The following is a 144,179-nucleotide window of genomic DNA, read 5'->3' as shown; positions in this document are numbered from 1 at the left end:
GGACATCTGTCCAGCATTTCATGATATTATCCTGATAATGATTGGAGTTTCCTTGAGAGAAGGATATACCTAAATAACGCAGTTGTTGCTTGGATTTAAAAAAATACAAAAATCAACTTTTATTTTTTTTAGCCGATCTCGGCTGTTTAAGCGTAGGGCAGTGGCGTGCAAATGGGATCAGGAGGAAAATAACAAAATAAACCTAAATTAAGCATTCTAACTAAAATCAGTATAATTCCATGCAAGTCAATGGCAGGCAGAAGACAACATGGCCAGTGAGTAGTGATTGCTAAGGGGGGAGGCTCAGTGTGAGACATGTAACTATGCATTAGCAGGCAATCCTATGCAAATGAGGGGAATGATAGTGAATCCCAGTTTTCCCCAGCATGCTAGTCAGGTTCCAACAGTGTAAGAGTAGGAATAGCTTGGTGCAAGCCTAGGAGTTAGGTAACATCATGGAGGGGTGTCAGGCATACTGTAAGTGGATTGGAGCCCTGTGGCTCGGGTTTGCTCTTAGCTTAGCACAGCTAAGCTAGGGGGTGTGTCTAAACCTGCCTAGCACTCTTTACATTGCCTAAGTGGTGGGTTTTAAAGGCAGAAAAAAAAGTTAAACCAGGAAATGGCAGCAGTGTGCACATATGAGCATTCTGTTTGTGTGGTGCACCCCCGGGCTTAAATAGGAAGGCAATGGAAAGGGAAAACAGCCGTAGGAAGGTAATCAAGGAGAAAAACTCCAACACGTAGCAGAAAATAATGTCTTGCTTTATGAGAAAGTTTTGCATTTGATGTTCTGCATTTAAAATATTCAGCATTATTTAATGCTGTTTTGTGTATAACATCAAATGTTTGAAGTAGTTTTCACTATTTATTTATTCATCCACATCTATTTAAATGTTGGACAATATGGATTATCATTGATAAATCAGTATTTAAACAGCATATTTATGGGTATTTTTATGAAAATGGTATTTAAATGTTTTGCAAAGCAGTCAAGTAAGAATAAGTTTCAATCAATTATTTTATAATTGGTTGATAGAATAATGAGTTTACGTGTTTGTATTTAAGGAGATGGGTTTTGTTTGATGCATTGTTCCACTGAAGGCGAATTGCCGAGGTACCAGGACATGTGAATTAAAGTGTTTTGGCTTTCCATCTCCGTGGTTGGCGTTTATTTTCTGCTACATGTTGGAGTCTTTCTTGAGATTTTTTTTTTTCTTTTGGTGTTTTGTTAGGTAATCAAGGAGAACTAGCATAGCTGGCAGGTGAAATGTATCAGCATCAGCCAATTAGACAGGCAGCAGACCAGCCCAGCCCAGAACACTACTATAAACTATGCAAACACCTTCCCCTCTGGTTTTTCCCACACTCTACACCACCAGTGTATGCAAGCAGGGAAATTTTAACAAACAAACCTACAAAATGAGAAGGGCTGCAGCAAGCAACATAGAACAAGAACAACATCTGCAGGAAGCTAAGGGTGGTGAGGATGTGAATGCTGCTGATCAACCCACAGTGAGGAGACGGAGAAAAGTGTACAGACCCAGGGTAACCTACCAGGGGCTACATGAGCTGGAGATAGTGGAGCACTATAGGGTGGACAGAGACTTCCTACAGCAAATTGTTGAGCTGTGCTGGACACACTTGACACACCAACCTGACCGAGGGGAACCCATCCCAGTGGATACCAAGGTATGAGTAGGCCTAGGAATACTAGCCACAGGTACCTCCCAAAGCTCAACTGGGGATATCATGTGGATCTTACAGGTATCAGCATCTAGAGTATTCCACCAGTTCCTGGATGCCATGTCAGCACATGTCAGTGAGCACGTATATTTCCCCAACACCTGTGAGGTGTTGGCCAGAAATATGCATCTCTTCCAACAAATAGCAGACTACCCTGAGGTAGTGGGTGCTATAGACTGCATGCACATATGCATGAAAGCACCACCCGGTGATCAGGGTAGGGACTACATCAACCACAGGGGCATCCCCTCCATCAACTGCCAGGTTGTCTGTGATGCCCAGAGCATTATAGTAAATGTGTGTTGGCTGCCCTGGAAGCTATCACAATTCCCACATATGGCATCTGATGCAGCTGTACCAGAGATTTGCCAATGGGGACATCCCCTACGGTCACCTAGTGGGGGATGCTGGTTACACACTGGAGACGTGGCTGATGACACCCATCAGAAATGCACACACACCTGAACAAGAATGCCATAATGAGACACACACACAGACCAGAGTTATAATAGAGCATGTGTTTGGGATGCTCAAGTCATGGTTCCGGTGTCTGGACACATCTGGTGGAACCTTGCAGTACTCACCAGCTACATGTACCCAAATTGTTATGGTATGTGCCATGCTACACAATATGATCCTGCGGAAACAGCTGCAGCAGAAACAGCATGCGGCAGGGCCACACAGCCCCCCATCAATGCCAAGGCCTGCACAGGCACAGAGTAACTCGGAGGAGGAACAACCTGAGACTGTCCCAGTAGGCAGATAGAGGTGTGCCCAGTATGCTGCGGCTGCGGCAAAGAGACAGCACAGAGTACATACACTGACACAATAGGGACCCAGGGAATGACACCTCTCTCTGATTCGCACATACAGTAAAAGGGATGCCAAACATGACACTACCTGTGCTCAACCATGTATAGGGGTGCACTATGTGCATCTGACATAGGCAGCCCTCCAGCACAATCCACAATTCTGGCACACCCTCAGTGTAACTCAGTCAACCTACCAATTGCCAAATGGAGTAGAATGTGTCGTTACCTGTATCTATGGTATGGATGTGAGCATGCAAGGGAACTGGGTGGCTGAATGTTATGGCAGCAACAAGCAGACACCCATAGTGGCACCATAACATCTGTAGCACATACTGGAGTCACCATAGTAGCCAGTACTACACAGGGTGACAAAACTCACTGCAGGAAATATGCTGGGTGACGTGTGTCCATATGACTCACACATGCCAGGCAGGGTGGTTCACATACCCAACAACAGTCTCAGCCAGCAGGACAGATGTCGACAAACACAAACAGAGCCTGTGCTATGGCCCCTGAATGATGCCTATGGATAACCTCCCCCCAGGCCTACACCGATAGACTACAGCAGGTCAGGCAGTGGGATGTTAGTTCTGAAGGGTAGGAAGTCAGACACTAACATGTAGGGCAACCAAAGCTATGATCGGTAGTACACTGGTATGCCTCTAGTCAGCATTATAGGTAAGAATACAGAATGAAATGGAGTACCTGACATACCACTACAGTCGCAGCAAATGTGTACAAGTGTCAGGTGTGCCCACCCCATCCTACATAGTAATGTAATAACAGTCAGGTGTGCCTCCCCAATCCTGTGTAGAAATTTAGAAATAGTCAGGTGTGCCCCCCATCCTATGTAGAATTGTACTAACAGTCAGGTGTGCCCTCCCCCCCCCCCCAGTCCTGTGTAGAAATGTAGAAATAGTCAGGTGAACCCACCCCATCATATGCAGAAATGTAGTAACAGTCAATGCCAAATGCTCGATGGATACCCTGCAGAAACAGCATGTTACCTGCCGGTGTACAACACAAAGGTCAGCACTGAGTACAAACAACCTGGACTTGATCCACACATTAAATACAGATGGGCATACTGGGCATTCTCACACACTTAGAGAAATGAAGGCAATGTCAGTCAACAACATACTGAAAGGTCATACTGGGCATGCTCACACACTTAAACACATGAAGGCCGTGTCTGCAAACACCAGTGGACCAGACATATCTGGCAGTCGCAGTTGTTAGTGCAGACACTCATCAGTATGCACCACTCATGTATTGCACACACAGTGGATAGGAATACAGACATATATGTAAGGACAACACACTATAATAAGCCAAAGGTAGACGTACATAGATGTGTGGAAGAGGGTGACTCTGACAAGGAGCCATCCAGGCCTGTCCCACCCAGCACACAACCAAAGGGCTCCAGCAACATGAGGTTCAGATGTTACTCCCTGCAGATAATAGCCACCAGTATCTTTCAGCATTACAGACTATGTGGTGCATGTGCTAGCTGTGCAGCATGACTGTACAAGGAAGTAGTCATCTAACAGCTGTATACACGTACCTGTGAAATATGACCCTGCTTGTGCCCGCATGTGACGTGTCAACCTCTAGATGAATGGGTTATGGCCCATGCACACACACTGCCCTCCCCATAGCCCTACTATGACAAGCCTGCTGAGGTCATCCACTGTGAAATACACGTTTGGGAGAGTTGTAGCCCAGTAATCTCCATAGCACATGCCTTAACTGCGTACTGCTGTAGTGTGATAAAATAGTAAGGTAGCAGTTGTAATCCCAGCCTTGGCAACTGTGTGTGTGTGTGTGTGTGTTGTGTGTGTGTGTGTGTGTGTGTGTGTGTGTGTGTGTGTGTGTGTGTGTGTGTGTGTGTGTGTGTGTGTGTGCGTGTGTGTGTGTGTCCGTGTGTGTGCGCGTGTATGTGTGTGTGCATGTGTGTGTGTGTGTGTGTGTGCGTGTGTGTGTGTGTGTGTGTGTGTGTGTGTGTGTGTGTGTGTGTGTGTGTGTATCTATGTAGAGAGCAATAGACGTATTCTGCTAAAATTGACAAACTGTCTAGACTCATGTTGAAGTTTAAAACACTTAATATTGAAAATGAATATTTGAATGAGTGTGTGAATAGGAAGATAGTCCCTAAGGGACTAAGGGTATGTAAGTACCCGAATAATGTTGAAGCTGGGACAGAATTTCATAATGAATTAAAGGAAGTATTTAATCAATGTGGTTTGGACATTCTAAAGTTAATAATAAAAGAAAATAATAGAATGCAGGAAGATTTAAAATCGGAAATAGAAATATTAGATGGATCAATCAAGGGAGACTTGATATTTGGAATTAGGGAAGAAAGAGAAAAGTATAATAAAATAAAAATGGATATAGATGGAAAATGTTTATAGTTGAAAGGAAAGTAAATAAACTTAAGAGAGACATAGAAGAATATCAAAATAATACATGCTACCCAAAACCACCACCCAAACGAACTGACTATTATTTGAACTTCCCTAATTATGAGAAAGTAAAAATAGGTAATAAAGTAGATTATAATCAAGGGTGGATGGAATCAGACTATGAAAGTGAATTTCCACCCCTAGACAGGGAAGTAAGTATTGAATACCAAAAAGAGAACAGGTATCAAAATTTTCGAAAATGGGGGGGGAGAAGGGGGAGAGGGAGGTTCTAGAATCTATTCACCCAACCCCTGATAAAGAAAAAACTTTGGATGTTGTATCCAATAATGGTATTAAATATACATATAACAACTTCTCTATCTATAATTTTAGCAACATTGTGCTCAAAAAACAGCATTTTGACCTACTAAGTAAGGGTTTTAAGTTCATTCCCTCTAGGAGGGGAGAAATGGTCAATACTATTTTAGATTTAAAAATGTTTCTTAGAAAGATCAATTTTGAGACTATGTTTTTAGATGTGTTGTCTATATTCTGTTTGTGGCTGTTTCATTTCGTACCTAAATAAATAGAGTTAATTGCAAATCTTGGAGTTTCCTTCTGCTTCCTGGATACTCGTTTACATTTTTGAGTCAAAGTTTAGACTTTTCTTGGTTTTACTTGTTTGGTTCGTTTTCGTAACCAGGAGATGGAAGGTGGAACTCCCAAAGAGGACATGGGGGAATCGCGTAGGCTGATTGGACAGCTTACGCAGTTGATTGACCTTCTCACCCCATTGTGCCATTCGTTTTGCAACAAGCAACGTGAGGAGCGTTTTCCGGCTGGTGAGGGAACCGAAGGGTTACAAGGAGCTAAGCCAAAAAGGAAATGCAACCGGAGTACAAGTTATTTAAGAGAAATGGAAATGGAAGAACCGAATGGTGAATCCTTTGATCCGGACGTCACACCGAAGATTTTGGGACATAGTGAATGTACGAATAGGCACACAAAAGGGAAATCTTTTCCAACAACAGCCTCGGGTGATATTGGCATGCCTTGCATCAGTAAGGCAAACAAAGGTACTGTTAATAATTCCTTCCAAGACCTATGGAAGAAAAAAGAAATGAATGACTGGCTTAACAAACCGTTCAATATTAAATTTGACACTGTTAACAGAACTGTTCGTGGGGATGGACTGACGTATTCTGCTAAAATTGACAAACTGTCTAGACTCATGTTGAAGTTTAAAACACTTAATATTGAAAATGAATATTTGAATGAGTGTGTGAATAGGAAGATAGTCCCTAAGGGACTAAGGGTATGTAAGTACCCGAATAATGTTGAAGCTGGGACAGAATTTCATAATGAATTAAAGGAAGTATTTAATCAATGTGGTTTGGACATTCTAAAGTTAATAATAAAAGAAAATAATAGAATGCAGGAAGATTTAAAATCGGAAATAGAAATATTAGATGAATCAATCAAGGGAGACTTGATATTTGAAATTAGGGAAGAAAGAGAAAAGTATAATAAAATAAAAATGGATATAGATGGAAAATGTTTTGATATAGTTGAAAGGAAAGTAAATAAACTTAAGAGAGACATAGAAGAGTATCAAAATAATACATGCTACCCAAAACCACCACCCAAACGAACTGACTATTATTTGAACTTCCCTAATTATGAGAAAGTAAAAATAGGTAATAAAGTAGATTATAATCAAGGGTGGATGGAATCAGACTATGAAAGTGAATTTCCACCCCTAGACAGGGAAGTAAGTATTGAATACCAAAAAGAGAACAGGTATCAAAATTTTCGAAAATGGGGGGGGAGAAAGGGGAGAGGGAGGTTCTAGAATCTATTCACCCAACCCCTGATAAAGAAAAAACTTTGGATGTTGTATCCAATAATGGTATTAAATATACATATAACAACTTCTCTATCTATAATTTTAGCAACATTGTGCTCAAAAAACAGCATTTTGACCTACTAAGTAAGGGTTTTAAGTTCATTCCCTCTAGGAGGGGAGAAATGGTCAATACTATTTTAGATTTAAAAATGTTTCTTAGAAAGATCAATTTTGAGACTATGTTCTTAGATGTGTTGTCTATATTCTGTTTGTGGCTGTTTCATTTCGTACCTAAATAAATAGAGTTAATTGCAAATCTTGGAGTTTCCTTCTGCTTCCTGGATACTCGTTTACATTTTTGAGTCAAAGTTTAGACTTTTCTTGGTTTTACTTATGTAGAGAGCAATGCTTTTTAGGGTAGTTACACTCCTTACAATTGAAATGCTCTACTTTGGTAAAGCTGCTAATGTCATCCACCTAGAAATACATCTCTGGGAAAGTTGTATCACAGTAATCTCTGTAGCTCGTGCCATAACTGAGTACTGCTGTAGTGTGATAAAATAGTTAGGTAGGTGTTCTAATTCCAGCCTTGGCAACTGTGTGTGTGTGTGTGTGTGTGTGTGTGTGTGTGTGTGTGTGTGTGTGTGTGTGTGTGTGTGCATGTGTGTGTGTGTCTGTGTGTGCGTGTGTCTCTCTCTCTCTCTCTCTCTGTCTGTGTAAAGAGCAATGCTTTTTAGGGTAGCTACACTCCCTACAATTGAAATGCTCTACTTTGGTAAGGCTGCTGATGTCATCCAGCTAGAAATACTTCTCTGGGAAGATTGTATCCCAGTAATCTCCATAGCGCATGCCAAACTGTGTACTGCTGTAGTGTGATAATATAGTTAGGTACGAGTTCTAATCCCCGCCTTGGCAACTGTGTGTGTGTGTGTGTGTGTGTGTGTGTGTGTGTGTGTGTGTGTGTGTGTGTGTGATTGTGTGTGTGTGTGTGTGTCTGTCTTTCTGTCTGTCTCTGTGTAGAGAGCAATGCTTTTTAGGGTAGTCAAACTCCCTACAACTGAACTGCTGTAATTTGGTAAGGCTGCTGATGTCATCCACCTAGAAATACATCTCTGGGAAGGCTGTAGCCCAGTAATCTCCATAGTGTGTGCCATAACTGCATACTGCTGTAGTGTGATGCATTAGTTAGGTAGGAGTTCTAACCCCAGATTTGGCAAGTGTGTCTGTCTGACTCTGTCTGTGGAGAGAGCAATGCTTTTTAGGGTAGTCACACTACATACAATTCGAATGCTATATTTTGGTAAGGCTGCTGATGTCATCCACCTAGAAATACACCTCTGGGAATGATGTAGCCCAGTAATCTCCGTAGCTCATGCCATAACTGCGTACTGCTGTAGTGTGGTATAGCACTCTGGTAAGGTTCTATTCCCACCCATGGCAATTCCGGATGTTATGTGTGTGTTTCAATGTCTGTGTAGGAAGCAATGCATTTTTGGCTAGTCACATATAGTACATTTCAAATGCCCTACTTCGGCAATCCTGCTGATGTCATTCACTGTAAAATACACCTTTGGGGAAAGAGCTCTCCAGTAATCCCTGTCATGCATCCTATAACAGCTTCATGCTGTAGTATGATATAGACCTCTGTTAGGCGTTCTATATCCACACATGTCAGTTGTGGATGTTTTGTGTGTGTTTCAATGTCTCTGTAGGGATCAGTGCATTTTAGCCTAGCCACACTCACCACAATTTGAATGCCTGACTTTGGCAATCCTGCTGATGTCATCCAGTGTGAAATACACCTTTGGGGAAAGAGTACTCCAATAATCTCCATGGCACATACTATAACTGTGTACTACTGTAGTGTAATAAAATAGTTAGGTAGGAGTTCTAATCCCAGACATGGCACGTGTGTGTGTGTGTGTGTGTGTGTGTGTGTGTGTGTGTGTGTGTGTGTGTGTGTGTGTGTCTGTGTTTGTAACTCATATCCTGTGTCGAGGTGGTTGTGAGTGTGTAACAACTGGACCCAATGTGGAGCAGGATTTGCAAATTCCTTACATGGTGGCCCTGGTATATATCACAATGTGCACCATACAGGGATAACAGATGTGAAGTGCAGATCCATACCCATACATGTAACATCAAGGCCAGGCAAACAAAGTTAGCAACCCCACTATTAGCCAGAGAGCACTCTCAACCCATGCCTCACACACACACACACACACACACACACACACACACACACACACACACACACACACACACACACACACACACACAGTTGCCTATGCAACACCCACTATGTTGGTGGTACACTGCATATTACCCACTGATAGTAACTATGGAGTGATTGCAGTGGCCTAAAGAGTGCATGGCACCCTGTCCATCTGTCCAATAGGCATGTACATGCAGACAGTGCACCTTCCTCATGTTCCCCACTGGATACCTGCAACACCTGTGGTGCCATCAAATGTGGCCCACAAAGGACATACCATGCCTGGAAACATGCCCTGTAAGGACAGATGCCACTGACACCAGGGAATGCCATTAGCCTGCTATCAATGTAGGTGCAGGGTAAACCTGCTGTTCATTACCAGTTCCCACCACATGAGGCCAGGACTGGCACATCTGATGATAATCTGTGTATACAACAAGGGCCAGACACCCCAGGTACAGTTCCAAATGTTACTTAACATGCATGTGAGAGGTGTGCACATCACAGACACCGTCCATTTCATGGACTAAGGTACACATACATGACAAGCAATGCACAGTAATGCCCACATGCAATAGTCACCCAGGTGACTAAATGGTGAATACAATATGCAGCTGTGTGGACAAATCCAGAATCTACACCCCTGAGCCACAATGCAGACCATTGTCATATGGGCTGATGCCAAGGTGTACACATCACCTAGCCTTGTATAGCTGTCTGGCAAAGTTGACCACTACACACCCGTCAATCAATGCACCCAGGCATGTCTGCACTGGCACTGTGTGTGTGTGTATGTGTGTGTGTGTGTGTGTGTGTGTGTGTGTGTGTGTGTGTGTGTGTGTGTGTGTGTGTCTGTGTATGATGCGTATGTTCACATTCACACTCACTTCAACTCCCATGCATCACATTCACACTCACTTCAACCCCCATTGGCATACTGAAGCATGCTGTCTGATGTCAGACACCTCCCCATACCCTTTGCCCATTTATCTTCCGTGTGACCCCTGTGGTGCATGTGATACCTGCACAGTAATGTGTTGTGGCAATCTCACTAGTGATAGATTGTATTCCTGGCCCTGCCAAGTGTGTCAATGTGTGTGCGTCCCTGTGAGAATGTGGCTGTGTTGACGCTGGCACCTGTTCATGCGGACAGACACATGTACTACACCTACTGTATAGCTAACATATCCCTGTTGCAGATGTCACTCACCATCACATATACATTCTGGGGGCTCCACAACATGTAACCTATGTGGTGCATCCAATAACTGCATAGAAATGTGATAGCACTACATAATTGTCAGGGGTTTGATACCCTGTGCTGGTATGTGTGTAACACAAACATGCTTAACTTTTATTCTCCCACCCCTCCCTGACTTGTCTTTGCCTATGTCTGCCTCTCTCACTCCATCTCTGGTGGATGTGGAGACATACACCTGCTTTGCTTAGGCAGCGGCATGTGTATTTTAAGTGATGCTCATGATCAGCTGATGGCCTCTGCACGAATTGCAGCCTTCCTGTAGCTGATTGCATGTGGAACAGCTGTAGTAACATTCCCATAGCCAATTGCATGGAAACACACTCCAATATCTAGGAACATCATGTTGGTGTTGGGCCTTTTCATTCACTGTGAGCAGGAACTAAATCTGTTGTTTGATAAACAGCATCTCAGACGGATTAGTGATTTACCTCTAACAACATACACTGTGGAAACAGGGCAACACACAGCAGGGGGGTGTGCCTGACCTAACTACAGACTGTAAGTGCTGCTATACTGCATTTGGAGTAATGTTGGCTTAACAGTGTGTGTGTGGATATGGCTGTCCTACATTTTTTAATACTTGCCATGTCAGTTATATATTTATGAGGAATCCCCATCTGTTGGGTCATCTGCAGACTGGACAGTGTGTGGTGCCTTTGATTTCATGTGTTACCTACAGAGCATATATCTGTGAACTGCAGAAGGTAGTGTGAGGATTGCAGTCTGTAGATGGTGAAAGCCATGACAGTTACTGACCTCATATCCCTCATAGGACATATGTTGCAACAAACCCTGTTACAACAGTAAATGTATGAGGTTATCACAGCAACATGTCAATATTGGCTCTGTATATGTGCTTCCAGCCACAACTCTGTCAACCTTTCTACATATAGCATGCATTAAGAGGTGCATATGAGCTGTACACAATAATTAGTGTAATCATATCTGATAAGCCAGTGAGATATCAGATTGCTACACATATTATGTACAGTAGGGGTTATATTTGATGACATAACCTGGACATTATGTGGTTGTTTGTACAGTACTGAGGTCTGTGTACTTATGGTGAATGTCGACAGTGTGTGTATTGTTAAAATGCACCTTGGCCTGTGTACAGACTGTGGTAGATGTCATTGTTATAGGTCCCATCATATCTGATATTACATGCTGCTCCACTGTATGTTACCGTATTGGCTTACATGTTTGTTGGGCCATGCACACACATGTCCCATACCACAGACAGGCATCAGACAACACTGTGTAGCGGCCTGGTATATGTAGGGTAAGTCTGTGAGTGGCACATATGAGGATGGTGTTGAACAGATAGTCCATATACTGTAATATTATGCTAGCTTACCATATGTGGCTGTGGCTGTGTTCACATTGGTTGTGGTTATGCACTTTCACACAGGTGTATCTTACCCTGTGCTGTGACATGCCTGTAGAACCTGCTATATATGCAGGTACATGTGCATTCCCCATAGGAGATGTAGGCCAGTGCTGAGACAGTTTGCCTGTAGACTGCACAGTGCATTGTTACATGCCTAGCAGCTTAGTGTACTTACCTAGTGATATGCCATGGCCAAATATTTACCAGATGTACTGCTGCCGGGCCTCCCTTAACAGTCATGTATGTCAGACAGAGCAGTGGAATGCTGTACAGATGTATGTCAATATCTAGTGGGTAGTATGTGGCCATGGCACCCCTGTATCTGTAGTTATTATGTGTCAGGACAGATGGGGTGTGTGAATGCATAACCTATGGGGGCAAATGTATACCAGTCGCTATGTGTTATACCCATCGACATGGCTGTTAACATCCATATTGTCAGGTTTGGTCCACATGTTTTGCACTAAGGGGTTTTGTGCATACCTTTGGACTGTACAGAGTATGTCAGAATGTCCACATATATTGGCCAATATCTCTGCTGCAGTCCACAGAAGCATTATGTGCTAGCAGCAGTACTATATAGTAGGATGTCTGTCAGTAGCCAATAGCGCACATGTGAAAAGCAAATGTGACCTCCCACACACAACATGTCTGTGAAGACAATCCCTATTACAGTAGCAATAGTCTACTAATATACCTGCTATACATACCTGACATCCCCTTGCATTACGAAGTTGGGACTATAGGGGCTGGGGTAGGGTTACACTCCATGTTCAGGACATATGGTGAAAATCTATGTGCATATAATTATCCAGATATCTATATATATACTTACACATATACATATCGACATATATAGATGAGTATATATACGTACATAGATATACATATACACACCCAGATATATACATATACAGAGCAATATTTGTCTACACATATACAGATAGTGATATATATGCACGTATAAGTATGGATATCTGCAGATATATTGACAGTAGTATGTATATCAGTATAGATGTGTATGCACATGTAGTTATAGATATCTACATATATACCAACATAACTAGGCATATATGTACACATTAGATATGCATACATATATAGCTATGCACACATATATCTATATATACATATACATAGACCTATATATACACATATGTATATATATATATATATATATATATATATATATATATATATACATATATATATACACATATATATAAATACATATGTACATACAAAGAGATGTACACATGGCCATATATATTTAGCACTATACAGATATGTATACAGACATATGTATGAGTATACATGTGTATGTACATGTAGACATATATAGACCTATATGTATACAACCATATTCCTGTCATGAGTAAACGTCACAGTTGTGTATACCCCCCTCCATGTATCTCACTGTATGTATCTGTTATGTGCACATTATGATAAAACAACATATGTGATGCAACAGTCATTTTAATAACAAGGACTACACAAGTTAGGAACTACAGGCAAATGTTCAGTACTACTCAATATGTGTATTGACAGCTATACTGGTAAAACAACAGCCATCTTCACAGCGGTCATGGCGTAGTGGTTAAGTGTTGTGATTTCAGTGTAAAGGGGGCTGAGTTCAAGACCTGCAAGGGCTAGTCATTTTGTTGATGGACAGGACAAGGCCTGTTGGATACAGAGTGGTTAAGGCAGTTTTGAGCAGCTTTAAGAGGGTTTGCACGGGATTGGGTGAAGCTAAGTGGTGCTAAGCTATGGGTAAATGTACAAACACTTACACAGTGTAGGCAGCAATTACCAGTGTGCAAATCAGCTTAGCTGTTATATTGCAGCAATGTTGATACTTCCTAAGCATAATGTAGCCCTGGTAACCAGGGCACACCACCCAGTCTGATAACCTGTAATAAGTGTATGTAATACCATGTACAATACATGCACCTATGTGCTGTCATTACAGTAGCAAGGGGTGTGAGTGTCATGTGTGGGACACAGACATATATGAGGCCTGTGCAGCACTGTTATCCATGTGAATGTGTTAAATACAGGTGTAGTAGCCCAGGGTACATGCTGTCACACTGGCATGTAGTGTATCATGGCAGTACTACTTTTGACAGTGCTAACCCAGGCAAGAGCAGAGTGCTTAATGTAGTACTGACAACAGGCACACCTGTGAGCATGGCTGGACATTGAGGCCTCCCTGATGTATCCCTGGTATGTGAGCTGTGTCACAGTATATACCCCTTACTGGTCTGTCAATGCAGTCATGCTACTACATAGTTACCTGCCAAGCTGATGACTGTCAGTCCCTGTACAGATGTGCAGATGGCAGGTATGCAGCTGTGATACCTACAGGCAACCTACGCTTGATTGACGCCCTACTACACATGTGGCATGTGCATATGATGCATATCCCTGTAGTACCAATGTTGGGGCATACTATGGGTTGTATCACAGTCATAGCTAATGTGTGATGGTGGGTATGGCAGAGTGTCATCATGGGTTTCAGGGAGTACAATATCCAGTGGGGGTTGTGGGTGCTGTGTACACTGTTATTACAACATGGTACACCAAGTATATGTCCCAAGTACCACATTATGGTTACTACTGTCACCATCAATCATACAGGTAACTGTTACCACAATCTAAGCCAGTTATGCATGTGATGTGTGCAGCCTACCCGTAACACATTGAAGACACGGTCAAGTTAGTTAGCACCGATAAGCCCTGGTATCTCAGATGTGTGTCTCACTGTTATGTGTCTGTAAATGTATATATGACAGTATGTCACACTATGTATCATCCAAATACACCCATTACATACCTCATTAGCATACTGTACATTTCAGGGGATGTTCTGCATGTACCATGTAACCTGGGACACACCTCACCCTACACACTGTGCTGTGTGTGCAATGTAAGCCACACACATCAGTATCATGACATAGGTAGGTAGGGATCTAGTCCCAGTGTTGGCAAGTAACAGTGTGCATGTATTTGGATGGGTCTACATCAGGCTGCAGGGTATACACACCTCAGCAGGCCACCTGTCCATGTGGCACAGGCAATAACTGATTTAGTAACCTGTGAAATGTGTTTGACTGTACCCCAGATATGTCACAGCCATGACGTCAGTACAGTGACATACCCCATTGTGCATTATGACTGCAGACCATCCTCGTGCTGACACATGTACACCTACAACACACATGGATGACATTATAGGGACCGCAATCAACCAATGTTACTAACAGCTATAAGGCATCATTGCTGGATGGCTACACTACCTGCCACATATGCCTCACACTCTACTCCCTACAGCATGTTACACTGCAGTACTGTGGTACACTGTTGTACAATCATCGTGTGTATCAGAACCATATCAGCCTGTCCCTGCATCAATGGTATAGATGACAGGGATGGGGCACAGGTATCATCATATGCACAGGGCATCCTAGTGCTGACACATGTACACCTACAACACAATTGGATAACATTATAGAGACCACAACCAACCAGTGTTACTAATAGCTATAAGGCATCATTGCTGGATTGCTACACTACCTGCCATATATGCCTCACACTCTACTCCCTACAAAATGCTGCACTGCAGTACTGTGTACACTGTTGTACAGTCACTGTGTGCATCAGAACCATATCAGCCTGTCCCTGCATCAATAGAATGCTTGACAGGGATGGGGCACAGGTATCATCACATGCACAAGGTGTGGTGTTGGTTTGCCAGAGGACGAGGGTGGGCCATATATTTAACACCATGTGTGTGGGTGAGGGGTGTACACTGGGGAGCTGGCTGGGGTGATGTGGTGTGCGTAGGTATGGGGTTGCCCTAGAAGTGTTTGCATAGTGTGTGGGTGTGCATGCACACAGTTTTGCCATGTGGCTGCCCTACACAGGTGTTTATGGACAGCTGCAGACCATCCCTGGCAGGGTGTGCAGTTCACTGCCTCATGCCACAGACATGTGGACTGTGACTGCCAGGGGTTCCATGGGCATGTCCAGGTACAGGCTTTGATGTGCTACTCTCACCTGCTGATGACATTTGTCCGCTGGTACCAGGTCCCTCCTGGGACTGGCCAGAACCACGTGCAGGTGGCCTGCTGTGGTGTGGTGTGGACAGCATACCCCCTGCACTGCCGGGGATGCTACTGCCTCTATGGGAGCCCCTTGGTGTCCTGGCACATCCACATTGACTACCAGCTGTTGGCATTGCTGTCCTACATCCACGCGGATATCGCCACACTCCCACCACATGTTCAAGCATAGAAAGACCATGGCTGATGAGGGCCATCATCTTACAGGACCATCTATCCATGAACTCAGTTAATCCATGGATGACACCAGCCAGTTCATGGGCATTGCCATTTGAAGATGCAAGTGCAGCCCTCTGCAGCCTCAGGCCCTGTCTGTGGTAATGCTCTATACGTGGCTACGCCACCATAACAGCCTGCAACATGCTTCTGCTGGCAGCAGCTATGTTGCCTCTGCCAGGGGCATGATGTCCAGTGGCCCTACTATGAGCACCCTGGGACATTTGCCTATGTGGTGGCCTGCCGGACATCTGGCTATGCCTGCTGTGACTGGGCACAGTAGGCATGGTTACCACACTTTCCTGGCAACTGCCACTGAATGCCAGCTGTCCCTTCGCTATGGCCAATGGTGATGGGGTGCGTATAGGCACTGAAACTGTGTGCCGGGGTGGGGTGGCTAAAAGGGGAATGTCAAATGGAGCAGTGTCGGCCCCTGACAACCCCTCCTGTGCCTCAACATTATTATCATCATCATCATCGGTGTCTGTAGGGACACCTACATCAGACTGCATGCAGGAGGGACCCTGATCCACCTCGCCCCTTGTGGGGGGAAACAATAAATGCACTTTAAAACCTGTACAGCATTGCGTAACAGTACACACACACACACACACACACACACACACACACACACACACACACACCTCCGTAATACCTACCTGTCCATGGCTTTACAGACAGTCCCACGTATATGTCCATGTGTTTCCCCATCCTGCATCACACTTGCTAATATACACACACTGATACCACTCATTAACATCATAGTCCTCTAAATGCCCACACAAGCAGCCACAACACAAGGCCTGTTGCTACTTTACCTGCCTGACCTGTGCGTAGTGGATTTACATGGCCTCACTGCTGTCATTCGGTATGCACCTTCTGTATGCCCGGAAATGATGTGCATGACCCCTATATGTGTGGGCTACTATGTTGTATTCTTAATACCTCCCACTGGTGTGTCATGTGTATGTAATGTTCAGTACCTGCCACATATGCTGCTACATTAGCCCATCATGTGACAACTGTAATATTTTGGATACACTCCCTAGTATTCACTAGTACGTCCCCAATGCATCTGTGGAGCTGCATATGTGGGTTGTAGGTGACCTCTCTGCTGACTGCAATATTAAGTGTGTACCTGTAGTCTACCTTCCCTCTGGATGCCTGTTCCATGCTACAAGCCATATTATACTACTTGCTATCTTGTGATTACACATGACAGGTATTCCTGGTGTGAAATGTGGTAGTCCATGTCCATGTACTGCTTGATCCCAAAAGGAGGTACAGCCATATGAATACCCCACAATCACATATGTGCATACATGGCCACACAATCAAATACACACATCCACACACGCATCCTAACATGCATCTACCTCCCTCCACTTCACCAGAGTGACCCTGCAGGCAAACTAACTAACCACCAGGATGCACACACATACAGCTGAGGTTGCACAATGATAGTACACACAGTCCTCCTATCACCCATCTGCCAAGATGCAGAAGATATGGTACAGAACAGCATGCAGCTCAGCTATAGTAAATCCATGCTAACAACAGTATACATGTGTGTGATGCATGTGCTGTGTCACTATGTGATGTCCCTTTCCCTGGATACCACTGCACCCATGTACACAGTATTGCTGTGCACCTGATCTGCACCCTGCCGTGTACTGTCCACCACAACCCAGAGGTGTACAACCCATTGTGGAATGTGTAGTACTGTGTCAGTTATGTCAGCTTTACTTCTCACAGCCCCTATGTTTTTCAACAACACATACCTGGGATGATATGTGGACAGCTGTCATTGGTGAATATCTGATGCCTGATTTACAGCTGTTAACATCAACAGACCATGTATGACCACTGCAATACTCTTACACTGACAACCATCAGAGCATACCATGGTTATAGGGGGTGTACACACCATGATTGATTGCACACACACATCCTTGATCTGCCTTAGGACCACATCAAAGCATATCTTAGCAGTGCACAAGCCCGGTATGTGACATATGTCCTGTACTTTCACATGCAGTGTCTACAGATTGTGTTAGGTGTGCAGCTGCTGACCACAATGCATACACACCATGTGGGCATATTTGTGCATACCCCCATCATGACGGTTTAACACACCTCTTGTGTGTACAACAGCAGTCACTGCTCCTGGGAGGGGTATACCAGTGTGATCCATCTGCATTTGCCAGTGCATGTTCAGTCTGCCCTATGTGTGTCCCCCTATTCTGCATGATTGCAAGGTCTACTCATGTGCACATCCCATGGTGTTCACACACTGCCATTGCTGTGTGGGTAGGGTTATGGCTGCCACAGGTCGTGAACCTGACTATGTGCAGATAGAGCCATTCCAACCATCCTTAGGATCCCTGCTGCAGTGCACTGGTGTGTCATGCTGAGACCCCCCTTCTACTTTTATGCAGATGCATGACAAGTAAGCCCTACACATGTGTGTCACTTTCAGTGTCCCATACACTGAACATCACATGTTGCAGCCTAGACCCAGCTGATAATGTAGACTACTGTAGTGCCTTATGCCACAGTGTAGCTCTGCAGCAGTTACAGAGATACACTATGGCATATGGCATTACAGTAGTCCACATTATCATAGTGTAATGCCATAGTGTATCTCTGCAGCAGTTGCCATTGTCCTACAGGTATATACACTGATGTTGCACTGTATATGGGTGTTGTTCAGAACATGTCGCTACTGTAGGCCATGTCTACCACCAATATGTTACTCACTGTGGACACATTCTGCAATGACAGGATGTTAGTTATCATGCAGGTGTCGACCATACCCTTCCAATACCTCATCATGGTCACCCCTGTGAGACCATGCATTTCACAACAACAATACATGCACATGTACAGCATGCATTCAGGGTAGGTGTGTTAGATGTGTGCATGGAATATACCATCACCATTACATGCCTGGTGTGTTGGCAAGCATCTACATAAAACATACTCACCAGCTATAGGCTGCTGCCTTCTTGTTATCCCGGATGGACCTACATAAGAGGGTGAGAGATGCAATGTCAGTGGCCACATCTGTGGGACTGCTACAGGCTGGGTGCAGTACTACCATACATCAACGGTACAGTTCCATGATACTACCACATCTGGACATCTGTTTATCACTACAATGCAGCAACACAATATATCTATGACATGTCAGATATGCATGATCTACCTGTACCAATGTGGATATTTACACAACAGTGGTCTACTGATGTGGCCTGTGTCCTTACCTGCATGCTCCTCAGCTGGTGTGTGGGTGACACCCACCTCCACGAAGGGGTCCAGTAGTTGTTGGTGGTCCAGATGGGCAGGTGCCACAAGGCTGGCCAGGAGCTCCTCCACACGTGTCAGGGGGGGATGGATGGCATGGCCCCCCCCATGGTGAGGTGATCCCCTTGGACTGCAGCAGCATGCTGATCAGCATTGTAAAGCAGGTCAGTACAATGATGCCGGACCTGCTCATAACTGCAGTTGTGCAGTCTGACATTATTGACCTTATGGACTAGGCTGTTCCACAGGGCAGTCCACTCCTGCTGCTCATGTGCATGCCTGCCAAACAGCAGTGGGTAGTGCTGGATCATGTGTGCTATCAACACGTCATTCTCAACATTGGAATAGGTGGGCAACCGTGCATGTGCCATTTTGGCTGAAAGGCATAAAGATGGAAACAGGTCTGAGCAACTCATATGGCAAGGTTACCACAGTTCATACTACACATCTCTGTCACCCCCCCCACCATATCAGCTTCAACAGAGTGTACACACAACTCATTAGGTAAGGCTACAGCTTAACTGCCATTTGGACAGATATTGTATTGTACCACACCTTCTGCTATGTGATTGTAGCCAAGTCCGCTGTGTGGACACTATAACTGCTGGCCTGTTACAGACTATTCACCTGCATTCCATTGTCAGGGCAAGTATGGTTACATATATGCCAGTGGTATGGCTGCTCTGAGATTGCTGCACATCTGACGGTCTGTGTTATTGGGGATATCTATGCATGCTGTTGGGCATGTACCGGGATTGTGTAGACTATTACTACCAGCAAATGTTCTATAACAGTGACACAATAACATGTATATGTTCTATTGGCCAGCAGATCCACCTCTCCACACCCATCTGCCCATGATACCTGGTAACATCACATGTGTGTCCCAACCAGGGGCCTCCTCATGTACTGTTACAGCAATACCATCAGATGGAACCACCCAGGGGATGTTGCCCCCCCACAGGGCAAATGCAGACATGTTCCTGCCCCCTGAAATCAGGTCTAGGGTCTCTTCCATACCAGGCTCCACAGACACATGAGGGATGTGCATCAGTCTGAGGCACCCAGTACACATTCACAGGGCAAACATGCTCCTCCTGCTCAGCTTCCAGACCAGCACCTTCAGGACGTGGACTACTGTTGTGAGTAGCAGTGAGTGGGAGGCTTGTTCCCATTGTGCCCATATTGGGGACCATGGGACATCTACATCCCAAACCACAAACACCATCCGTGGTGTTTACCCACCACGTGTCTCATACCAGCCCTGTAGACTGTCCTCTATATCTACCATTTCTGACCACCTCCACATGTGTACCTGCCATACTTCCCATTTTCCCACTGCATACTTCACAGATGGGGGCAATGTGGTGCCAGCAAGGGACTAACATGTGAAATACCCGTCCATTGTGCACACACTGCCAGTTGTAGATATCTGTGTGTATTGCTATGTGTGCTGCTGCCTCACACTGTGGCAGTGATAAAGGGGACATATCTTTACATACATATATGTTTGTGTGTGTGTTTGTATATATGTAGACATGTGCATATAAGTATATATCTATATATGCGTAGATGTATGTGATGTATATATGTGCACATAGATATGTATACACATGGGTATTCTATATATATATATATATATATATATATATATATATATATATATATAGAGAGAGAGAGAGAGATAGATATTTCTGGACATACTATACATATATATCTTTATATATTATATAGTACCTATATGTGGGGTACATTCAGGCATCAGCTCCACAATCTCACAGCACCTTCCTGCACAGCTGCACTGTTCTGCCTTGCTACAACACAGACAGGTGCCACATATGGACACGGCCTGACATTACGGGGGTATATGTGGGACCCAATTGCAGGTAACCCTATTACACACCTATGGCATTCCAGCATGCTACATTGCAGATTCGCTTGCGTATCCTGCCAGAGATGGGCCATGGCATCCACATGTCCATCATAATGGCATTAATTCAACCACCAGCTATTGGCCACGTAATTTACATACTTCCCATTACACAACACACACTATGATGACTTACATCTTGTCTGTCAGTGCTGACCTGCACAGTTCATGGCCATGGCCCACTACCCATAGGGACAGACACTATTGTCCATAGCAGTTGTTCAGTTGAACATCATCACAACAACACCTGATGGCACATATAACCCATTCCACATCATCTATCCCATTATGACAGACCAGATACTATATTCTATTATATGTATATATACTTCACATACCTCTTATAGGAATGATGTCTTCTTGAATGGCAGCTGCCTAAATGCCTTCACCTGTTAGTTTGAAGAGCTTTGTCTCTTTTATTTTTCACTTTCTCTCTCTCTCTCTGCCTCTCTCTCCAGTGAATGGATTGAGCTGCTTTGAATAGATTGCAGCCTGGCTTTAGTAGGTGATGCATATGATCAAGTGATGGCCTCTGCACCAATCAGTATCCTCCATTTGCTAACTGCATGCAGCTTGCTGTGTAGCACTTCCAATTACCACTGTCATGGCAACCACCTACTATAAATCCCTATATCATGTGGACGTGGTCCCTTTACCTTTTCTGTGTGATGGACAACATTCCTGTGTGTGGCATTAGTGTTACAGAGAGCAGGTAGCAATATCCCTTACAGGGGAAATGGCACACTCAGGCCAGCTACATATTTGTAGGAGGTTCCAGAACTACAGACAGAGTGTGAGTAGAGTTGTGTTATGCTTTAGAGTGTAGTGGTGTTACAGGGTGTGTGTGTACATATTAGTTTACCTTGGAATGCAGTCCATCTGCATAGCTCTCAACTGTGGGCCTATCCTCTTGGTGGCCAGAGGTGTGTCTATCATGTTTTGTCTGTCCACCACACAGGTCCTGTGTCAGATATTTCAGTGGCAGTGTGTGTGTGTTGAGTGCTATCAGTACATGGCTACATCCATTTATGTTTCTAACCTCAATTCCCTGACTAAGGGTATGTTGCAGACTATCCTGTAACACCAGCGACTTGCTTAGTGTATGGCAATAGTTTTCCACATATGGGCCTGTGTTCCAGCCTCTGTCCTCCACCTACATACCAAGCTTTGCAGATATGACATGCTGTCAGGTGTTGTTCTGTTGTGGGCAGTGAGTATATCACACTGCCATTGCTGCCATCAGTCCACTGCTGTTGTATCCCCCACACATACAGTGGGGTTGGGGCCATATATGTGTGGGCTTCATCTACACAATACATGTGTGCCCTTATGCACTCCAGAGGCCAGTGTAAGTAACAGTGGTATATGTCCCTGTATTATTGAGTCTGGGTGGGATGCACCATAAATGACCTAGGCTGTTACAAAATGTGGGGATATCAGGGATGTGCTGCCTTAAGGTATTTGGATGTACAGTACCATACACTTCACCTATATTTACATTACTTACATAAATTGGGTTAATGCAGGCCTACTGCCTCCTGCCATACAGACTGTTCTGTTTGTCAGTGTGATTGTGATGGTGTCAGTTATGCCTTGTTATGTAACAGTTACATCTCAATTTGATCAACTGAAGTCTTTACCACCTAGTGATTTTGTACAGAGTGTAGATAGAGGCTGCTGAACTATACACCTTTACTATTGTACAATTTGAAGGGCTTGGCCTGGACAGCAACAGTTGTGAACCTTTTAGTCTACTGTATTAGTATAACTGTTTCACAGTTGCATTACTCTGTTTATATGGATGTCAGTGTCTGCACAGCTATATGACATGGCATATAGAACTGTAATAGTACACAAATACATTTCCATTTCTGCAAACCTGTGTGTGGTGTTTCTTCCAATGACCTCTCTGTGGGTATATGTTGCAAGCAACAATTGTCATTTGTATGGGTGGCCCATACAGGGTCCATTTGTTAAGGTGTTAACTGTAGGCATAGTGGCTGTTCCATATTGTGTATACCTTCTACATCTGCATCTTACTGTACATATCTCTGCATGTGTATGTGTAGTCACATGTATATCTATATGTGTGTGTGTGTGTGTGTGTGTGTGTGTGTGTGTGTGTGTGTGTGTGTGTGTGTGTGTGTGTATATATATATGTATATATATATATATATATATATATGTATCTGCATATATATGTCTGTGTATATGTATCCTGGGGATGTTGATAGCTTCCACATTATACATTTCCTATGGGAACCAGACTGTACTGCATGATATGTTACCATTACCAGCCTGACATCATACAGGTGGGATGTAGTACTGTTAACATCTTGTGTCCATGTCATGTCAGGTCCTGGTTACGGGATCTGCAACACTTGGTAGTGTATTGCAAGGCGAACATATTTGGCTGTGGGGGGGTATGCCTATTCGTACAAGACATATATTGTTTGGGGCGTCTCAAACCCATTAACGTTGCATGTAGACATATATGATTTAATTAATCTCCCATTGATATCAACACAAATATGTCCATATATACCGATTGGTAAATCATTTTGTCTATGGTGTGCAGGGTCCTAGGTTCGAGCCTAGCAGAGGCTGTTTAGTTTGTTGCTGGGTAGAACATGGACTGTTGGCTGCAGAGTGATTAAGGCACTTTAAAGCAATTGGGTTTGCACGGGTTTGTGCAGATGTAAGCACTGCTAACTTCTGGTTACAGTTTCTTATACTCTGTTAGCTTTTGTATTGCTTATCCTGTGCAGGCATTGCTTAACCCCACCTAAGCAGGCTTAAACTCGCTTACTGCTGCTGAAAAGTGCTTACTCCCACTTACCCCTGTGCTAATTTCTTTAAAAGAAAAGAAAAAGGGGTTGATAGGAAAGTGGTGAAAAAAGGGGCACAAAGAGGGAAAGACAGTAGGGAAAATAGCCAAGGATGTGCAGGAAGGGTGTAAGGAAGGTCCATAGCTGCCCATTTCTTCTACAGCAACAGGTGTGCATATTTACTGAATTTGGAGGTAGATTTGGACATTGAAACCCCTGGTACAGGGGTGATGACAACAATAATAAGTTGTGATGCCAATTAGACCAGATTACATGTGTCCAGTGGACAAGTGTGCAGAATGGACAACTATGTATGGGACGAGATTTTTTTGTGGGAACAGATTGCTTTTTTTTTCAGGTGAGAGTGGGATATTGGAGAGGGGTAGTAGGTATATTTGGGGAGGTAGGTTGGATAGGTTAACAGTCAAGACAAACAAGACACATACAGGGGCGGTATATGACACATGTGGGGGGTAAAAACCTTGATGGGGTGGGGTGTTGGGATATCAAAAGCTCATAATCCCCCTAGTGCTAGTGGTAACAGTGAGACCGTGGTCCCCACACATGGGCAGTCACCACTGCACCTTCACAGCCTGAAGGTGGCTGTGCTGGGGGCTGCGTCACAGAGCCAGGCTGACTCTCTAATCACGACACACAGCCCTTGAAATGGCATAGATGATCGCCAACCTGCTGCTCGATCTCTCTATTGCACCATGGCCCCAACCTGGTGATGCGTGACAGGTGCCTGTCTGCGCCCAATCCCGGGGGGGCGACCCCATCCCCTGAGGTAGTTCCACCCGAAGCTGGCAGAGGACCAACAGACAGGGAGGTGTGGGGTTGGGCCCCAGACATGCTGGTGCCTGGTGCCATGGCCAGCTGAGGTGAGACAGGTGGGTCCACTGGGACCGGCCCTCCCAAGCGTGCTATAATGTTTAGATGTCATCATCATATATGGGTTAGTAATAGCCAAGACATTCCACAGTTAGGTATAACAGCATACATAGATATTCCCATTAACCCAGACACTAGATACAGTACAGTTGTATAGCGAACAGAACACATGCATATATGGGACCACAGTGATAATACAAACAGCATGCAGGTACGTTCATGGCACCATGCCACCAATGTTGTGATAATTCAATATAGCACATGCATGGGAACCATTAAAATAGTTATCAAGCAATTGGACAATATCAGAGTCATTACATACCAGTTGGGGTGGGTATGTTGATTATTGTTGGAGATATGGTGGTGGGGGAGAGAAATATGTCAATTAACAACTAGTATATTCCTGTAGTCCACATTACTTTCCTAGTCAGTGTTGTTATCTGTTCCAAACAGGTATTACTACACTACCCTATAGCTTTAAATTTGGTTAGTGAGATGGCTGTCATCATCGTTTCACATGAACTGGTTTTACCTGCAGTATACATCTCTTACCTGGTATACCTGTGGAGGGAATGTTTGTTAACACTAAATAACTGTTACTACACATACTCCCAGATTCCAGGTGCTGTTTTGCACATAGCCATCCAACTCTTTCTGCACAGCCTCTGGCCATGTGTTGAATACATGCTGGTACGCCAGCACATATCTAGAATATTGCCCTCTTCTACCTTTAGTGACCTGGCACGCACATATACATGCTTTCCTACACAGTTATATTATGTAGCACAGTGTGGCTGACAGTGACCAGTGATACTTTATTATTCAGAGAAACTGCAACACTCAGAATTCCCCACAATACCAGAGTGAACAGTATCAATACAGGTTATAATGGTCTGTATTTCTTGGCATAATGTTCATATCCAATGTACCTGTGGAAGCAATGTTTGTTAGCATTATCTGGCTGTTGCCACACAAATTTCTGGATTACACATTAGTATTATGCACATACATCTCACTCTGTTACTGTACACATTCTGGTCACAGCTTGACAACATGGGAGTGTAGATAAGACATACTTGAAATATTACTCTCCTAACAGTTTCAGGGGTCGCTACAGTGACGGGTATGTTCTCATGATGTTTGACAATCACTTGTATTCACTGTTTGCTGGCTAAACATCTGGGATCATCCCACAGACTTACCAGGGGGACAGGGGGACAGCCAGCAGATATGGGCACATATACTGGACATTCTGGCCTCATCTGTACAGTTGTGGGATATCAATCTGTATGCAGTCTAATTCTACTCCCAAGAGGCAGACCATGGCTGTGTCTGCTACTACTTAAACGCTGTCCGTCACAGTTGTGTCTGCTATATAGATATTGCTGTACTTCTCCTGTCTGCTTTCTGCCTTATTAATCACCTGTGCTTTTGCATTCTGACTTTGTATTACAACACTCATATATAGATTTCCTAGACAGTTATATGTTGTAGGACAGTGTGGGCAACAGTGATGTGTAATACCTCATTATTCAGAATGACTGCATATCTTTCTTGTATTTCTAGGCACAGTGTTGGTATCTGACAGACCTGTGGGAGGATTGTTTATTAGCACTACCTGAGTGTTCCCACACACAGTACCAGATTCCACATTACTATTATGCACATACATCTCACTCTGCTACTGACCACAGCTTGACAAGTTGGGGTGTAAATGGGACATACATGGCTTCTTAGTCACATAAGGTATTGGGGAGTTGCTAGTGTGCCAGTTTTTGTCTCATAGCTGTGTGTCAATTAGTTATATTTTCTATAAACGTGCATGTTTCTTCTGTTGTTTTGTTACAGTATTTTTGCATTGTGTACATTGTTTTGTTGAGAGAAGTCAGTGAGTTGGAGAAAGAAGATTAACATCAAAGACTTTAATTCTATCTACAATATTTAAAGCTGTGAATGCAACACAAACCATTTCAGCCCAAGTAACATCTATTAATCACAGGGGTCAGATTTCTCACATTTGAGCACTGAACTGCAGTTGTTACTTTGAAAAGAACAATTTACTCAGCTACATTTTTAAGTCTGCCATCCAAACAATCCTTAAAATGGTGTAACATAGATGTCTACTAATAAAAATCAAAGGAAGCAAAGTAATTAAAATGCAGATTGATGCTGACAGTGAAAACTAGACAGTCACAGTACTGCTGTAAACTAATGAGAGAGAAAACCACAGTAAATTATCCCATCATTATAAGGATTCTTTCGGTCCCTCTAATATGACATCAGAAAGGTGAAGTAATTGACTGCAAAGCAAAATCATGCTGATGGCCTTTTCCTGCTTATTGGTAAACTCCACCCTAGAACTAAAACAAATTGTTTTTTTTTCACTCTATCTTTGTTTCCTGATCTATTTTTAACACCTCAAAATCACTCTAAGTGCTTTATTTGTAATTTTAGCTTGTTTTCCAGTCAGTTTCATTCGATGGTGGTTGTTGGGGTTGGCATCTAGTGACGATACAGATAATCCAACATATCTGTAGTGTTAAATACGAGCTGAAAAACATCATAGAAGTTAATAATAAAAAGATAATTTCTGACTGGCAAATAAATGAAAATACCCCTACCGAATGGTGAAGGGGATGCCATGTTTCCATTGGATGATAGCACTTGTTTTTTGACGTCATTGGTCACATTCTTATTGGATGAACTCATCAGTTTTTTGATTTGATTGGATCTTATATATAGGTATGTTTTTCCGACTAACCAGATATACAATTGATTTTAATGACAATATAGTCTACAGTAATTGCCAGTTTCATGTAATGCTGGGTGTTAAAGTTCACCCAAAAGGGCTACTAAATATATTTTTGATGTTAAACATGAGTTTAAGCAACACTGCATTTAAATTGTAGATGGAAACGTTGCACTTTTGCTTGTGCCCACCATTAATTTTTGCCCAACAGTGGCCATCAAAGTTAACATTTTATTGCAAGTTGTTCATATCACGTCACCTGATGAGGACAACCTAACATGTTGTTGATGTCAAACACAAGCCTATAAAACATTACATTAGCTGGTGCCTAAAAAAACATAATTTCTGATTGGCCAACAAATGCAAATATCTTTACTAAATAGTGAAATGAATGTTATACTTTCATTGGATGATATTATTAGTCTTTACATGTTATAGGTTGTAAACATTAGTATTTTTTGATTGGGAACCATTTTAAATCTATGCTTTTGATTGGTCTTCTTCATCAATATCAAATGTGTCGATAGTTATTTGAGAGATATTTAACTAATGTTTTGCTATCAAAAATCAATGTAACAATAGATGTAAATATCAATGAGGTGTTATTGCTTGAATAATGACAATATTTGTTAAACGTCTTGACAAAAGGAAATTTATATGATATTTAGTTCCTATATCTATAAGCAGTCTTAAAATGACAGGTAAGAAAACAACACTATCATTGACCTATATGCTATTGCTGCATTCATCCCATTGGTGAAATGTTGTGTATAGTCATTGGTCCATAGAAATAGACTATCTCGTGAAGACTGATTCACTTTTACATATCATTATTATTTCAGTTTTGATTGGTTGAATATTTTGGTGCTTTATAGGAGGAATTTTATTGGATGTTCCACATTTTAAATATGTGTTTGTTCATTTGTCAGTTGATCTGAAGAAGGGTTAGGTTAACCCAAAAGCACTTATCACCATTCTTAATAAAGTCTACTCGTTTTTAGCTGTGGTAGTCGTGGTACCTTATTTTGGACATTTATTTTAGTATTAAAAAAAAAATATATATATATATATATACATATATATATATATATATGTGTGTGTGTGTGTGTGTGTGTGCGTGTGTGTGTGTCCATACAGATTTATAAAACATTTTCCCTTGTACTATTGTACTATGTTAAAAGAAGGTAGCACCCAAATCTATTCAGAACTGGTGGTCAAGCAAGGACACCACATATACAAATGCCGTAGATATAGCAAATGTGCTGGCTGACAGATTCAGTGAAAATTTCACCCCTCTGTTCCACCCATCAGTAAATCAGGACATTCCTAGTACCTGCCCTCTTCCCCTTAAATCTAGGGATCAGGTCATCATTGCTCTCTCAAAGGCAAAACATGCAGCCTCCATGGGACCCAATACCATCCCAGGCTGCATCTTACATGAACTCAAGTAGGCACTTGCATCACCATTAGGCAGCCTATTCAACCAAAGCCTGAGTACCAGCTTTGTCCCAGCTGAGTCGAGGACAGCCACTGTCATCCCTTTACACAAAGGTGGAGTGTCCACTGATCTGGGAAATTATACACCCATCAGCCAAACTAGACTGATCTGCAAGGCCATGGAACAGATTATCATGGACCTCATTAACAAGGACATTGGCAACCTCCAAAGAATTGATCCACACAGTTTGGCTTCATCAAGGGGAGGTCATGTCTGTTAAATATGGTTGACTTTTTTGAGACAGTCTCCAAAGCCATGGACGAGGGGAAGGCAGTACACACTGCCTACCTTGATCTGGCCAAAGCCTTCAACACTATTCCCCACTCAGACATAATAGATAAACTCTCTCAACTAGGCATCAATCCATATGTTACCAGATGGGTGGCTAACTGGTTCACTGATAGAACTTAAGTAGTCAAAATAGGTGAAGTCACCTCAAGCAGTAGACCCGTATCAAGTGGTGTACCCCAGGGTTCAGTCTTGGGGTTATTTGGGATATACTTTTCTGATGTGTGGGCCATAACCAGTGGGCTATGGCTGATCAAGTTTGCAGATAACTGCAAGCTGGGCACTGTCAACAATTCCCCTAGTGACACAGAGATTCACCCAAACAAATGACAGGTGCCAGAAACATCGCCTCAAGCTAAATACAAAAAAATGCATCATCATCCCCTTTTGTGAGAGTGACATCCCCACAAATTATCACATTAATAACAATGTCCTAAGCATGTAGTCAGTTGTGAGGGATTTGGGCACCCAGATTGATAGCAACCTGACTTTTGACCACCATGTTGCTTCTATTGTATGGAAAGCTTTTTACATGGCTCACCTCATAAGTAAGGGTATGTCATCCAGGGACAAGGTGGTCATAACATCCCTGTATTCTTTCCTTATAAGGTCCATTATTGAGTACAATGCCCCATTCAGCACGTATCTTGCAAAGCACATGCAGCAGCTGGAGAAACCACAGAGGTTCCTCACCAGGAGAATCAAGGGCCTCAAAAATCTACCATACACAGACAGACTAAAATCACTATCCCTCTAGTCTGTTTCATACAGAGTCCTTAGAGGTGACCTTTGTCTGGCATACAAAGCGTTCTTGGACCCCACCTTGATGTGACTGCTGCATATCCACAAGTCAAGCTCCACTCAAGTAACCTACACACATGGCCTCAACCTGGTCTGTGACATTAATAGGACTTGTTGGTGGGACAGATTTGTGTCCGAGAGACTCCCCCATCCCTCCAAGTCAAGCAGAGTACCTCGTTAACCCTTTTTAAGTGCAACCTGGATAACTGGATGGGAAATAGAAAATACATCCCTGGGATTCCACCTGTGTCCTTGCTGTACAGGGGCATCAGGTGCTGATTAGTCTATACATAGGCTAAACTCTTGGCTAGACTCATAAGGGCCTCAGAGCCAATAGCCTAGTGACTTCCTATGATCCTATGATAGATTCAGACCTCTGAGCATGGTAAAGATGCAAATGGGGTGTGAACTCATTAGAATTGCTGAATCCCTTTGACTCCATGTAGCAGGTGTACACAAGGTGTAAGCACTACCTTAGTGTTATTGCTAATGGGTTGCAACTGTGAATGATTAGTGGGAGGGAAAAGGAAGACACAACAGCAATTCAGCCTACCTTACCTGCAGTGGGTGTGTCACCCAGGATACACTTGCAAAGTGTGGAAGTAACTGTAGCAAGCTTTTAAATGGAAGTGAACAGCGCATATTTCTCATTTTTTTTCACTAATAGGGAAACTCTCCTGCCTTTGCTGAAAACTGTTATACTGTCATGTAACTGTATCTTAAATTTTAAGGACAATGATACAAAATGCCCTATAGAGTGCATGTCTAAGAATACTGCACAGATAAGAGAGGAATGAACACAATACAAAGAGAATACAGAGCTGCATTTGTGCAGTCAATACTCATAAATGATTGTGTGATCACTCATTGCACTAAATATGTAAGCAACACATGTGCAAACAACTGAGAGTATACAAGTGTATAACTTTTGTTAATACTGTGTAGGAAATGGGACTTGTTTATATGCACAATGGTTTGCATTCTTGCTGCAAAGCTGTTTCAGTGGCAAAGAGAAATAAGAAACCCCTAGTGTGTTTTCTAGGTTCATTAGTCTGACAGTTCAAATCCAGAGTTGTGTAAAATCTGTAAGGTGTGTTAAAATGTATTTTGTAATGTTTGTGTTTCCCTTTTTTTAAATATTAATATTTACACAATGCATGGCTTAGTGCAAATGTGGTGAAACTGTGAAATAAATTAAAATTAAAGGAAATTGCTTCTATGATAAAAACAGCATAAATTAAAGCTAGAATCAAATGTGTGTGTAGCACATCTGGTAAACATGATGACTCACACAGTACAGTATTATATATACATCAAGGTTCAAGTCCCACATTTATCTTTTAGTGATGAAATTAATAAACACTGTTTACAGCAATAATGTGTGCTAAGCTCTGCTAATATAATTTGCACATTGCACACCTCTATGCAAACATGGTGTAATGGCCCAGACAACAAGCAGACTTTGTCAGTTTCATAAAAGATACATTATTACACCTTTTACTGTCCTTCGTGCAACACCGCTTAGCAGCATTGCACGGTGTGCATCATACTTCCAGAACACCTGCAGTTCCAGAACAGCTGCAGACAATAGGCAGACATTGTCAATTTAAAAAAATATATATATTATTGGATGTTTTGCTTAACATCACGCAAACCCACTAAGCAATGTGCAGCAGGCAGCACATATAAATAGTAATGAATGTGAAAATATACAGCTGCTGCCTAATTCTTCGTGTGGCAGTAGGTGCAAGTTAAGGGCTACAAAACAGGTGAGAAAGAGTTTTAATTCAGCAAAATCAGTTTTATTAATGCTGTTCCAATCTAAATAATAATCAAAATTCACAATATAAAAATAATTACAGATAAAAATAACAGTATAGCAGGTGCAGTGAACATACACAGGATATCATATATAGTAAATGTCTAACTATGGGTATCAGTACAATTATGGTTCTACAATTAAACATTTCTTTCCGAATTTGCACATCACACACATGCATGGTTAACCACATGTGTATGTGCAACTAATGAGCATGTCTGACAAACAAGTTCTCAGGTGCAATGAGCACTCTGCACAGTAATGACTGTATAAAATTTTCCTGTTGCCCAGCCTTCCATATGGCAACTGTTATAAGTTAATGCCCACAGTACAGGTGAGTTGGGGTTCAAACCTGACACACTCCCAATTTTATTAATGCTTGTCCACTCAGTTAAACAAATAAAGAACCATCTAAAGATAATTATAAATAATAACTATATTTAACAATGGAGACCATATGATTTATATATGTGAATGAGGGTATACTTACAAATATATTTCTGTACTTAAAATGTCATGTTGTTAAAAGTGTCTTTTCTGCCCTGGGATGGACTTCATATTTCAATGATAGTCATATACACATGAATGTTTATACCAGGACCTTGTAGGGTCACACACGTATGGTTAACCACTCACTCTCTCATTTATCTATATAATTACTGAACATATCTTACAAGCACTTCTTCTGTGGCAAGAAAGAAAAACATCTATGTGGAAGAATATGTTTTATCTATTTTACATAGACTTGAGTCCCACATTGCACAATTGAATTTTATCAGTATATAAAATCAGACAAAAGATGTGTATGGTCATAAAATGTATACCCCTAGTACATGTCTGCAAAGTTAAATCAACTAACAGGTACAGCAGCAACCACCCCATAAACTTATGGCAACTATCACATCATCCTTTCTATTTCACAAACTGCCTTCCTGTCTGTTTGGCACCATTGCTCTCTGCTTAATATCATGCGAATACAGTTGCCATCATTGTTCAGATTTGCCCATTAGCTTTAAATTTGACAACATGAATTAGTAGGAAAACACTTTAACTGTTGCTGTTTGACTTGTACGGACATGGTAGAGTAAAGAAAGGAAGGTGCTCAATTTAGGCCTCAAAGATGGAGTGTAGAGGAGTCCAGAATATTCCTGGATTCCTTATAAAGCACTAGGCTATTGCAGGGGGACTGTATTGGGTTTCACTATAAACCAGAGACTTGGAATAGTCATGGCAAGGCTTTCTCCAGTGTGACTGGTATTCAATGCACTGGATAGCAATGCAGGCACCACTACAATGACCTGAAGAGGTGCAGACAGGAGCAACTCAATCAGTGGCTGGATGAGTTTAGGACTGCTGACATCCCACAGTTGTGTAAGTATACAGATAAAAATACTTTAAATTATATAGAAAGCTGTTTATTGCCAAGGCTGGTATGAGCATGTTTTCCTATTTTTTCTCCTATTTTTTCTTTTACAGCTGCCCAGGAGATTGGAGTGAACAGGGATGCCCATGCCGAATGTTTGAAAAGACTAAATGAAGCAAGGGTTATGTATGCAACACACAATTATTGTTTATTCAAAATTATTGCTCTTTTACACATTAGTAGCAAATTAAGCATACTTATCTTAACTGTAAAATCAAGCATGCATGCCTCATTCTATAGCTCAAGGCAATTGTAGGACTCAATTGTAATAGTGTATTCAGATGTTGTGGGTTCACATCCCACAGATAAATACATTGTAAAATAATTTCAAAATATTAGGTAATAATGTAAAAAATTGGCATAAATGCCATATCATTAACTTAATCTGTATTATTTGAAAAAGTATATGTGTAATATATGCATATTGTAAGAATTACTTGGAACTATTATCAGTCATAGTTTGTAGTTGTTAAAAAGTAGAATTAATGCAAAAGTCAAATTATATTTATATTGAACTAATCTATTGTATGTGACATATGATGGTTCTAATTACCTTTCTTTTTTTTTCTCTTATTTCCCCACTCCATTCCTTATTTCTCTTTCTTATTTTATATGTATGGTCGCAACATTCTGAGGTCATCAATTTCTGACAATTCACAATATGATTTCCAGCACAGGGAGGTAAGCCAACCAGTGTGGCTTAGCCTGCCACCCCTCCAATGGCTGCCAAACCGATGCCCAGTACATCTTGGACCCAATCTGGCAGTATCGCCTCTGCAGCCCCTGTATTACCTGGGCATTCAACATCAGGTAGCATTACCCTGACAGCTGGTGCCATGGTACCCTCCAGGAGTATTGGTGGAGGTGGTGATTTTGTCACCTGCCAGGAGATACCAGGCATGGTGTGTGAAGTTATATAAAGCAACACTGGTGCAGGCCTCAGCTGGATGGAGAAGATGCTCACCAGAATGCTGGGAAAAAGAAAATGTCAAGCACTCAAACATCAAGCTCAGGAAGGGGACATTGATGGCGGTTCTAAGGATGAGGACTCGATTCTCACTCTCCCCATTCTTGATGGGAATGGGCATCTGATCTCCCCTCTCTATCTCCAATCATGGTTTCCCACAACCTTTTGTAACCACCACCATCCCTGTCTCTGTCTTGTGTACCCTGTTTGTCTGCAGATGATTCCTCACCTACCCTACTTAACCTGATATGCCTACATCCCTTACCCGACATTCCACTCTTACTGAAATAAAATCACAAAAATGGACACCAGCCCCCCACAAATATTGTTGCATACTTAGCTCTACACTTTGCATATGTGTCTTCGTGACAAACTTGATTTGTTCCAATTGCCTAAACAACATTACTGGGTTGTTGTCACCCATCTTTCTTGAGGTGACAGTCCAGATTCATCCAATATTCTAATACATGTTCAATTTACACTACTGAAGAGGTGGATAGCATGGTTATTTTGGAATTTCCTCCTGCACATTCCTATTGCTTTTCCTTAGTTCTTCCCCCTTCTTGCCTCCCATTTTATCACTTTCCTATACACCCCATTTTCACACCTTTAATCTGGTCAAAAACTAGAAATGCACACCACACACATGGTAGAAATGCCTCCTTTTGATGCTCTGCACTTTTTGTCTTCTGTGCTTGCATGGAGTTTGGCATCATACATTATTGCTGAGTGATGGTGAATGACTCTTCATGTTCTATGGCATGGTATAGTTACTTCCGTGCAGTGCTGCTTAAACTAGCTGTGCTAAGGAAACACACAGTTAAAGCAGAATAAAGGCAGTCATATTAAATATTTCCTATAATATTTATGTAGACTGATGAGTGTATACAAATGCCAACCCATATGTGTACTGGCATAAATCAACTGAGTAGTGTTCATTTTTTATACAGTACTTCATTGTAGTCATTCCCTCTCACATTTGCATAAATTATTACATATAATTATGTAATTTCATCCTGAATACATATGTTAAAAAATTAGATTGAGCTATACTTGAACCCTGTATCATCTGTACACAAAATAAGAGCTCACACGTGTTACATGTACTGCCACAGAGACAGACAGCAGGCATTTTTAATGCACTCAGTACTGTTCAAAATGCTGACTATTTTGCCTATTTGTATGGAGGAAGGCAAACCAATAGGACTAATATTATTTTCTCAGTGAGGCAGAGAACCACGTTTGCTTGGCACTTAACTATGTGCAAATGGGGACACCAGTAATAATAGCCCTTAATGTCAGTAAACGTATGATACAATATTTGCAATATAAACCACATTATGAACACCATAGTATCTGTCAGCCATTTTTACTCTAGCTCATATGTATAAGTACTTATCAAGTTCAAGTAGTAGTCAAAATTTCACATGTGCAAACACTTTGCCATCGATCACACAAATCAGCTGCTCAGTGGTGTACTACAGAAAGTGCTGATTAGCATGTATTACTATGTTAGTCCAGTTAATTTTCATCCCATTACATCCATGTAAAAACATAACCAAAAGGAAGACACTTTTTACTGACTGAACACATATTTACAGAAAGTTATGTGTGTCCTGCACACATGCACTTGAAAATGGATATGTCAGTGCTAGTTCCCAAATGACAACTACACTACACTACAGAAATCAATAGCACACTTGCATTATTACATCTTCTAAAGCTTTATACTGACAATACATGTTAAGATTGTCTTCTACATGTATTAAAGTGGACATTAATTCTTCATAAATATGAGCATGTGCATACACAGTTGCATCCATTCTGATCACATACGGTGTGTGTCTGTATGTGGCAATAACTTTGTAATGTACACAACATACTGAGAAACAGCTGCATATATCTCAGTTCTGCTACATGCATTCCCAATAGCTTTTTGCATCTAGTTTGAGAAGCTGTCTTTTGAATTTTACCTGTGCATTGGAAACACAACAGAAAATAAAAATCCACACTTTGTACATCACTCTCATAACTCATATGTTACTCACATCATATAATGATGATAGCATCATCTATAAAGACCACTATGGCAAGACAAAAACATAATTCATAGAATATGTAATCATTAACTACTATGTTCTGTGGATGGGAACAAAACCACATACATGTAGTTTAAATTACCACCGCAGTCACATTATGTGTGTGTCTCTATGCATGTGTAAATGTGTGTGCATAGTCAGATGGACATCAGTCTGTATCTTACTATCATCATTCCAGTCCAATACAGAACTAATATCTTGACAGTCATACATGCCTATACAGCTGTTATATGCAGACCTTCCTACATATTCTCACAAACATCCAGTGATGCTGTCATCCACTATAAGCTGTCCAGCAGCAGTGTAAAGGTCAGACTTGTAGCATAACTCTTGCATTAGTACTTAAACTCTCTAATTGGTGTAACTAGTAAGATAGGCGTTCTAATCTCACTGCAGTCAACTGGTGTGTGTGTGTGTGTGTGTGTGTGTGTGTGTGTGTGTGTATGTGTGTGTGTGTGTGTGTGTGTGTGTGTGTGTGTTTGTAGTCAGTAGAACATGAGTCTGCATCCCACAGTCAGCAATGCATTCCCATGGCAAAGAAATAGTTTAACAGTCATACATGCATACACATCCATTTTATACAAGCTTCTCATCATCTTCTCACAAACATCCAGTGATGATGTCATCCACTATAAATTGTCCAGCAGCAGTGTAAATGTCAGATTTGTACAATGGTGCTTGCATTAAGTTCTGAGTTCTCTACCTTCTGTAACTAGTTAGTTAGGGGTTCCCATCTCACTTCGGACAGCTTGTGAGTATGCGTGTTTGTGTTCAGTTAATTCATATCTAAGAGACCATTTTAGAACAGCATGTGAAACACACTTAATACCATCTTCTCACAAGCATGCACTGCTGATGTCATCAACTATAAAGTGTTGTCTGACACTATAACTGCCAGACGTATGCTGTGGGGCTTGTGTTAAGTACCGGGTTCTGTAGATCATTAAGTAGGGGGTTCTACTCTCACTGCAGTCATCTTGTGAGTGTGTGATGATGTTGTTCACTGTAAATTATCCAGCAGCAGTGTAACAGTCAGACTTGTACTATGGTGCTTGCATTAAGTACTCAGTTCTCTAGCATCTGTAACTAGTTAGTAGGGGTTCCCATCTCACTGTGGTCAGCTTGTGAGTGTGTGTGTGTGTGTTGTGTGTGTAAATGTATTCAGTTAATTCACATCTGATAAACCCTTTTAGAACAGCATGTGAAATGCACCTATTACCATATTCTTCTCACAAACGTGTGCTGCTGATGTCATCAGGTATAAAGTGTTGTCTGACACTGTAACAGCCAGACTTGTGCTGTGGCACTTGCATTAAGTACTGTGTTGTGTAGATAGTTAGGTAGGGGTTCTAGTCTCACAGTGGTCAACTTTTGTGTGTGTGTGTGTGTGTGTGTGTGTGTGTGTGTGTGTGTGTGTGTATGTGTGTGTTTGTCTTCAGTTAAGTCACATCCAAGAGGCCCTTTTAGAACAGCATGTGAGACACTCCTACTGCCGTCTTTGTCTCACAAGCATATACTGCTGATGTCATCAGCTGTAAAGTGTTGTCTGACACTATAACAGACAGACTTGTGCTGTGGCACTTGCGTCAAGTACTGTGTTCTGTAGATAGTTAGGTAGGGGTTCTAGTCTCATTATCATCAACTGGTGTGTGCATGTGTTCATTCAGAAATCAGGTGGATGACATTTTTAGAATGGCATGCGAGTCTACAGCTATGTCAGATACTCCTCTGAACATCTGTTTGTAACACAGACTGCTGATGCCATCCTGTCTAAAGTGCACTCTAACATTATTTAAATCAAACTTGCGATGTGGCACTCAGGACCAGCTTTTGGTCAACTGGTACACTAGGCAAAAGGGCTCCACAGTGCCCCCGGTACCACCAGGTGCTCCCATCCTGGTCTAACTGCAACATCTAGATTACTTTTTTCTTGTTTTTTTCTCACAGTTTGTCTTACCCTTAAGTTTTTCCTGTATTCAGTCAACACATTTTAGAGAAAACATTTATTTACTACAAAAAGATAAACAAATAAATACTGGAAAATTTCCCCTACTAGAGCAGCTGCCTAGATGGCTTCCAAGTTGGCTTATGCCTAAGGCTGGCTATGGTGGCAGAATGATTCAGTACTGCATTCCCCAGCTTCTGTAACTAGATATGTTGGGGTTATAATCTGACAGCAGGCAACCTGAGTGTGTCTCCATACAAATAAGTTGTTTTACACAATTTGACACTGAAATGTGATGCCACATCCATGCAAGGCATTCATCTCAACATGTTCTTTCCACATACAAGATGCTGTAATACTCCATAAAGTGCAACATGACAGCTTAAAGTCAGAAATATGTAGAGATGTTACTGTTACATTGTATGAAATTCAGCTTCTATACCTACATAGGTGTAATGTTCAAATCAGACCCAGTCTACTGCTGCATGTGTGTGTGGTTGGTGGTACACTGCAGTGATTGTATGATTTTTTGAATAATTTTTCATTTCATTACCAGTTAGGAGATCTTTTAACATAGCCCCATACATCCAACATCCTCTATTTCCCTCAGGCCAAGTGACATCCTTCCTGCAGAGGAGTGGAGGATGTCCACATGTCAAAGATGCAAACACAAATTATAAATTAGAGTTCTTTCATGAGCCTCTGCAAATCATCTCCAGACCACTGGATGTGTGATTGCTAAATCTGTCATGGGGTGGTGCACATGTCACATATAGAGAGAGGCATAATGTAATGTAATCAAACAAATACACACATATGCACATGGACTTCCTATCTTCCATCATCTCAATAAAGGGAGTTAGCTGTAAATTTTATAATACTGGCTAGGATTTTATGTGATGTTGGCCATTAGCTGAGTAATGACCTCTGACCCTATGAACATTTCACATGTCAATGCTATAGTCATCAACATGTGCTATGTTGAGATATGTACATACAATAGGCCTACAAGAGGGTAGCACAAACTGTGATATGAGGTAAAGTACTGATGGCCACTGCTGACATTTCATTACATATTCCTTCTATAATAGATGTAGTAATATGCCTCCTGAGAACTGTTGACATGAGATAATGCTATGTATATTGCTGGCATATTAAGGCAAGTGCTTTTTATAGTGGAGCAGATCAACATTCTACGGAGTTCTCATTCAACCATCACATTGACACTTGCATGTATGGCAGAGGTGTGCAGGTGTATACCTACCATCATTAAATGCTCTGTGACATACATCAGTATAACGTCATGGACTCATAAGTCTTGTTTCATCCACATGGGGTAATGCTGAGATATACACTAAAATATCACATGTTTTGAATCAATTGCAGCCTTGTGGAATTAATTCTATGTGCAATTGTGTCACTATTCACAAGAATTATTGTGGTGGTCAGCAGGACTATTGCGTGACTATCAACATATGTGTCAGTAAATGTTCTGCATGAGCCACAACTGACTCATTTGTAATATGTCCTTATATGCTATCAGGCTGCATAAACACAGCTTTCACATAAAACACATATATGCATATGCTGTGCAATTGATTTAATTATATGACAACTGTACAGTTGCATGAATGTGTGAACTGTACCATCATGTGGCATGTGATGCATAACCAAGGTTGTATTTGGAGTTGTTGTCACAACTCATTTCTTGAAATGTGTGAAATGCCGAGGAGAATATACAACTAAGCACAGAACTGTTTCTGGATGCCAGCAGCCATACCCAACTGAAGAATAGACAAATCTGCTAACTGACAGCTTGTCTTACACTTTACCCCCTGTCACCACTGGCCATCAGCCAAAATATACATGCAAACATTACTTAGTTTATCTTCTCAGGAGAGCAGCTCATCTGTGTGCTCTCTAAGGCTAAAACAGAGAATCAATGGGGCCTGACACCATTTCAGGTTGTCTATAGCATGACTCAAAACCTGATCTAGCAGGCATAGTTGGATCCCTAGTTAAATACATCCTCCAGACAGCCTATGCTCTTGCAGAAGGGTGTACAGCAATAGTCATCCATCTAATGCAGGGATTTATAGACCCATACTCCTGACTCATCTATGTGGCAGATGAGGGAATCATTGTGGACCATATCAAAAAGCACAAAGCTAATCTCCCGACTGTGTGCCAAACCAATGTTTGATTTGTTAAGGTTATATCACATCTATTATTTCTGTTTAAAGGAGAACCGCATGCACAGACTAAAAAAACATGTTTATTTCATCATGTTTAGATGTTTCCAATATTTTAACACCACTGTGGGACTATTTACAAGTTTTTAAATATTTTTATATGTAATTTAAGAGTCTGGCCACATGGGGTCAAGCATTTTGCTGAAAGTTAAACATTTTTGTAAACCTCCATGTATCCCAGAATTCAGTGTTTGTCCTTAACACATTACATCACGCAGCCTTTTTTGTTCAGAAACTTCTGTCACTGCATTCATTTTACATGCATACACAAAGGTTTTTCCATTCTGCAAATTTCAACTAAAATATACTGCTGTTAAATGCCTACTTAAAAAAACTAACTGAGACAAAGCCAAAGAACAGACTTGGAGTCTTTGTTTTACTGCTTTTTCTTTACAGAGATCCTAATTTGCACTCTTTTGTGATGCCTGAGCCATAGCTCTTTAGATCATCTCCCCTCCCCCTTCACACTTCCCCTCCCAAGCTGTCATAGTGCTAAAAGTAATTTGACCTGTTGTTGCTTTGATTGACACCTCACCACAGGGGACTTGACTCATCCAATGTTTCCTAGTTCTAGCCTTTTCTTTCTAACAGTGGGACACTTATTTATGCAGCACCATGGCTTCCTGTCATGAAACAGGGATGCATAGTTCAGAGTATTTGGAAACACACTTGTCAAATAAAACTGCCTACTTTCTCTGGGCTAGCCTGTTTGCCTGAAATACACACAATATTTTTAAGTGCTGTAAACAGAATAGTTAATGGACAAAAAATACTAATTTGACTTGCTTAAGGTTCAGGTATCATCTGCTTACTCAAAATCACTGCTGACTCACTATACGAAGTCTTGTAAAGCCCATGTACACATTTTTGTTTAGTTTACCATTATGCCAACAGTTACACATGTCTTATTACATGATTTCAATAACAGGTTTGCTGGTGTGTATTTCTTGATTTTTTTACGTGAAAACGGTGGCCCAGTGTGTGATCATACTGTAATGTAGATACATGCAGAAAAGCACTATGTGCAAACAGTAATACATGTAGTACAGCAACAACATGTTCCATGGAGGCTTTTGCAAGACAGTGTCTAATTGCATTTTGATAAGTATACCTGCTTACACACCCTTTTTGTGTTTCTCCTTATAAAAAGCCACATCACTATTCATCATATATCAGAGATTTTTGTTTTCATCTTTAACACAAATATATTACATATGCAAATGCATTTTATATATATATATATATATATATATATATATATATATATATATATATATATATATACATATATATATATATACACATATATATATATACATACATACACACACACACACACACACATATATATATACATATTATATACATACACACACACACACATATATATATTATATACACACACAGTACAGATTACATATTACAAGAACTATATCTACAAGGAAACTGCTGTGGCCCATGGTGAATGCCTTCATGTCACCTTGTAACATGAAAATCTGTGCATTATCAGTACACAGACAACAGGTATCCCAGGTAATATGCATCACTCCCTGGACTGACTAAGGAACTAAGGCAGTAGAAATGCATTCCTGAATTCCTATTTTCCGAACGATTGTCTACTGGTGAAATACACTCATATGAACAGTTTCCAAAACTACCAGTATTAAAACTTACATTAGCAGTGTAACAGCCCTCACATGCCCATACAGCTTCACCCAAACACAAGCTTCTATTCCCTAATGCATTTTGCTTTTAAGAGGTATTCAAATGCCTGTACAATTACTTTTCTTCTATTGTACAACTAAACCCTGCAATTCATACTTGAAAGAAATTGTGGTTCCCCAGCCCTCATCAGCAGCCCATTATCTGAATTATCACTGCACAGTGTATGAACTGCAGAAAATGACAGTCTTGCTGGAGGGGCTTCTGATCAGACAGCCATTAACTGCTTACACAATATCAGTTTTGTATTCAAAAACTGGGTCCATGTCTGCTGCTGTGTCCTTAGTGCCCCAATACTTGCATACAAAACTTGCCAATAGTACAGCAGTGATAGTTTTTCCTGGCAGACAACTTTGTTTTATGCATGCAATTCCTCATTCGATAGCATGGGTATGTTTGCCTTTGCCTATTCCCTCACTGCAGACTACACAAGATAGTTGCAGCCAAAGAGTAGCCAACTAGGGACAACTAAATGCTACACAGATAATTGGAATGTTTACAACTGCGACTGTTTCTACTAACTGGGCATACATAACTTTGGAAGATGTTGTCTTGTTAATGCAGGACTTCACGTTACATTAGGTCTCACTACTGTTGCCATTATTTTGTCATGGACAATAAAGATGAAATGTTACAATGTCTGCCTCTCATTTCATGCCATACCCGTTTAGACAAGCTCACCAACCTGAACATAAACGTCTATGTCACAACATCGGTTGTCAATTGCCTTATGGACAGAGCACACATGGTGAGAGTTGTGAGAGCTAGGTGTGACTCGAAACCGGTTACAAGTGGTGTTCCCCAGGGCTCAGTCCCATGACCCCTCCTGTTCAGCATATACTTCGAGGAACAGGCAAGTACAGGAGGACTATGGCTGCCCAAGTTTGCAGACAACTGCAAACTAGGGGCTATAATTCTTCTTCTTCGGCTTTTTCCCCAGTTAGGTGGCCACAGCGGATCACCTTGTCCACACATTGATTGGCAGTGGAGTTTTACAGTGTAGAGTTGCCAGCCCGGCGCCCAACCTTCCACAGAAGGCACACACACCTAGGGCCAATTTAGAGTGTCCAATCCACCTGCAGCATGTCTTTGGGATGTGGGAGGAAACCGGAGCACCCGCAGGAAACCCACGCGACCACAGGGAGGACATGCACACTCTGCACAGAAGGCACCCCAGCCGAGAATCAAACCAGAGAACCTCTTGCTGTGAGGCGGCAATGCTGACCACTGTACCACCGTGGCCGCCCAAACTAGGGGCTATAATAAACAACCAAAATCCCAATGGAATAAACTTCACAAGAGTCTGTGGGTGGGAGGATGACATAATGGTTAAGGTGTTAACCTTAAAAACACAAGGTTCAGCATTTGATTCTCACATAGGCTAACTGGCCAAGTTTCAAATCGGCCCAAAAGGGCAGTTAACCTAGTACTGATCTATGAACCTATTTTATTGTTTAATTTTTATAATGTATATAAACAGCATTTGTAGATGAATTTGTATTCCATGAAGGTGTTTATGTGTTTTTTGAAGACTCTTGTGAAGTATATTCCATTCTAATTTTGTTAGTTTATTATTCGAAAGACTTTTGGTGGTTTTGGTATACATGGGCTATAAAAACTCTGGCTGACACGGACATCCTACTAAAGGGTCTCACTGAGACAGATACCTGGTGTCAAAACCATAGCCTCAAGCTAAATGTCAAAAAGTGCATAGTTATCCCCTTTGGAAAAAAACAAAGTACCACAAACTTCCATATAGGTGGTATTCCCCTAAATACGAAACACATAAGGGATCTGGGCACCAAAGTAGATACTCTCTAATTTTCATAATCACATTGCCAAAGTGTTTAGAAAATCCTTCTGTGTGTCCCACCTAATCACAAAAGGGTTTACGTCCAGATCAAGAGAGGTCAATGTGCCCCTGTACGCAGACGCGTCATACAGTACAACACCTCATTTTGGATGTACCTTACAAGACACCTGCAACAGCTAGAAAAAAAGACTAAAGAAGCACCTCACCAAGAGGATCACTGGCCTCAAACAGATACCCTATGCAGCTCGAGTGAAGAAACTCCAGCTTTACTCGGTTGCATAACGCCTGCTCAGAGGTGATCTCTGCCTGACATACAAGGCCATGTCCAACCCAGAACTGATGGGCATGCACCACCGAAAGAAAAGCTTATTCCCTCAAGCCAAAGGCTCTAGGGATCTAAACCAGACACTTTCCATGCTTTGTAACAAGATTCCAATCTACATTACGCAGAGCTCCTTGCTAACTCAAGAAAACCCTTGATAGGATGGGAAAGAGAAAGTTTCCCCCTGGGATCACTTCAGTGGCTCTGCTGGACAGAGGCACAGGAACTAATCATATGGGCCCTTGAAAGCCAACACATTCTGGCTAGTCTTATGCCTTCGGGCATATAGGTTTCAACATATGAACCTATCACAAAACTTTCTATATGGTCCTGCGAGCAATCTCTCCATAATCTTATTCACTTAATAGTAACTATCTTTGTATATTACAGGATATCTGTAATCAAATGACTGTCCTCAGTGCACTTTCCATAACACTGTCCAATTGCTAAAAAAAAAAAAAACACACTTGCTCATGACTGTATCAGACAAACAGTTTTCAGGACTTAGTTGCCAGTTACATAAGTCTTGCACAAGGCACACCAGAATCATCATTTATGTTTAGCTATGATCAGGCAGTATGGATCAGTGTCGGACACTGCATTTCACATTTCTTGGGAAGGATTTACAAGTGTAATTCACTTACCTTACACAAGGTCACTGCAAACCAGTGCTGCAGCCCATTTCAGTGTCCAAGTACTAGTAGATGTTTGGAGAACTACTGTCCCAGTCAGTTCCAAGCTTGCACAATACGTCAGCCAGGCCACTTGTGTTTTCATGAAATAACAGGTTGCCAGGATACCACACATTACCGCTCCATGGATAAATCTGACCGTGATGGTTCTTGCACAACACCTGTCAGTAGAAGATAATATTCAGTTATTAATGTCATAGATTCCATGTCAATTTTTCTTCAGGTCATACCTTCCAGAGCAATTTTATCTTAATACTCATCCAACATACTATACCACGTCTCCAAAGACATGGTGTCAGTGTTCAGTGAAAGCTGGCTTTTGGTTACAATGTACAATTGTCAATCTTGACTTTGAACTATTGTCTGAAGCCTCTGTACCTCGTCAAGGTAGCCAGCATCACAGAGGTCCATTCACACCACAACACTACTGACAGCTGCAGTCAGAGCTGCACTCACATCACCATACTCAGCGCATACAAATCTTGCTTCCACTCACATGTACCATGTTATTAATGCTAGACACCCGACTTTTTCGAAGAATCAGTAATCAGTCACTACATATATTTAACTGCAGCTGTCCAAAAATCTGACTGAAACATGTATGGTACAACACCATTCAAGCAACTACCACAAACTGCTTTAACACAACACCCAAATGTGCAATATTTATATGCAACATTGTCCAATACATACCTATTTAACCATTTCTCGTAATAACTTTTCTAACTCACCATCATTCTCCGAATATCAGTTCCGTACCACACAGTATGTCAAGATAATGCACTACATGCTGTTCTCTCCATACTATGCTATTGGAAAAATATTCACTGCTACAAACACAGCTCCTCACGTTGACTATACATAGTGCCAACAATCCCCAATGCCAATAGCAACCCAATTCAGCATTGTGCCAATATCAATGTCTTCCATCAGACCAGCCTGTGACTTAGTAAATGACTAATTACAATACTTACAATAATTACAATAACCTCCAAGTTTTACTATTGGGCAAACCAAAATAGGTTACATATACTGAGGTACTTAACACTGCACAGCCCTGTTTCTTCAACTTGCCAAGTACACCTGTACTGTACAAAATTTGTGAAAAAGTGAATGTCAAAGTGAAAAGGATAATACATCACCTGCATCAAAATTTATTACTTTTATTTACATTTACTAGGAAAACAAGACTGGACACCACACAAATGAAAACAAGACTGGACACCACACAAATATTTAAGTACAGACATGGTAATAAATTAATAAAATTGATATAAATGCAAGTTAACAATGCGAGCCAAAGCCACAGACATTTTAGTGAGCTATGCATTCATACATACATAGGAGCATTGGTTACATCTCCGATGGCACATAAAATATTTGTATAATAGGAACAGTCAGCGCCGATGAATCTGTACACTGAGCCAGATATAAAGCACTGCTGGCTACAATGGAGGAAGCCAGTGCAGAGACTAGGAAGAAATGGTACGTAAAGTTTAGCAGTGATACCAGATACAGAGTGGGTAGTACAGATGGAAATACATGGTGGGGGTAAGATGCAAGGGGTGACTTATGGAATGTTAAAAATACACAGTACTGGTGACTGAAAGGAGATCTTAGGGAATGTTAAAAATACACAGTACTGGCATCGGTAGCAGATCAAAGATAGAAGTGAAACTTGGAGGGTCTGTACATGGCTGTGGGGGGCGAGATAGGTTAGCCACCACACAACACGGCACTTAATCCGACTGCCACCACACAACACGGCACTTAATCCGACGCCGCCACAACCACTTGTAATGTAGCGCATTAGGTCATTTTTACGCGGGAATTGGTTTAAGTCTTACTCACCTGCATTATATCAATACCAGGTCACAAGCATAGATTACCGTGATCACAGAAAGTCATTAATACGGTTACTCACCTGTATTATATTAATACCCAGTCTTCAGGCCGCAAGCATAGATTTCCATCATCACAGAAAGTCATTCATACGGTTACTCACCTGCTTCAGGCCGCAAGCATAGATTTCCGTTATCACAGAAAGTCAGTAATACGGTTACTCACCTGTATTATATTAATAACCAGTCTTCAGGCCGAAAGCATAGTTTCCCGTTATCACAGAAAGTCATTAATACGGTTACTCACCTGTATTATATTAATACCCAGTCTTCAGGCCGCAAGTATAGATTTCCATTATCAAAGTCATTAATACTTTTCACATGTACTCTTCATAAATTGGCTCCTCATGAACCAGCACACATTACCTACATGGCACTGTCAACATGCTCACCCAAATAAACATTACACTTCAAAAACTGTCATCAGCAACACCATGTCACAAATGTGACCAAGTACAAGAAGTCCTAGAAATTAATCAGTTAATGTAAAACCTTCGTATTCAGCCACACCAGATTCCAACTAAACACTACTAGTTGCATAATAAACGGTCAATGACTTTCACATATCACCATTCATTGATTACTTAAAACACCACAGATTTACATTATACCCAGACATGCTTGACACAACTATACGATACAAATCAAAATCCAGTTATTAAACTGGAAGACAGCAACACATCTCCGCGAATCCAGTATGTAAACTGCTACAACATTCAGCATCACTGTTCAGTCCACACACAGCATATACTACAGACATACGCAAGCTCCACACACACAGCATATACTACCAACATACATAAGCACCCGAGTAAACTGCAGGACTTGCTACTGTAAAAGATCGCCTTGCTTTCTCAATTACTTTTTCCAAATCTAGAAATGTGTTTTGCGATCACCCGTGTCTTCTCTGGTCGCTCACATCTAGCTATATTCTTTGGCAAAGTTGGTACCAACATGGGTGAAACTTCTAAAATGCCTCTTTTGGCTCGTACCACTTCTAACATGAGGTCATAAATGTAGTCGAACTTTCGCTTCTCAAAGATAGGTTTCGCCACCCATTCCTGTTTGGCCTTTGGGTACACCACTCTGTATCGAAGCTCTCCTTTAGAAGCTGACTTGGTGGTAGGGCATCGGACAACAGCTTGTTCCCGGTTGTGGTTCTCATTATGGTCAAGGATGGCAAGTATGATTCTTGCTTTCATTCCGGCAAAGCTGAAGTGCTCAAATTTGGGGCAGTACCGGCATAGTAATGCATGGAACACTTCGAGGTTTCCAGTGTGGCAGAACTTCGTGATGTGCTTCAGATCTTTAAGAAATGCAGGGTTTGCAACAATCTTCCTTAATGAGCTGTGACACGCATCATCTTCTTCGAGCCACTTCTTCTCATCTCCGTCTATCACTGGCATCTCGTGACCGCAACAGGAAACCTTCTTTGCACCACTCCAGCTGTGACGGTCTGTAACATGGTAGAGCAGAGACAACCATTTTTCCTCAAGGGCAACTTCATCTCCTTCACATGTTTCCGAACACCACCACAGATGATTGGAAATGCTATGGCACCACTGCAGTAATTCACGTCTACCTTGCCTTTTTCCTGCTTCACATACCTTCTTTGTCAGGCTTTTTGACATATGCCACACATCAAACTGATGTTCAATCGCTGGAAATTCCTTCCGCATCAAGAATCTAATCCCACGATGTCTGTCAGTTGCCACCAGTCGTACCTTTAGATTTTTATCCAGCAAATTAGTCATACATTTCTTGAAAGCTTTCTTCTCCAGTGCTACCGATGAAATTCCTATGGTAACCTGCTCCAGGTCAAAATCGATGATCTTTCCTGAATCCAAGTCCATCATACTATAGCAGCAATACTTTGCTGAGTATCCAGGACTGTCGCATCGCCCGTCTCCAGCTAGCCTGATTTCCTTGCCCTTTGCATCTTCCAGCAGCCGCCTCTGATGCTCAGTCCAGGTATGTTGCAACACTGGAAACAAGTACTCTCGTTGAATTGAATAGAAGGTTGTCTCGCCTATAAATTCCAGTCCTACATATGCACAGAATCGCGCAATATGGGCATATGTACTTCCACTGAAAAGTATAGACGATGCAAGCAGTAGATTTCCAGCTGGCATTCTACCTATTACCGGTTGACTTTGCCACTCCAGAACCTCATGTCCACTAATGCAAGACACCCTCACAAATACACAGGAACCCATCTTCAATCTTTTTCCACTTCCACTGCTGGTGTTTTGCATTGAGGACATGTCAGTTTCAAGAGTAGAGAATCAAGGCACGATTCGAATACAATGAACTTGGTCTCGCTTATCATTTTTCATCTTCGTCCAGTTCTTCAATTGTGTCTTCCATCTCCGAGGTTGACATGCTGTCAGAAGGGTAGCACCAGTCTGGATCCTTCTCATTGTCATCACTTCCACAGTGTGAAAATGAGGATTCACTAATCATGCTTGTCTGAAGAAGTTCTGCTGGAAGCTTCACTGGGGTACTGCAAGCCTTTATCTGTAGAGGTGTATATGTACAGGATCTACTTGTGGATGCCTCACTAACGCAATTAGCCTCCTGCTGAAGATCTTCAGTCACTCTCCTGCTACATGTTCCCAATTCTGTACAACTGTTAACTTCAAGTCCCGGTTCACAATTTTCCGTCTGAACAACTTTGGACTTTTTGACATACGTGTGGTCTGTCAATGGTGACACTGCAACCTCTGGAAACTGTACAGCTGCATCAATCATCTTACAACTTCGGCTTACCAGATCTAACTTTGCTTGCACTCCGACACTACGACCTTTATTTCCAAACTTTTTTTTTGTTTGACATGCCACCGTCTTCATATCACAAGTCTGAATTTCCATTGTGTATACCTCGATATCTTGCACCACCTCTTCCTCCAATTCTGCTGCTTGCACCTGCAATAGCATTGACATTAATAAGGTCATAGTCATAGAAGGTACCTTAAATATAGGAAGAAACGGAAGAGTATATCCACCGCAATGGCTGCTTTTCAATTGATGAAATTATACACATGGCAACCAATTTTCAGACATTAAACCAAATTGCCAAATTTCTTGGCGTTCTGAGCAGGTACCTCCCTTCAGATAACTTTGTTTTTATGTTTCACATTCTTATGTACATCTTTCAGTAATTTCCCCCTTAGTAAAAAAGCGTTAATAAAAATCTTCCTTAAATTGACTGTTTACTATGAATTATTAGTTAAGATACAAACGTGAATCTGCATAACACCATTTACACAATGCTGACATCAACATGCTGTGTCATCAACTCAAACCAGTTTTCCCTGAATCCAGGATTGCGTATCAATGACAGCCTACAAGCCTGTCAACACTTCACCATCTTTTGTGAAGAGCAGAGACATTCTTCCATGTCTACTGGACAACAGCAGTTCTCATATTGCCTATAGAAGTGAAGCTTACTGTGACATACATAAGCGTAGCAGTATAGCAAAGAAATGCTTGTCTAGTCTGTTTTCTGCAAGTACGGATGCCTGCTTACCTGCATGGGTTCTGCACAGGCCGGACTTTCTTCTGGTTGCTCTTCATCATTCTGCTGTACTAACTCAGCTGCTGGTTCACTTCGCTTACGTTTTGCTGTACGTTTTGCTGCACTGTCAGTCTGTCAGAGACAACACAGTCTAACCTCAACCACTCATCAACTGAAAGGTGACCAAAATCACAGCATGATACTCAAAAATAACCGAATGCAGCAAATACTTACCTTTCGGTCTCGCGACAGTTGTTCAGTCACAATCGCCGGCAATGTGGGCTGTGTGGTAGTTAGTAATTCATCAATAAGCTGCAATGGTCACAAAATTAATAGTTATAATACCCATTACGATGTCCACAGCACTTACTGGAAAGATTTGCGACTAAACAAATAAGTAAATATTTGAAGATTGCTTACATTTCTGTGTTGTTTGCGCCGAAGGCGACGTATTGTTGATGTCCGTGGATTTTTCATGGAGAAACCGAATAGTGTAGGCACCGCATTACTAATTAGTCTCCTAATTGGACGTCGTGGCTTCATGCCCTCTGGAAGTAACTGATGCATGAAATTCAGTTCAAACTGGCTCTCTTCAAAATGGTTTGAACACAGGAAATGCCGTGGCTTTACACTGGTTACCTCAGCTTTGACAAATTGGCTTACATTACCAACATCTGTGCCACAGTTAACCACCCATTGGGTACACTGTTTAATTTCACGTGGAAACCGATGGAATGATACACCGGGAGGCAGACAGTCTCGGCAAATACGGCAACCATATGCAAAGCACTGAGGCATGGCTGTTGTACACCTACAAGATAGAAAAATACATTGTGAACTGGACCGAATTGTCCCAGCATGTTGCAATTCATGACTCATTAGAAAATAATGAGTGACATTATGGGTATACTCGCATTCTAACTTCTGCTAAGTTAAGCACCATGGCTAATCTATTTCTCTATTAGAAAGCTAGCAAAAGAGAAGTAATTCATTACTCAGCGACACCAAATAGGCAAATGCCACGTATGGTGTGAATCCATCCATTAATTGACAGCAATATCCCACAGTCCATCCAGCAATGCTGAGCAAGACATCATATCCGCTAAAATGCACGCAATTACTCAGAGCACCTACCCACCATAACCGCAGTACCGTTGCATCTCTAAATGGCCTTGGTGCGAGTCGCCATTCAGACCATATACAAATCAAAGCACTTCTGTTAGCAAAATAAACTACAGTTAGTCTGCAATGCATCCATATTAACATGCGATATTGATTGCCTTTATCAGTACCATACTGAAAACCATACTTCAACTATGTCATTTATTGCTTTTGCAGGACTCAAGCAAACCAAGGAAGCTATCAGGAAATTGTACCGTATATCCACTTCAGGATGGATTACTGTAACATCTCAGCTGAACATACTGTGACCTACCATGAAAAATGAATTTTTACAAATAAGTTAGATGCACAGTGAAAACTGCACAATAGCGGCAAGAGGTTGCAGTGCCTAACCTCCCTTTATCCAGTACACATACATATTCCTAATAGCTCTGCTTTTACAGTGGCATCATGGTAGAATCCACAGCTACGTACGATAATGACTTCTACCACTGAGAGGTGTTTGTAGTTTAGTGGACATATGAATCAACCAACTTTCTGCATTACTGGCAAGACGCTACAGTGGTCTACATGAGTTGATCAGAAATGAAAATCTAATTGTTTTATGAAGACATTATTGGCTCGGCAATGATTACAGACACATCTTAATCTTCAAACACTTTATTGCTCTCCATTACAGTGCACATTCAGGAGTGTTACATTAATGTATAGCAGCATTCCTTTTATTTTAATCATTACAGCAGGATAAACAAACTTCGATGAACAGAAGTCCACATCAATGCTCAGAGAAAATCCATAGTCCTTCAAATGGTTGAAAGCCAGTGTAACAGTCATCTTCTTCAGCTGGAAATTCAGCTCTTATTCGTGCTACAACACACGCGGGAAGTATCATGCGATTTCCGAATCCAAGTTTGCGATTGTTGTGCACCCACAAGACATACGCTCTGTAAGCAAACAGGCGGTACAACCTGAAATAAAACAAATTTCAGTAAGTTGCACCATTTCATAAGCACTCATCAACATTTGTCCAGATATGCTTCTGAGCCTTCAGCAACTGAGACGGATTGGCTATGTGCATACATGTCAAGCAGCAATGATTTCACCAATGGTATTCAAGTTGCATGCAAGACTAACCACTTGCACATAAGAGGTCACATACAAACTGTATAGATATAATGCTTCTAACATGAATTGTTGCTAACTATGCCCTCCCTTTACACATTACAATATGCAGCACAAGCAGCCAGTCAGTCCCACTTGGGCATCAGTGTAATCATTGAAAAATTTACCTGTTTGTCCACTGTGCATGTCGGTATCTTCCTCTAAGCATACAGTGATACCTATATAGTAGCTCTAGAACGTGTGGTAATAAGCAAGCCGTCTCAAATTGGGGGTGGAAGGTGATGCATGTGTTACTTTCTGATCCCGAGTTTAGTTGTCTCCATTTTTCGATCGCGCGTGGTGATGACGCACAACAATGACATTCACGTTCTGTGGTCATAATTGTGCAGTGGCCACACAAGCACCACTGCATGTCCACTAGGCTATAGCCTTCAGGCTGTACTGTTGGCTCTTCACCGTCATTGCTGCTACTCATACGCCGTTTCCTCCTAGGCTCTCCTGGGCGATAGGTCGGCTCAAACTGATAACCCTGTCTTGAACTGTGACCTTGAAATGCCATGTCAACAGCGACACTAAAAAAAGAAGGGATAACTGGATCACGAAAGACTACATTATTCATCGGCATATACTCATTTACATGTGTAAAAAGTAAATCCAAAATACAAGGATTACAGATATATTGAAGCCATTCATCCGCTGAGCAGTTAACCAATGTCCGTAGATCAGGCATGTCCTGGAGAAATTTGTATTGGCTACTGTGCCCAGAAAGCATGTGCATTGCGAAGTGTAAAAGGCTACTTCGTTATCTTTACTGTCATGTGTCCAGTTCAGCTGTATGGGTTCATTACATGCACCAAGAGCAGTGAAAGTGTGGAAATAAGATTTGAAAGCACCAGGCAAAGCCCAATAAAAAAGTGAATGCCTAAATATATATATGAATGTTCAAAGCCTGCAAGAAATCAAAGTGGATTACTTCACTGGCAGGATGAACGCCAGCTGCCCTGGAAGACATTGTCTATCTTCCAGACAGAAGTATATAAGAGAGTAGTATTGCAAACGGGAATGGATGGCATAACACTAATTACATAGCTTCTCCACAATGACAGTCTGAGGAATGCAGCATCCTCCCACAAGTACCACAAAGTACAGTTTCAGTTTTCCAAAACTGACCATAAGAGTAGAAAGCACGACTATATGAATAAAGAAAATCATTGTGTTGTGCTACTAGCAGTGCTAGCAAACTTGGCATAATAAGAACCAAGACTTTTCCCTCACTCTCATGAAGACAGCCTTGTACCAATGCTGCACTCAAATCTGTAACTAAACATTAATCTAAATAAGGAAATACTCAGATTTTTCACAACTAGAATGTTACAGCTGACACTGACAAACATTGCAAGCTTAGAGGAAGGCCAGATAGAAATGTCATAATTTGAAGTGGTCAAAGCCTTTGTAAAAGTGTAAAACATCCTGTGACACAATTTAGTTGGAATATGTTGATGCACTGTTTTATCATGCTTAAACTGCTGTAAAGCCTCCTGATGGCGTCCTGAAACAGCTCCAGTGGATCCAGAATTTCACAAGCAGGCTGTTAACAGATACCACCTTACATATACATATCACATCTATGATTTTTCAAACAATTAATAATTTTTTTTTATTTATCATTTGTTGATCGGGAAAGTCCGACTAGGTTCCACAGAGCCTGTTCTCAGCGGAGGCCTGTGGAGAAATGCTCCATAAATAAATGTAATAAATGCCTAATACTTGCCTTAAAATTTTAATTCTCATTCTGATTTTAATTCTCTAATCTATCAGTTGCATCTTAGTTAATATATAGATTTTTTATTTTTACAAATAAACATTCACTACAGCACTAGCATTTCTCACTGGGAAAACATCTCCAGCAGTCCATCTACATACAATGTCAACATTAGCAGCCCTACAATACTATAATCCACAAAAATAAGCCAAACAATTTGTAATTAAGAATTCACATTACTGACTTAATAAAATGATTCTGAATAAGCTACAAGAGGGTCTCACCCAAACAAATAACTGGTGCCAGAAACATGGCCTCAAGCAAACAAATAACTGGTGCCAGAAACATGGCCTCAAGCTAAATGCAAAAAAAAAATGTACAATCCCCTTTGAGGAGAGTGATGTCCCCATAAATTATCACGTTAATAACAATGTTGTAAGCACGCAATCAGTCGTGAGGTGCTTGGGCACCCGGGTTGACAGAAACCTGACTTTTGACCAGCACATTGTCTCGGTTGTAAGGAAAGCTTTTACATGGCCCACCTCAATTAGTAAGGGTATCTCATCCAGGGACAAGGTCGTAACATCCCTGTATTCTTCCTTTAAAGTGCAATTATTGAACGCAGCACCCTTTTGGCACGTGCCTCAGCCAAACCACATGCCAAAAGAAAGAGTACAACCATTTCTAACAAAAAAAGTCAAAGGACTAAGATCCCTTAAGTTATCCAGACTAAAAAGCTTGCTTTTTAGTCTGTTTGGATAACTAAGTGAACTTAGTCCTTTGAATTTCCTGTTTGCACTTAATTTTAAAATAGTTTTCACAAAACTTGCTTATTTTCTGTCTTTGGCCTAGCACTCTTGTGTGGGGTCATTTACTGCACTGTTATAACTTGATATTACTTGTGAACCTCGCTCTCTCTGAAAAACAAAAACAAAACAAAAAAATCTTGCTTTTTTCCCACTTTACTGAGATTGAAAAAAGTTCCGTTACAGGCTTGCTGTTCTTGAACTGTTTGTAAGTTTGTGAGGCCATATTTGTCTTGGGCTAAAGGAAGGTCTCTCTGTTGATCAGTGGCAGTGAAAAACATTGAGCAGCTTCCCTGCCCCCCGTGGGAGTGGTTACTGACTTGAAACTGTAGTTTTATTGACCGTTTTGGGTCAATTCCTGGCTCTTTCCTGCCCCCTGCAATAAAGCACGCTTTAGCGCGGAGTTGCCACTTAGAGCAGCATCGGGCAGCACCGGTTTAACAAGATTAAACTTTTTCTGGCTCCATAAAGTCTGTTCTTCATTTTTTCCCTTAGAACTACTCTACTAGTAATCTAAACAGTATATCCCTTAACTAAAAAGCGCAGCACTTGTTCCTAAAAGCTTTTTTTTTTCCAAAAAAAAAAAAAAGCTCAGCACTTTTCTTAAAAGCATCTTCATTTCAGGTTAAGCACTTCTATATTATACAAAGTCCCTCACTAGCGAACCCCCCCCCCAGGAGTACCCACTTCCTTCCTAAGTCCTCTCTTATTCAGTTACACCCCTAACTTCTTAATTTCTCTAGCATGTCGAAGGGCCAGATGCTAGCGTCCTCTCCTGTCCAGTTGGTGGATCTGGGAATATTGAGGCAAGGTTACAATTGCCTCATGTACACAGACAGCCCTCTCCTCCTCCCACATAACAGAAATACTTGCGAGAGATGCAGCTATTTAGCCAAACTGGAGGGTGAGCTCTCTCAACTCAGGACTGGCAAGACCAGACAGGAGAAGGCAACTACACACACCACAAAACCAAGGACTGGCAAGACCAGACAGGAGGAGAAGGCAACTACACACACCACAAAACAGTCTCACATAAAGCTATCACAACAATGAATCAAACACAAACACAGACATACCCGGAGGCTCTGAGCAAAAATTTACCTAAACAGCAGAGGTCCCCAAAGCAGACACCCAAGCAACTGCCACCTCATGACACACCACAGGCAACACAAACCACAAAATCAGTGTGCAAAGCAGTCAGAGCCCTTAAGGCCAAATAGAACACCAAACATACTTGTCATAGGTGACTCCATAGTCAGACACACTGACGTCCCACTCACCAGGCTGAACAAGGAGAGGGTCACAGTAAGCTGCCTATCGGGCGCTAGAATCCGCCACATAACACAAGCACTCGGGTCACTCCACAGCAAGTACAAATATGACCATTGTCCATGCTGGTGTGAACAACCTGAGATGTACCTCCCTGGACTACATGAAAAGAGACAGAGGAGCTCCCTGATTATGTAGCCCAGGCAGGTATGACCCAGACCCTGAGCAGTATCCTTCCTTCACCAAGAAGGATGCCACAATATAGAGACAAGATGATCAGCTTTAACAATTGGCTTAATTTCTGGTGTCATTCAAAGGGGATCCAGTGTCTGTCTGCCTGGGATGACATGCTTGACAAGCCATGCTGCTTCGCAAGGGACGGCTTGCACCTTTCACCCCTGGGATTCCTGATATTTGCTAAGGGTCTTGCCACCCCCATAGTGCCTTTTTTAGGCAAGCCTCAATTCTAAACCTACCACCCTAGAAAACAAAAATGGGAAGAAACTAAGGGTAATGCTGCTCAATGCCAGAAGTCTAAATCGCAAAATGCAAGCACTCGAGGCCCTTCTCAGTATGGAGAACATTGATGTCTGTGCTGTGACTGAAACCTGGATCAAGGCTCCTGAAAGCACCCCGGCACCATCAGGTTTTACCTCATATCATGCGTTCCGGGGCCAAAACCCAGACCACACCACAAAAGGAGTGGGTGTATCCATATTCATCAAGGATACCCACACCTCCAGGTTGGTGGCAACGCACGAAGCATCGGAAATCATCCAGGTGCAATTAACCATAGGCAAAACTGCTCTACAATTTGTAGCATGCTACAGGCCACCCTCTCAAACTCAGGAACCCCACACAGCCTTCCTGAAGACACTGGAGGGTATAAATGTATCTCCAGACACCATTATATTGGGTGACTTCAGCTACCCGAATATAGACTGGGAACATTACTCAAGCAGAAATACTCCAGAAGTACTATATACCATAATCATCCACAGCACACGATAGTCACAAACAAGAAACTTTTAATGAAGCTTTCAGGTTTACACCCTTCATCAGCATACAAAATCACAACACATTAACAGTGTGTGTTGTGATTTTGTATGCTGATGAAGGGTGTAAACCTGAAAGCTTCATTAAAAGTTTCTTGTTTGTGACTATTGTGTGCTGTGAACATTACTCAAGCCCCAACTTTCGAGCCCAAAGGTTCCTGGAGTTCATAAATTCAAATGACATGGAACAACTAGTCACACAAGAGGAGAAAATATACTAGATCTCATCATCACAAACATGGGGACAAAATGCTCCACACCGGAAGTATATCCCTCATTGGTGAGATCAGATCATAAACTAATCTCACTGGAAATCCACATCCCGCCCCCACCCCAAACAAAAAAAAAGACCACAGTGAAGAACTTCTATAAAGCAAACACACTACTCAAGACTGGTGTGGTATCCTTCAAGGCCCCCGGAGCCAGTGGAAACCACAACCCAAGCTGCGGAAGCCCTTACAAATGCCTTCTACGAACACCTCCAGGACTGCATGGATCAGGCAATCCCTAATAAAACCAAGACTCTTTCCAACAAGGGCAAACGTCCAGTCTGGTGGATCCCAGCCATAAACAAACTATACAATAAGAGGAGAAAGCTATTACATGATAGAGCAAAATCCATAAAAGGGAAGACACCCTTTATCATTATTAGTAAAAAAATACGAGCACTCATAAAATCATCCAGGGCCAACTTTGAGAGAAAAATTGCCATAGATTCAAAAGACAATCATAAGGCCTTCTTCAGCTATGTCAGAAACCTGGGTGGAAACTCCCAGATATGCTCAGAATTAGTCCAAAATGATACAAAAATCACTGAACCCACAGACATTGCCAACATACTGGCAGACAGGTTCAGTGGAAACTTCACCCCCCCCCCAAAAGGAGAGATAACTATCCCAGCGGAGTGTAGCCTCCCAGACATCTCAAATGCCCAGGTGAAAGCTGCTCTATCTAAAGCTAAAAACACAGCATCAATGGGACCGGATGGTGTCCCCAGCTGTGTGCTACACGAACTCAATGAGGAACTAAACCCGCACATAAGGCAGCTGTTTAATCTTAGCCTTACCACAGGATACGTGCCCAAGGAGTGGCTTACGGCAACTGTGGTCCCACTCCACAAAGGCGGTGCCTCTACGGACCCTGGTAATTACCACCCCATCAGCTTAACAAGCCTGGTCTGCAAAGCTATGTAGAGGATCATAATGGAACTCATAAACAAAGACATAGGGGACTCGCAGACTTAGGACCAGACCCAGTTTGGCTTTGTCAAGGGCAGATCATGCCTTTTGAACTTGGTTGACTTCTTCGAAACAGTCACCAAGGCCATTGATGAGGGAAATACAGCCTACCTTGACATTGCAAAAGCTTTCGACACAATACCCCACTCGGGTATTAGAGAAACTTACCAGCTTAAATGTAAACCCATATGTCACAAGATGGGTTGCAAACTGTCTAAAGGACAGAACCCACAGGGTTATAGTTGCTGGCACCATGTCAGACTCCAAGCCGGTCACAAGTGATGTCCCACAGGGCTCAGTCCTTGGCCCCCTATTGTTCGGCATCTACTTCTCAGAAGTACAGGCAAACATAGGAGGAGTATGGCTGACAAAGTTTGCAGATGACTGCAAACTGGGCACCATAGTGGAAAGTACATCGAACACAGATATCCTTCAGAGGGGTCTCACAAACTGATAGCTGGTGCCAGAGCCATGGCCTGAAGTTAAAGGCCAAAAAATGTATAGTCATACCCTTCGGGAAAAGTAAGGTAACCCCAAGCTACCATATAGGTGGCAATCCACTAAGCACAGAAGAGGTTATCAGGGACCTGGGGACCCAGGTTGACACTGGCCTTTGACACTTGCGTTGCTAAAGTGGTTAGAAAGACCTTCTACGTTGCCCACCTGATCATGAAGGGATTCACATCCAGATCAAGTGAGGTCATTGTTCCCCTGTACTCTTCACTTATCAGACCAATGATAGAGTACAATGCCCCATTCGGGATGTATCTGACCCGACACCTGCAGCAATTGAGACCCCAAAAGTTCCTCACCAAAAGGATAAAGGAACTCAAAATCTGTCATATTGCCAGACTGAAGAAACTCCAGCTCTATTCAGTGGCATACTGTCTGCTCAGAGGTGACCTGTGCCTGACATACAAGGCCATGTCCAACCCGGAATTAATGGACATGCTCCACCTCAAAAAATCCAAATCCACCAGAACCACTAGAGCAAGCGACTTAAACCTTAGCACGGATATAAATAAGATGTGCTGGAGGGATAGATTTATCACCCAGAGACTCCCTATGCTGTGGAATAAAATCCCGGTCCATGAGAGGCAGAGCACCTCGCTGGCTCTGTTCAAGAGAAAATTTGACCGGTGGATGGGAGATCGTAGGTTTACCCCGGGAATCATCTCTGTCACTGCTGGACAGAGGCACAACAAACTAATGGGCACGGTATTTTTTTAACATAAGGGGTGGCGTAAGCCACAAACCTTTGGGCTAGGCTTATAAATGCCTTAGGGCAGATAGGTTCATAGGTTTATACTAGGTTATTTCCTCTGTCTCTCACTGGCCCCTATAAATTTCCATCACTGGCTTGCTTTCCAGGCCAAGAAAGATCCTGCCTTAAGAGAATTTCTCCACCTCAGAAATACTGGTTATATTTAAAAGACTTACCACAAAGACCACAACCTTCACTGCAACATAAACAAGCCACTTTGTATGGACAGGTTCTTGACACAAAAACTTTCAACTTCTTTAAAAAGCTCCTCTCATTATCAAACAATGTAGTTCTACAACACTACAACTGGATGGATAGCCATGAATATACTCCTTAAGTAAGCAGCATAGCCTTCATCAAACCGGAAGAAAAATACACATACTAAACTGTCCTAGCTGGATGGCTAAGATCTAATATTGGTTACTCAAATCTACTTGTCTTAGAAGAGCCTATTTAACTACGAATACCATTTGCAAATATATATTCAGTAAACATATTGAATCTCTCCCTCTCTTACACACACACACACACACACACACACACACAGAAAAGGAGCCCCTACTTTTTAGTCAACCTCTGTAATAACAAGACACAGTCTCACTGACTGAAATTGTCTGGAAGTCAAAATATCTGAAAAAAAAATCATAATAGAGATGGATTTATCCATGCAATTTCCCACCATCAAAAGGACCATCAGTAAATCAAAACCGCTCAGCAAAAATTAAATTAAGAAATCTATAAACTCTCTAAGATCATACTATATACTGGAGTAAACATAACTTCCCTCCAATCTAAAGTCATTTGACATTCAGACATTTTAATTTGTGCTGAAGTTATTCACAGGATGACCATCGCTTTTGAAAAACAAATTCCCACACTGTCAATAGCTCAAAAGTGAAGAAAGGATTACTTTATTATGTATTTATTTAATTTTGGAAAACCTTGTTTTAACTGTTAAATTGATCACACACCCAGAAACACAAAAGTTAGTGATAAGTAAACCACAGACTGCTGCAAGAAATCAGTCACAGCACACTATGCTTACGTCCGAACCAATGAGGCATACCTGTCAATTCCAAAAGAATTAAAGTAGCGTAATAGGAAAGCTATTTTCAAGGTTACATGGCAGTTTACATTGTAAATAAGTGTAGATAATAAAAACGCTCTGTTTCTCATAATCCTATCTGCCTTCTTAGGGACACAAGTTACACTGGGAAGAGTTTTCAGTGCAATCCGTGGCATCCTACACAATATTTGGTAAAGGAACAATATTTGGTAAAGGATGGATCGACAAAGTTAGTGAGGAAAAATGACCAGCTGCAGTATTACTACATTAAAAAAAACAGAATCTCCCCAAGTCTAGGGGCATCTAGTGGAGGGAAGTGCGGTTGGCTACTTTATCAAGGTGCTCTGTAGGAGTTGATTTCAGGCTCTAGGTAAATGGACTACCATAACCACTTAAGAAATCACTTTGAGGTGGCTGAGAATCTAAGGCACCTACTGATCTTCTGGCAACTGATGCCACTAGGAGATCTCCACTACGGCAGAAGGGCAAGAAGAAAGATAGCCAGAGACTGGGAATAACAGCCTGTGAACACAGATCCTAGAAAGACTGTAATCTGGACTGGAGTTCATAACTAACGTAAGAAACTGGATAACATGCACTGTGAGTGCCAAAATTAGTCAAAACCACCAACATCCATGAAACCAACAGCAGAAATACTGGACCCACTGAAATGAAAAATGTTGAAATGGACAACACCAGCACAACAGCCAATGATTTCAAAGGGGCAGATGCTGAATAAGATAATACAAAAGAGTTCAGCGGCAGTGACCAGACTAGTCTGCTGGCACAAACAATGGAACCATAAGGGAAAAAGAAGGAATCTAGGAGCGAAGGATCAACAAACCAGTCTTCAGAACTCCTGCTGCCAAAATGCCTTAAAGCAAAAGCTACATGGTCAAAATCTATCAGGAAGGATGAAGGAATCCTGCAAAGGATCACAGCAAACATATTTTGAAGATAAAGGATCCTGTGGCCCTAGAGAGGAAGGAGATATTAGTTCTAAAACTATAATAGTGAGGGACTTTACAGACTCTCCTGCCAGAAGCAAACCTGCCCTTGTGAAGTGAGGTTTCCAGCCACAGTATTCTATGCTGTTATACCTGTGCAGCAGCTGAGGCTTCTTCAGCAATTCACAGCAGAAATCCAGACTTAAAAATCTATTCATTCACACTACTGAAGCAAAAGAGGACGCGACCAAGAAGTGGAACAGTGGTCTTCTCTGTAATGTGCCTAGCTACTGGTAAAGTAGGCTTTTTTCCATGACCTTGTGGTAACTGCATTTGGTTGCATTATTACACCCTTTACAGACAGAACATCGGCAGGTATCATGCTGAGTACTTAAGCAGCACAGACATCTAACGTACCTGTCACCTTTGGGATACACAAGCACGCTTCCTAAACATGGAAAAGGATGTTGCGTTTGTTCATCTAAGCCTGGGCCTAGCATTAATAGAAAGGAGAAATACTTTCCACAAAATGCAACAGGGATGATGAACAGGAGAAGAACAAAAAACAAATATGACTATTCTTGCTTAAGTTTTTCAAAAGGCAGCATGGGGCCTTTCTTTCCTCAGCCTAAGCTTTTTCTTAGCATGCAAGCACTGGTGAGAGACAGAGAGGGGGGGGGGGGGAGAAGAGCAGGCCAAGTGACAAGACTGGAAAGGGAATGGTTTGGCATCCTTAAAATTTTTTTTCTACTCAGCAGCCCTAATGTCAGTTAAGCAAGTCCTACCGGTTGCAGAAGGCATGCCTCTTCATATTAGGTGTAATTTTCCACTACTAATTAAAGAAATGCTAGCTTGATTTCAGAATCACTTTTTGGTCGGCATTTCTTATAATAACATTGTAACTGCAAGATCATTACCAATTAAACAGTGTGCCATGTCTTTTCACAAGGTATCATGTCAAGCCAAAACTCCAAAGTATCCAAATTAGTGGAATGATTCTTTACATAAACTACAAGGCACAATGCAGTGACGGTCTAGCCCTTCTTTAAAGAGCAATTTCCTATGGGTACCCTACCCAAACCCTAAAAACCACAAGGGCATACAATCAGTGCTTGATGCAATGCTATCTGCAAGCTTATGCTATTTTATCTTTTCAATCTTTGCAAAGAACAGCTTGTAGAGTGGGAGAAGCACAGTGATGCAAGTCTCTCCAATGCCCCAAGCTACATATCCATTTCTGGTCATCCACACAGAGATACTTCTATAGATGTGCTACCCCATCCTGCCATCCACTAAGAAGAAGCATCAGCATTTGACATGCTCAGTCCTCCCTCCCCATAGCATATAAATGGCGATCAAATTCAGAATGCCAGCTGTCACATGGGACACCATAGTAAAATGAAGCATCACATCTGTGCACTTTTACAGGGCTGCTCACAGTGCAGGATGAGAAGGGAGCTCTAAGAAGTTTGGTGAATTGTCTGACAAAGTCCTACAACACCATGTACAACAGATCTGATGTAAATTAGGATACTTGGGTTGAAACAGCATTAAGGTCAAGAGAATGCAATTCAAACAGCTGTATTCTTCTTTAAATGCAGCCACGAGTATCCTATGGTGTCCTGTGGAGTGAAAGCAGCAACATCCGCCCCACCACACACACACACAGCAAGGATGGAAAGCTCCCGAATCATACTGTCAAAATAAAAACCTAGAATAAAATACAAGGAAATGCACTTAAAAGTTTAGAAATGCTGACATTTAAAAAGAATTAAAAATGCTCTAATTTTTGGAGGTATGCACAGGCTGAATGTGACTGAAAGAAAGTCAACTACCTGCTGCCTTTACAGAAGGCTCACTTAAAGCAGTCCAAAAGTTATTGACATTACCAAAAATGAGGAAAGGATTATACAGCTAACCTACAGAGAAAAGCATGATCCGATATTTTTCAGGTAAAGATAACTCAGTTAAAAATGATGTTTTATGCACTGCAAAGAAGCAACACAAAGCTTCCACTCCTGCCCAAAACATAGTCACTCTTTCTGAATGTACTGGATAAAAGCACCAAGTCACAAATATGAAGAAAAGTATTTATAACTGCACCAGCTATACAAAAAGACTATGCTGCATACTAGTTGCTACAACTACCTGGTAGTTTGACTAGCAAACCTCATGCTAGCGAATGGAAACCAATCTGTTGAAACACACAGCTTACAAATGAGACCTTATGCTAGCGACTGCAAGAAATATGATGTCCGGATGCTTTACACAGGATTTCTTTCAGTTGCTAGCATGAGGTTTCACTTTTAAACCCTGTGTGTGTTTTTAAACTTTCTTGCAGTCGCTAGCATGAGGCTTCACTTGAAAGTATCTAAAGTGAAACCTCATGCTAGCGACTGCAATTTTGACCACAGACTAAAATATATTTTATCACTGCAATTCATTTTATAACTTCCCACTAAAATGGCCTTATCCAATCCTGACATATCTTTCTCTCTCTGTCTCACATGCTTTGTTAAAGCCAACTGCCATTTGGTATGCAAGCAGAGGGGATTGCCACCCCCCCCCCCTGCATAGATGAACTTTACATCTGATTCAAGTTTCCCTGCTTTAACTTCTGCTCATGGGCTTCTCCCTCTCCCTTTACTTTCTAACATCATACCATCAACTAGACCTCTTAAGATGTTTTCTGTATCACACAGCCCATCCAGTCAAAACCTTTAGTTTACTAAATGCCAGCTCAGCTACACTCTTCTACCAGACTTAGGCCTGAAATTCCCTTCCTATTCTGACAAACTAGCATTGAAACCTGTAAATCACCTCCTGTCAGGTACACGTTGCAGCAGTGGACACTGCACTCCAAGTACAGTCTTACTAACACCTTACACAAAGTATTAAAAGTCCAATGTGATGGAGATTTGCAGATATGTCAAAAATCAGCACCTTAAATGATGGTACAATACCTAAGCTATGCAAAATGATGCTTTCAAGTGAAGCCTCAGTGAAACCTCATGCTAGCGACTGAAATAAATCATGTTTAAAGTATCCGGACAGCATATTTCTTGCAGTCGCTAGCATGAGGTCTCATTTTTAAGCTGTGTGCGTGTTTAAACAGCTTTTCTTGCAGTCGCTAGCATGAGGTTTGACTTTAAAGCATCTAAAGTCAAACCTCATGCTAGCGACTGCAAGAAAAGCTGTTTAAACACGCACACAGCTTAAAAATGAGACCTCATGCTAGCGACTGCAAGAAATATGCTGTCCGGATGCTTTAAACAGGATTTATTTCAGTCGCTAGCATGAGGTTTCACTTTTAAACCCTGTGTGTGTTTTTAAACTTTTTCTTGCAGTCGCTAGCATGAGGTTTCACTTTAGATGCTTTCAAGTGAAGCCTCATGCTAGCGACTGCAAGAAAAAGTTTAAAAACACACACAGGGTTTAAAAGTGAAACCTCATGCTAGCGACTGAAATAAATCATGTTTAAAGCATCCGGACAGCATATTTCTTGCAGTCGCTAGCATGAGGTCTCATTTTTAAGCTGTGTGCGTGTTTAAACAGCTTTTCTTGCAGTCGCTAGCATGAGGTTTGACTTTAAAGCATCTAAAGTCAAACCTCATGCTAGCGACTGCAAGAAAAGCTGTTTAAACACGCACACAGCTTAAAAATGAGACCTCATGCTAGCGACTGCAAGAAATATGCTGTCCGGATGCTTTAAACAGGATTTATTTCAGTCGCTAGCATGAGGTTTCACCTTTTAAACCCGTGTGTGTTTTTAAACTTTTCTTGCAGTCGCTAGCATGAGGTTTCACTTTAGATGCTTTCAAGTGAAGCCTCATGCTAGCGACTGCAAGAAAAAGTTTAAAAACACACACAGGGTTTAAAAGTGAAACCTCATGCTAGCGACTGAAATAAATCATGTGTAAAGCACCCGGTCAGCATATTCTTGCAGTCTAGCATGAGGTCTCATTTTGTGTGTTTCAACAGCTTTTCTTGCAGTCACTAGCATGAGGTTTGACTCTAAAGTCAAACCTCATGCTAGCGACTGCAAGAAAAGCTGTTTAAACACGCACACAGCTTAAAAATGAGACCTCATGCTAGCGACTGCAAGAAATCCTGTTTAAAACACACAAATATGCTGCCGGATGTTTTAAACAGGATTTCTTCTAGTCATTAGCATGAAGTTTCATGTTTGCAAGGGAACAGACTGTAAAAAAAATACTTACAGTTGAAATGCAAATTCTGAATGCAGTAGGAGCCTCTGGATAAGGAGTCCACGTGTTCCCAGATGTCCAGCTAGATAAACCACTCGGCAGGATACAGCACTATGGAAAAGCGTTCTCACTCCCTGCAGCAAGTATTTAACACCTTACAGGTGTGGGAAGGTCTGAATCTCTTACATCACGTAAGAGGCGGGGGAGGGACTTTTAACAATAGCATGCTAATAGTGCCGGGATGATGTAGGTTTCTGGGCGGTATCTTGTATAGGAACTACTGCTGATTTGTAGCCCTTGTGACATCACAGCTTCTGAGCCAAAAGCTAACTTTTACAGGGCACGAGAAATTTTTTTTCAAGTGAAAGTTATACAGTACGGGAAAAGAATGTAGCATTGAAGGAAAACAGAGGAAATCACAGTTTTTCAGGGCAGCATTGTTAATTTTTTTTGGTTGGTGGAGGGAATAGGGAGAAAAGGTTCAAATAAGTTGAGTTGAAGTAGGGCATATCCCGTTGTTTTCCTTTAATATCATCAAGGAGGTCATCCATGGAATGCATGAAGAAAAGACTATCATCCCATGTAACTTGACCTGGTCAAGGCATTTGACACTAATCCACGCACAGGTATTACAGAGGAACTGTCTCAAGTTGGCATACACATCAGCATCACCAAATGGGTAGACAGATGGATCACATACAAGACACATAATATCGAAGTGTATGAAGTCACCTCTAACTAGAGTTTGGTGACCTATCAGCATTGTGTATGACTACAAATTGTGGACAGTCATTGAGTCCAAGAATGGCATTGATATAATGCAGAAAGCATTAACACACACAAATAAAGAACCATGGCAACACAGTAGAAGAACAGAAATCATGATTAGGACATTTATGAAAGCAAAAACACAAGCTAGTTAAATATAGATAGCATACCACTATGAGCAGACCAAGTGGTACATGACCTGGTTACTCAGGTAGATAATAAGCAGAAGTTCCACCAGCATGTGTCCACAGTGGTGACAAATTCCCTGTATGCAGCACAATTCCTGAGTGTGGGCAGGCCATCCACACCAAAAGACATTATAGTCCCATTGTTCTCAGCCCTCATCACATTAATTAATGAGTACAATGCACCCTGATATGTGTATCATTTAGTATATCACTTTTGTCATGGTAAGCACGCACATGTATTATTGGTCATACCAAATTATTCTTTGTGATGTATAACCATTGGGAGATGACAGTGCAGGACTCGCTTCAAGATGTTATACAAGATGAGTGTGTGATACATGTTCCTGTGATGCATCCAGTAAACACATAGCTCATTGACAACATTGATGGCATGGGTTACATTCTTGCAAGTGTGGATTGTGGCATATATATGTTATGCAAACCTCTTAACTATCCAGGATTGCCCATAAGCTACACTACAGGTATAAGACTGTCCCTCTTAATACCTCCATAAGGTGGTAATATTTGAGGAACGTGTGCTTGATTACAATTATAGATTACTGAATAATCATTACAGTTGTACATGTATGTTCAAGCAAAATTTGTATAAGTCACAATCACATATGTTATGTCATTGACATGGATTAACGGTGGTATTATTATGATACTGTCCATGATCGTGCGTGCTTCTTTCTACTGTAGTCCATAAGCCTGTTGCTTATGTGTCCTGACTAGTTGAGATCTATGCTATGATTGCATTCATATTCCAGCAACTCATGTTACACATCTTCAGAATATATGCACACCCCCTATTGTATACACCATCTCTGATAAATGTCCTCCCCAGTGACCACGTCAGGGTACTTATATCATAAGCAATCACCTCTATTGATATGTGACCTTGTGTGACAGTCACAAATTATACAATAACCATGCAATTATATGACTATACCCACAAAGAAGGTGTAAACAGTAGTACATACTGTATTATGCAGGTACGTAATTACTGTTCATGCTACAACTGTCTTGCATTTGTGGTGTACGTACATTGACATGCCCTTCTCAAATATACATTACCATATTTCATGTGTCCTCTTCCCCTTTCTTCATTCCTACCATTCATTTGTGTGGCCCTTTTCAATACACACTCTTCCACAGAATAGTGTATTGATAATGGCAGTCTATGTACCCTTCATAATCACCACCAAACCTTTATTGCAGTATGCATAAAACTTAAACCTTGGTAGTCATTGTGGCTGTCCAGACAATCTCGCAGAACAGGACTGCTCTTAAATAAACTTGTCTGCATGTCTGCATGCGTTTGTGCTGCTTTACACTGTTTTCCCGGCCAGAAAACACTGTTGCTGGCCATGAAACCTAGCTTGTATCTGTGTAGGTACCATGCTAGCTTGTATCCATGTAAGTGCAATGCACATCATACCTATGCAATTAATGCTGCTCATCCTTCTTCTTCTCTTTTGGCTGTTCCCATTAGGGGTCGCCACAGTGGATCATCTGTTTCCATTTCTTCCTGTCCTCTGCATATTGCTCTGTTACACCAACCTCCTGCATGTCCTCTCTCACCATGTCCATAAACCTTATCTTAGGCCTTCCTCTTTTCCTCTTACCTGACAACTCCATCCTTAGCATCCTTTTCCCAATATAATCATCATTCCCTCCTCAGCACATGTCCAAATCAACACAATCTCGCCTCTCTGACTTTGTCTCCAAACCGTCCAACCTGAGCTGACCAAATAATATACTGATTCTTAATCCTGTCCATCCTTGTCACAACCAGTGCAAATCTTAACATCTTTATCTCTGCCACTTCCAGCTCTGACTCCTGCCCTTTTGTCAATGCCACCATCTCCAACCCATACAACATAGCTGGTCTCACTACCCTCTTGTAGACCTTCCCTTTCACTCTTACTGGTACCCGTCTGCCACAAATCATTCCTGACACTCTTCTCCATCCATTCTACCCTGCCTGTACTCTCTTCTTCACCTCTCTTCCACACTCACCATTACTCTGAACTGTTGATCCCAAGTACTTAAACTCATCCACCTTCGCCAACTCAACTCCCTGCATCCTCACCATTCCTCTATCCTCCCTCTCATTCACACACACATATTCTGTCTTAGTCCTGCTGACCTTCATTCCTCTCCTCTCTAGAGCATATCTTCTCCTCTCCAGGGTCTCCTCAACCTGGTCCCTACTCACACTACAGATCACAATGTCATCTGCAAACATCAATGCTGCTGCTCATCCTGATAATGCGTAAACTCCATGTAGGCTTCTCGCTAAGCCTACATGAAGTTTATTGAATCCACAGATTTGTTTTTTCTGTTTTCCTATCTATCTATCTATCTATCTATCTATCTATCTATCTATCTATCTATCTATCTATCTATTTATCTATCTATCATGTCTACTTTATCACATTCACAAGACAACGTCATCAAAAACTTTATTTTAACAAAAAACTGGATCACCAGAATTTTACTCCAGGAAACTAACCACTTGGCCACCACAAAAAAATAAATAAATAAATAAATAAATAAACAAATAAATAAATAAATAAATAAACAAATAGAAACAACTCAAACCCACTCAAGTGAGGGGCTGTGCCCCCCCAACTGAATATACCAACTCCAAGATTACACTACAATGGAGAAAAGGGCAAAGTTCACCATGATGGCCAAGTGGTTAGATTCCCAGAGTAAAACTCTGGGGATCCGGGTTTTCTTTAAAATAAAGTATTCAGCAAATTCATCTCATGGATGTGACTTTTGGGTAAGTGAACTTTCAATAATAATAGGTGGACCAATATATATATATATATATATATATACATATATATATATATATATATATATATATATATATATATATATATATACATATACATATATATATGTACATATATATTTGTATATATGTATATCTAAATATATATGCATATATATAAATATATATATATGCATGCATATATATGTGTGTGTGTGTCTATTCTATGTATGTATCTACATATATACATGTTGATGTGTGTGTGTGTGTGTGTGTGTGTGTGTGTGTGCGTAGATATGTAACACGTCACACATTTTATATATATATATATATATATATATATATATATATATATATATATATATATATATAGATATAGATATATAGATATATAACTTTTGATCTTTGACATTTTATCTTCAAAAAATGAGTCACAATTGATCTAAAATGCATTTCGTCAAAAAGACAAATGACTGAATCGCATTTGATTATTTGTTTGTGTCTTTCGGCTTTTCCCGGTTAGGGGTCGCCACAGCGGAACTCCGGTCTGCTAATGATTGGCAGTTAATTTTTACATACCGGCTTGCCAGGCCTGACGCACAACCTTCAACGAAGGTACGCCCATTCACGCATGTCTCCACGCAGAAGACGCTCTAGCTGAGAATCGAACCGGACAGCTTCTTACTGTGAGACGACAACGCTACCACAGCACTGGTCTGGGTTTGGATCATAAGAATTACTCAGCAAATAAGTGTTGATAAATATTTGTACCTTGCTAAAGCACATTGTTATGTTGTAGAAGTATGTGCCTGTGTGAGGAGTTTTCTCTTTTCTCAGCAGCTGTGCAACTGTGGAGTCAGCATATTTAAGAAAGGTGGGGTGTGGGGGTGCAAGGGGGCTTGCCCCACTGCAAAATAGAAGTTTTGCTGAGGTATTTGCTCTATATGAAGTTTTCGATGCAATGTGATTTGACTAAGTGTGTTGTAGATTAATCATCTGAGATGTAAGGACCTGCAAGCGCTTGTCCCAAAACACAAAGACTGAATGACTAGAAAATGGATTTACATATACTAAGTTTCAATGGCTATTTCTCAGAATATTCCCTTTTCTCTGAGGTATGATGATCTCAGCCTTGGTATATATAAGCTCGGGGGTGGGAGGCTTGCCTTTTGCAAAAGTGAAGTTTAAAGGAGAAGAGCAGTATTCAAGATTCACTCTTTTCCTGGGTTTCTGGTCTATTGTGTGACATTTCAAAGGCAGCCGTGGTTTAAACTAGATGCGGATTAGATTATTTGTTTTGATATTTTGTGATTAGATGGAAACTATTTTAGATAAAAAGTCAGAGACTTGTGTATCTGTATCTGCAGATATATATCTATATCTATATCTATATCTATATATATATATATATATATATATATATATATATATATATATATATATATATGGTTTTCTATATATTCAAACATTCTTAAGTTGTAGTTAAAAACTGAACTTAAGAAGTTTGAACATATAGAAGATTGAATGCCCTATAAATCGATCAAACAAAAGATCAAGAAAGGAAAGTTATTTCCTCTCCCACTCTTCACATGAAACACCCACATAACACTTGCCTAAGATTTGTCTGAATAGTGGCAATGTTAAGGAAAGGCTTTTCTTTAGCTAAGGTGTAAGGTTAGGATTGGTGGAAGGGGCAGTGTTAGGGATCGGGTTAGCACCCATTGCTAAGGTGGGCAGAGGCACTCTACCACAATGGTTGCTATTCTGCCAGATCAGGCTGTCAAATACTGACACAATCTGATTTGTTAAACACATGCTGTCCAGACAAGAAAATGCAGTAAATGTTTTTTCTATGTAGAAGAATGTTTTAAAAATAATGTAAAAATTACCTCAGAAAGAATTATGCAGTTTACTGGCTACCTGGAGTCCTGCCCAGTCTTGTAGCTTGATTTTTGTAGTTCCTAGGATAAGAAACATGTTTAGAACTACTAAAATTACTGCTGATGAAAAAAATGTGGACTGTAAAATGTTTATAAAATAAAGCTTGTTAAAGCAATACAGACTGATGACATAAATACACCATTCTTTAATTAGGTAATATAATTATTTAAAAATAATAAAAATGTTTCACCAAATTTCACTATTCATAACATCTTCATGAAGCATAAATCAATGCATTTAGTTCTGCACTTCTCTGGATAGGATAGTCCAAGATGCACTAGGATGACTGTTGCTTAGACAGAATGGGTTAATAAAGACTTAGGCAAATATAAATCTTTTAAGCAGCCACAACTGTTTAAAAATAGTGAATGTCGAAAGCCTTTCATTGTGGTGCTTATACTGTGTTTATGTACTGTGACTGGAGTAATACATATGGCATATAAACTTTTCAAGATTATTTTATTTATTTATTTATTGACCTTTGTTAACCGAGTTTGTCCAGCTGAGCCAGGGGCCCATTTTAAGCGGAGAACCAAGGAGAAAAGCTTCAGAAAATTAACAATTATTACAAAAGTTACAAAGATATAATCAACAGATGACATAAGTCTACTAGCAAGTAATAGCATGACATAACATAAATCTATTAACAGGTAACAAAACTATAAATATTAAAAAAGACAGAGTATGATTATATGAAATGCCTGTGGTATAGGTGTCTTCTCAGTAGATCATTTATATGTTAATGCTACAGACACACATATGTACAATTTGGTCTGTTTGTGGCTGTGTAATATTGTGCTGTAGTCAATCCTTTGCTGAAGAAACACACAGATGCACAATTTGGAACTGTGTGTGGCTGTATGACGTTGTGCTACAGTCACTCCTTTACTGAACAAACATGTAGTTGTACAGTTTTGGACTGTTTGTGGCTATGTGACATTGTGCTATAGTCATTCCTTTGCTAAGCAAACACACAGATATACATTTTGGGACTGGATGTGGCTATGTGATATTGTGCCATAGTCACTCCTTTGCCGAAGAAACATACAGATATACAGTTTGGGACTGAGTGTGGCTGTGTGATATTGTGCCATAGTCACTCCTGAAGTACATACTCACTTGTGATAGTCTTTCATTTTTTTGCAGGAGAAATGGTGCTGATAAAAAATGGTGGTTTTTCATTGAATCATTCTGCTATATAAATCTCCATTATTTCAATGCAGTACATTTTTAGTGAGTAACAGCTTTATGAGACAATGTGATATTCTATGCATTTAACATTACCTGCACACAAAACTGATAATGCACAAGCATCCCTTTTCTGTCTGTAGAATTATAGGAGTATGTTCACTGTAACCTGATCTGTAGAAGGAGCTGATTTGAACCCAGTTAACGTACTGACTGTGCTCCAAGCTTGTATAAAATTTCCAACAGAAACAATTATGTGCAATATATTAGCACAGTAGTGCAGTAACCATGATTCAAATTATTTCCAAATCACTTCACTGCCCATCCTATTCTTGTTTTCCATGTCAGTGAAACTTCATTAAATGTGGAAAAACATTTTCAGGATGGGCAAGGCTCATTGGGTTATAATATTTGTGTTGGCTTAGTTTTTCTACCAAAATCAGACCCAAATGTATTGAAAGAAATTATCTCCAGTATTTAAACACTGTGTTTTCTGGTGTGTGACCAATGTTTTATAGTTCATTTACTTGAAAAGAAAGCACTGTTAATCTTCTGTAATCTTTACTCCCTTTCACAGAGCAGACTAAGGCTGAAAAAATATGAAAAAAAAAATCTGTGCCAGAGTTGCTACAACAGTGGTTTCTCTTCCTATCATTTGTGGCACATATGTATGTGAAGTGGTGATGCTATATCTACCCAAAACCACAATGACAAATTTCTAAGCCTCTACTAAATCTGCAAGTGTCTGCTTGTAAAAGAATGATAATATTGTTTTCATATTTAGTATTCTGGCTGTATTTTTATTGGGGTTTTTTTTGTACATTTATTTCCTTATAATTTTCATAATTGCAGCACACTGATACATCAACTCAGATTGCCATTAAAAAGTAAAATGAGAGGAGATCTATTATCAATGTCTCCCTTCCAAATTCCATGCAAAGTAGGATGTCCGAGTCATACATTCCTAGGTACATAGTTCCTCACTAACTTTACAACCATGGAGAACATTGAGAAATTCAGACCCATAAACAAATACTGGTGGGAAACTAACAATGTCCGACATTAATCCCCCAAATTAAAATTTATGATCACCCATCCAGTCATCTCGACTGATTTAAATGTTGCTGATAAAGGACTATGCTTTACCTGTAATGCCAGCTTATTCTAGAAATGGGGGACATGTTGAGCTGGGTGTCTGTAGTGCCATCCAGTGATGTTTTTGTGGTAGAAAAGACTTTTGTCTGTAGAACTGGTATTTGTTTACCAGTGGTTCTATTTAGGTGAAGCAGTTCAGACTGCTTGTTCATTCCAGGCACAGAAGCTAAACAGACATCACCATTCTGGACCCTAATAATAAGTTGAAGGACAAGGGACATGGTCTGCCACAGAAGCTAAAGGAACTGAAATCTGAGATTTTTTGGTGAGGAAATTTTGAGGCCTCGAGTTGGTTTTAGTGCTTCTTGAGGCATATTCTGAAACAGACATTATATTCAATGATGTGCTAATAAGGAATGCATAAAGTAGGACTATTTCACATACTTCTTTAGTCCTCAAGGAGATACCATGAAGGGTAAATTATACAAAGAAGACAGACTTTTTAATCATAACAGAGATGTGATTGTGAAAGGAGAGTCTGTTATAAACACAGGTACTCAAGTCTCTGATGACTGCGTCAGATTTAAGTGGAAGGTTGTCTGTATGGTAAATGGCATTGATGCAAGATTTCCTAAAGGAAACTATACTACATTTCTTGGCATTAAAGGTAAGCACATTATTAATAAACCAAGTATTTGTTTGGTTCAGTCTTGCTGGAGAATTTGAGTATCCAAATGGGATTTGATAATTGCCCCTATCTGAAATTGTCAGCAAACGTAGTCCATTAATATCAGCATTCATGGCAGAAAAGTATATATCAAAGAAGACTGGGCACAAGCCAGAGTGTGGTGGGATACTATTAGAGAAGCTTTCCTGTTTAGAGCAAAGACCCTTGACTTTAATGGTATGGGTTCTGTCAGGTAACCAATTACATATCCAACAAACTATGCCTGGGTTCATGTTGACTTGGGAGAATTCATCAATAATTCCAGCATGGGGGGTAGTGTTGAACACCATGACAAAGTCCATTTAGGTAATGTGGATTACTGTATGCCCCTTCTGCACGTCCTCAGTAACAATTTCAAAGAGCTTTACTAGGGGGACCAAGCATAATCTACTTTTCACAAAGCCAGACTGGTTTGTATCTAGGGGATATAAGTTCACTTATATTGTTGCTTTTCATTCAGCTATGGTATATTCCAAATCTTAACAAATAATACTAGTGACACTAGCAGGCCTATAATTCTCTGGATCAGTAGAGTGACCAACTTTATGCAAGGGCTCTACAGCAGCTTTTCTTCGTACGTTAGGGATGTAACCGGTCAAGAGACACAGGCTAAAGATTTGGTAGGACAAATTTATTAAGTGGAACTTAACAATTCTCAGCAGATGCCAAGCCATATTTTCAAGATCCATAGAGTTATTATTTTACTTTTGAAATGAACAAAAAGACATGGCCTAATGTGATTTCAAGAGGAGATTTGTGAGAGGGAAAGGAAGGAAGTGTGGGTAGAGTCAGGATGGAATAAAATCAGCCTTCAAGAAAATTAGTGGTGTCCTTGAAGTTAGAGAAGGATACACCGTTAAAGACTATGATTAGAAATATGTGCAGTGTGCAGTTGTGTGTTATTTCTTATCTTGCTAATACAGCTGAAGAAGGCTTTATGGTTGCCTTTTGACTTAGTTGCAACCTTAAATTCATGGTCAGATTTACATTGCATAATGGTAAGTCTGAGGATTTTTTTTTTACCAGTTTTAAAGGGTTTTTGTAATGATGAAGTGGACATCTTTTAGTAATTGTCAGGAGCTTTTTCTATTAGATCTTGTTGATGGGGTAATTCTACCATATTGGTTTAGATTCAAACTTGTTATCAAGCTTAAATTGGACTGGTACATGTGGCTTAAAGAATCTATGTGACTACTGTTTGTGAATAAATGTAAATATAAATGCAACTGCTCTGTGTTTGACTGGAACTTAGTATAATGAAATGTAAAAAAATGGAGCTTTTCTCTCAGGGCCTCCGCTGAAAATGGGCATAACCCAGTTAGACTTTCCTGGTAAACAAAGGCAAATAAATAAATAAAAATAAATAAATCTAGCCAAGAAGGCATTCAACTGAGAGGACTAGGCAGCAGCCTCGGGTACAAGGTTTGCTGGATGGAGAGTTATACCATTTGTGACTATGAATAAGATCAGTAAACAATAAGTAATTGGTTTTACTCCTGAAAATGCAGGAGTTATAATGGGTCACAAAGCAGCTTTTCAGACAGAAAGAGGCAAGAGAGAGAGAGAGAGAGGTTCAGCAAAATAATAAGATTTGACTAAGGAGGAGGTAACAAGTGGGTTGTTTAATTGGGAAAATGTTTGAGAGGACAGATCAAGAAAATTAACCGTAACACTCCTTCATCTCCTTCTTATCAGGTTAAATATACACTGCATCCTTACTGTTTTATGGCTTCTAAATTCAAAATAGAATTTTAGACTGCTATAGATAAAACAATATAAGTTGCTCTTCGGCTCTGTGTGTATCTGCCAGCAGGCAAAGTAGTGAGTCCCTTAACTTTTGTGTTTATGCATTTCAACTCAAAGTGCATATGTTTGAAGTAAATCTTTCCATTTAAAACTGTTATTTGAGCTAGTTGTTGCTGAATTGAATGGAATAAAACCATATTCCATGTTTATCAGCCTAGGTGGGCCAGTATAGGATAACATTTGACAGTGTGTAGGTATTAAATGGTTGTGATATTTGTATTATTGTATATATGGGCAGGCTGGAGGCCAGATGGAGTTTACTTGTATGGAACTTTGTTCCTGACTGTTGGGATAGGATTTAAGACTCCACTTAGTTGAATCACTCTTTCATCATGGGGCATTTAGTGGTGACTTATGTCCTCTGTCTTTGGAGTCATGGGTACATTTGTAAATAGTTGGTAGTATTTTTGTGGGTTTCTTTTTAGGCTTCTTCATCTGGAAAGGTTATCTACTTGGGAAAGAAAATGTGAAGGGTATCTGCATAAACAGTGTCAGTGGCCAGTAGGAGTTTACAAGAAGATTCAGCAGGATTGCTTTTAGTTTTTGCCATATCAAAAGGATAATGTCCTTACTGCTGATTCTTCTTGCACTATTAGTGCTGGCTGCCACCCTGTGTGCATGTGAGTATGTTCTATTAGTATTAATTTGCTATAAAGCCCATATAAATGGTGAAAGATGTGTTGTTATAAAGATTAAAATAAGATAAACGTATTACTTTGACAAGAAATGCATCTAGCGAATGCTGAATTTGCCAAAACTGGGAAATATTGGTTTATTGAAATTGTTACTGATGCCTATGTCTCTGTATTGGTGAATTAATGTATGGTTGTCAATCTGACATATATGTAGTCTAAAAACAAAATGCAAAGTATCAGGCTTTAAATGTTATCAAGAGGGCATGATCATGAATTTTGAAAATGTGCCTCTTCCTTGGGCTCATCTCATAAAACATAAAGGCCAAGACAATTACATTTTTTGTACTTGGCTGAAGGGGAATTGTTATCAGGGGGCAATTTTAACTGCCTTTTAAGTATGAATTATGCCTTAATGATAAAAAAAATCTAGGATCAAAGTTATGGGCCCATGGATAAGATGCTAAGGTTTTTTTTTTCACACACAACTTCAGTATATGAAAGCCCGTACTTTAATGATCAATCCACATTATTCTATACTCACTACACTCGTGCAAAAAAGGACTCTCTCCTGGAGTAGAAGAGAAACATACCTGCAACTGCTGAAGGTGTCACACTAGTAAATGAAAAGAAGAAATGTAAAACAAGTGACATCACCATGAACTTCAAACTTTCTGTAAAATCCTTTATTGGATGTAATTCAGAGTAATCCAGAAACAGAAATACAGACGTATTAAAAGTCCCCTAGTAGTATCTAACAATAAACGCTTTCTGAAAAATCCTTCATCAGATCATAATCTTAGAAAATGGGGAACATCATTTAAAAAGAAAAAGTAACCAATGAAAGTTAAAGTATTAGATGACACTTTCTTTAGTACAGCCAATAATCAGCAAGGAAAGTAAATCCTAAATAAACCAAGCAGAGAATGGCTAATTTACATATCATCCAATAGCATGAAGCACTTATGAACCAACCAACATGTGCTTGTAGCAAAGAGCTGCCTAATGAATAAATAGACCAATCAGAAATGACTATTATGCACTTATCTGTGAAATTGTGCCACATAGAATGGCCTAATGTTTAAAAAAGCATGCCGTACATGGTGCATAACAATGATAAAGAAGAATTCTTTAGTAAGTACATATGCCACATAGAATGGTCTAATGTTTGAGAGGCATGCTGTACATGGTGAATGACAATGATAGAGATAAATTCTTTAGTAAGTGCCAATCAGCACTATTCATAGCATAATACAGCTAACAAATGTCAAAGACAACCTTATCTAGGCTAACAAATAAAGAGGGAACAATCCCCACCATGACCAAACACAATATGTCTAAATTGCCACCAGTAGTGGAAATTTATCGCAAAATAGCATATCAGGTAATCTGCATAAAAGCAGTTAGTTAAAAAGCTGACTATGGATAACATTAGCAGTCAATTGTGGCTGGTTGGAAAATATCTGATGTCCAACCAAACCAAAAATATATATAATTGGTATTAACTACTCAATGCATTACTTATTTTAGTTTCTGCATAAGATAAGCTGATCATGTCATAGGAAGTAATGCCCTGTACAAATAGTATGGTATCTGATACGAGAAAACATTCCTTGGCAATAGCAGATCTTTGTTGATGGCTACAAAAATGATGCGGCATAGCTAAATAAACATCAGTAAATCTTGCTTGTGTACCGCCAACGTTACAGCTTTGTTGGCATTTAAAATCTGCACAATGCTATCAACAATGCTAAAGAGATATGTCATAATGTGAATATTAACAGCTGTCAGATAAAAATGCATCATATGCGTGAATGTTTCACATCATATGAACTGAGAAAAGTATATCCAAAAGCATTGACAATCATAGCCAATCACAATTCGCTCAATGGATAAATATACCAATTGTAAGAGATTTCTACGGTCCAATCCATATGATATAAATGAATAAGACCAACCAGTAATAGCATATAAATTACACCAAATGACACGAGATAAATGCCTCATACAGCTAATCAGCATAGCCTACTATAGCTGATAGACAAATAATCACGAAAAATTATCACATATTGTATAAAACATCTATAGCTCACAAAAAAAATTTACTGGATGATGTGATACAAACAAATAAACCATAATACCCATAATACTTCCCGCCCCTTTTTATAGGATGATCATCAAAGGTTCGATCACAAGAATGGGTCTTCCCGATGACCTTGAAAGTTTATTTTCATCTTCTAATTCGAGCACTATCAACATCTCATTGGAATACTTGTGATGTGACTCTCAGCTGTCAATAAGATGATAATTTTGATGTTTCATATACTGTTTTGTGACCCTGACAGAGTCTGTCAGGCCATTCTTTTCCATCTGGTTGCTCCTTGCAATTTTGTGTGGTTAATGCTATACACAGCTGTTAATGGTGCTTTGAAGTAAATGCCTTTTGTCTGGTCTTTAATATCCACAAGGTGTACTTAACACCCACTGGATTGAACGTGGGATAAAGTCTTTTGATTGGTTATTTGATGGTCCATTTCTAGTGGCATGCATGTTAATTTGATGGTCTATGATTGGCTATTATGTATTTTCGTTATTTGTCAATGCGTTTTTACATCATGCATAGATTTTAGTAATAATTATTTATAGTTTCTCCCTTTGAGAGTATGAGTTACTATAAACTTTTATGTCAACTGTTGAAGTTTTATGTAATATGCGAACACTCCTCATAATCCTTTGGTGTCTCGTAATTTTGTGTAGTGTTAAATATCATCTTGAAAGTTTTTTTTCTAGCAAATGACTGTTATTATTGGCTTTTAATACCCACAACATGCTTTCATATCCATTGGACCAAATGTGTGAGAATGTGTTTTGTTTGATTCCTTTGACGGTCCACCGCCTAAGGCTTGTATGCTAATCTGATACTTCATGATTGGCTATAACGTGTTAGACTTGTATCTTCATGTCATTCGTCAATGCATCTTTGAATGTAGCATGGTTTTCTTTTTAATGAAATAGCTATCCATAGTTTTCCCTTGGGACTAAGAGTTATCAGTATTATGGTTTATTTGTTTGTATCACATCATCCAGTAAAAATTTTTGTGAAACTAAAATAAGAAATGCATTGTGTATTTAATACCAATTATATATATTTTTGGTTTGGTTGGACATTAGATATTTTCCAACCGGCCACAATTGCCAGTCTTTTTAACTAACTGCTTTTATGTGGATTAGCTGATAAGCTATTTTGCGATAAATGTCCACAATTGGTGGCAATTTAGACATATTGTGTTTGGTCATGGTGGGGATTGTTCCCTCTTTATTTTTTAGCCTAGATATGGTTGTTTTCGACATTTGTTAGGCATATTATGCTATGAATAGTGCTGATTGGCACTTACTAAAGATTTCATCTCTATCATTGTCATTCACCATGTACATCATGCCTCTCAAACATTAGGCCGTTCTATGTGGCATATGTACTTACTAAAGAATTCATCTTTATCATTGTTATGCACTATGTACGACATGTTTTTTTGAAACATTAGGCCATTCTATGTGGCACACATTCACAGATAAGTGCATAACAGTAATTTCTGATTGTCTATTTATTCATTGGGCAGCTCTTTGCTACAAGCACATGTTGGTTGGTTCATAAGTGCTTCATGCTATTGGATGATATGTAAATTAGCCATTGTCTGGTTGGTTTATTTAGGATTTATTTTCCTTGCTGATTGTTGGCTGTACTAAAGAAAGTGTCATCTAGTACTTTAACTTTGATTGGTTACTTTGTCTTTTTAAATGGTGTTCCCCATTTTCTAAGATTACGATCTGATGAAGGATTTTTTCTGAAAGCGCTTATCATTGGATATTACTAGAGGACTTTTAATACGTCTGTATTTCTGTTTTTGGATTACTCTGGATTACATCCAATAAAGGATTTTACCGCAAGTTTGAAGTTTGTGGTGGTGTCACTTGTTTTACATTTCTTCTTTTTGTTTACTAGTGTGACACCTTTAGCAGATGCAGGTATTTTTCTCTTCTTTTGTGCTTTTTACCATCTGCAACTGCACATGGCTAATGACATGCTACAAAATGCTGCTGATGAAAGCAAAAATATGTCTGACTTTACCAAAACAAGTAATCTAAAGGGAGCATTACGGAGAATGTCAATCTGCTGTTATCCCTAAATTTGGACTCTGAAGAGAGTGTTCTGGATGTTAACTCTGTCAATGATGGGAATTTTGACAATATACTACATGAAGGTGAATCTTCAGCTTTTTGACTCAAAAGGTTGCAATGGCAATGGTTTCGTCTTGAGGCAAGCCTTCATCACAAAGTCATCCCGAGAGGGATGAGAATCAAATGCATGCCTAATTATGGTAATAAATTCCTGGAATTACTTGCTAAATGGCAAATGCTAAATATTGAAACAAGCTTCAATTACATGTGGCTGATAATAGATTTTTTTTAGAACTGAAGAGGAAGAAATAACCAATCAAATCAAGTTAAAGCAAGTCCATCTGGAAAATATGGACTTATCTGAAGCCCATTTGAATAGGTTGAAAACTTTGAAGTTTAATTTAAATACTTATGATGTTAGAGCTGTAGTAACTACAGAGTGATTAAACTGATCAGTCACAGCATGAAGTTATGGGAAAGAGTAGTGGAAGCTAGGTTAAGAAGGGAGGTGATGATTAGTGATCAGCAGTATGGTTTTATGCCAGGAAAGAGCACTACAGATGGGATGTTTGCTCTGAGAGTGTTGATGAAGAAGTACAGAGAAGGTCAGAAGGAGTTGCACTGTGTCTTTGTGGATTTAGAGAAAGCATATGACAGGGTGCCTAGAGAGGAGTTGTGGTATTGTATGAGGAAATCGGGAGTGTCAGAGAAGTATGTAAGAGTGGTACAGGACATGTACAAGGGTAGTTTGACAGCGGTGAGGTCTGTGGTGGGAGTGGCAGATGTGTTTAAGGTGGAGGTGGGATTACATCAAGGATCAGCTCTGAGCCCTTTCTTATTTGCAATGATGATGGACAGGTTGACAGACGAGATCAGACAGTAGGCCCAGTGGACTATGATGTTTGCAGATGACATTGTGATCTGTAGTGAGAGTAGGGAACAGGTGGAGGAGACCCTGGAGAGGTGGAGATATGCACTAGAGAGAAGAGGAATGAAGGTCAGCAGGACTAAGACAGACTATATGTGTGCGAATGAGAGGGAGGATAGAGGAATGGTGAGGATGCAGGGAGTAGAGGTGGCAAAGGTGGATGAGTTTAAGTACTTGGGATTAACAGTTCAGAGTACTGGTGAGTGTGGAAGAGAGGTGAAGAAGAGAGTACAGGCAGGATGGAGTGGGTGGAGAAGACAGTCAAGAGTGATTTGTGACAGACGAGTACCAGTAAGAGTGAAAGGGAAGAGGGTAGTGAGACCAGCTATGTTATATGGGTTGGAGACAGTGGCATTGATAAAATGGCAGGTGTCAGAGCTTGACGTGGCAGAATTGAAAACGTTAAGATTTGCACTGAGTGTGACGAGGATGGACAGGATTAGGAATAAGTATATTAGAGGGTCAGCCAAGGTTGGAAGGTTTGGAGACAAAGCCAGAGAGGCAAGATTACATTGGTTTGGACATGTGCTGAGGAGGGATGCAGAGTATATTGGGAAAAAGATACTAAGGATGAAGCTGCCAGGTAACAGGAAAAGAGGAAGGCCTAAGATAAGGTTTATGGATGTGGTGAGAGAGGACATGCAGGTGGTTGGTGTGACACAGCAAGATGCAGAGGACAGGAAGAAATGGAAACAGTTGATCTGCTGTGGCAACCCCTAATGGGAACAGCTGAAAGAAGATGAAGAAGAAGAAGAAGAACAAACAACGACAACAGAAAAAAACAAAAGTTAACCAGAGATATTACTGATTTTAAGAAGGCAGGATAGTTGAATGGCCTAGAGAGGACAGAGTGTATGCCAATAACCATCAATCAAGAGGCCCTACACAAAATAACAATACCACACTAGGAGTTGTCTCATCATTTCATACAGATAACAGTAATCCTAACCCTCATTCCAATAGAGATGTAGGGAATCAGCACATAGTTCCTGACAATAGTGATTCAAGGTCAACTGTTATCCTTGATGATGGTGAAAGGGCCTCACCTTCTATTACAGGCACTAGACCAAAGGCCAATGCACAACATGCACTCATTACACAGAACCTACCTGTTTTTCTAATACAAACCTGACAATGACAACCCAGAATGAACAGCCAAGAGAGAAAGAGAAAGAAGACAATCTAAGCCATCATCTGGAGTTAGTAGTGAATCTATCAAAACTCACATTGAATGATGAGCAGATACATCTTTTGAATAGGGGGTTTACCTTTATTCCCTCCCTTTCATCTGATCAAAGTGAGTTTGCTTTGGACATGAAATACTTTGGAAGGAACGTAACTTAAAAAAATATTTTTGGCAATCAACCTAGATCAGTAAGTGATACCATCAGAAAGCCTAGTACTTTCGTGCCCATTAATCACACTACACTTGATCTGTTTGTGAAACTTTGTGTTAACTATGTTGAAAAGCTTAGGACCATGAACAATAATACATAACGACACTACAATATTACTAAAAAGGAAAAGGAAGCACTCCTCCAACTACAAACTAATCAAGACATCATTCTGAAACCTTCAGACAAGGAAGGAGCCATAGTGATACTGGATGCCCAATGGTATTGAGATGCTATGGATTTTATGTTAAGTGATGAGCTAACATATATGAAAATAAGTAAACTCGAAGTGGAGCAAAAAATCTCCAAATTGAGAGAAGAATTATATGATATGTTAATACAAAGGAATTTGAGTGAAGAATTTTCTTCAACTTTTTTGATGTATCTACTCCAAGCATACCTTCCATAGGAGGTTTACCCAAGATCCACAAAGATATCATCAATCCCCCACTATGGCCCATAGTGGCTGGTTGAGGTTGGATCACGGAACCCCTATCTATGTATGTTGAAAAAGAATTAAGAACACTACTAGTTAACATCCCAATTGTCCTTAAGAACACTGATAATTTCTTAAACCAACTAGGCCTGGCTGCAGACAAACTAACAGAACACATGGACATTATTCTTGTTACCTTGGCTATACAAAGTTTTTTTACTTCAATTGCAAAGGACTATGGCATTGAGTCCATTAGGAATTTGTGCCGAAGGATGACACACAACATTGATCTCGATCTCATTTGTGTTTTGTTAGAACTAATCCTGGAAAATAACATCTTTTTCTATGGGAGACAATATTATTGGCAGCGTTGGGGGGTTGCCATGGGCACACCATGCACCAATAGTTATTCTAATCTTGTCCTCTCAGAATGGGGAACAAATTTGTATTGAATGCCATGAATCCTTGGTTTTCTAATATTATTTACCATGGTCATTTTGTTGACGACATTTTTATCTTATGGCAAGGTGATTGTGGCCAAATACAAAACTTTGTGAATTACCTCAATGAGACTACTGATTTTCTAATATTCACACATCAGATTTCCAAGGAGAGTATCAGCTTCTTTGATGTGAGGATATTTTTCGATTCTAAAGGAAAGATAGCCACAACAATACATAGGAAACAGACATGGAAGAATCACTATCTTCATAAGACCAGTCTACATCCCAGACACATTTTCAAAAACATCATGGAAAATGAGGTAACCAGAATTTCCCAGTTATGTACTGAGGATCATGATTATGAAAATGAGGTTAAGTACCTACAGTCTAATCTATTGAATATAGGTTATGCCATTAAAGATGTTACTGTTGATGCAGAGAGACTCAATGAAGTCAGAAGAACCAAGGGTTATCCACATTTTTTCAACAACCAAATGATAGAAGCAGTTTTCCTGTCAATACTAATGCAAATGAATCAAGATTAAGCATGATCTTAACCTTTGCTAATGACAACACTCAAGTGTGTGACATTATTAAGAAATATTAGCCCATTTTGACACAGGATATAAATATCCGTGATATAGTTGGAGAAACACCGAGATTTACTTTCAAAAACAAGAAAAACATTAAACGCTTATTATGTCAGAAAGATGGTCACCCACCTATCAATGTGATAAAGAAAAAGGGAATATTCCATTGTAACAAATGTTCAGCATGCAATAGCATTGACACTACTAATCATTTTGCACATCCTGTAAAAGGTGTGGAGTACACCGTTTTGTGTCATGTTGATTGCAACACTCAGCACCTCGTTTATCTTGCCATATGCCAACGATGTGATGGCTACTACATGGGAAAGACTAATCAGAAATTTAAGAACAGGATTTTAAGACATCTGCATGACATTCATAACAAAGACACCAAAAATGCCCTTGCTGAACATATAGTGCAATACCCCATGCATACTTTTAAGTTCAAAGGAATTCAAAACACATACCACAACTTAAAACAAGGTGATATAATGAATCTTATGGAAAAAAATGAAGTAAAATGGATTATCAATCTGACTGCTGATAAACCACCTAGCCTTAATGCGGTTGTACCATTACGACCTATGCTCAAAGATAGACGTCTGACCAACAGAAAGAACGTATTGGATCTACCATTGCTCTACTACCAAACAGTATTCTATTGTTGTAAGAGACATTGACATTGGAATATGATTTGTCATCATCTAGTGCAGGATGGGACATGTTTTTTCTTCCCAGCCCCGTTTTATAGGATGATCACCAAATGTTCAATCACATGAATGGGTCTTCCCGATGACCTTGAAAGTTTATTTTCATCTTCTAATTCGAGCACTATCAACATCTCATTGGAATACTTGTGATGTATTAGCTGTCAATAAGATGATAATTTTGATGTTTCATACACTGTTTTGTGACCCTTACGGAGTCTGTCAGGGCATTCTTTTCCATCTGGTTGCTCCTTGCAATTTTGTGTGGTTAATGCTATACACAACTTTTAATGGTGCTTTAAAGTAAATGCCCTTTGTCTGGTCTTTGATACCCACAAGGTGTACTTACACCCATTGGATTGAACGTGGGATAAAGTATTTTGATTGGTTATTTGATGGTCCATTTCTAGTGGCATGCATGTTAATTTGATGCTCTATGATTGGCTATTATGTATTTTCATTATTTGTCAATGCGTTTTACATTATGCATAGATTTTAGTAATAATTATTTATAGTTTCTCCCTTTGAGAGTATGAGTTACTATAAACTTTTATGTCATCTGTTGAAGCTTTATGTAATATGTGAACACACCTCATAATCCTTTGGTGTTTTCGTAATTTTGTGTAGTGTTAAATATCATCTTGAAAGTTTTTTTTTTCTAGCAAATTACTGTTACTATTTGCTTTTAATATCCACAACATGCTTTCATATCCATTGGCCAAATGTGTGAGAATGTATTTTGTTTGGTTCCTTTGACAGTCCACCACCATAGGCTTGTATGCTAATCTGATACTTCATGATTGGCTATAATGTGTTAGACTTGTATCTTCACGTCATTCGTCAATGCGTCTTTGAATGTTGCACGGTTTTCTGTTTAATGTAACAGCTATCCATAGTTTTCCCTTGTGACTACGAGTTATCAGTATTATGGTTTATTTGTTTGTATCACATCATCCAGTAAAATTTTTTTGTGAGCTATAGATGTTTTATACAATATGTGATAATTCTTCATGATTATTTATCTATCAGCTATAGTAGGCTATGCTGATTCACTGTAGGAGGCATTTACTTTGTGTCATTGGGTGTACTTTATATGCTATTACTGGTTGGTCTTATTCGTTTAAATCATATGGATTGCACCATAGAAATCTCTTGCAATTGATATATTTATCCACTGAGCGAATTGTGATTGGCTATGATTGTCAATGCTTTTAGATATACTTTTCTCAGTTCATATGATGTGAAACATGCACACATATGATGCGTTTTTATCTGACATCTGTTAATATTCACATTATGACATATCTCTTTAGTATTGTTGATAGCATTGTGCAGATTTTAAATGCCAACAAAGCTGTAAGGTTGGTGGTACACAAGCAAGATTTACTGATGTTTATTTAGCTATGCCGCATCATTTTCTTAGCCAACAACAAAGATCTGCTATTGCCAAGGAATGCTTTCTCATATCAGATACCATACTATTTGTACAGGGCATTACTTCCTATGACATGTTCAGCTTATCTTATGCAAAACCTAAAATAAGAAATGCATTGAGTAGTTAATACCAATTGTATATATTTTTGGTTTGGTTGGACATCAGATATTTTTCAACCGGCCACAATTGACTGCTAATGTTATCCATAGCCAGTCTTTTTAACTAACTGCTTTTATGCAGATTAGCTGATATGCTATTTTGCAATAAATTTCCACTATTGGTGGCGATTTAGACATATTGTGTTTGGTCATGGTGGGGATTGTTCCCTCTTTATTTGTTAGCCTAGATTTGGTTGTCTTCAACATTTGTTAGCTATATTATGCTATGAATAATGCTGATTGGCACTTACTAAAGAATTCATCTCTATGGTTGTCATTCACCATGTACGGCATGCCTCTCAAACATTAGGCCATTCTATGTGGCATGTGTACTTACTAAAGAATTCATCTTTATCATTGTTATGCACCATGTATGGCATGTTTTTTGAAACATTAGGCCATTATATGTGCACAAGTTCATGGATAAGTGCATAATAGTAGTTTCTGATTGGTCTATTTATTCTTGGGCAGCTCTTTGCTACAAGCACATGTTGGTTGGTTCATAAGTGCTTCATGCTATTGGATGATATGTAAATTAGCCATTCTCTGATTGGTTTGTTTAGGATTTACTTTCCTTGCTGAGTATTGGCTGTACTAAAGAAAGTGTCATCTAGTACTTTAACTTTGATTGGTTACTTTTTCTTTTTAAATGGTGTTCCTCATTTTCTAAGATTACGATCTGATGAAGGATTTTTCCAAAAGTGCTTATCATTGGATACTACTAGGGGACTTTTAATATGTCTTTATTTCTGTTTTTGGATTACTCTGGATTACATCCAATAAAGGATTTTACCGCAGGTTTGAAGTTTTTGGTGGTGTCACTTGTTTTACATTTTCTCTCCTGGAGTAGGGGATTTGACAGTGTAGACCAAGCAGTCCAATCTTTTCCTCTCTTTTTTTTTTTTTTTTTTTTAAATTAACTCCTCAACAAACTATCCCTGTAAAAATAAGGCATCTGAGTGAATGAGTGAAATACACTTAAAACATCTCAAACCAGAAGTGATCATCCCAGAGTTATAGAGAGGAATTATGAACCTGTAAATCAAGGAGGAGGGATTTCACCCTTTATACTAGGTGACATACTAAAGGGCAATTTCCACATACATTTGAAAGAAATAACACGACAGTGGTGTAGAATAGGAATGGTCTTAGATGAGCTGCACAGCAGTCTATGGCATCTGGCAATTAATAAACAAGGAGAATCTGTAGTTGATAGAAAAATGAAAGCTGATATGAATGTGAGAATTCAGACCTTGCTTCACAGTAGAATGCAAGCCTACTTAGGCTGAGGGGACATTATAAGCTTCTCTCACCATGACCGCCTATGAACTTAGCTTTTAGACTGAGAGTGAATACAGATGGGCACTCTATTATGTCACCATGACTAGTGAAGCAAAAGTAACTTTTGATAAGCTGAAGATAGAATAATATCACAATACATGTGGGGATTTTACAAACTTAAAATAAAGATGAAAATCTAGGCTACCAACAGTTTTCTAGGGAATTTACAACAAGGAATCCTTACAGAACAGCAGAAGGAGATCACTGTAGCCCTCTATACAATAACTTAATTGTAGACACACTTTAGGAGCCTTAAAATGAGAAAAACACTGGTGTCTGATGGACTAACTAATTTGGTTTGAATGAATTGTTGCAGCAAAATTTCATGAAGATGCACTGCAATTCACTGGGTAAAGGCAGAAAAACCTACTCATGGCATGCAGTGGCTGCCATGATGGTGATGAAGATAGGAAAGAATAAGGAAGACATATGGTTATATAGACTATAGCTTTCATCAGTGAGGACTACAAATTATATATGATTGTCTTGATACATCAAATGCAAATGCTGGTTAGTAGATTTATGAATATATTTCACTCTAATTTTATGTCAAACCAGACAGCTTTTAATGTTGTGGCATGGATTATTTGAGAGTTCTCCTGAACCCAGCTGGTACGATTTCTATCATTTTTACTTTTATTGTCTACTTCTAGTTCTAGCCATAAGCTTAAAATGTGAAATCAAATGCTTTTGTACTTCAAGGCTGTTGTTTAGGAATAGAAAATAGTGTAATCTGGTGTATAGCAACTGACTTTCCTCTCTTGCTAGTGTTCAACTTGTGTCATAGTGATAATTTTTTTACTTATACTTTGCTGACCATGTAAGTCCCACTAGACTAGTGGCATCTTTTTAGTGGGTACTCAAAGTAGCCTTTATACCATTTGGAGAAATTTGGCCAGGGCATTGGACAATAACCTCTACTCTTTTCAGATGTTTCCATGGGAATTTTTACATCCACTTGAGCTACCACCAAGTCAAGCAGATGACACCTCAATTTAACATCTCATCTTCAGGATGTCACACTCAGGAGTATAGCTTCCCCTAATGCTGCACTGCAGTGTCAGTAATCCAGTCACCAGGAGTAGGAATAGAACCATGTCCTTCTGCTCTTCTAGCAACAAAGGCCTGTCCTCAACCTGTTGCATCATATGACTGAAAGCTCTTGAATGTGACCAGTATTCCAACAGTTAAAATAGAGAGAAAAGAAGAATTTCTTCTCAAGATCAAGCCCCTCACCCAGAAACCTCAAGTAAGGGACACTGCAAGTTCAACATTATCACAACCTATACCTACCAACGATGAGGTTGGAGCACCATGGGAAAATTGGAAGTTTATAGTCTACTAGCAGTGTACCAGCAATTTGTCCTCTGTAGAAAAGCCAGGTAGTTGCAAACTACAGTGTCAATATTTAGAGATCTTCCAAACTCTGCCCACATTTACCACCAGTGTAATTTATACACACACACACACACACACACACACATATATATATATATATAATATACATATATATATATATATATATATATATATATATATATATATATATATATATACATACATATACATATATATATATATATATATATATATATATATATATATATACATATATATATATATATATACACACACACACACACACACACACACACACACATATATATATATATATATATATATATATATATATATATATATATATATTTTTTTTTTTTTATTTTTATTTTATTTAACATTTGTTGACGGGGAAAGTCCGACTAGGTTCCACAGATCCTGTTTTCAGCGGAGGCCCGGGGGAGAAATGCTCCAGATGCATGTCTTTACAGGGAGAACATGCAAACTCCACACAGATATATATATATAGATTCACTTTATAATCTCAAAATACTGAAATCTCGAACTTCAGTATCTCGAGACTATAAAGCTGAATATTTACAATACTGAAACCCCAAAAGTGCAAAATTCAAAATCACGACCCTCCACCACACAAAAAAACATGCATACACCTTCCTTCCACGCTACAACAAACCAACATAACACACACAAACACAGCACAAATACATGTAACCAACCCTACATATAAGCAGGGGGCAAGCTACTTATATATACTAACTCTGAGGTCGCACTAATACGACAAAGACACTAAACCCACCACTACACACTCTACATTCCCCTTGCACAAGCACACATCACATACGTACAAGCACCACCACTCTCAGCACTTACACACTCTTACCTACCTACCCTAACCCACACCTAATCCTTCCCAACACACTCACATACACTCAAATCCCTACCCAAAACCCTTAAAAAAACAATACTTACCTGAATCTCCAGCTATATCAACACAACAGGCAACCCATACCCACAGCGCACCGCACCTTACAAACACAGAAAATCCCATGTAGCGTGCCACCACAACCGCAGATTCGACATTTCAAATTCGATCAAGTGCAGTTTCGCTCAGCTGCACTTTTGGCACTTCATCTCAAGATACTGAAATTTGAGATTTCAGTATTTCGAGATAGTAAAGTGCTTATATATATATATATATATATATATATATATATATATATATAGATATATATATATAAAATGTGTGTGTATGTGAATATATATTTATGTATCTATATAGCTATATTTACCTATTATATGTATATTTTACAATGGAGAGAGTAATTGTGAGTCTAGCACAGTTAGTTTACATACAAAAAAGATGATTTATAACTTGAAAGGAAAAAAATAACCATGCTTCTAGTACTTAACTCCCCTCCAAAAGTAATTGCAATTCTCAGTTCTAGACATAGTAGCTCAGGTCCAACTGCCATGCAATCCAAAATATATCCCCAGTCCCACAGTTGAGCTCCGGTACTCACAGAGAAAAACCAAAAGTTAGATGCTTGGCATTCCATGCATAGACTCACAAGGATTCCACACACTTTCTTGGCATTTTCCAAATTTGCTGCTGGTCAGTGTGTGTTCACCAAGAGCTTCCATTCTTGATCTGGCATATTGGGCTTTTATCTCATCTTTTAACTGCCTTTTCTCAGGTTATTCACACTCAGCTGTGCTATTATATATATATTTGTTACTATACTGTATTGAGTACAGACATAAACACCAATTTTTACCACAAAGTATGGTGAACAAATAGACATCAGAATATCATTTCTGACAACATCCAGACATCAAAATAGAATTTCTGACAACAGCCACTATACTGCTCTGTCTGCTATACATATATATATATATATATATATATATATGTGTGTGTGTGTGTGTGTGTGTGTGTGTGTGTGTGTGTGTGTGTGTGTGTATGTGTGTGTGTGTGTGTGTGTGTGTGTGTGTTAGTGTGCAAAAGTTCATATGTATACTTCCCGTAAAATGAATCATACCTCCTAAACAAAATGCAATCACATCATTTCTGACAACAGCCACTATACTGCTCTCGCTCTCTCTTATGTGTATGTGTGCATTCCTTCTATATATATATATATATATATATATATATATATATATATATATATATATATACTTCAGTAGATCAACTTACCAGAAAACCGAAGCCCAGATACCAGAGACGAAAGAACTGAACAGACCAGGACACTGAACATACAAAATATCGAAAACTAACACCGGGAAAATGGTAAGTTGTCCAACACCACCATGTAAACAAACCACACTAAACTCAACTCACCCAAGGGGGGGCTTCGGCTCCCACACCCCCCTTACTTAAATATACCAACTCCGAGATCACAATACAGTGTGGAAAAGGGCAAAGGTCACCATGTTTGCCAACTGACTCTTTTCCCGTGTTAAACTTCTGCTGTTTTGCCATTCGGTGTCCTGATCTTTTTGGTCTCTTCATCTTGGATATCTGGGCTTCGACTTTCAAGTAAGATGGTCTACTGAAGTAGACCCATATATATATATATATATATATATATATATATATATATATATATATATATATATATATATATATAAGCCATAAATTTTACTTAAAGCCAGGCAGGTGATGATGATGAGTGGATGTTATTGCCCTGTCCAAGACAAAATACAAAATGCACAGTCTTTTTCTGAGAGAGTTCTTAAATTAATATCACATTTTACTGCTGGGTTAGCCTGGGTAACATCACTTTTTGTCACCTGACTTCAGTTCCCAGACTGAACAGAAACTTAACAGAATTTTAACATAAAGCAATAAAACACTTTTTACATTTTTAACATAGTAACTACATCTCTCCAAGACAATATAAAAAAAAATTCTATCTCTAGACTTCCTGTCTCCTTGCTGCAGTGAAATGAACTTTTATAGCATATCGTAAAGCACTCAATTTCAACTTATTTTCTTGAAGTTTTTGTTCCAACAGGGTATGCTGTCGTTACATTCTTGAAGCTCAGTACATAACATACAGTTCTGTATAAATCATATCAATATTTACAAATGACAGAATTATTTACAAAATTCCAGATAGCTGAGCTAGCAATATTACTCTATATCACATTTCTACCCCCACCCTGAAAACTCAAGCTAGTTTTTCAAGTGACCTGTAAGAATGTTGCTTGAGAAGGTTGAGCCTATATGGAAATACCTTACCCCATTCCCTGTCTTGACAGCCCATCTGTGTTGGCATTGCTAACCCCACTGCAGTGCTGGACTGTCATATCAAATGCTTGCAACCCTAGGTTCCACCTTAGTAACTTGGAATTTTGCTAGCTGGCTTGATGTAGCCATGTTATGAGATTGTGGTCTGTAACTATAGTGAATTTCCTTCTATACAGATAAGGCTGAATTTTTTTCAGTGACCACACAATGGCTAGGCATTGCTTTTCTACAACTGCATAGCATTCCTCCCTGGGTTGGAGCCTATGACTGAGATATACCACTGGGTGCTCTTCTCCCTCTGAGGAAACTTGGCTAAGTACAGCCTCCACCCTATGGTTTGAAGCATCCACCTGCACAACAAATTCTTTGCTGTAATCTGGACTGGCTAACACAGGGGGTCCTCCCAAAGCTCATTTAAGCTTCTGGAATACCTTCTTACATGCTGGGGTCTACACTATCTTATCTGTCCTGTTTTTCCTTCTCAGGTCTGTGAGGGGAGCAGCCATGGTACTATAATTAGGGACAAACTTTCTTTAGTACCCTCTTGTCCCTAAGAATGCCCTTGCCTGCTTTTTGGTAACAGGGGCAGACCATGCCTGAATGGCTTCCACTTTGAAAGGTTCTGGCCTGATCTTACCACTCCCCACTCTATGTCCCAGGTAGGAGACCTCTGCTGTACCCACCTGATATTTTCTGGGCTTAATGGTCAACCCTGCCCTCTGTAGTCTGGCCAGCACCTGCCTGACATGCTGAAGGTGCTCTTGCCAGGAATGGCTGTAGATAACAATATCATCTAGGTAAACAAGGCCAAAATCTCCTGCTCCTGCTAGGATATGATCGACCAGCCTCTGGAAAATCACTGGGGCATTTTTCATTCCAAAGGGCATCTTCATAAACTCATACAAGCTGAAAGGAGTCAAAAAGGCTGACCTCTCTCTATCACTGAGAGTCAAGGGCATCTGCCAGTGACTCTTGTAAGATCAATAGTGGTAAGATACATAACTGCACCCAGCTGCTCTACGGCTTCATCTATCCTAGGCATGGGGTAAGCATCTGACTCTGTGTGACTATTTAATTTCCTGTAGTCCACACGATACCTGGTGCTGCCATCCTTCTTCGGCGCCAGCACCACTAGGGAGGCCCAGGGACTGTTGGACTTCTGGATTACTCCTAGTTCCAACACTTCCTGTATCTCCTCCCTCAGAGTCTGTTTGACTCTCTGCTTAATAGGCCTTTGGGGTCCTGTATCCACTTGGTGCTGCACCAGGTGGGTGTACCCTGGTTTTCCAGTGAACATGTCCCCAAACTCCTGTAACTTTGCTTGGATTTCTCGAACCTGGTAGGCAATAGCTGCTGGGACATTGCAACCCCTTTCACTGAGGTGTCAGTCCGAGCCTCACTGAGGAGATCAGTCACCAGATACCCCTCAGACTCCCTCTGCCATCCACTGCAAATACTCAGCACAAGGGCTTCCCTATCATGGTAAGGTTTCATCATGTTAACATGGTACAATTTGTGCCCCTACCTCCTGCCAAGCAATTCTACCATATAATTAACATCACTGACCTTCCTTACCACATTGTAGGGTCCCTTCCAAGCTGCCAGCAGCTTTTTGTGTCTGACAGTAATGAGAACCATTACCTGCTACACTACAGCATACTCTCTAGCTCGAGCATTCCTGTCATACCTGAACATTGTCTGCTTTTGGGCTTCTGCCAGGTTCTCCTGGGCCAAGTCCATGAGTTCTCTGAGCCTTGTCCTGAGGTTTAAGACATATGCCACAACATACTTCTTCTGAGATTCACACTCTCCCTCCCTCTCATCTCAAATCAAATCTAGAGGTGCCCTCATTCTATGCCTATACAGCAACTTAAAGGTTGAAAAACCTGTGGATTCCAGGGGCACCCCTCTGTAAGCAAACAACAGATGGGTTAAATGTTTGTCCCACTCCCTCTTAAACTGGTCTGCAAATGCCTGTAGCATTATCTTGAGTGCAGAGTTAAACCTCTCAAATGACCATTTGTCTGGGGATGGGAGGGGGTGGTCTTTAAGTGCTTCACCCCATGGCACTTCCACAGACAAGCCAGCAGGCCTGACAAAAAATTGGCACCTTTGTCAGTCAGTATTTCTTTTGGGAAACCTATCCTGCTGAAAATCTCTAACAAAGCATTTGCCACCTTTTCTGTCTCATTGGAGGACAGAGCCACAACCTCAGGGTATCTTGTAGCATAATCTACTACCACTAGGATATACCTTTTCCCCATGGAACTTGGGGTACTCAGAGGCCCCGTAATATCCATAGCTTCCCTCTGAAATGGCTCCTCAATCACAGGCAAAGGCATCAAAGGAGCTTTCACTTTGTCTCCTGCCTTGCCTAGCTTTTGGCACTGTTCACAGGTCCTGCAGTACCTTGTTACATCTCTATAAATCCCAGGCCAATAAAAGTTCTGTATAATATATCTCTTTGCACATTTTATGTCCATATGACCTGCAAAGGGAATATCATGGGCAATGGCTAGAAGTGTCAGATGGTAGGCTCTGGGCACAACCAACTGCTGTATTCTCTTACCCTCTAGCCCTCCCTCAGGGGTCCACTCTCTATACAGTAACCCTTTGTCCCAATATACAGATTCCCCCTTCCCTTGAGAATCAGGTGCCTCACTAGCTACCTTCCGCAGGCTTTGTAATGTAGGGTCTGAGAGGTGAACCTGTCTCAACTCTCTTCCTGTAACCCTTTCCAGCTCCCCTTCCACAGGGAGTCTGGTATCCTCTGACAGCAGTGCCTCACTGTCAGCCTGGGTACTGCTACTACTTACCTCTCCTCTTGCAGTCACTCTGTCCAAGGGAACATCGCTACCTACAAGCAGCTGTGGTTCACTTTTAGTCTCACTGCTACAGGTTAGCTCCCTCCCTGAAGTAGCCACCTCACCAGTCCTGGCTGCAAGTGTGCTGTCTGTCTGGGTCTCCTGCAGGCTACTAAACCCACATGCTTGTCTCCAAGCCTGACTGCTTGTAACTGCATGTACACATGATACTGCATTATCAAAATCATTCCCTATCAGGAGATTTGCAGGGATATCCTCAAACACACCTACTTGCTGGCTTCCTTTTCCTCCCTCCCAGTCAAGGTGAACCCTAGCCAAAGGTATTTAGAATGGGGTCCCTCCTAAAGCTCTGACTGGAGTAGACTGCCCAAGCAAGTAGTGCTCCTGTAAAACCATTGCAAGCTTCACAATATTTAGGCGAGAGGCTGTGTCTCTCTTAGCAGTGTCCTCTTTCCCATTTACTAAGATGGGATATAACCTCTTGTGGTAGTTTGGTACCCTTGTTGTCTCGAGACAACCTACTTTTGGCATTTTGTCATTCCTACTTACTGACTCTCCCACTTTTTGCTCTCCACCTTGTTTCCGTGGACATATCTATGCTACATGCCCCCACAGGTTGCATTTAAAACATTTAAGCCTTGGTCCTGGATGTATACCTGGACTAGTAGCTTCCCCTGCTACTGGCAGACTCTGTTGCGGCAGTCTGGGTTTCCCACCATGGGTTCCCTTATATCCATGAGCAGCACTGGGTGTCCCTTTCCTGTGCAGTGATGCCCTGCTTGCTAAGTATAGGTCTCCCTTCTTCCTCAACTCATCTGCAGTATTGCATTATCTATCAGCTAACCAGATTCTCATGTCCTCAAGCAAAGTGCTAAGGGCTTGTTCCCTCGCCAAAATGTCTGCCAGCCCTTCAAAAATGGTGATCTGACATCCACTTACCCACCTATGAAAATAAATCCTTAGTTCAGCAACATATTCACACACACTTTCATCTGCCTTGCATCATTGAAACTTTTTTTTCTATAAGCTTCAGGTGTTAACTTAAAGTATTCTAACAAACACATTTTGACTGTATTATAATTTAAGCAATCAGTATCAGACAGTTTAAAAAATTGCAGTTACAGCTTTACCTTGGAGTAAGGGGGGTCAGGAAGCATACCCAGAGCCCTTGGTCAACATTATACTGTTTACATACCCTCTCAAACATATGAATGAAATTATCAAAATGATCCCCCTCTGTAAATTGTGGAAGAAATTTACTGACCTTTGTTGCTTCTGGGGATCAGTTACTCCATTCCCTATTACCTTCATGACTGTGGAGAAGAGTCAGCATCTCCTTTTCATGCTGCCTCTGTCTCGCCTTCTCCTCAGCTTCCAGGTGTCGCAGTTTCTTATTTTCCTCAGTCTTCAGATATTGCAGTTTCTCATTTTTCTGAGTCTCTAGATGCCTCAGTCTCTCTGCTGTTTCTATTTCAAAACGCTTGGCCTGCAGCTCAAGTCTCTTTAACTCCAGATGGATTTTTAAGTCCTCTGTGGAAAGGTTGAGCTGTCCATTTTCTGAAGGATGTACATCTCCAAGGCCAGTATGATTGTCCTCTTGGGTGATATTCTGTGATGCAGCTGTGACTAAAGCTGCAATCATGTCTGCTTCAGTCAGGTTGGCATGCAGTAGTCCTTTAGCCTGGTACAATTCAGCCAACTGGCTCCTTGTCAGCTAGCCATACTCCTCTGCTGACATGCTTGCCTGCTCTCCCTGACTAAGCTAACAAAAAAATAAAACAATTGTGATATGAACTCTGAATGTTCACTGCAAGGCTGATTGAGAGTACAAACACTTTCAGTGACCTCTGTACACAGGCTACAGGAATTCAGTATCCACACCACCCCAAGCCATTTAATATGTGATGTAGCTATCTCACGACTGTCCACCAATTAATATGTGATGTGGCTATTCCACCACTGCCTACAAATTAATATGTGATGTGGCTATCCCACCACTGCCTTCAATTAATATGTGATGCCCTGCACTGGCCCAGTAATCAAGGAGCCAAACTCCTCACCACTGGCAACAGCTAGGGGACATACACACTTGCAAGATGACAAGTAAACACACTGTAAAGTGCAATTTCCCTTAAGAGCACAGAGAGACCCCAGTCAGTCTGGGGCTGGTTTCTCTCTCTTTCTCCAGATCCCCAATAAGACTCTCCACTGGCACAGCTATAGGGTTAGAATCTTAGCTGAGGGGCCAAGCCAAGACCTCCAGCACCCTCTCTGTCCATCTAGTGCTTTGTTTCCCTGCTCAAGTAGCTGACACACATACACATTCAGATTTGATTTATATACAAACACACACATACACTTGGGAAGGGCTGGCACAGGTTTACTAGCTATGCTCCCTTCTGCCCAGACTATAAGGCAGTTTCCACTGCCACCAACCCCTACTTATCAGCTACTATAAGGCATTTACAAAGGATGTTCAATCCCACTGTGTAATGTTACTATTATCCAAATGGTAGTCTGACCAAGAGCAAGGCTATTTAGCAGTGGCTTGCACAGTGTCACCAAATAGATATGCAAGTAAGCTAAGAGCTTAAATTTGTCTCACAAATATCAGCCATAATGATAGGTTTAAATATATTTAATAATAAATAATAAAAGAGCAAGACAATACTCAGAAAACAAACACAGTTACTTCAGATTTCAAAATCACAGGATATATTTTAAAACAACATTGCAGGACAGTCTCACATAAATACAAAAAACATCTAAACTAATCTTTGCTATATTCTTATCTGTATCTAAGAGAGATACTATGCCCTATATCTTACTTACAGCCAGGCAGATGATGAAGATGAGTGGAGGTTCTTGCTAGGTCCAAGACAAAATACAAAATGCACAGTCTCTGACAGAGTTCTTAAATTAATATCACATTTTACTGCTGGGTTAGCCTGGATGACATCACTTTTTGTCACCTGGCTTCAATTCTCAGGCTAAACAGAAACTTAACAGAAATGTAACATCTCTGTGTTAAAAATACATATCTCTCAGAACTGTACAGCTGCCAGGAAGTCATAAAGCAATGCATCACTTTTTACATTTTAAACTTAGTAACCACTTCTCCTCAAGACAATAAAAAAACTTCTAGCTCTAGACATCCTGTCTCCTTGCTGCATTGAAACTTTTATAGCACATTGTAAAGCACTTAATTTCAACTTATTTTCTTGAAGTTTTGTAAGTTAGCCTTCTATGTTCCAGCAGGGTATGCTGTGGTTACATTCTTGAAGCTCAGTACATAACATATAGTTCTGTATAAATCATATCAATATTCATAAATGACAGAATTAGTTACAAAATTCCAGATAGCTGGGCTGGCAGTATTACCCAATATCACAACATCAATAACAACACTCTGTGTACACACTCATTGGTGAGAGACCTGGGCACAGAGGTTGACAGCAAGCTTACCTTTGATCACCATGTCTCCACAGTAGTAAGAAGGGCATTATTACTCATCTCATAAATAAGGGCATTGCCTCCAGGAAAAAAATAAGTTATACCCTCCCTGTACTCTTCACCCATCAGGCCAATAATTGAGTACAATGCCCCATTTGGTATGTATCTTTCGACGCACCTGCAGCAACTGGAGAGATCACAAAGGTTCCTCACAAGGAAAATTCAAGGTCTTCATCATTTGTCCTATAAGGATTGACTGAAATCACTGTCACTTTATTCTGTTTCATACAGACTACTCAGAGGCGATCTCTACCTTGCATATAAGGCAATCTCTGACCCTGTTTTATTGTAAATGCTGTATATCCGTAAGTCAAATGGAACACAGGTTACACACTGTAATGGCCTTAATTTGGTATGTGACATTAATAGAACCTGCTGGAGGGACATATTTGTCTCCAAGAGGTTGCCACACTTTGGAACATACTCCTACTTCATGTCAAGTAGAGTACCTCATTGACCCTCTTCAAATGCAATCTAGATGATTGGATGGGTAACCATAACTTCACCCCAGGGGTTCCACCTATGTCCCTCTTGGACATGGGTGATAGGTGCTGATCATGGAAATAAAGATAAAACTTGGATAGGCTTGTAAGGGCCTTAGGGTCATTAGTCTAGTAAACTCCTATGATCCTATGATCCTATGAATTAGACAAGCAAAACTGTGTATGAATAATCCAGTGTTACACTGGTTTAACAGTTATCTCACTTTCCATGTATGGAGTATATAATGACAAAATACATACTCTTCCTAGCTACTATTTACAGTAGAAATACTCTAAGGCTCAATACTAGATCTATTCATAGTTGATAGTTCCATAAAATAAATGCATATGTCCATCAAATACATCACAATAATTCAATATACTGATGAATCCACTCTTGAATGCTCTTCCTCCTCTATAAATCAACTCATACAGCTACTACATACACATAAAACAATTGCATACCTAGAATACTGGTTAATAAATTCCTAGCTCCTCTTAAATGCAAAATAATGATAATAATAATAATAATAATAATAATAATGATAATAATAATAATAACAATAATAATAATAATAATAGTAATAATAATAATAATAATAATAATAATAATAATAATAATAGTATTTCACCTGCAAGCACAAATAAAAGCAAAATAAAAATTGCCAGAAAAAATATGCACATATAAAGCAAATCAATCAAACTAAGCTGCATGGTATCTTCTTTGATTAACATTCAAAATCTGAGAATGGGAGGAGGACAAAATACATTTGGACTCCAGGTTAAAAATTGCCTACTCTATCAAGGACTGATATCAGAAAGTAGGCAAAGGTTAAGGAATAGGGGGATCCAAAGTGAAAGACCAGCACTGGTAGAGTTTTTACTAGAATCTAAAATGGAAGCTGTGGTTAAAAAGGGATATCTAGTAGGCCATATAAAATATTGCACGATAACTATAGAAATCAATCAGATGTGGTTATAAAAGATTAGACAGAGAGATTGGATAATCAATTCACAGAAAATTTTCTAGACATAGTAAAGCCTTGCTGAGTTTAATTCTGGTGGCTGTCAAAATGCAATTACTAGAAAATGGAAATCAAAATCTAAACAAAATGTACTAGAAATAGTGAATATAATAATAGAGATAACAGGACTGGAAGTGGGGTCTATAGAAAAGAGTAGGAGCAAATTACATCTAAATAGTGGGAAGTGTGGAATAATCCATGCAGAATAATGTTTTGGAGGAGGAATGAGGTTTAAGGGAAGGCAGGAATTGAATGAGCTCTGTAATGTCCAATTGACAATGACTGTTTAGAAAATTATATATGATGTATAATGTTGCAACTGAAAATATGTCAGTATATAGATTGTTTTCATTTAAATAAATTATGATTGCCCATGTGATAAGTGAAAATTCAATAAAGATGTTTCTTGTTTAAAAAAAACATTCAAAATCTGATCAAAACACACTCTTTGTTACAAAATCCCCCCACTAGGAACCTGGATTATAGATAAAGCCAAACCATGGTATTTACACCTCAGTTGGCTAAGAACTGCTAGATCTCTATTACTGCCTAGGCTCCTGTATACCCCCACTACCAAAATTAATATCTGACAAACCTACTTTAAAAATATCCATCAAACCTAGAAAGTAGAACTCACCACTGTAATGGATTAAATAGCAACCGTGGAACAACTACACTTACTGTAATACTCATTAAAAATAAATAAATTGCATCTACTAGATTCATGAAGACTCTTCAAAATGTTGAGATCTGAGTATAACAATGGTAAATATTGTACATATTCTACATAACTAATATTTATTCACCTTGCTATGTTTTCTATTGTTTTTACTGTATGCATCTTTTCATTATTTTTTTATGATGCATACTAGTTTGTGTATGTTCACATATTTATATAACTCTGTTAAAAGTTTCCCATATCTCTGCTTTTAACTATTTAAGATATATATCCAGATATCTATTCCTCATAATGTGCATCTAAATGCTATTAATGCTGTACTGTCCTTTGTAAATGTTGTTGTACTGCTTGATTGCTTTGGAAATTAACTCCCTATGTTTCTGCTGAAGAAGGGGTTTATTCAACTGCACTTTACATGTAAAAAAGCAAATATATATAAATAAATGAATACATAAACAAGCAAATAATAAATATTAATTTCATCATAGTATGCTGACGTGAATTCTTGGGCAATTTGATTTGGATAGGTGAAGCTGCTGTGATACCAGAGATAAACTTTCATAAGGAACCAATGTTCACTTCTACATTTAAATACACAGAGGGATTTCAATAGGATCAGTTTCTAGGGAAATTTATTTTACAGTCTTGGAGTTTTCAGGTATAAGACCAAAAATATTGGTATAACTATATTGAGCTGAAACTGAAACTTTGATGCACTGTTTTTAATTTTTCCTGTTATTCATACATGCCTGTAAATTAAAGATTATCCTTATTGAAAGTCTTGAATTCTAGAGATAACTTACATCATACTTATGCTATGTGATGCATGTGTGCATGTATATATATATATATTGTTTGTGTCTTTCGGCTTTTCCCGGTTAGGGGTCGCCACAGCGGAACTCCGGTCTGCTAATGATTGGTAGTTGATTTTTACGTGCCGAATTACCAGCCCTAATGCACAACCTTTCATGTCTCCACGCAGAAGACGCTCTAGCTGAGAATCGAACCGGACAGCATCTTACTGTGAGGCGACAATGCCACTGCAGCACCACCACCGTGGGTATACATATATATATATATATATATATATATATATATATATATATATATATATATATATATATAAAAACACACACACACACACACACACACACACACACACACACACACACACACACACACACACACACACACACACACATATACAGTATCTATACTATCCAATTAAACTGTTTTTAGTAAGCCCAAGATGATAGATACCTTTCATAATGTTCAATTGTATGCCATTAAGGTGTAGATTTATTTTAGCATGTAATACTTCATGCACTATCACATTTTTTCAGTCTACATTACACGTCTGTAGATCATATATTAAATATCTGGATCTACTTTCATTACTTACCCAAGCTGAATCTACCAAAACACCTCTTCAATGAATGAATGGACTGCAAAATTCCTTTCACAGGGAAAGGAACCCCTTGACCACCATGGTGAACTATGCCCTCTCTTCCGTGTGGTGTGATCTTGGAGTTGGTATATTTAATTAAGGGGAATTGGGTGGGCAAAGCCCCCCCATTTTGGTGGGCTTACTTTTTCTTTGTTGAATTGTTTTCCATGGTGGTCAAGTGGTTCCTTTCCCTGTGAAAATAATTCAGCAGTCTGTTCATTAGTTGAAGAGTTGTTTCAGTGGATTCAGCTCGGGGAAGTAAAATTCGGTGGATTGTAATTTTGTTTAATGAAAGTAGATCCAAATATTTATATTGTCTAAAAAATATCTGGCAGTTAGCAAGGACTCTCTTATATTTATCATTTCCAGCTAATTTGATTAGGCATGGGTTCAGTTCACAGAGCACTGGTAAAGCAGGAAGGCAAAAAGTGCAGAAACCAAAAGAGATCTATAGAAAACCTCTCCTTTGAAATTGTCCCATTGAGATTTTTATTTTGATATGTTGCCTCTGGACTGTGAGCCATTTTCCAGTCCAATTAACTGTGTAAAACTAGAACTACAAATCTGAGATTGTTGATGGAGTACTTTGAACAGAAACTGAAAACTATATATTTGTATTGTATTTCCATATTTTGTGCAGTACTTTTATCTCCAAATTACTCTACATCAGGGACATGCCTATGTTGTTCTGCTGAAAAAATGACCCTGTGATTGCTACCATACTAACATGACATTTTTCTAGCTAATGTTCCAACTTTTATGTCCCGTGAGCTTTTCTGTCAGTTCACATAGAAAGAGAATATTCTACACTTCTGTTTTGAGGATCATTTTAGGTTATAATTAAAATGTCAGCTGTTGAGGTAGATGAGCTCACTTCATTTAAATGTTGTATGCTTTTCAACACACACAAGACTTCAGCAGAACTAATCTTTAAGTAATTATTTTTTAACTACAAATCATTAAATCACATGATTATAATTCAGATAATAAAATGATACATCCTTAACCATACATATCAACACATTTTTTTTTGTCATCTGCTAAATATATTTCTCTGAGGCCTTTGTTTGTTTAAGTTGCATATAGAAGCAACATCTTTTATTTTAAAGGAGAAGATTTTTTTTTTTTAGTTTGTGGAATGCTTTCTTAACACATTCTTTCAAGCTCAGGTAACGAGTTCCCTTTGATACACTGACCCGGTTAATCAGCCATGACTGACATCTCACTGACATCTCATTGAGGCATTCTTTGATTTTCTGTTTCTTTTCTCCCATGGCCATAAAACAAATCACTGGTGAATAAAAGAACACAAGGTTGCAAAATCATTTGCATATTGGCTCTTCCTCAGTGAGGAGCATAAAGTGCAGTGGCAGAGAGATTGAGAGAAATATATATTTATTTATTTTTTTCTAAATGGCTTGCCAGTAAAAACATTTCAGTCAAGTCTGAGGCCAGAAAGGAAAACAAGTGTATAATATATACATGCATAGATACAGACAACTTTTTATAGTCAACTGGCTAACAGGTTTTAAGATGGAAACTGGGGTTCCTTGAATAAGAAAACAGTATACTCTAAAAGAGAACAAACAAGTATTTAGTTGATGCTTGTAATATTGACCAGCATTCAGGAATGAACCCCAGACCCTGGCACTGTAAGACAGAAAGCTGACAACTGAGATAACATATTGTCCTAAAGAAAGCAAAGTGAGATTTTTTGCAAACCTAAAAGAATAGTTATTGAGGAGGCTTAATAGTGCAAAGAGTTTTGCAAAGAAAAACATAGATAAGGCTTGTTATATTCATATGTGCCAAGGTAGGGATATCCTTTTAGAAAGTAATGTGTGAATGGATAAGGATACTTCATTGTTAGCATGGGGTTGTCCTTTAAATATCTCTGAGATTTGGTATTGTGTCAAATGCCCCCTCTAACTCAAGTTAGGCACAGGTGTGTAATCTAGAATACAAGGCACCATACTCAAAGGTGCATAAAATCTATTAGACACATTATGCAGATTTTTCAGCTCAGAAATTTATGTTATGTCACATCAAACAAATTAGAATTAGAAATAGATTTCTGCAATAACACTAGTATGCCATGTTCATTAATTGAAGTATTAGTTAGGTTAATTGGCACAAGTATTTATTTCTCTTTGACCCACAATTATGAACAGGGACAATGCTATGCTTTGTGCAGACCTCTGACACCCCATGTTAAATGCGCTAGTAATAAATTGTTGCCAGAAGGGATCAGTGTGTCTTTTGTTTTATTCAGGAATAAAACTGGTGTAAACATTGGCTCTAGATTATTGTCACTGTTGAAGTAACACCCCAACCCCATATGTAAAAATGGGAAAAGGGGAAGTGGATGGATGGATGGATGGATGGATGGATAACTGGAATGTTTTCTGGTCCCATATTAAATAAGCCTTACTTCTAACAGATGCTTCGGCGATAACATCCATGGAAAAGGGATGAGCAGATTACCTGCAGTGAGAAGAGAAGTGGAGGTGGCTACTGCATGTACCATGTGATACACAGCAGCTCTGAAAGATCATATTACACTGACTGCCACAAGTGGCTTATATGGATTGCTATTGTTTTTCCACATTGGTCCAATAGACTGTTTAAGGTTATTTATAGTATTTGCATAGATGCAAAGTATAATTTTTTTAACAAAGAAAAGCAATAATGCAGTCTTTTCAATCAGCTTCTTTTAGTTTCTTTCATATGGAATTAAGTGTTATTCTGTTATGACCTTCATGGTACTCTTTTGTAAATGCTATACAAGTTTTTTGTTTTGTTTTGTTTTATTTAATGTTTTCCTAAGCCTGATTTTGTGTCATGACGTCTTCTTACACTTAATATTACTTCCAGTATTTTTGATGCCTGCACACACCTGTTAAACAAATCAGCTTTGGAAAACTGATAGCTTTTGTTTTTTTAATTGTGGAGACTGCAAAACTTCATAAAATTCATATAGTGCTATCCTTTGGTCTTTAACATGTAAAACAGTTAAGCGTTTAGTAACCTGCTTTCTAAATAATAGTTGTGGTTTCAGAAACTTTTAAGCTGTCATATTTGATATTTTCAGTATTTGTGTTGTCTGGCTTTCATAATACTCCAGCTATATTTCTGATCTTTGTCACATTTGTTTCAAATGGCTCTGCAATGCATTTGGTTAACATTCTGAAAGCTTAACAAACAATTATTATGTACACAATATTTATTCAGCAGTCAGGGGTAGATCCTAGTACTGGCCACTGGGCTGCAGCACCCCTCCATTAATTTACTGAGCACAGACCTTCATGGACGCTTACATGTAGAGTTCTGAGACCTTCTGAGGTACCCTAAAAAAAAATAAATCCGCTAACTGTATTTGCTGGGCTGTCTTGAAAATAGCCCAGCACTATGTTTACTCCAAATTGGAAACAAGGTGATTATACCTTATTATAGTTCCTCCTGTTTCTGCATAAACATCACAAATCTTGCTTCACTGGGCTGCTGTATAACAGTGTATAACAGTGTATAACAGTGCAGAACAATTTCTCTTTTTTCAGGCTGCCTCAGGTGATTGGCTCAGACTGAGACAGCCTAAAGTAATGGAGAATTGCAGAAATAGCGGTGTGGAAGCAAGTTTTTTTTTATTACCCTTTAGGTTCATAGGTAGGTACTAGGATATCTGCCCGAAGGCATTTATAAGCCTAGCTGGACTGTGTTGGCTTACGCCGCCCCCTTAAATTAGTTCCCTGTGCCTCTGAGCAGACTCTGTTTTATGTGCCAGTTACCTATTATATAGGAAGGTAAGTATTTCAAGTGAGTTACAATGTGTGTGTGTGTGTGTGTATATTACATGTCTGTGTGTGTATGTGTGTGTTACATATGCATGTATGTGTGGTGGGGCGTAGTTTCTCTGAACTGTACCTGATTTTATAGAATGTCTTCGAGTTTTCCTCATACTTTTGCATTTTTCTTTTTTTCTGGCAAATCACTGAAGATTGTAGTTACTAAATAATGTCAGGCATTTGAGTTTCAGAGTTAATAGCCTCCAGTAAAACATATTAATGCAAAGACTGTTATTCCAATTTTCTAAGCATATAAAGGCTATATGTGTTGCTAATGTTGGGCATTTGTCCCACATTATTTTTTAGCTTTCTGTTTGATTTGTGAGCTAAGGGGCTGAGTGGAATGGGGGGGCATTGTGGCAGGTTTTACACTGTATTTTGACAGCAGAGAACTGAGAAGATGCATTCCTGTGTGGCAGTTATTTATGTATTTCTTCATTCATTTGATAACAGTTAAACTTCTGAAGTTTACACAGTCACAGTCATAAAAGCATCTATAAATGATGGTGTGTGTGTGTGTGTGTGTGTGTGTGTGTGTGTGTGTGTGTGTGTGTGTGTGTGTGTGTGTGTGTGTGTGTCTGTCTGTCTGTCTGTATGTGTGTGTGTACAGGGGCTTGCATGGTTCTAAAACAAAAAAACTGAAAAGCAAGTGAATATAAATTAAATATTTATTCATTATTTTGAACCCACTCAGATATCTGAAGTGTAGACAGCCATTGAATTTGCTGCAATTGCTGAGGGCATTGTGTGTGTGTGTGTGTGTGTGTGTGTGTGTGTGTGTGTGTGTGTGTGTTATGTAGGTGGGTTAAAATAAATTAATGTGGCAATTTGTTGTTATTTTTATTTTATTACAATCTTGTATCTGAGGCGAATGGAGTCAACAAATGTGGCTTTAATTGCTTAGTGCAGGTGCTTCTGGTGAATGCAAGTGACTGACCCTGCTGTGATCTGATCAAGTTAAGTAGTCATTATTCCAGTTTTACAAAGATAATGTGCACTGATATGCAACAGTAATACTCTTCTGTGGCTGATTTTTTTAACACAATTAGAAATCCAATGTGGGCACTTTCAATAAAGTCACTTAAAATTGATAGGTGTGATGGTTGTCTATGATGAACTATGTAAATTCAGTGTATCAAGATGTAGATAAACTGATACGTGTTAGTGTATCTAAAGGTAGCAAGATGGCCATATTTTGTCGCACTTTCCATCACAAATATCAGTATTGTACACAATAAATGGCTGCCTGTACTGGTTTTGGCAGGATGTGTATTATGGCAACTGATTATTGGCTTAGTGTTACAGTGAATAACAATGCCATCTCAGAGGACTTGGCTCTGTGGTTAAGATTTTGGCTATTTCTTCTTTGTGAAGTCTGCACGTATACCCTGTCTTTGAGTGGGTTTTATTCAGGTTTTCTGGCTTCTTCCCCAAGACCCTCAGCTGTATAATGTATGTCTGTGGGATATTTTGCTTTCATTCCAGTCTAACATAAGTGGGGTTACATATAAGATAACTATCTTTTTTGGAGGGTTACAGGGGTACTATTCCCATACAGGATTTATATACCTTTGCAAGCACTGGTTGTCCTAGTTTATTGAGAACTTCAATTTTGTTAGCTTTTAACATTAAGCTTTAGACATAGCTTATTTTCTATTGAAAGAAAAACTTTCTTTCCTTACCCATGACTTTTGTTCAGGCCAAAACTGATTCAGAAGGTTGAAAAAAAAAACATCTCTTTGATGCCTTCAAATAATCTAGAGTCATGTGACTTCTGGGGACCTTATAGCCTCCAGGTTAATTCAGTTTCTTCCCCCACACTTATTAGAATGGAGTCTTGGTGAATTATGGTACATTAAAAGGGTGAAGGAAAAAAACAAAAGGTAAAACAAAGTGTGCAAAAAACAAAGAAGCAAAAAAGGCATACTCTATCTGGATGGTGTGGTGCCACGATGGGGGTGGGGGGTGGGGAGGAACACTGGGGAGGTATATGAAGGCCCATTTCATCTAGGCCTGGCCTTAATTGCAGTCAGACATCTGAGATATTAATATAATCCATAAAGTGGATATGATGAGTGGGTACAGTCTGTTAATGAAAATGATTAAAATCATCAGTTGTGTGACCACTGACCTGTCATAATAGAGGATCATACCATTATAATTAGGCACACTCATTAATTTGCTTCCTGCAGGCCCACCTACTATGAAGTCACCAGCAGCCACTCTCATCTAAATTACTCTTTTATTCAGGCTGAATAGCTAAGGTTATTTTTTTGTCTGCAGAAAAACAAGAATGTGGTGTAGATAATTGGTTCAACCAACAACTGGACAAGAATAAAGGAAAAACAAAAAAAAATGAACCAAACCACAGCAGGCAGCAGATAAAAAAGAATTCCATTTAATGGTAAGCGCTTTTGCAGCACATTAAGGCTTCATCAGACGTCTGATGAAGCAGCTTGATGTGCTGCGAAAGCGCTTACTATTAAATGGAATTCTTTTTTATCTGCTACCTGCTGTGGTTTGGTTCATCCTCTTTTGTTTTTGCTTTATTTTTTGTCTATTGAACATTATAGAGATGCTTATTCCCTGTCCTACCTGCCCATTTCACACCCTTCACCCTACATTTATTAGTATTAAACATTCTTTGTTCCACATCAGCTAGAGAGGTGCTAGATTTATTACTTTTTTATAAATTAATATTATGAAGGAAGGGGGGATTATTGCAGTCTTAATCTAAAATTACCATAGCCAAGGTTCACTTGTTGGCTGTAATCCAATTGTTTTTTCTCTGTACCTGTACAATGCAAATTGTCCGCGTTAATGAGGTTAAAATGTTAACTTCTGCCACTCATACTGGACTTTGCTCATTATCTTTGTTCAGTACACTGATTTTGTACTTTACAGTATATCAATAGCGTAATTTTCAGATGGTAAAGCAGTTTGGTTCACTATTATAGAAATGACATGCCTTCTCAGATGTTCTGTTATTTCTACAATATAACAATTAATGAGTGTAACGATTTCATCCTAGCCATTATGTACAACACTTACAGCTGCTACATTAAACATATAATATCAATATTTACCCTTAAGATACTCGTTTTATTTTCACATCATTATAAGATTATTTATTACATGTAGATGTAACAGATCCAGATCTTTAAAACTTCTTAGCAGTTTGAACTGCATGCATTTACGTAGGGTACAACGTTCTGTAAGTAAAGTAGCTAAATGTTTTGCATGAATTTCACCACAGTTATTAAAACTCTGAGTCGATTTTGTGTGATACCATAATTCCAAATTGGAATGCTCCAGTCAAGCATTCTGCCCTCTCACCCTCCTACAAATCAGGACACGGTGTTGCGTATAATCTGCCTTATTATTATTATAAACTCCAGTATTGCTGTATTGCCAGACAAAAGAAAACAACATTCAGTTAGTCGCTTAGATTGAGCTCTTTGAGAATCTCACATTTATTTATTTATTTGTTTTGCATTTAGAGATTATTGTACTCTGGTACAACACTATCAGTGGTGTCTTTAAGCACTGGACTTCTTTTTTAATATTATCCTGTGAACAAGGATATCACTAGGCTCAGTGTGAAAAATTATTTGCATTCAGTCCTGAGGAAGAAGGTATATAATTGTGAGCACACTCAAAATGTATGAAGTAAAATCTTGGATGTTATGAGGTTACTATAATAACCTTATGTTTTTACAGAAAGGCAAGCAATTCTTGTGAAAAAATAACATACTAAAATAAACAGAATGTGCAGGTTTCAGGAAAATACTCTTTGCCTTGATTTTATACCCCAGCAGCTACTATGAGTTTAAATGCTGCCATTTGGGCATAACTGATATGATTTGCTTTAGGTATCAAGCAATATTCAAGTGGGTATTCATGAATGAAGCCTTTCACTAGGCTAGTGCTCAGAATTTTTTTAAATCTTAGTAAAAAACATCAAAAATGTTTCTAAGAGATAGAGAAAGCAGTAACCAGTGTGAATTTTGAAAAATAAAATCACACTGTTTAAGATAAACAAGATTACTTACTTAGCCAAAAATGGTAGCCTGGAATCCTGATGTTCTCATATCCCACAGGTCTTGTACATGCCATAGATACAGACAGTGCTCACTCATATTAATAAGCAGGGATATTAATTTTAATTGTTGCCTGCAGCTTTACCCATTTTGTATACTTAATTTCAGTAGTTCTTGTGAATGGATAGAACTTTATAAGTACTAAAATGGTCACTCTTCAGGGAGATCAATTTATGAAACATATACACAGCCAAATGTGTTAAGCAAATGCTGTCCATAGATAAAAATGCAGCAATCACTGATACATATACTCGAGTTTTTTTTTTAAATAATGCATAAATAACTCCTAAATCTTCCTGGAGTTTCACTCAGTCTTAAGGGTTTCCATGTACTAGAATATTTTTAAAACAATGTAGAAATTACCTCAGAATTATGCAGTTTATTCTGGCTTCCTGGAGTCCCACCCAGTCTTCTGGCTTGATTTATGTAGTTCCTAGGATAGGAAAGAAGTTTAGAACTCCTAAGATGGCTGCTGGTGAAGTAAACTAGAATGTAAAATGTCTGCAAAACAAAGCCTGCTAAAACAATGCAGACTGACCACAGAAATACACAATTCTTTTATCCTGGCAACAAAACTGGTTAAAAGTAATGAAAAATTATATCCAATTTCATGATTAATGCAATGTTTATATATCTTAAACCCATGCGTTGGTTTGAGTTCTTTAGTTTATGGGACAGGAAATAAGCCTGGAACTACTAAAATGACTGCTGCTCAAATATGATTGGTAGATAACCACTTGGTGAAATGCACATTAGGAGGAAAAACACAATGACGTTTTATGCAGCCATCAGACGTTTTTAAAAATAGTGATTGCAGAATGACTTGCACTGCGCTGTTATACTGTGCTTATGTATTGTGACTGGAGTCATGCATATGGTGCATACTCTTTTCAAGATTATATGACATGCCTGTGATATGACTTCTCAGCAGATCCTGTAAATGTTAGTGCTGAACAAACACACAGATGTACGATTTGAGTCTGTGTGTATCTGTGTGATGTTGTGCTGCAGTCACTCCTGAATTACTTTCTTGTGTGTGATAGTCTTGCATCTGTTGCAGGACAGACTGTTGTAGTCAAAATTAGTGTTTTGTCTTTGATTCATTGTACTATGAAAATCTCCATTACTTCAGTGTAGTTTGCTTCCGGTTAAGTTACATTTTTATAAGTCAATGTGATATAATATAAACATAACTTTGATCCATGTCTCAGAAAAGATTACCTCCAGACAAAAAGGATGATAATGCACTAGAATTCTTACAGTGTTTGTGGAATTATTGTAGTTTAGTGACATATCCTGCTCTATAGCAAGAATTGCTTGTGAAACCATTTAAAGCTAGATGCCAGGCATGTGCAAAAATACCAACAGAAACTATATGCTGCATTGCAACACGGTGTCTCACTTACTGTGGTTCATCTAACTTTCAAACCATTTGACTACCCCCCCCCCCCCACACACACACATTTGCTTGCCATGTCAATACACTTTCTATATATAATATAGGAAAAATATCAATATTTTCAAGTCAGACATGGCTTCTTGGATGACAATGCTGCTGCTGCTGGTGGCAGTTCAGCTCATGCAGCAAATCACTTAAATGCATTAGGCAAAAAATACATATTGCCAATGTTTAAAATTGGTGGATTCCGGTCTATAATGCAGCATCTTTCCACTTCCTTCACTCAAAACAAAAACTCTCTCACACTTTTGTAATTCGTGCTCTCTTTCATTGAACAGATTTAAGCTGATAAAATCTAAAACAAAGCAATTATGCATTATGTTTTAACATGGTATGCAAATTGTGGTTCAGATTACTTCCAAACCACTTTATCATCCCTACCATACTTGCTTGCCATGTTAGCGATGATTGAATAAACAGAAAAAAAAAGTACATGCAATTTCAGGTCGGACATGTTTCTTTACATGATGGTATTGCTGTGGCAATGCCTTAGTTCATTGAAAACAAGGTCAGGCCCAAATGACAAGAGGAAAAAAAATGATGTCCAGTATTTTAAAACCACACATTCTGGTCTAGGATACTCTTTCCAGATCTTTAACTTGAATGGAAAGCACATTCATTCTTTCTAACCACGTCCCTTTTCCTTCCTTAGAAAAAACATTTCCATAACACTACCATTAAATAAAACAGGCTCTGACACAGAAATAGGGGCTCAAAAACATGTGCAAAAACATGTAGAACATGAACATTACCCTTACTCTAACCCTAGCTCATCAACACTTGTACAAACACACTCCCATCCCTTACACCAACCCACTTACTTCTGTCTACATTCTGAGATGCCAACATTTTTATTATGAACATTCTTAATTGTTGACATTGTGAAATCATTGTTCACACTGTCAACATTTTTAACTGCTCCCCTTCTAGCCCACATATTTAACGGGCTATTTTCATTGCACTTATTCACGTCTCTATATATCACTACTTTTGCAATGGCAGACTATAACATTATTGCCTTCACATAGAATTGAGCAATATTTTAATGCTAATTATTCAGTTTCACGCTTATTGCAGGTTGCATCAACACTGTATAAAAAAAGAGAATTTATTTTTAATATGTATTCTAATCTTCTTGACTTTACTTCACTGCTTATGCACAATGGAGGAAATAATCTATCCCTGCAAAGCTGCATTCATCTATTACCTAATTTAAGAGTGACATAGACCAGTGTATGGAGAATAGAAAATCCACACAGGGCCTGACACCCACGTCCATTATGGACAGAGGTAGCTCATAAATTCTTGGCACCTGATGTCCTATTTGTATACAAGATATCATTATTCTTTTGAGAAAACTTGGCTGGGCTTAGAAAGGCCCCCGGATTGTTAGCCTAGTAACAATCTATGACTCTATGACTCTGTAAATAGAATTCAATACATACTAGCCAAGAGTGTGCTCTGACAAATGGTTCTATTACGTCTTACCAAAGTTACACTGGTCAATCTTCTGTTGCTCAACTACAGTTCCATAAAACTTACTGGCTAATGACTATGTAGCCACATATGAGGTATGAGTTAGATGACCCTGGTCAACACAGATTCATTGATAAGTACTAGGCCATCAGTCTACAGGTCATTACAGGCCTAGCCAGTAACTCATGGCCAAAATGTTACTCCAACCTCAGGGAGGGCAACACAAGACAGACCAGGGGAGAATATGAGTCTGTCCATCCAAATATCTAGGCTTAACTTGATGGTGGCAAGGGTACTACACTACTTGACAAGAAGTAGAAGTTTGTTGCAGAGGTGGAAGATATGTTGGGATATTAGTCTATCACAGTGTGTCCTATTTCTCTGTCAAGGAATGTTTATTTTCTTAAACTGGATATTTGGGGAAATATGTGTATTGCAAAGGAATATGAGGTCAAATAGGGTTGGCTTTTTCAAAGCTCAAAAGGATAAATACATACCCCCAAGAAGTAGTCTATAACAGACAGAATGCAGACAGAATGCTGTCAGTCTGTCCTGATAACTAAGATTTCTGAGGTCACTAGAAGTCTCTCAAGTTGAGTAATATCTTAGGCAAATGTATGCCAAAGGGGGCGTTATGTTCCTTAATGGTTTTGATAAGATACGATTAAAGGGAAATTAAGACATGTTTGGAGATGGGGGAATGTCTTTGGAAATTAGATGAACTAGATAAAGCACTTTCTGAACTACTTTTAAATCACGATGGTTGAAAGTAAGAAAATGTCAACAAAAGTCCTTAGCTCTCTTATTACAGTGTCTGAGTAGAGAGATGTGCCACATATATGGTATGTGAAAATGTTTTTTTTTTTTTTACCAAAATTAACTATAGTATTTTTTTTTCACATTTAATTTCACATGCAACCCATGTTGGAGAAATTACAAGTCAGTAAAAGACTAAATAAGAGCACCCACCAATTTACAGTCATCTGCAAACTTAGATAACCATAGCAAAGGAGTGTTTTTAGGTGTTCTGAGAAATATTTGCCAAATATGAGATGGGCCAAGAATGAGCTTTGTGATATACCACTGGTAAATTTGTTTCCTTTCAGAAGAGGTACCCGTGACTCTAACCACATGAATTTTGTCAGACACCAGTTAGCTAGCCACTGCACAAAATTATTTTTAATATTTCAGATAAAGCTCTGTTCTGTGAAGTAGAAATATTATTTCAGCTGTTGACAGAGAGAGATTGACCTAATAAGTTGTCGGATATGGTCTTTCACTCAACACTCACTTACTCCTTTCACTATGTCTATACCATGTTATCAAGCCCTGGAAGGGGAGGCAGTCTCCGACTTACAGTTCACACTTCTGTTTGGCCTCATCTCACTCTATGATTTTTGCTATCTAGTTATTTGCTCCTAATACCTTGGCTCCTTTGTTAATTTCCTCAGTAAATGCCAGCCCCCTCTTGCTTGTTTTCACCACCACTTCCTACTCTCACACCTATTATTAAAACCTCCTTTCTGCATTCCTGTTTTGGCTTAGTTCTTAAAATACTTACTGTTACTTCATGAATATATTATGCTGTATGTTTAATACATTTCTACTTAAGAACCTGTATCCCAAATCATACTCTCCCCTCATTTCTTTAAATGACTCCTTTCATTGTCTTCATTCCTTTCCCCGTTCCTCGTTGATGTATAAATCATCTGCTTGCGTTATGCATATACATCTTAATTGCATAGCTCTAAAATATCCTTTCAAATCTGATAATGCTAAACCACCTTGTTCTAGAGAAACATCTTACCCACTTAACTCTTGCTCTCTCCTCCTTTCAAAAAAAAAATCCTTCAACTCTTGATTCATTCTCATTCACATTGAGCATGAATTTCACCACAGTTAGTAAAACTCTGAGTCGATCTTGTGTGATACCTTAATTCCAAATTGGAATGTTGCAGTCAAGCATTCTGCCCTCTCACTCTCCTACAAGTCAAGACACAGTGTCACCTATAATCTGCCTTATTATTATTATAAACTCCAGTATTGCTGTATTATCAAATAAAAGAAAACAACATTCAGTTAGTCGCTTAGATTGAGCTCTTTGAGAAGCTCACATTTATTTATTTATTTTGCATTTAGAAATTCTTGTACTCTGGTACAGCACTATCATTGGTTTCTTTAAGCACTGGACTTCTTTTTTAATATTATCCTGTGAACAAGGATATCACTAGGCTCAGTCTGAAAAATTATTTGCATTCAGTCCTGAGGAAGAAGGTATATAATTGTTAGCACACTCAAAATGTATGAAGTAAAATATTGGATGTTATGAGGTTACTATAGTAACCTTAAGTTTTTACAGAAAGGCAGGCAATTCTTGTGAAAACATAACATACTAAAAGAAACAGAATGTGCAGGTTTCAGGAAAATACTCTTTGCCTTGATTTATACCCCAGCAGCTACTATGAGTTTAAATGCTGCCATTTGGACATAACTGATATGATTTGCTTTAGTTATCAAGCAATAGTCAAGTGAGTATTCACAAATGAAGCCTTTCAATAGGCTAGTGCTCAGAATTTTTTAAATCTTAGTAGAAAGCATCAAAAATGTTTCTAAGAGATAGAGAAAGCAGTAACCAGTGTGAATTTTGAAAAAGATAATCACACTGTTTAAGATAAACAAGATTACTTACTTAGCCAAAAAAGGTAGCCTGGAATCCTAATGTTCTCATATCCCACAGGTCTCGTACATGCCATAGATACAGACAGTGCTCACTCATATTAATAAGTAGGGATGTTAATTTTAATTGCTGCCTGTGGCTTTACCCATTTTGTATACTTAATTTCAGTAGTTCCTGTGAATGGGTAGAACTTTATAAGTACTAAAATGGTCACTCTTCAGGGAGATCAATTTATGAAACATATACACAGCCAAATGTGTTAAGCCGATGCTGTCCATACATAAAAATGCAGCAATCATTGATACATATACTCGAGGTTTTTTTAAAAAAATAATGCATAAATAACTCCTAAATCTTCCTGGAGTTTCACTCAGTCTTAAGGGTTTCCATGCACTAGAATATTTTAAGAATAATGTAGAAATTACCTCAGAATTATGCAGCTTATTCTGGCTTCCTGGAGTCCCACCCAGTCTTCTGGCTTGATTTGTGTAGTTCCTAGGACAGAAAAGAAGTTTCAAACTCCTAAGATGGCTGCTGATGAAGTAAACTAGAATGTAAAATGTCTGCAAAAAGAAGCCTGCTAAAACAATGCAGACTGACCACAGAAATACACAATTCTTTTATCCTGGCAACAAAACTCGTTAAAAGTAATGTAAATGATATCCAATTTCATGATTAATACAAGGTTTATATATCTTAAACACATGCACTGGTTCGAGTTCTGTAGTTTTTGAGACAGGAAATAAGCCTGGAACTACTAAAATGACTGCTGCTCAAATATGATTGGTAACCACTTGGTGAAATGCACATTAGTTGTTAAAACAGAATGACCTTTTATCTAGCCATCAGAAATTTTTAAAAATAGTGATTGGAGAATGACTTGCACTGCGCTGTTATACTGTGCTTATGTACTGTGACTGGAGTCATGCATATGGTGCATACTCTTTTCAAGATTATATGAAATGCCTGTGATATGACTTCCCACCAGATCCTGTAAATATTAGTGCTGAACAAACACACAGATATACGATTTGAGTCTGTGTGTATCTGTGTGATGTTGTGCTGCAGTCACTCCTGAATTACTTTCTTGTGTGTGATAGTCTTGCATCTGTTGCAGGACAGACTGTTGTAGTCAAAATTAATGTTTTGTCTTTGATTCATTGTACTATGAAAATCTCCATTACTTCAGTGTAGTTTGCTTCCAGTTAAGTTACATTTTTATAAGTCAATGTGATATAAACATAAATTTGATCCATGTCTCAGAAAAGATTACCTCCAGACAAAAAGGATAATAATGCACTAGAATTCTTACAGTGTTTGTGGAATTATTGTAGTTTAGTGACATATCCTGCTCTATAGCAAGAATTGCTTGTGAAACCATTTAAAGCTAGATGCCAGGCATGTGCGAAAATATCAGCAGAAACTATGTGCTGCATTGCAACACAATGTCTTCCGTACTGTGGTTCATCTAACTTTCAAACCATTTGACTACCCCCACCCCCACATTTGCTTGCCATGTCAATACACTTTCAATATATAATATAGGAAAAATATCAATATTTTCCAGTCAGACATGGCTTCTTGCATGACAATGCTGCTGCTGGTGGCAGTTCAGCTCATGCAGCAAATCACTTAAATGCATTAGGCAAAAAATACATATTGCCAATGTTTAAAAATGGTGGATTCTGGTTTATAATGCAACTTCGTTCTACTTCCTTCACTCAAAACAAAAACTCTCTCACACTTTTGTAATTCGTGCTCTCTTTCATTGAACATATTTAAGCTGATAAAATCTAAAACAAAGCAGTTATGCATTATGTTTTAACATGGTATGCAAATTGTGGTTCAGATTACTTCCAAACCACTTTATCATCCCTACCATACTTGCTTGCCATGTTAGCGATGATTGAATAAACAGAAAAAAAAAGTACATGCAATTTCAGGTCGGACATGTTTCTTTACATGATAGTATTGCTGTGGCAATGCCTTAGTTCATCGAAAACAAGGTCAGGCCCAAATGACAAGAGGAAAAAAATGATGTCCAGTATTTTAAAACCAATCATTCTGGTCTAGGATACTCTTTCCAGATCTTTAACTTGAACGGAAAGCACATTCATTCTTTCTAACCCCGTCCGTTTTCCTTCCTTAGAAAAAACATTTCCATAACACTACCATTAAAAAAAACAGGCTCTGACACATAAATAGGGGCTCAAAAACATGTGGAAAAACATGTAGAACATGAACATTACTTAACTGTTACTCTAACCCTAGCTCATCAACACTTGTACAAACACACTCCCATCCCTTACACCATCCCACTTACTTCTGTCTACATTATGAGATGCCAACATTTTCATTATGAACATTCTTAATTGTTGACATTGTGATATCATTGTTCACACTGTCAACATTTTTAACTGCTCCCCTTCTAGCCCACATATTTAACGGGTTATTTTCATTGCACTTATTCACATCTCTATATGTCACTACTTTTGCAATGGCAGACTATAACGTTATTTCCTTCACATAGAATTGAGCAATTTTTCAATGCTAATTATTCAGTTGCACACTTATTGCAGGTTGCATCAACACTGTATAAAAAAAGAGAATTTATTTTGAATGTGTATTCTACGGATGGAGAATAGAAAATCCACACCGGGCCTGACACCCACGTCCCTTATGGACAGAGGTAGCTCATAAATTCTTGGCACCCGATGTCCTATTTGGATACAAGATATCATTTTTTCTTTTGAGAAAACTTGGCTGGGCTTAGAAAGGCCCCCGGATTGTTAGCCTAGTAACAATCTATGAATCTATGATTCTGTAAATAGAATTCAATACGTATTAGCCAACAGTGTACTCTGACAAATGATTCTATTATGTCTTACCAAAGTTACATTGGTCAATCTTCTGTTGCTCAACTACAGTTCCATAAAACTTACTGGCTAATGACTATGTAGCCACATATGAGATATGGGTTAGGTGACCCTGGTCAACACAGATTCATTGTTAAGTACTAGGCAGTCAGTGTACAGATCATTACAGGCCTAGCCAGTAACTCATGGCCAAAATGTTACTCCAACCTCAGGGAGGGCAACACAAGATAGACCAGGGGAGAATATGAGTCTGTCCATCCAAATATCTAGGCTTAACTTGATGGTGGCAAGGGTACTACACTACTTGACATTAAGTAGAAGTTTGTTGCAGGGGTGGAAGATATATTGGGATATTAGTCTATCACAGTGTGTCCTATTTATCTGTCAAGGAATGTTTATTTTCTTAAACTGGATATTTGGGGAAAGATTTGTATTGCGAAAGAATATGAGGTCAAATAGGGTTGGCTTTTTCATAGCTCAAAAGGATAAATACATACCCCCAAGAAGTAATCTATAACAGACAGAAAGCAGACAGAAGGCTGTCAGTCTGTCCTGATAACTAAGATTTCTGAGGTCACTAGAAGTCTCCCAAGTTGAGCAATATCTTGGGCAAATGTATGCCAAAGGGGGCGTTATGTTCCTTAATGGTTTTGATAAGATACGAGTAAAGGGAAATTAAGACATGTTTGGAGATGGGGGGATGTCTTTGGAAATTAGATGAACTAGATAAAGCACTTTCTGAACTACTTTTAAATCACGATGGTTGAAAGTAAGAAAATGTCAACAAAAGTCCTTAGCTCTCTTATTACAGTGTCTGAGTAGAGAGATGTGTCACATATAGGGTATGTGAACATTTTTTTTTTTTTTTTTTTACCAAAATTAACTATAGTATTTTTTTCACATTTAATTTCACATGCATCCCATGTTGGAGAAATTACAAGTCAGTACAAGACTAAATAAGAGCACCCACCAATTTACAGTCATCTGCAAACTTGGATAACCATAGCAAACGAGTGTTTTTAGGTGTTCTGAGAAATATTTGCCATATATGAGATGGGCCAAGAATGAGCTCCGTGATATACACTGGTAACTTTGTTTCCTTTCACAAGAGATACCTGTGACTCTAACCACATCAGTTCTGTCAGACACCAGTTAGCTAGCCACTGTACAAAATTATTCTTAGTATTTCCGATAAAGCTCTGTTCTGTGAAGTAGAAATATTATTTCAGCTGTTGACAGAGAGAGATTGACCTAATAAGTTGTCTGATATGGTCTTTCACTCAACACTCACTTACTCCTTTCACTATGTCTATACCATGTTATCAAGCCCTGGAAGGGGAGGCAGTCTCCGACTTACAGTTCACACTTCTGTTTGGCCTCATTTCACTTTATGATTTTTGCTATCTAGTTATTTGCTCCTAATACCTTGGCTCCTTTGTTAATTTCCTCAGTAAATGCCAGCCCCTCTTGCTTGTTTTCATCACCACTTCCTACTCTCACACATATTATTAAAACCTCCTTTCTGCATTCCTGTTTTGGGTTAGTTCTTAAAATACTTACTGTTACTTCATGAATATATTATGCTGTATGTTTAATACATTTCTACTTAAGAACCTGTATCCCAAATCATACTCTCCCCTCGTTTCTTTAAAAGACTCCTTTCATTGTCTTCATTCCTTTCCCCGTTCCTCGTTGATGTATAAATCCTCTGCTTGCGTTATGCATATGCATCTTAATTGCATAGCTCTAAAATATCCCTTCAAATCTGATAATCCTAAACCACCTTGTTCTAGAGGATCATCTTACCCACTTAACTCTTGCTCTCTCCTCCTCTCAAAAAAATTCCTTCAACTCTTGATTCATTCTCATTCACATTGAGCATGAATTTCACCACAGTTAGTAAAACTCTGAGTCGATCTTGTGTGATACCCTAATTCCAAATTTGAATGCTCCAGTCAAGCATTCTGCCCTCTCAGCCTCCTACAAGTCAGGATACTGTGTTGCCTATAATCGGCCTAATTATTATTACAAACTCCAGTATTGCTGTATTGTCAGATAAAAGAAAACAACATTCAGTTAGTCGCTTAGATTGAGCTCTTTGAGAAGCTCACATTTATTTATTTATTTATTTTGCATTTAGAGATTCTTGTACTCTGGTACAACAATATCACTGGTTTCTTTAAGCACTGAACTTCTTTTTTAATATTATCCTGTGAACAAGGATATCACTAGGCTCAGTCTGAAAAATCATTTGCATTCGGTCCTGAGGAAGAAGGTATATAATTGTGAGCACACTCAAAATGTATAAAGTAAAATCTTGGATGTTATGAGGTTACTATAATAACCTTAAGTGTTTACAGAAAGGCAAGCAATTCTTGTGAGAAAATAACATACTAAAAGAAACAGAATGTGCAGGTTTCAGGAAAATACTCTTTGCCTTGATTTTATACCTCAGCAGCTACTATGAGTTTAAATGCTGCCATTTGGGCATAACTGATATGACTTGCTTTAGGTATCAAGTAATAGTCAAGTGAGTATTCACAAATGAAACCTTTCAATAGGCTAGTGCTCAGAATTTTTTTTAAATCTTAGTAAAAAGCATCAACAATGTTTCCAAGTGATAGAGAAAGCAGTAACCAGTGAGAATTTTGAAAAAGAAAATCACACTGTTTAAGATAAACAAGATTACTTATTTAGCCAAAAAAGGTAGCCAGGAATCCTAATGTTCTCATATCCCACAGGTCTCGTACATGCCATAGATACAGACAGTGCTCACTCATATTAATAAGTAGGGATGTTAATTTTAATTGCTGCCTGTAGCTTTACCCATTTTGTATACTTAATTTCAGTAGTTCCTGTGAATGGGTAGAACTTTATAAGTACTAAAATGGTCACTCTTCAGGGAGATCAATTTATGAAACATATATACAGCCAAATGTATTAAGCAGATGCTGTCCATACATAAAAATGCAGCAATCATTGATACATATACTCGAGGTTTTTTTAAAAAAATAATGCATAAATAACTCCTAAATCTTCCTGGAGTTTCACTCAGTCTTAAGGGTTTCCATGTACTAGAATATTTTAAAAATAATGTAGAAATTACCTCAGAATTATGCAGCTTATTCTGGCTTCCTGGAGTCCTACCCAGTCTTCCGGCTTGATTTATATAGCTCCTAGGATAGGAAAGAAGTTTTGAACTCCTAAGATGGCTGCTGATGAAGTAAACTAGAATGTAAAATGTCTGCAAAATGAAGCCTGCTAAAACAATGCAGACTGACCATAGAAATACACAATTCTTTTATCCTGGCAACAAAACTGGTTAAAAGTAATGAAAAATTATATCCAATTTCATGATTAATACAAGGTTTATATATCTTAAACACATGCATTGGTTCGAGATCTGTAGTTTTTGGTACAGGAAATAAGCCTGGAACTACTAAAATGACTGCTGCTCAAATATGATTGGTACTTAACCACTTGGTGAAATGCACATTAGCTGGAAACTCAGAATGACCTTTTATCCAGCCATCAGAATTTTTTAAAAATAGTGATTGGAGAATGACTTGCACTGCGCTGTTATACTGTGCTTATGTATTGTGACTGGAGTCATGCATATGGTGCATACTCTTTTCAAGATTATATGAAATGCCTGTGATATGACTTCCCACCAGATCCTGTAAATGTTAGTGCTGAACAAACACACAGATATACGATTTGAGTCTGTGTGTATCTGTGTGATGTTGTGCTGCAGTCACTCCTGAATTACTTTCTTGTGTGTGATAGTCTTGCATCTGTTGCAGGACAGACTGTTGTAGTCAAAATTAATGTTTTGTCTTTGATTCATTGTACTATAAAAATCTCCATTACTTCAGTGTAGTTTGCTTCCAGTTAAGTTACATTTTTATAAGTCAATGTGATATAAACATAACTTTGATCCATGTCTCAGAAAAGATTACCTCCAGACAAAAAGGATAATAATGCACTAGAATTCTTACAGTGTTTGTGGAATTATTGTAGTTTAGTGACATATCCTGCTCTATAGCAAGAATTGCTTGTGAAACCATTTAAAGCTAGATGCCAGGCATGTGCAAAAATATCAACAGAAACTATGTGCTGCATTGCAACACAGTGTCTCACGTACTGTGGTTCATCTAACTTTCAAACCATTTGACTACCCCCACCCCCACATTTGCTTGCCATGTCAATACACTTTCAATATATAATATAGGAAAAATATCAATATTTTCCATTCAGACATGGCTTCTTGCATGACAATGCTGCTGCTGGTGGCAGTTCAGCTCATGTAGCAGATCACTTAAATGCATTAGGCAAAAAATACATATTGCCAATGTTTAAAATTGGTGGATTCTGGTTTATAATGCAACATCGTTCTACTTCCTTCACTCAAAACAAAAAGTCTCTCACACTTTTGTAATTCGTGCTCTCTTTCATTGAACAGATTTAAGCTGATAAAATCTAAAACAAAGCAATTATGCATTATGTTTTAACATGGTATGCAAATTGTGGTTCAGATTACTTCCAAACCACTTTATCATCCCTACCATACTTGCTTGCCATGTTAGCGATGATTGAATAAACAGAAAAAAAAAGTACATGCAATTTCAGGTCGGACATGTTTCTTTACATGATAGTATTGCTGTGGCAATGCCTTAGTTCATCGAAAACAAGGTCAGGCCCAAATGACAAGAGGAAAAAAATGATGTCCAGTATTTTAAAATCAATCATTTAACTTGAACGGAAAGCACATTCATTCTTTCTAACCCCGTCCGTTTTCCTTCCTTAGAAAAAACATTTCCATAACACTACCATTAAATAAAACAGGCTCTGACACATAAATAGGGGCTCAAAAACATGTGGAAAAACATGTAGAACATGAACATTACTTAACTGTTACTCTAACCCTAGCTCATCAACACTTGTACAAACGCACTCCCATCCCTTACACCATCCCACTTACTTCTGTCTACATTATGAGATGCCAACATTTTCATTATGAACATTCTTAATTGTTGACATTGTGATATCATTGTTCACACTGTCAACATTTTTAACTGCTCCCCTTCTAGCCCACATATTTAACAGGTTATTTTCATTGCACGTATTCACATCTCTATATGTCACTACTTTTGCAATGGCAGACTATAACGTTATTTCCTTCACATAGAATTGAGCAATTTTTCAATGCTAATTATTCAGTTGCACACTTATGGCAGGTTGCATCAACACTGTATAAAAAAAGAGAATTTATTTTGAATGTGTATTCTATGGATGGAGAATAGAAAATCCACACCGGGCCTGACACCCACGTCCCTTATGGACAGAGGTAGCTCATAAATTCTTGGCACCCGATGTCCTATTTGGATACAAGATATCATTATTCTTTTGAGAAAACTTGGCTGGGCTTAGAAAGGCCCCTGGATTGCTGGCCTAGTAACAATCTATGAATCTATGACTCTGTAAATAGAATTCAATATGTATTAGCCAACAGTGTACTCTGACAAATGGTTCTATTATGTCTTACCAAAGTTACATTGGTCAATCTTCTGTTGCACAACTACAGTTCCATAAAACATGGTCAGACACCAGTTAGCTAGCCACTGCACAAAATTATTCTTAATATTTCCGATAATGCTCTGTTCTATGAAGTAGAAATATTATTTCAGCTATTGACAGAGAGAAATTAACCTAATAAGTTGTCTGATATGGCCTTTCACTCAACACTCACTTACTCCTTTCACTATGTCTATACCATGTTGTCAAGCCCTGGAAGGGGAGGCAGTCTCCGACTCACAGTTCACACTTCTGTTTGGCCTCATCTCACTCTATGATTTTTGCTATCTAGTTATTTGCTCCTAATACCTTGGCTCCTTTGTTAATTTCCTCAGTAAATGCCAGCCCCTCTTGCTTGTTTTCATCACCACTTCCTACTCTCACACATATTATTAAAACCTCCTTTCTTCATTCCTGTTTTGGGTTAGTTCTTAAAATACTTAACTGTTACTTCATGAATATATTATGCTGTATGTTTAATACATTTCTACTTAAGAACCTGTATCCCTAATCATACTCTCCCCTCGTTTCTTTAAAAGACTCCTTTAATTGTCTTCATTCCTTTCCCCGTTCCTCGTTGATGTATAAATCCTCTGCTTGCGTTATGCATATACATCTTAATTGCATAGCTCTAAAATATCCCTTCAAATCTGATAATCCTAAACCACCTTGTTCTAGAGAATCATCTTACCCACTTAACTCTTGCTCTCTCCTCCTCTCAAAAAAATTCCTTCCTCTTGATTCATTCTCATTCACATTGAGCATGAATTTCACCACAGTTAGTAAAACTCTGAGTCGATTTTGTGTGATACCTTAATTCCAAATTTGAATGCTCCAGTCAAGCATTCTGCCCTCTCACTCTCCTACAAGTCAGGATACTGTGTTGCCTATAATCGGCCTAATTATTATTACAAACTCCAGTATTGCCGTATTGTCAGATGAAAGAAAACAACATTCAGTTAGTTGCTTAGATTGAGCTCTTTGAGAATCTCACATTTATTTATTTTGCATTTAGAGATTATTGTACTCTGGTACAACACTATCATTGGTTTCTTTAAGCACCGGACTTCATTTTTAATATTATCCTGTGAACAAGGATATCACTAGGCTCAGTCTGAAGAATTATTTGCATTCAGTCCTGAGGAAGAAGGTATATAATTGTGAGCACACTCAAAATGTATGAAGTAAAATCTTGGATGTTATGAGGTTACTATAATAGCCTTAAGTTTTTACAGAAAGGCAAGCAATTCTTGTGAAAAAAATAACATACTAAAAGAAACAGAATGTGCAGGTTTCAGGAAAATACTCTTTGCCTTGATTTTATACCCCAGCAGCTACTATGAGTTTAAATGCTGCCATTTGGACATAACTGATATGATTTGCTTTAGTTATCAAGCAATAGTCAAGTGAGTATTCACAAATGAAGCCTTTCAATAGGCTAGTGCTCAGAATTTTTAAAATCTTAGTAAAAAGCATCAAAAATTTTTCTAAGAGATAGAGAAAGCAGTAACCAGTGTGAATTTTGAAAAAGAAAACCACACTGTTTAAGATAAACAAGATTACTTACTTAGCCAAAAAAGTAGCCTGGAATCCTAATGTTCTCATATCCCACAGGTCTCGTACATGCCATAGATACAGACAGTGCTCACTCATATTAATAAGTAGGGATGTTAATTTTAATTGTTGCCTGTAGCTTTACCTATTTTGTATACTTAATTTCAGTAGGTCCTATGAATGGATAGAACTTTATAAGTACAAAAATGGTCACTCTTCAGGGAGATCAATTTATGAAACATATACACAGCCATACATACATACATACATGCTGTCCATACATAAAAATGCAGCAATCACTGATACATATACTCAAGGGGCAGGATTCACGAAGGCTTGCACGGAGTCTAAGAGTAGTGTAAGACTCCATGCAGCCTTCGCTATCCAGGAACAGCCCAAAGTCCGTGTAAGAGTCAAGCTAAAACGGCTCTTACACGGAGTGGGCGTGGATAAGCTAATCACCTCACTTGCAGCCGAATAGCATGCAAATGAGTCTGATTAGCAATCCAGGAAGCCCAGAACAGCCAGTGTAAGAGCCGTTTCAGATGCAGAAATGTACTCAGTTGACAACTGAGTACGTTTCTGCAAAAATGGCAAGGAGCCATGTCAGCTCCAGCGCATATGTGTCAGGCAGCATGCCAATGGCCAAATATGTGGCCATTGGCAAGGTAACCTGATGCAAATATATGAGAAATATAATTTTTTTTTTCGGCGATTGCCGATGTTTAAACCCAGCGCAGCCCCGCGCAAACGGGCTGCGCTGTATAGAACATAAAAACGAAGGTTTTAAACCTACAAATGTAGGTTTTATGCAATACATGGAATGTCAATGCAGGGACCAGCAGAGCAAAACCAACATGGCCACCATGTAGTGGTTGCTAAGGGGGGAAGCTGAGTCTAAGAGATGTAACTAAGCATTAGTAGGCAATCTGATGCAAATGAGTGTAAGGATACTGAATTCCACTGTCACATAGCAAATGAGCACATTCTGAGTAGTGTAAGAGTTACATGAGGGGGAGGAACAGAGTAGGAGATAGGTGACATCACAGGGGGGAATGGTAGAAAGAAATGCAGTTCATTGGAGGTTAGAGTTACATGACAGATGTCAGACAGATATCAAGGAAAGAGGTGTGCCACTAAGTAAGCATGAGAAAGTCAAGAAATGGAAGGTGTACACTGTTGCCTACACTAAAGTTTCTTGCTGGACGTGTATGCGCACGTGCACGCCAAGCGCGAGTAAGGCAGTGTGCGCGCGTGTAAGGCAGTGTGTGCGCGTGTAAGGCAGACTGAGCATGTGGGAGCGTGTTGGGGGATGTTTAACACCGTTTGCTCGGGCGTGCACGCGTTTAAAACCGAATAAGCAGATTCTGAACTGTGTAAGTATGTGTGCGCGCGTGTAAGCCACTGTGAGCGTGTTTCTGCTGGTTTGCCCACGGCTCCACCCTGAGGAAACAGAAAGGAAATAGGAAGCAACAGATGTAGTAGGAAGTTAGCAGGGAATACTGCTGGAGCTAGCAGGTGAAAACAATTAGATGCAGGCAATTACACAGGCAGAATAGTAGCCCAGCCCAGCACTTAAAACTCTGCAAACAGCAGTGCAGAATGTTTCTCTCAAGAGACACTGCAAGACAGGAGTTAAGTTATCAGAAGTGAAAACTGAAAAAGCTGAACTCAGAGCAGAAATGTTAGGGGCTGCCATAGCTGTCATAATGAGACATAGGTGACTTGCTGAGGGTGGTGACAATGCAGATGGTGCCAGACAACCCACAGTGAGGAGACGGAGAAGAGTGTACAGGCCCAGGGTCACCTACCACGGGTTACATGAGCTGGAGACAGTAGAGCACTATAGAGTGGACAGAGACCTCCTGCAGCAAATAGTGGAGCTGTGCAGGCCACGCCTCACACACAGAACCAACAGAGGGGAACCCATCCCAGTGGAAACCAAGGTATGTGTTGGCCTAAGAATACTAGCAACAGGTACCTTCCAGAGACCAACTGGTGATATGATGGGGATATCACAGGCATTAGCCTCCAGGGTACTGCACCAGTTCCTGGATGCCACGTCAGCACATGTCGGTGATCATGTATATTTCCCCAATGCCCGTGAGGTATTGGCCAGCAATATGCGTCTCTTCCAGCAAATAGCGGAATACCCTGAGGTAGTGGGTGCAATAGACTGCATGCACATACACATCAAAGCACCAGCTGGTGAGCGGGGTAGGGCATACATCAACCGCAAGGGCTTCCCCTCCATCAACTGCCAGGTCGTGTGTGATGCCCAGGGCATAATAATGAATGTGTGTGCTGGCTGTCCTGGGAGCTACCACGATTCCCACATCTGGCATTTGACGCAGCTGTACCAGACATTTGCCAATGGGGACATCCCGCACGGACACCTAGTGGGGGATGCAGGTTATGCACTGGAGCCGTGGCTGATGACACCCATCAGAAACGCACACACACCATAACAGGAACGCCATAATGAGGCACACGCACAAACACGTAATGTAATAGAGCATGTGTTTGGGCTGCTCAAGTCATGGTTCCGGTGTCTGGACACATCTGGTGGAGCCTTGCAGTACACACCAACTACATGTACCCAAATTGTCATGGTATGTGCTATGCTACATAATATGATCTTGCAAAAACAGCTGCAGCAGGACCAGCATAGGGCCGGGCCAAACAGCCCCCCACCATTGCCAAGGCCATCACAGGCAGAGTGTGACTCGGAGGAGGAACAACCTGAGCCTGCCCCAGTAGGCAGAAGGAGGCGTGCCCAGTATACCCTGGCCTTGGCAAAGAGGCAACTCATAGCACATACATTGGCTCAGTAGGAACCTTGGGAATGATACCCCTCTCTGACTCACTCATATAGTAACAGGGATGCCTAACATGACACAACCTGCTCTCAAACATGTACAGGGAAGTGTAATATGCACATCCGACAGAGACAGCCCTGCAGCACCACCTGAGGCATGAATGCTATGTGTTAAGTAATGTAACACCATGTACTATATGCACACCTGAGGACCCTGACTAACATCCTACCCTCACCAAGCATCATGCCACAACATGACAATGAGATGATCAAGTGCAACAATTGACTGAAGTATCGCAGTTAGTCAAAGGGGATCCAATGTGTGCCAGTCTGGGATGACATGCTGAGCATGACATGATGCACCACCTGCTAGGACTGGCGTGCACCTATCAGTGCAGGCCATATGGATACTGGCAAAGGCTGTTGTCACCCACAGTGTGCCCTGAATAGGTAAGGCTCAAAACACAAACCTATCTCCATAGGTACCAGAAGGGATAAGAATAAGATAAGGGATAAGTTGAAACAGCAAGATGCATGCAGTCTAAACTCACCCAGTATGGAGAATGTTGATAACTGCGCTGTAACAGAAAACTGAGGCAAGGCTCACAACAGCACCCTAACACTACCGGGTTACACCTCATACTGTGCTGTACAGCCTCAAAACTTGGAACAAGCTACAAAAGGAGGGTGACTAGCAAGAATTGTCAAGGATAACCACACCCCCATGTCGGTACCACAACGAAAAGCATCATGGACTAGCCATGCTCAAGTAACAGTGGCTAAAACTGCCCCCCAGTTTATAGCCTGCTACAGACTACTGTCCCAACACCAGGAACTGCATCCGGCCTATGCTGGAAAACATGAATATATCAAGTCCTCCAAACCACATTATATTAGGTGACTGCAAATACCCAGACATAGACTGGGAGCATTATACTAGCTCCAACAGTGTAGGACAAAAGTTCATAGAATCCACAAACCAAAAGGCCCAGGAACAACGTACCACTCCCACAAGAGGGGTAAGCATACTGGATGTGATAATCAGCAACATGGGTACTGGATGTCAAGATGAGAAGTGTATTGCTCACTGGTAAAACCAGACCATAGAGTAATCACAATGGATATACAAATCCTGACCACAGTCCCTGGCCAGAAAACCACAGTGGAAAACATGTGTTAAGCAATATTTGCACTCCTCCAAACTGATGTGGAATCCATTAAAGGTCCCGTGCAGGTGCAAAATATGGGCCACACCTCAGAACCTGTAATACAGCCATTCCATGAACACTGCCAGGAATGCTTGGATTATGCAGTCCTAAATTAAAACAAGACACAGTGCCTAAATCTGGCATGGTGGACATCAGCCATAACCAAAACATGCAAGAGAATGAGGAAGCTACTACATGATAGAGCAAACATGAACAATGAAGTAATCACTGATCAGTAGTATGGCAATAAAATCTGTCCACACATGCAATCCACTAAGGCCAGCCACAACAAGTGGAATCTGTGAATCCTGAGGCAATGTTACACCTGCCCCAAGTACACAGACAACCCCCAACTCCACCCAAGAAATACAAATATATGTGAGAGATGCAACCATCCATCCAAACTGGAGGCTGAGCTCCCTCAACTCAGTACTCCCAAAACAAGTCAGTAGGAGAAGGTAACCACACACACCACAAACACAGTCCCACATAGACCTATCACAACTGCAAACCAAACACATAAACACAGAAAAACATTCCCGGAGGCACAAATTACAAACTCAGCACACCAACAGAGGCCTCTAAAGCAGACACCCAATCAAACAGCCTCCAAACATAGCACATGCAACACATAGCACACAAAGCTGGTGTGCCAAACAGTCACAGGCCAGAAGGAGAAACAACATGCCTGATACAGTTGTAATAGGTGACTCCATAGTCAGACACACTGCTGTCCCGCACACCAGACTGAACAAGGGAAAGGGTACAGTAAGCTGCCTGTAGGCTGCCACAATATGCCACATAACAGAAGTATGTAGGTCACTCCAAAGCAAGTAGAAATATGATGCAGTCATAGTCCATGATGGTGTGAATGACCTGAGATGTACCGCCCTAGACTACATGAAAAGAGACATAGATGAGCTATCTGATTATGTAGTCCAGGCCGGTATGACACTCACCGTTCGCAGCATCCTACCCTTACCAAGAATAATGCCACAGTACAAACAAGGAATGATCAGTCATAGCAAGTGGCACACTTACTGGTGTCATTCCAAGGGGATCCAATGTCTGTCTGCTTGGGATGTCATGCTTGACAAGCCACGCAGCTGTCCTTGGGATGGCCTGCACCTGTTACCCTGGGCGTCTGAATATTGGATAAGGCCTTTGCCACCTCCATAGAGCCTTTTGTAGGCAAGGCTGAAAAGACTGACCCACCACCCTAGAAAACATAAGTGGGAAGAAACATAAGGGAAATGCTGACCAATGCCAGATGTGTACACCCCAATATGCATGCTCCCGAGGCCATCCCCAGAATGGAGAACATCGATGTCTGTGCAGTAACAGAAACCTGCTGCAAGCCTCCTGACAGCACACCAGCACTACCAGGTTATACCACGTATCATGTGTCATGGCCCCAAAACCTGGAACAAAACATAAAAGGAGGGTGAGTATCCATAGTCAGCACAGACACCCATACGTCCAGGTAACTGACAATGCACAAGGCATTGGAGTTCACCCATGTGCAACTAACTGTAGGCAAGACTGCTGTGCAGTCTGTAGCATGCTACAGACCGCACTCTCACACACAATAACACCACCCAGCCATCCTGAAGACACTGGACAGTATGAATGTCCCACCAAATACCAAACAAGGTACCACAAATTACCACATAGGTGGTAAACCATTATGTATGGAAGGAGTAACCAGGGACATAGGGACACAAGTGGACAGTAACCTGTTATGTGACACCCACATTGCCAATGTGGCTAGGAAGACTGTTTACATTTGACACCGTATCAGGAAAGGAGTCACATCTACGGCAACAGAGGTCATTGTGCCCCTATACTTTTCTCTAATCACACCCATAATCTAGTACAATGCCTCATATGGGATGTACCTTACCTGACACCTGCAGCAGTTAGAAAGACCTCAAAGGTACCTCACCAAGAGGATAAACGGTCTCAAATATATGTCATATGCTGCCTGGCTGTAGACACCCCAGCTGAATCCAGTCACATACTGCCTACACAGAGGCATTGCATGCCTGTTGTAGGAGGCCATGCCCAACACAGGAGTAATGGACATGCTCCACCCCAGAAAACTCAAATCCATCGGAGCTGTGAGAGTGAGAGATGTCAACCTCAACAAATAATGAAATAGGATGTGCTGGTGGGACAGATACATAATCCAGAGGCTCCCCACATCCTGGACCAGAATCCCACTCCATGTTAGGCAGAGCCCCTCACTGACACTCTTCAACAGGAATCTTGCCAAGTGGATGGATGATTGTAGAGTTACACTGGGTGTCTTCACTGTGTCATGTCCAGACAGAGGCACAGCAAAGCAAATCATAAATGGCCATAATATTCACATAGCAAGGGGTGTCAAAAGCCACACACACTCTGGCTAGGCTAACAAATGCCCAGGGTGGATAGCCTAGTATGAACCTATGAACCTATGAATATACAAATTGTACAGGACACTAAGGATAATCCCAAGGCTTTCACAACTGATGGTAGGAACCATGTTGGGAATTCACAGATATGCCCTGAATCACACAAATATCACAAAAACACACACATATTGCCAACATACATCCTGACAGGTGCAGTGCAAACCCGCCCCCCCCCCCCGAATGCAGAATATCTATCCCAGCAGACTGCTGGCCCCCTGACATTGCAGATGCTGAGGTAACAGCCAACATCTACAAAGCAAAACACACAGCAGCAATGGTATGAGATGGTGTCCTGGGCTTAGTGCAACATGGACTCCAAGATGAATGGAATGCCAAACCACACTACTGCTCAATGTCAGCCTTACCACAGAATATGTACCCAAAGAGCAGTGTACAACAACAGTGGTCCTTCTCAACAAAAGTGTTGCCTGAATGGATACTGAAAGCTATTACCCCAGAATCCTGAGAAGCTCGGTTTGCACAGCTATGGAAAGGATCAGCATGTACCACAGACATAAAGATATTGGGGACCTACTGACACCGGACCCAACCCAGTGTGGCCTTCTCAAGTGCAGATCCTGCCCCTAACCATGTTTGACTCAATTGAAACAGTCATTAAGGTCATTGATGAGGGCAATGTGCTCCACACAGTGTAGCTGGACCTTGCAAAGGCTTCTATACAATACCCTACGTGTTCATTATAGATAGGCTCACCAGCTTAAATATAAACCCACATGTCAGTAGAGGGGTTGCAAACCAGACCAAGGACAGAACAGACATGGTCAGACATGCTGCAGCCATGTCAGACTACAAACCAGATATAACTGGCATCCCACAAGGCTTTGTCCTGGGATCTCCCTCGTCTGGTATATATGTCCCATAGGTACAGGCAAACATGGAAGGACTGTGTCCGAACATGTTTGCAGAGGACTGCAAACTGCTCACCACATATGATCCACCAGCTGACACAAGCATCCCACAAAAGGGCCACATAGAAACAGACAACTGGTGCCATAGCCATGTCAGCAAGCTAATTGCAGAAACGTGTATAGTCAACCCCGTGGATATACAGTAAGTGCCCACCAATTACCACATAGGTGTTAACCCATTATGTAGTTAACATGTAATGAGAGACCTGGGGATACAAGGTGATAGATATCCTGCATTGGACAAACATGTGCTGTAGTGTTTACAGAAACATACCATATACCCACCTAATCATGAAGGCTGTCAGATCTAGATAAGGGGAGGTCATTGTGGCTCTGCAGTCATCCTTCATCAGCGGTACAATTGACTACAATAGCCCCTGTGGGATGTACCTCAGTAGACACCTCCATCAACCGTAAAGTCCCCAACAGTACCTCATCAGGAGTATCAAAGAGCTTGCACAGATGCCATGTGTTGCCTGTGTTGCTGGCATCAATAAACATGCTGCACCTTGTACAATCTGAATGGCAGTGAGCTATACACATGAGAGACCTGAACCCCAGCACTGACTTACATAGGACAAGCTGTACTGCGTGATGCATAACACAGAAGCCACTCCCACCCATGAGTGAACCCCCAGCACAGGCTACCCATAAAGTCACTTATCAATCTTCCTCAATAGGAATCCTGATGAGTGGATGGGAGATGGTAGATTTATCCTGGGTATCACTGTCATGTCACAGGTAGACAGAGGCACAGTATATTAACCATGACATATGTCATGGCAAACTCCACTTACAATGTGTGTTGAAGGACAAACACACTCTCCAACTAGCATTAGACATGGACTAGGGCACATCGCTAGTGTTTGCAAATGTACACCTATGTTGTGGAATACACTACCAATGTTGGACAAGCCTGGTTTAAGTAGTTCATATCTGAACAGAATGCAACATGGTCAGATGTACACAACTGGCCCCTAACCAGGCTGTTGTGCCCACTATCGAAATGTAAAGCAGTGATAGCAGTAAAGCCCAGGATACTGTCCACCACAGTCAAAGTACTACCAGTACACTATACAGTACTACAGTGTTAGGTCAGTGTGAAAGGATGTTGACAACTGTATGCAAAGTATCCCATGCAAACACTGCAGGCACAGTATAATCCTGTTGTGTTCACACACAAAGCGGTTGTACAGTAACTACACAACATGACACACAACACACAACCATAAACGGGTGATAGTTGTTGAAGTTCACACTCATCCACAAATGTGGTGGGCTGCAGAGTCCAACATATGGAATGCTCACACTGGGCATGCTCACACACTTTGACAACATGCCATGGGAAGGCTGAACTGGTCATGCTCACACACTTAGGCCAAATCTCGGCTTAGCAGTTGGACACACATATCTGGTATTGTTATGTGTTATTCCAGGAACCAACCAAATTACAGCAGTCTGCCCAGTGCACACAGTTAAATGACTACAGAGACATACGTGATATAGTGGATCCCTCCCATATGCAAACATCTTCCACAGATGCACAAGTTGTTCATACAAACAGGGAATGCTATGGCAATAAAGATGTGCAAACAGTCTATCAGCAACAAATAATGTGCATTTGACAATTAAACATATGGGTGTAGAGGTCAACACTAGGCTGTTTGCCCTAGGGAATGACAGCTTAGCCAGAGTGTGCTTGGTGTCTGCCTCCCCACAGGATGCACATTCCCCTTTCTAAACACAGATGATGTCAGCACCCTATAAGTACAGCAGGAGAAAAGAAACTTCCCAGTAATCTGAATAGCGTGCTCCGCTAATGCGTCCGTCTCAAGTGTCATAACATAGCTAGGTAGGGGTTTCAAATCCTGCAAATGCTCAGTGTGTGTGTGTGTGAGTGGGGTTGGTGTGTGTGTAAGTCTGTGGGAGAGAAATGTCCCTTTTGGCAACTAGGAAAACACACTACAGGATGCACATTCCCTTTCTAAACACCGATGATGTCAGCACCCTATAAGTACAGCAGGAGAAAAAAAAACCTCCCAGTAATGCAAATAGCGCGCTCTGCTAATGTGTCCATCTCAAGTGTCATAACATAGTTAGGTAGGGGTTTGAATCCTGCAAATGGCAAGTGTTTGTGTTTGTCTGAGGGGGGTTTGTGTGCGTGAGGGAAATGTCCCTTTTGGCAACTAGAAAAACACACTACAGGATGCACATTCCCTTTCTAAACACCGATGATGTCAGCACCCTATAAGTACAGCAGGAGAAAAAAAACCTCCCAGTAATGCGAATAGCGCGCTCTGCTAATGCGTCCGTCTCAAGTGTCATAACATAGTTAGGTAGGGATTTGAATTCTGCGAATGACAAATGTGTGTGCCTGTCTGAAGGGGGTTAGTGTTTGTGAAGGTAATGTCCCTTTTGGCAACTAGGTGAACAGACTACAGGATGCTCATTCCCTTTTCTAAACACTGATGATGTCAGCACTCTATAAGTACAGCAGGAGAAGAAAAAACTCCCAATAATGCGAATAGCGTGCTCTGCTAATGCGTCCGTCTCAAGTGTCATGACATAGTTAGGTAGGGGTTTGAATCCTGCGAATGGCAAGTGTGTGTGTTTGTCTGAGGGGGGTTTGTGTGTGTGAGAGAAATGTCCCTTTCGGCAACTAGGAAAACACACTACAGGATGCACATTCCCTTTTCTAAACACTGATGATGTCAGCACTCTATAAGTACAGCAGGAGAAAGGAAAACTCCCAGAAATGCAAATAGCGTGCTCTGCTAATGCATCTGTCTCAAGTATCATAACATAGTCAGATAGGGGTTTGAATCCTACAATTGGCAAGTGTGTGCTTTTGGCTGAGGGGGGTTAGTGTGTGTGAGGGAAATGTCCCTTTTGACAACTAGGTGAACAGACTACAGGATGCTCATTCCCTTTTCTAAACACTGATGATGTCAGCACTCTATAAGTACAGCAGGAGAAGAAAGCACTCCCAGTAATGTGAATAGCTCGCTCTGCTTATGCGTCCGTCTCAAGTGTCATAACATAGTTAAGTAGGGGGTTGAATCCTGCGAATGACAAGTGTGTGTGCCTGTCTGAGGGGGGTTAGTGTGTGTGAAGGTAATGTCCCTTTTGGCAACTAGGTGAACAGACTACAGGATGCTCATTCCCTTTTCTAAACACTGATGATGTCAGCACTCTATAAGTACAGCAGGAGAAGAAAAACTCCCAGTAATGCAAATAGTGTGCTCTGCTAATGCATCCGTCTCAAGTGTCATAACATAGTCAGATAGGGGTTTGAATCCTGCAATTGGCAAGTGTGTGTTTTTGGCTGAGAGGGGTTAGTGTGTGTGAGGACAATGTCCCTTTTGGCAACTAGGTGAACAGACTACAGGATGCACATTCCCCTTTCTAAACACTGTTCAGCAGAAGGCCATGGCTCTGGCACAAGTTGTCTGTTGCTATGATGCCCCTTTGGAAGATGCTTGTGTCAGCTGGAGAGTCGATTATGGTGGCCAGTTTGCAGTCATCTGCATATTTGGACAGCCACAGTCTGTCCGTGTTGGCCTGTACCTCCAATAAATAAATACCAAACAAGAGGGTCCCAGGACTGAGCCTTGTGGGACACAACCCGTAACTGTTGTGGGGTCTGGCATGGCTCCAGCAATGCTAACCATGTGGGTTCTGTCCTTGAGCCACTGTGCAATCCATCTAGTGACATAGGGACTTATATTTAAGCTGGTGAGCTTCTCTAGAATGCCCAAGTGGGGTATTGTTGTGAAGGCTTTTGCAAGGTCCAGGTAGGCTGTGTGAACCACCTTCCCCTCGTCAATGGCCTTGGTGACTGTTTCAAAGAAATCAACTGGGTTAAACCCGGTAGTGCTGGTGTGCTCTCAGTAGCCCTGAACCAGGCATCTGTTACTGCACAGATATCGATGTTTTCCATGCCAAGGAGTGTTTTGGGTGCATGCATCTGGAGGTTTAGACTTCTGGTGTTGGGTAGCATTGCTCTTAGTTTCTTATCCCTTGTGATACCTATGAAGGTGGGTTTGTCATTTGAGCCCTGCCTAACATAGGCACTATGGGGGTAGCAACAGCCTTTGCCAATATCTGAAAGCCCAGGGGTGACAGGTGCAGGCCGTCCCTAGCAAAGCAGGTAGTTCAACAGAAGATGAATGTGTGAAGGTGTAGTGCCTGTGATTAGTTAGCAGTAGCATATATGACTGCTCACGTGGACACATGCCAGGTAGGTCATATGCACTGTGTCACAGGCAATGTACATGTGAACAGGACAAACAGTGACATCCTGTCAAGTGGGACATGGACATACATATAGTAGGCTATGCAGATGGCACTAGGAGTCCACAGAAGCTCTATAACTATGCATTGCAGGTGTGATCAGTATTCCAGGGTAATTGCAAGCAAACATGCATGCAAACAAAGCTACAGTAAACAGGGCTGCATGTAGTCCATTGTACAACAAACAAGCTGTACCAGTTCCAGTAGGTAACACTGCAAATATGCAGGCACTATGCACATGTACATGGAAATACACGGGTCAGATGGCTAGGGTCCAGTCTCAGTGCACACAAGTGTACAGACCATGTACTGTCAGGATGTACAATAACTGGATAGAAACCCATGTGCTCATACCTGCAGTAATACACATGTCAAATAACAGACACTGAGCCTTCACTCAGTGGTTCCATACTTAGTAGGATGTATGCTCCTGGCCTGCCACCACAGTATCCCTGACATATATGGGGACTCTCCCTCCTGTGACAGTTAGTTATGTGTGTTGGGGCTGTCTAGCATGGTATGAGATGTGAGCATGCAGTGCTAGGGTGCTCCTGTGTGTCCTGTACCAGTCGTGTAGTACTGCACACATATCAACATCCTCAAACATCTGCAATGCAGAGTCTAGTGTGGGCAACATGCCACTTGCAATTTACATGTCCATCATTGTGTATTACTACATTCATTACCCTATCCCCTGTGCTACCTATGTATGTAGCCTTCTGTTGACATCATTACCACCAGTATGCCAACATGTGCAGATGATACACTATGGTACTTACCATGGGTGTAGACAACAGGACATGACAATCACACACTTACTGCATCAGGCATGCTGTGATATACCCACAATTAATTCAGCACACAGTACTGTTAACAACATGATACTATTACTACACATCTATGTGGTCACCCTGTGCATCAGCAACATGTTAACCTGTACCTGCACAGTTGTTACAGATTGCAGGAGGTGGCACAGTTTCATCATATGCACAGGGTGTGAACCTGGTATGCCTGAGTCAGCCACCCATACCACCTATTGACATGTATGTGTATGTGTGTTGGTGAGGGACAGCAGTAGAAGGTGGGGCAATGTTGATGCAGTGTGTGCGTATGCGGTAGCCCTAGGTGTTGTCAATTTGCATGTGTGTATGGATGCACACAGTTCCACCTCATGGCTGCCATATACTGGTGTTTGTGGACAGCCACAGACTGTACCTGCCAGGTCATACAGATCAGTGTCTCTGGCCACGGACACGGTACCTGTGCCTTGCAGGTGCTACAGACCGTATCCGTACCAACCCAGACTGGGTACTGTCATCAGAAGCAGGTGTTCGCTGACTGGACACAGATCCCTGTCGGGCCTGGCCAGAGCCACGCACGTGGTCTCCTGGGGCGGTCTGATGACAGCACAGACCCAGCATTGCTGGGGCTGCTGCTGGCACTACGGGCGGCCGCCCTGTTGTCGCCCGACGACTGCCAGCTGCTGCTGTTGCTGGCATACAGCCACATCGACGCCTCAACCGCCCACCATCACCCTGGCTCATGGACATGTAGTTGTGGAACCGGTCTAATATGTCCCCACAACGTCTGTCTATGACATCAGTGAAATCACGGATGGCAGCCGCAATGTCACGCATACTGTCAGTCATGGCTGTGCGACATGCTGTCAGCTCCCTCAGACCCTGTCTGGTGTACCGTTCCATACGTGACTGTGCCTGCATGACAGTCCGAAACATAGCTGAGGCTGTAAGACCTCTGTGGGCACGTCTGACAGGGGCAGTACGCCCATGGATGCTCCCACGAGAACCCCTGGACATCTGTCTGTGTGGTACCATCTCTGGGCCATGCCCATGGCTGCTGTGTGGGGAGGCATGTGCCACAGATACCACATTACCCTGGTCAATGCCCACTGTATGCTGTCCTTCACCTAGGGACAGTGGTGACAAAGGGTGTATTGGCAGGATAACTGTGCGCATTGATGGGGTCGACAGCTGTGTACTGTCAATCGGCTGACCAATGGCGGACCCTGGCATACCTTCCTGTGCCATTAAACAGATGTCATCATTATCAGTACCCACGGCACCTGACTCAGGTTCCCTGCTACATGACACCAGAGCAGCAACAGAACCTGTGGGAAGGAAACAGGAAACACAAGTTTACAATGTCTACACATTACCAGCGATGCACACATGCACAGGTGCACACATGCACACATGCACAGGTGCACACATGCACAGGTGCACGCATGCACACATGCACAGGTGCACACATGCACACATGCACACATGCACAGGTGCACACATGCACACATGCACACATGCACAGGTGCACAGGTGCACACATGCACACATGCACACATGCACAGGTGCACACATGCACACATGCACACATGCACACATGCACACATGCACAGGTGCACACATGCACACATGCACAGGTGCACACATGCACACATGCACACATGCACACATGCACATGTGCACACATGCACACATGCACACGTGCACAGGTGCACACATGCACACATGCACACAGTTTCACACAATTGTACAGTACTCAGTATGCGTGATATCAACACACAGACACAGACACACCTACATGCATACAAAGAGCACTACTAACTGAGCCAAATAGTACTATTACTATCAACACTATTACAGGAATTGTTAATACACACTCACCAGCATGGATAGGCTGCATTGCTGTTATACCAGAGGGTCCTGCAGACGTGAAGAAACTAATGTCAGTGGGCACAACTGTGCCATTGTTACTGAGTATGATACAGGTCAGGAGTACAACAGTCGCCTTTCACAGGTCAGCAGCTAATATTGAGGATATCACACTTGCACATTAAATACTATGGTGACAGCTACAAACCAAGGACACACCTCACACATGCATTAACTACCAGTGTACACAACAGTCAACTATACATATGGCATATTACCTGCACGTTCACTGTCTTGCTGCTGTGTGGCTCCAGCCTCCATCATAATGCATGTCTGCTGCTGTTGTTGTTGCTGGCGGACTGGAGCCACTACACTCATGAGTAGTCCCTCCAGTCTGGTGAGTGGGGGATGTGTAGCCACCCCACCACCTGTGGCGACCTGTTGCCTGTGGATATCCAACGCACGCTGATGGACATGTCTGATTAAATCACTGCAGTGATGTCGTACCTGCTCATATGTCCTATTATGCGTGCCTATGTCATTTACCCGACGGACAAGGTCTTGCCACAGTGCAGCCCTCTCCTGCTGATTCTGGCTGGTGCGGGAAAAGAGTATTGCATAATCCCGCACCAGGCTCTGGTGTATATCCTCATCCTCAGCTGTGGAGTAGGTGGGATTCCGCGGGTGGGCCATGTACCTGAGAAAGAAAATAACCTGGTATCAGCAATATATGTCAGCAGAATTTGGCACACATACTACACATGCTACTCGACTGTTATGATACAACATATCTCACATATGTAGCATCTGTCTGTCTATTGGTGGATACACATGTAGATGGCCAGGTATCAGTGCTCGGCCAGCAACTGTGCAACAGTACCTGGCAGACTCCATACGACATACTACCAAACCCCAGCAGTCAGAACACTGATTCAGGTCAAGAGCACCTCCTCACTCTGGGGTTTGTATCTAGGTACTGTATGGCCTACATCGTCAACTACTGTGAGCTGACCACACACTGATTGCCCTGGATATACATATCCCACCTCCACCACCAGCACAAACGACTATAGTGCATAACATTACAGATACAAACTTTACACTTTGTAACAGTGATATGGTATCCTTTCAGCCCACTGGGCCAGTGGCAGATACAACCCACAATGCTGACCCCTACACAATTGCTTTCTACAGACATCTCCGAGAATGCATGGATCATGCAATCCCATATATGACCAAGACACTCTCCACAAAGGGACAGCATCCTGTCTGGTGGACCCCAGCCATAGACAGATTGTATTACAGAAGATGGAAGCTACTGCAAGACAGAGCATAATTCACTAAAGGGAGGGCATGTCTGAGCAGCACTGGTAAGGATCTATTTTCCATCATACAAAATACATGGGCAACTTTGAGAGGGAAATCAAGAGTGACACTACAGATAACCAGAAGGCCTTCTTCAGTTATGTTAGCAACCTGGTCAGGAGCCATCCTCTATGCCCATAGGTAGTACACAACAACAAATATTTCACTGACACCACAGATATGGACAACATTGTGGCAGACAGGTTCAGTGCAGGTGTCACCCCGCCCTCCCCCGAAATAAGGCATAGTTATCCCAGCTGACTGTAACCTCCCTGTCATCACAGATGTCCAGGTGAGAGACACCCGCAAGACAGCAGAATACACAACATGGATGGGACCTGATGGTATCCCCAGTTGCATGCTACATAACCTCTGACAGGAGCTAAACACACATATAAAAGTGCTATGTAACACTAGCCTGACTACAGGATATGTACCTGTACACTGGCGCACAGCAGCAGTGGTTCCACTCCATGAAGGAGGCACCTCAACATACCAATACAATACAACACAATACATTACATTACAATACAATACTATACAATATGCTATTGCCCATGTGTCTACAGCAGCGTACTGTTCTGCTACCCTGACCATTGTGACACATGTGGTGTGATGGTACCTGCTGCTGTCACACAGTTACACAGGGTGACTCATATGGCATATTACCTATCTGACTAACATTCAGCAGGGGTATGTGTGACATGTACTCATGGGGAGTCTTGCTTCTTAACACTGTGTGGTTTATTGCAGGGTATGTCTTATCTGTGGGTAGGAACTCTTACCTCCACATGTGCACACTATTGCAGTGGCATGGACGACACACAGCAGACATTTAGGTTGTGGATGGTGTGAGGTGTTACTATGGTTGTTGGACATCTGTCATGGGTGTGACTTCCATATGTAAATCCGGGAGTGATAACCTCTA

General features: G+C 40.3%; 1 protein-coding gene across 1 annotated transcript; it reads right to left on the bottom strand.

Annotated features, from left to right (window-relative positions):
* Nucleotides 1-52,538: 52,538 nt before the first annotated feature.
* Nucleotides 52,539-54,675, bottom strand: LOC122808057. The gene is made up of 2 exons (XM_044079040.1): nt 53,184-54,675; nt 52,539-52,862 (listed from the first exon to the last, which is right to left on the bottom strand). The coding sequence occupies exons 1-2, from the start codon at nt 53,792-53,794 to the stop codon at nt 52,670-52,672; spliced, it is 804 nt and encodes a 267-aa protein (XP_043934975.1). The 5' UTR covers nt 53,795-54,675; the 3' UTR covers nt 52,539-52,669.
* Between the last annotated feature and the right edge of the window lie 89,504 nt (nt 54,676-144,179).

Source organism: Protopterus annectens, chromosome 8.part0 (assembly GCF_019279795.1).
Source record: "Protopterus annectens isolate FY-2018-M chromosome 8.part0, PAN1.0, whole genome shotgun sequence".
NCBI lineage: Eukaryota > Metazoa > Chordata > Ceratodontiformes > Protopteridae > Protopterus > Protopterus annectens.
Note: the sequence above shows the minus strand (reverse complement) of the source record. Positions and strands in the feature narration are given on the sequence as shown.

What these genes read in the sequence shown, in the direction of transcription:
- LOC122808057 (XM_044079040.1), bottom strand. Translation starts at nt 53,794, where the DNA reads ATGCACATGCTTTCTGGGCACAGTAGCCAATACAAATTTCTCCAGGAC. An exon ending in CATGCACAGTGGACAAACAG is followed by an intron (nt 52,863 to 53,183) that starts GTAAATTTTTCA and finishes GTTTTATTTCAG; the next exon opens with GTTGTACCGCCTGTTTGCTT.